This window comes from Meleagris gallopavo, chromosome 1 (assembly GCF_905368555.1).
Source record: "Meleagris gallopavo chromosome 1, MGAL_WU_HG_1.1, whole genome shotgun sequence".
Classification (NCBI taxonomy): Eukaryota; Metazoa; Chordata; class Aves; order Galliformes; family Phasianidae; genus Meleagris; species Meleagris gallopavo.
In genome coordinates, this window is record NC_139404.1 from 130,284,805 (window position 1) to 130,427,027 (window position 142,223).

At 41.2% G+C, this 142,223-nt stretch overlaps 8 protein-coding genes and 1 long non-coding RNA gene across 17 annotated transcripts; 3 read left to right on the top strand and 6 right to left on the bottom strand.

Annotated features, from left to right (window-relative positions):
* Positions 1 to 3,621: 3,621 nt before the first annotated feature.
* On the bottom strand, positions 3,622 to 65,794 carry CRACDL (CRACD like). 3 transcript variants are annotated; one of them, XM_085213753.1, is made up of 11 exons: positions 65,585 to 65,794; positions 30,132 to 30,208; positions 29,036 to 29,198; positions 26,589 to 26,724; positions 26,067 to 26,231; positions 25,370 to 25,438; positions 21,753 to 21,983; positions 17,523 to 19,137; positions 9,336 to 9,532; positions 7,510 to 7,645; positions 3,622 to 6,826 (listed from the first exon to the last, which is right to left on the bottom strand). In XM_085213753.1, the coding sequence occupies exons 2-11, from the start codon at positions 30,196 to 30,198 to the stop codon at positions 6,681 to 6,683; spliced, it is 2,925 nt and encodes a 974-aa protein (XP_085069879.1). In that variant the 5' UTR covers positions 30,199 to 30,208; positions 65,585 to 65,794; the 3' UTR covers positions 3,622 to 6,680. The 3 variants fall into 3 exon arrangements, with proteins under 3 accessions (XP_085069879.1, XP_010725995.1, XP_010725989.1); XM_010727693.4 differs by lacking the exon at positions 65,585 to 65,794 and adding an exon at positions 34,500 to 34,623 and having other exon boundaries at positions 3,622 to 6,823; XM_010727687.4 differs by lacking the exon at positions 65,585 to 65,794 and adding an exon at positions 34,500 to 34,623.
* LOC146545613 (uncharacterized) lies at positions 32,304 to 41,215 on the top strand. Its single transcript, XR_014880575.1, has 3 exons — positions 32,304 to 32,690; positions 34,539 to 39,300; positions 39,718 to 41,215. It is a non-coding gene; the product is annotated as an uncharacterized LOC146545613 (long non-coding RNA).
* Positions 65,795 to 68,079: 2,285 nt separating the features above from the next.
* TSGA10 (testis specific 10) lies at positions 68,080 to 98,419 on the bottom strand. 5 transcript variants are annotated; one of them, XR_014880568.1, is made up of 19 exons: positions 98,251 to 98,419; positions 93,854 to 94,069; positions 93,071 to 93,136; positions 91,910 to 92,110; positions 89,987 to 90,160; positions 89,744 to 89,821; positions 87,153 to 87,304; positions 85,690 to 85,805; positions 83,647 to 83,801; positions 82,350 to 82,405; positions 81,945 to 82,113; positions 79,719 to 79,829; positions 79,011 to 79,196; positions 77,123 to 77,332; positions 75,749 to 75,951; positions 75,312 to 75,416; positions 73,578 to 73,712; positions 71,118 to 71,313; positions 68,080 to 70,744 (listed from the first exon to the last, which is right to left on the bottom strand). XR_014880568.1 is itself a non-coding variant. In XM_085213764.1 (18 exons), exons 1-18 carry the CDS (start codon positions 98,305 to 98,307, stop codon positions 70,714 to 70,716), a joined length of 2,421 nt encoding a protein of 806 aa, XP_085069890.1. In that variant the 5' UTR covers positions 98,308 to 98,419; the 3' UTR covers positions 68,080 to 70,713. The 5 variants fall into 5 exon arrangements, 4 of the variants coding, with proteins under 4 accessions (XP_085069890.1, XP_019478632.2, XP_085069912.1 ...); XM_085213764.1 differs by lacking the exon at positions 71,118 to 71,313; XM_019623087.2 differs by having other exon boundaries at positions 68,080 to 71,313.
* Positions 98,420 to 101,657: 3,238 nt separating this feature from the next.
* On the top strand, positions 101,658 to 103,531 carry LIPT1 (lipoyltransferase 1). Its single transcript, XM_003203142.5, has 2 exons — positions 101,658 to 101,770; positions 102,065 to 103,531. The coding sequence occupies exon 2, from the start codon at positions 102,337 to 102,339 to the stop codon at positions 103,456 to 103,458; it is 1,122 nt and encodes a 373-aa protein (XP_003203190.1). The 5' UTR covers positions 101,658 to 101,770; positions 102,065 to 102,336; the 3' UTR covers positions 103,459 to 103,531.
* A 4,736-nt stretch (positions 103,532 to 108,267) lies between these two features.
* On the bottom strand, positions 108,268 to 112,561 carry MITD1 (microtubule interacting and trafficking domain containing 1). Of its 2 annotated transcripts, XM_010716738.4 has the most exons (7): positions 112,241 to 112,561; positions 111,900 to 112,001; positions 111,606 to 111,742; positions 110,990 to 111,076; positions 110,198 to 110,313; positions 109,772 to 109,832; positions 108,268 to 109,685 (listed from the first exon to the last, which is right to left on the bottom strand). In XM_010716738.4, exons 1-7 carry the CDS (start codon positions 112,392 to 112,394, stop codon positions 109,590 to 109,592), a joined length of 753 nt encoding a protein of 250 aa, XP_010715040.1. In that variant the 5' UTR covers positions 112,395 to 112,561; the 3' UTR covers positions 108,268 to 109,589. The 2 variants fall into 2 exon arrangements, with proteins under 2 accessions (XP_010715040.1, XP_019472964.1); XM_019617419.3 differs by lacking the exon at positions 110,990 to 111,076 and having other exon boundaries at positions 112,241 to 112,520.
* On the top strand, positions 112,461 to 140,345 carry MRPL30 (mitochondrial ribosomal protein L30). 2 transcript variants are annotated; one of them, XM_085213870.1, is made up of 6 exons: positions 112,461 to 112,592; positions 112,761 to 112,841; positions 113,548 to 113,694; positions 114,524 to 114,597; positions 114,685 to 114,818; positions 135,154 to 140,345. In XM_085213870.1, the coding sequence occupies exons 1-5, from the start codon at positions 112,545 to 112,547 to the stop codon at positions 114,815 to 114,817; spliced, it is 483 nt and encodes a 160-aa protein (XP_085069996.1). In that variant the 5' UTR covers positions 112,461 to 112,544; the 3' UTR covers position 114,818; positions 135,154 to 140,345. The 2 variants fall into 2 exon arrangements, with proteins under 2 accessions (XP_085069996.1, XP_019472973.1); XM_019617428.2 differs by lacking the exon at positions 135,154 to 140,345 and adding an exon at positions 117,189 to 118,409.
* Positions 118,532 to 122,235, bottom strand: LOC100538975 (lysozyme g-like). Its single transcript, XM_003203144.5, has 5 exons — positions 122,024 to 122,235; positions 121,451 to 121,540; positions 120,647 to 120,843; positions 119,586 to 119,724; positions 118,532 to 118,818 (listed from the first exon to the last, which is right to left on the bottom strand). The coding sequence occupies exons 1-5, from the start codon at positions 122,028 to 122,030 to the stop codon at positions 118,685 to 118,687; spliced, it is 567 nt and encodes a 188-aa protein (XP_003203192.1). The 5' UTR covers positions 122,031 to 122,235; the 3' UTR covers positions 118,532 to 118,684.
* LOC100539130 (lysozyme g) lies at positions 126,819 to 130,246 on the bottom strand. The gene is made up of 6 exons (XM_003203145.4): positions 130,096 to 130,246; positions 129,371 to 129,444; positions 129,044 to 129,145; positions 128,676 to 128,872; positions 128,415 to 128,553; positions 126,819 to 127,515 (listed from the first exon to the last, which is right to left on the bottom strand). The coding sequence occupies exons 2-6, from the start codon at positions 129,432 to 129,434 to the stop codon at positions 127,382 to 127,384; spliced, it is 636 nt and encodes a 211-aa protein (XP_003203193.1). The 5' UTR covers positions 129,435 to 129,444; positions 130,096 to 130,246; the 3' UTR covers positions 126,819 to 127,381.
* Positions 134,462 to 137,668, bottom strand: LOC100540054 (lysozyme g-like). Its single transcript, XM_031555463.2, has 5 exons — positions 137,491 to 137,668; positions 136,772 to 136,861; positions 136,444 to 136,640; positions 136,092 to 136,230; positions 134,462 to 135,211 (listed from the first exon to the last, which is right to left on the bottom strand). The coding sequence occupies exons 1-5, from the start codon at positions 137,531 to 137,533 to the stop codon at positions 135,081 to 135,083; spliced, it is 600 nt and encodes a 199-aa protein (XP_031411323.2). The 5' UTR covers positions 137,534 to 137,668; the 3' UTR covers positions 134,462 to 135,080.
* Positions 140,346 to 142,223: the final 1,878 nt, after the last annotated feature.

Genomic DNA, 142,223 nt, shown 5'->3' on the forward strand with positions numbered 1-142,223 from the left:
TAAGCGGGATGATGGCAAGCAATGGTTTTCATCCCCTTCTGTCCCATGGTGCAAGTTGTGTTTCTTGCCCCTTCCATGTGCATTTAGGAGGGGCTTCCAGCTGCTAGGTCAGCCTAGGTTTGGGATGCTCACGGCTCCTCCAGGGGACACATGTCACCTTCCCTACACACACCTGAGTGTGTCAGAAGGCTGGCCCTCAGCCTAACCTCTGTGTTTCTCCTATTTCATCAAAACCCATTTATGTTTTTAAATTGGAATTATACTTCTGTCTGCCACTCACTGCAGCCCAATAAAACTAACTCAGTGTGCAAACAAGGCCATTATCCAAGTATTGTTTTACATAACCAGAATGCTGGGGTTGTTAGCATAATGTTTGCATAATGTTTAATTATTTAGTCACAACATAAAACTTGTATCTGTCTCAAAAACATTTTTATGAAATGTCTCAATAATTAAACACCACTATGTTTATTAACAGCAGGGAAGGCTCGTAAAATGAATTAGCCAGAAAGAGACAATGACATCAAGCTACAGTAATCAAAACATGCTGCTCTAAGGTAGGTCCCCGAGCATGGCAAACACCTACAGCAACTCCTACGAGCATCTGAGTACAACACCATTAAAAGCACAGCAGATCAGGCACCAAACCTCGGAGAGATCAGGAAGCCAGAGTTTGATGGCTTAATTCACTCTTTAGTCAATATGTATTGTTTTGAATGGACTCATTTGATTATACTGAGCCCGTTGGAGGTGAGCCCTGTGTCTGTGAGTAACCTTTGGGGTCAGCTGAAGGCCGGTGTGTGACTCGGTGCCAGAAGAGCAGCTTGCTGGTTGTCAGGTCATGTACTCAGGCTGATCAGAACAGTTGCTGTGCCCAACCTCCAAGTTGCTCTCAACTGCTCAAGGGAAAAGCAGAATTTGGAAGCAGAAATTGTTTCCTTTTAAAGGCGTCATCACCCATTAAATTGGGAGGAAGAATCTCGTATGTCCTAGGAGCCATGCATTCTCCTCTAAAATAAAATATTTTAACAAGTGGAACGTTTCAACTTGCATTTAGAGGAAGCATAAAATTCAAAGTTCATTTTATTGAGGCAAGATGGAGATTTATGTTCCCTTTAAATACAACTTTACTCTTTAGTGGTATTTCAATAATGTTACACAGGAAATTAAGCGTGTGTCCTCCTATGCTCTCCCAAGCTTATCTGTTACTTTCTAATGAGGACTCCAAATTGCTCAAACCAATTCCTGAGGCCGGCATGTAGTTAAGAGGCTCCTTTCTGTCCATCAATCTGCATAAAAGCAGCCAAGGAAACCACCTCTTCTCCTCCCCCTATCCTTGTTGCAGCACCTGAGGCCCAGCCTGCACACTGCAGCTCTGCAGCGTGGTGCCAGTGCCCATGTCCGAGTAGGGCTGGCTTTTGTGGGAAGAGCTGAGGAGCTACATGTGCAAAGGGGAAAAGCAAGTGGGAAAGCCACCGTGGGTTTATCTCCTGGGATATGCACTCTCTCCCCCCCCCACACACACATGGCAGCATGAGCCCACACAAGTGAGTTCTGGTGGGGGCTGCTGCCATTTTTCTCAGCCCAGAAGAGCTCTGCGTTCTTTGCTGCTTCAGTGAAGTAGGTCAAGGCAAAAGCAGCCTGCCCACATCTCCTCTCCATGATCACAAGGTAAGATAAATTATATCCTCACTGTAATCGAGGCATCTAAAGAGAAAGTGTGGCATGAAGAGGCAATTCCAAAGCTCAGTGTCTCTCTGGAGAGCAGCTGACTGCATGAGCCGCCATCAGAAGTGACTCACAGCTGCTGCCCTGGGCAGCTGCTGTCCTGCTTGCTGCTGCTGGAAGGAGCTCAGTGCTTGGGCTGAAATAAAAGGAAGGCAGCCAGCCTTCAGGGTACCTGCTGCTTCGGGAAAACAAGAGGAAAGCCACAGAGGAAGAAGAGGAAGCAGCAAAGAGCTGGGCAGTCGTGAAGGCGGCCTGCCTGGGTCTGCGCCACGTAGCAAAGCCGGGTGCTCACAGTGGGCCTGGTGTGGGCTGGCCCTCAGGAGTGCTGGTTTGCTGTGCCAGTGAGCCATGAGTACACCTAAGGCGGGGGGTGAGCACTGATTTGCCAAGAGGTTTGGGACTTGAGGGAGACAGAGCCATGGTGCACAGTGGGCATAGGGCCGTGTACTTCTGTGCTATCCACGGGCAGTGAGCCTGTCAAAATCATCTCCTGCGCTGAGCGCGAAGAGGAAGAGCCAGCACCTTATTATGGTCTCTCTGGTATTTCTTTTGAGAGGGTGGCTCTGTTTTCCTGAACTGATGTTACCTTAATTCTCCTCTTGTCGTGATTTGGAGTGTTGTCTGCTCATTCCAGAATGTTCCTGTTGGCAGTTTGATGTAGGCAGTGTTGTGGAGTGGTTACAGGCAGCTGCAATTAAATTCAGAGGGGGTTAAAAAAGAAAAAAGAGTAAAATAAAGTGAGGATGGGATCTCTTTGGAAAGCACCATTAGCACAGCCTGACTTGGGACAAACTTGGCTCTCCAGTTCAGAAACTCCTGGTTTGAATGGCTTGGTCTGGAAGGGACCTTCAAGGCTCATCTGGGAAACCATCAGTTCACAGAGTTTACTTTCAAAGGTTAGGAAATTACATGTCAATTCTCAACTTCAGAAGTCAAACTATATTTGGGAAAAATGGGGATTTCTTGCTATGGGGAATGAGGAGGACCTCATATGCCACCACAGCTGGTTCAGCGTCCTTAAAGACAGCAGGACAGGCTTCACAGGGACTGTGAGTCTGCAACACGTGCCCTTTTATATGCCAACAAGTAAATAAGGGGAGCCTTGCAGGCTAACAAAAAGAAATCACTGAAAGCACAGTCTGCAAAGGTGTGAGAGGTGGAAGGAAGCAAAATGGCTCTCCATCACTTTGCTTCAACACTTTAGTGCAGAATGAGCTGTGCTCCTAACAGCTCTTGAGAGACGTCTGGGATCCCAGAGAAGGAGGGAGGTCAATGCTTTTCTGAGCGACCTCCTTTTCAGCTGCGATAGGTGAGCCGGGAGGGCTTCCTTCTGGGAACACAGCCAGTGCGCAGAAGAGAACTGGGATCTGCGGGGGAAGCAAAGGCACTCCAAGGTATCACAAAAGAAGATCTGAATGGACCTTGTGGGAATGTGTCACACTGGTAGGAAGCTTCAAAGAGTAACACAAGGCAGAGAACTGTCTGGGAGTGATACTCCACAAGGCCCTTTAGTCGGTATTGATTCACGAGCCACAAAGCACTGACCAGCACTCACAAATCGTTTCTTTGCCTTTGACTCCAGAACAGTACAAAAGCGATCTGCTAACCACAAACACCAAACCCAGTAATTAAACCTCTGTTATCCGCAGCAGAATGCTCATCACATGTACAAAGCAAACATTTTGACAAGTTTATTGCACTCCTCTAGACTAAGAGGGAACTAATGGCACCGCAAAATTACAGCAAGCTCCTTGCTACGCTGCTGCTGGATATTTTCTGACAAGATTTTGTGTTTCTTTTCATCTTTAAAAAAATGAAATACATTTAGTGAATGTTTTTACTGTCAAAAGCAACGCAGCGCAAAACTGTATCAAAGCAAAGGCCGGAGGGCTATTTTGGCTTTAAAAATTTATTATGGTTTGCTGTACATTAAAAATCATTTAGTTACTTTTTTACTGAAAGTTACTGAGCTCCAAAGGTGGCTAATTCTGATAATCCAACTTGTAAATTGGGTAAGTCGCCAACTCTCCACTTTTTGCACAGAAAGAGGCACGGCCCACACTGCATTTGCATTGCATACACTACTTCACTGCCAGGGACAGAAACTGATTACAGAGTGTCACCTTGCACCTTGGACAGAAAGCCAAAGATGCATCACAAAGCACTTTTGGGGAAGGAAACTGTTCTGTTTTCCAGTCCATTTTGCTGGTGTTCCTTGACTATAATACAGATTGTGAGAGCTGATGTGTGTGAGTTATGAACAAAGGCTGAAGTTTTACATTTTATGTCAGTGCTAGAAGTTCTGTACCAACAATGTATACTGCACTTGCTTGAGCAAAATGGATCAGCTTGAGTCAGTCATACTGCTTCTCAGCTGGAAACACACAGTGATGTCCCCAGGAAAGCTGATCAGATCTGAAAGGCTTTTCCAGCGTTGTGAATTGTTAACCAGAAATCACTTTTCATACAGAGAAGAAAAATAGATTTGTATTTAGTCACAAACAAGCCTTCTGTCCAAAGCAAAATACACATTCTGAACCTACATTCTGCCTACCTGTTGACAGCACAGCTGTATTAGGACTCTATCAGGGCCCTTTGACTTAGAAAGAAAAATATACAGGGGGGATTTAGGTTAGATATTAGGAGGAAGTTTTTCACACAGAGGGTGGTGACACACTGGAACAGGTTGTCCAAGGAGGCTGTGGATGCCCCATCCCTGGAGGCATTCAAGGCCAGGCTGGATGTGGCTCTGGGCAGCCTGGTCTGCTGGTTGGCGACCCTGCACATAGCAGGAGGTTGAAACCAGATGATCATTGAGGTCCTTTTCAACCCAGGCCATTCTACGACTCTATGATTCTATGTGCGCAGAGCAATGCTGTGAGAAAACAAAAGCTTGTCAGGTGAGAGGTCCAGAGAGCCCAGGGTCTTTCACAAAGGCTGCCTGTGGCAGGATGCCGTGCCAAAGATGAGTCCTCCAGCTGCCGCCTTTGAATGCCCATGGCAATAGCACAGGCCAAGGCCAATGGCAGTCACTGAGGCCAAGACCTTGGCTTTCATACTGATCAACTCTTGTTGGGTTTTGTCTTCCACTGGTTGATCTAGCTGCACCGTGAAGTCATCTACATCTTTGGTGCTTCCATTCTCCTCTTTGGAGCCGAATCACCACACAAGGAGCAAGGCACCCAGTGTTTTTTTCCTAAGGATTGCACAGGTCATGCCAGCAGACCTCCATCTTGCTTCTCTGGTATTCTTCAGTGCCTGTCTGTCAAAACGGGAGATGGTCCAATGGGTTCCCATGCTTCCCCATGCAGCTATACAGGTCATGCTCAAAAAATTCAGTCACGATTCAGCAGATTTTATCATTGTAAGGGCTGCAAGGAGACAGACTAACAGACTAAATTTTCACTGCATTTCCTGAAAACGTCATCCTCTTTGCACAGGGTACTCCTTTAATACAGAAACCATTTTTTCAAGATTGCCACAACACAGTAACAATATATATTAAAATAACACTATATGCTAAAAAATTATTACAGAGGGAGTTCAGATCTGAAAAATGTACCCATTTCTTCTGCTGGTCTACAGTATCACCTGGATACAAAAACAAAACGAAGAGCAGCGCTGAGCCAGAGCTGCAGCCCATGGAGAGGGACCCTCAGTGGGGCAGGAGGGCTGCTGCCCATTGGGGACCCATGTGGCGCAGTGCCTGAGAGGTGGGTCCCGTGGTAGGAAGTGGCTACGGTGGAGTTTTGTTGTCCATCAGGGTGAGTCCATCACAATGCCTTGGATATTCACATGTTCCAATGCGCTGTTTGTTGCAAAATTAAATAATCATTGCTGAGGGAGGCCAGCTTTTACTCCCCACCTCCTTAGAGAAGACAACACAACAAAACTTCCAAACTGCAGATGTTTTTCTCAGGAAATCCTACATTTCCTAAGGTCTCCCTATATATATATATAATTATTTTTTTTTCCTGAAAGAGAAAGAAAATCACAAATCTGTACATAAATAAACCTAGGGAGTGCAGCGTAAAGGCAATGTTTCACACATACATATATACACAGAGATAAATGTTTGTCTTAGCCACTGCTAAGTTTCCTTAGCGTTAATTCCTGGGCATTAAGTTTCCAGGAAATTCCCCAGTGGGATTTATTGTTAGCTTGCAAAATTGTCTATTGCTGCTAACACCATGCTCGTAATTGAGAATGATGATTTCACATAAAGAGAAGATAGTTGCAAATAAATTCAGGTTGAAAAGTAACTGCATGAGCTTCCAACTTCAGTCCAGTTTCCTTATTGCTCACCTTCTAGAAAATATCACGCAACCAAAGCTGCTCACGGAAGAACCTGAGGAATTTTTATTCATGGTCATGCATAAATTTGCCGCGCCTCATGAAATGTAACCTAAAATCAGAGACTGGACCACTTGGTTCAGCTCAGCAAACACAGAGTCCAAGCAGCACATTTTAGCAGAGTACTCACTAGAAGCCATTCATGAAAACTTCTACAGTTGGACAGAAAAAGCGTGAGGCAATTCCAGTGACACACATCAACAGAACCAGGAAGTTAGTGCACAGTTTATAAATGTAAACACAGAAAAAAATATATCAAACAGAACAGCAACAACTGAAACTCAGCAAAGTTTAGCAAAGATCCTCTTTTGATGCAAACGTCCTTAAAGGAAGAAAACACAGGAAATAGATAAAGCAGAAATTTTGTTTTCCAAAGTATAAGAATGTTCTCAGCATAATTTAAGTAATCCATTGCAATCCTGATTGCTACGATTGCTTAAGGTAAACTTTTTGACTGCACCTATTGCACGCTTTCTCCACAGCTGTATAGTTAAGAGCCTTCTCCTGTATCAGACATTCTTCACTGTGACTAATTGGTCTGTAGAAGTTCAATTAAGTAGCTGACTTATTTAGAAATGATGTTATTCATTTGCACAATTCTATTTTATAATCTGGGGCATATCACTCCAAGCTTGAGATTTCTTTTTGGCAAGTTCCATCCATAATGGCTGGTCTGGAGCAGCAGGACTGGCTTTCTTCAAATGGCTGATTTCATCTTTGTCCCCTGGTGCTGATGACTGAGCTACTGTGAATAAAACACAGGTGCATTTCAGACCAGTTTGCTGTGCAGCTATACATTCTACTCTTTCATTAAAAACTTGCTGAGTCTTGCTCTTCAGCAGAAAATCTTTGCATTTCACATCAAAACTTCTACGATACATTACTGAGGCAATAACCACTTTGAGCAACAAAAGAATACATTTTTTAAGACTAATATGTTTTGGTTTCTAAACTTATAAAAAACAGTAAGATGACCTCAATTCTCTGCCATGCCCTGTGCTCACGCCCAGGCCAAATGAGAACACTCATTTCAGACTTCCTCCCAGCCTTCAACTCACTGATGGGCAGAGAAGTGGTGAGCACATTGTTCTTGTGTGCTTAGAAAACCCCATGGAAACTGAACACTGTTGAAAATAGTTCTGCATGCATTTTACCTTTTATGTTTGGGACCCAATCCTGTGAAATGGCCTGGCACTCTTGATTCACATTTCTTTCAACACTAGTTCTGACTACAGTATAATCAAAGCAGAATGTGGCATCATAAATCTCCAGATATTAGTGCTGAGAAAACACTTTGCCCTTGGTGATGTGGGACTAGGGAAGGGATTAGGATCTAACCCCTACTCCTTCTCCAGTACACTCAAACAGGATTTCTTCAGACAAGGTTTCAAGGTAAGAGCAATACATTTTAAGCATTTTCTTTCCTACCAGAGACAAAATGTGTCAGTGAATTGGTTCCTGTCAGAGGCTCTTTTGCTTCAGACTTTGACTCCTTCTTCTGTTCTTCAGAAGTTGTTTTAGGTGCCAAGTGTGAAGGTTTGCTCCATTGCTGTTTCACTGACCCCTAGGTACATAGAGGGTTAAAATCCAAATAATGCATACTGAATAAGTAAGATCAGCCTGGAAGAATATGAGCAAAAGGAGTGAATTTGATGCCTGTTATGATCCAAAGATCACATGGAGTTATCACACACCGGTTCACCCCTCTCACTGGAACTGACACCTGTTCAGAGAGCTCTATGCGTTTCACATTAGCATCCATAGTACTCAGCTTCAAAAACTGAAACTATCCCTCTGTGTATCTTCTTATTTGTAACAGTATCTCCTAGTAGGTTGTTATAAAGACAAAATATATTCCAAACCATTTGGAAAGCTCCACTAATGTACACAGCATTTGAAAACAGCCTCACTCTTTCTACCTCCCAAATTTTGTGGCTTAGGGCATTGAATTTTTGGAGGATTGAAGGTAAACTTCCATGAAAAGGAAATGAAACACATCCTCTCATGATTTCTCTTGCCAGTATCAAAAACTACCTTGAAGCGATAGTGCCTGGTGCCATGTGAGAGTAGGAGTAGTACAGTGGCACCACAACTCACACACAGCAGTTAGGAGCATCTTGGCATATTTCTCTGCTAGCTGATACAGGGAAATGAAATGCATGGCATGAATTTTAGGGAACAATGCCAACTAAAATCTGGAGTTTCCCATTTGACACAGAAACCGTACTTCGGGATCATTTAAACCCTCTGTGTTTTAACTGCTATGACAGTGCTGAGTATTTTTGCAGTTTACAATCTTGCCTAGACATTTTATTAGGTTTTACTTCCTGTTAATCTAAACCACTGCTAGTTTTTCCATCATCTAGACATCTTTTTCTATTCCAGGATATAATACAGTAATCGGGTTTCTTATAGTACCATTTTAAGCAAGAAAGTAGGTCATTTGCACTGGGAATGCTAAACTGGTGTAAGCCACTCATGTTCCTGCATCAGTGCTGGGCTCTTACTGTGCATGAGGCAATACAGGCAGCAGCACTCGCACGCTGCTGCCTCCATGAGCTAGCCCACTAACAGGGAAGCCTTGTTAGTATTCTGTATTAATGCCAAGCACTTCTGCTAGCACAGCTTTGTCACCTGGGAAGATCACTTGCTACTGGTATCACCTTTTTTGCATAGGATCTTTGAAGCCCGTATTCTACGGCATCACATTGTGCACTTCAGTTATATACAAAGAACTAGAATTTATATCTTGGCAATGTCTGCAAGTGCAAATGCTATTTTTATCCTGTTTCACTTCTCAAAGCTTTAAACGTTGCACTAAAATCCTTCTAGGACTGGGCTCTACATTCGTGTTAGATCAGTCAGAAGGTAGAGGAGATTCAATGAAATGGTGGAGAGAGTATTGTATCGATCCCATTGCATTGAAAGAGACTGTACAATATGGTACTGCATTTTGGTTATCTTAGCCTACAGTCCACACCTTACCTCTGCTAAGTATGCAGTGGGCACCTAAGAAATTTTACACACGTCACATAGTTCCAGGATTTTTTGGATATACAAAATTACTTATGTGAATAACCAGGGAATTCTGCGTCTGTAACACATTTATGAGAGCAGTGTTTTTGTTGTTTATGGTTGTACTCCTTAAGTATCTGTCATCATTATGGCATCTGAGTAGTAAAATAGCAGTGGATTCAAGGAATATTACATAAATGTAATAATATGAAATCATTGCAAATTTGTACTGTAAGTACCTCTGTTCTTTCCTTCTCTTTATTCTGTTTCTCTGTATCTGATTTAGTATCCGGAGTGACAGGTTTCTCTCCATCAAGCTCCTGCTCCTGCTGCATTCCCCACTGCTTCTGCCTTGCGATGGTGATCCAGGCTGGCTCTGTGGGACTGTCAGGCTCCCTTCTGGAGTCTCCAGCAATCACCAAAGACACACTCCTCTCTGTTGACAGATTATTTATATGCATGGTTATTTGAAAGAGACTTGTAATTAGCTTCAGCTCTTGCTTGCTCAATATGCTGATTTGTCATGTGAAGTGTGATAAGCCTGGGTAAATAGGAACTCTTTTCAGATTGGTCTCCAGAGAACAATCCTCATGTTTTCACTAAGTTACCACTCTACTGGTGAAAAACCTCTTCTTACCCTTGTTCAGTTAGAGTTCAATGTCATACTGTGGTTGTGAACAGATTATTCACATTGTCCTTGAGGCAATCTGCTGTGCATTTGAAGATTTACACCACATTTTCTCCTTCTTCTTTTTTTTTTTTTTTTTTTTTTAGCTTTTCTGACTAGTTTTATTCTCCAGATGCTTTTGTAGGTATTGTCCTAATTTGGGCCAAGTCTGGCTCCACTCTGACACAAGGTGCCAGAATCAAGTGTAGTGGAAGGACTACTTCACATGCCTTGGAGACTGCCTCCTATACACATCAGACTTTTTTTTGCAGGATTACCTTATTCTTATTTCAAGTTTAGTTTTTGAGCTCTAGATCATCTTACTTCCCCTCTCCCCTTCCCTTTTCATATCTGTGCATCTGATTATTTTTACATACAGAGCAGCACTTTGTACTTTTCTATAATAAAAATATTCTTTTCAGACTATGTTTCCACTTTCTCAAGAGAACTCTGATTTCTATTCTTGTTCTCCACTGTGCCTACAGGCTTTCCAGCTTGCTAGTACTTGCAAATGTAAGAAAAATACACTTAGATCTGTCACCCATGTCCTTAAATATACTGAATAGTGCCAGAACAAGGATGGCCACCATTAAAACATAGCCAGCATACTCAGTAGCTCTGCATCAACCCAATGAATAGATTCACCAAGACTGTACTTATGGGAGTGTCATGAGGGGATATCATGACACTTGTTTGCCCTGCCACAACAGTTATCATCTGATTTGACTTTTCATCACCAAACCATGTTGTTTGGAACTTACATCCATGCTATCTTGTGGACATTCATAAATAGCTCAGTCATTCCTTGCAGTATTTCATTTTAAGTGGTATATAACACCCTTTCCCCTCCTATTTTCCCTACCTCATCTCCCTTTTCAAGATCTGCTACTTTCCCTTATTTTCCACATTTCTCCAAGACAGCCACTAGCAGCTCAAGGACTACTAAACAGTCTTCTCTGACTATATTAGGGCTAATTTCATCAAGACCATCATAACTAACACCACTAAGCTGAATTGATGTGATGTCTACTAAGATATCCACAATCACATTAACTCCTTTGTAGGTTGTGCCCATGTATCCACTTAGGCGGTAAGTAATTTGGGCAAAACCCATTAAGCACACTGCCAAGTAAAACTAGGCTCTGTGCTTCATCAGTTCTCAGATCATGCTGCTATGATAAGCAGATAGACTGCCACTACTGAAGGTGATGGTGATGTCTGGTGTTCCTCAGAAGCATCACTTAATGAATATCCACACAGCAGTTAATATTACCAAGGTATTATCAATGTTACCAAGATGTTTCTTCATTGAAGCCTCCCTCAGCCTGGCCAGCCCCTCCCTGTAACTCCACCCCTCCAAACATTCCTTCTTGCTCCATGTCAAGGCCTCAGTTTCAAGACAGGGCCTTGTATAGCTGGCACACCACCACACAGGTCCTTTTCCATGATAACTACAGCCTTTGCAGTGTCCTTTACTGTTTTTAATACGTTGGTCCTCACAAATATCAAAGTTTTTACACTGAAGGCCCTCTCAACTTACCCACCGGCCTTTCTTTGATAGTGGGAATGCAGCTTCTGCCTTGGCTCTGCTAAGGACGTTACTTCTTAGTCTGCTAGGGATGTTACTTCTTAGTCTGCCTGATTCAAAATCACCCTCTGTGTTCTGTCCCATTTTCCCTGTCACACCACAGGGGCTTTCTGTAAACACCGACTAAACTGTGCATTGCTCTTCCTCAGCTCCCACCAAACAATCGATTCTGACAATGACTGCTATGCTCTAGTTCTATTTACCATACCGCGTGTAATGGTCTTACTGCTATCTGTGCTTCCATTTCTGTGTTATCTTTGTGTATTTAGGATTCCTCCTCCTATTGCTTTGATGTGCATTTCCTAGCACAGCAGGGTTCCCAATCCTTCAGCGATATGTCAGGAAGCTGCTATTACAACAGCATTTTCCATAAAGCGGATATTACACAGGGAGGTGTCAAGCACCTGGGCTTTTGAAATAATTTTCATGATGAGAAACCAGACGTCCAAGTAACGCTAATTAAAAGCCAGCCAAATTAGAGCCAAATATGATCCTGGAAGAGATGGTATCAGAATGCTGCCGTTATAGTAGCAGTGAAAAAGCTCTTTATCGACATCTTTAAAGGTTGAAAGATAATGTACCTGTGCAGGCCTGACTTGCGACAGCAGAGTACCATCACCTACTCTGAGCAGAATCAAGAGCTGATCTGCTTCTGGGATGGGCTTTCTTCTTTCATCAAGTAATTACATTTTACTCTTGCTGCTGTGAGTCTTTGCTACAGGAAGTATGTCAGGCAGGCAAAGCAAAGGAAATGTTTTCTTCAGCAAAAAAAGTCAGATGCAATCTGCAGAATTTGCTACCTTCTCCCTTATCAGTCAGCTCAAATTACCGTAAGAGAAGGAAGAGACTGCATTGTATTCACAATCTACTATCTTTCCCATTGCCTAGAGGCCCCTAACATCCTCCTGCTTCCAACTAGAGAAGGCGGTGTGGCAATATACATGCATTGCTGTTTTAGTGACTTTATGGTACTAGCAAAAGATAAAAGGTGGTGAAACAATACAGGACAAAATATGGTAGAGAGAGTCACTCTCACAGTTTAAGATTATCTGACTCTCTCCAATGAAACTCTGGGGTTCTGAATAGTACTGAGAAACTGAAAGCATTCTCAAGAAGCAACAGTTCACAAGAAAAGATGTCTGCACATCTTCCTCATTTCAGTGATTGTTTGATTCCCATGAATAAGTCCTCCCTCCTGTCTTATCTCATCTGGTCATGAGGCAGTCAGAATGCTTTTATAATTCACCATGCATCAAAGCTCAGCATTTAAGGAACCAGCTAGCCACAGTGAGACCAAAAAAACTCAAAAGCACAGTCTAATTCCCATTTCTGATGGAAGTCACATGCACGGCAGCTAGCACAAGAGTTCCCTGTGGTTATGCTCTGCCATCACAGAGTGCTGAATGCAAGCAGAGGCATCTTCTGCTGGAATCTGTGCAAAGCTGACATGCCATGAATGCTCTGTCCTTCGGTTCTCCTTCTGTGAAGCAGAGGTGAGCCTCTTGCTTCTATGGCACATTCCGAAAACTGAATTCTGAATTATATTCTTCGGTTCTTATTACAATATGTTTAAACAACACACTATTCAACTCTCTATTTAATAACTTCATAAACTAATATGGGATGTTGTTGGCAGTGATATATCTCTAATTCACTTATAGGTTTAAGCTCATGATAGTTTCTTCTCTTTGTTTCCTTGGAACAGATTTGGCCTGAGGCTTTTGGAAAGAAGAGCGAGCCCCTTCTTCCACTTGGGAAAAGTCACAGGAAATGGGAGGACACCAGGTCAGAACTTGCCTTCTCTGTGCCTAATGTTTCTATCTATGAACACCTAGCATTTCAGTCGGCTGCTGAAGCCTCTTGCCTCTTGAAACCACACTCAAAAGCTTCCTCCACCCATTCCACCATAGCTACCAAGCACACATCATTGCAGGCCTCTTCACAGGCCTCATCGCTCAGGCTGCTGGCAGCCAGGCTCATACCATTCACCACTTCCACAGCTCTGAGTCTCACCACCAGACAACTCCCAAACCAAACAGAGCCCTCTCTCACCTTCTGAATTCTTTCCCTCAGGTAAGAATCGCCCAAGCTCTTCTCAGCTGGGTCTGATAACAGCAGGGCTGGCCCAATGCTCCCTAAGGGGGGAAATTCCCCTGCTGCAGGTGTTAAGTGCAAGTATCCATTTCCCTCACCATTTTACTAAAGATTTCCTTTTCCTTAGAGATTACAGTTCTGCTCTCACAAATGAAATTTCTTCTGCCTAAATATTGTGAATATGAAAGCATACACTTCCCATCAATAGCTGGATTTATTCTTTCACGTCTATCTGACTGGCTGTGTGAGCAACAAGATGAAGATACAGTACTATTTATGGACTAAAGAGGATCTATGATTGATTCATTACTGTACACTGGTGTATGTACACAGACAAGTGAGAGAAATACATGGCTCTTTCTGTCTACTGACGGATAGATATACTCAATATATTCAAATGTGTGTAAGGTTGTGTGTGTGTGCGCATTGCATACGTGAATAACCGCCACAAAGACATATTTAAACATACTCCTAAGGTTTAGGAATCGATGTGTTTTATGTATGGCCTGAGATATTGTATTGTACTTGTTTCCTTTAAATCTAAAAACCTTTGTGTGGACAAAATATTGCAGAGGCTCTTTATAACATTTAGATCCTGTCTCTGATAATGAGCATCTTATGCCTGTGAGGATTGCAAAGAGTGAGTGCTTTTGCCATACATTTGTGCAAGCAGAATATTGCAACTGCTTAAAGGGCATACCTCTGGTAACAGCAAAGCTAACTTGCATACTCCCTGTGTATTTTGAAAGCAAACATATTCTTAGCTAATCCAAACAACTATACGCAGGGACATAACCCCTTCGTATATGCAAGTGTCATTGTTTTGTAAGACCGCTCATGTGTGCATATTTCTTTTCACATTGTTGTATCTTTGGACAATCACGAAACATCAGGTATCTCACAAAAGTCTTTAAAAATGCAGATGGCATTTAGTATATACCCTGCCCTAAATACTTCTCCTTGTTTATTAATGTACTACATGCATCCGCGTCAGGGTACACACCCAGTTCCTTAATTTCAGAGCACAGAACTCTAAAAGATCTGGCAATGTATTTCTGGCATTTCCTTCTTTAAGCTCTTTGAAGAATTTGACTTCTGGTTGGATCTATACCACTGATGCCAGGAGACTCTTTTTTTTACACCAGAAAGTGCTATGTTTGCATTGAAGTCTATTTCACTACTGGAAAGCAGCCATGATACAAAATAGGCTGACACAACCTAAAAACAAAAGTATTTTGGCAAAAAAAAAAAAAAAAAAGTGTCTTCTTTTCAGCTATAGACAGGACAGCACTAGAACAATGTCTTTTATCCAGAGAGAAACATTTTCTTTGTCACTTCAAAGCTCAAATTTCCTAGGAAATGCATACCAGTTTCCTTCACCATTACAGTCACTGTCCCCCTCCAAGTTCCCTTTTTTCTTTTAGAGAATATCTCTCTGCTACAGTCACTGATTTTTAAATATTCTCATGTGCACATTCACATGGGTATTACTTACAGTTTTGCTCTTGTAATAACCTGTTAGCATGTGTTGTTTCTGCCCTTTACAGGATTTATAGACTATCAACTCCCAAAAACACAGCTTAATTTTTTTTAATTCTTGCAAAGACTTATGCTTTTAGCTCTAGAAAAATTTCTTTTCTGGGCAGATAGAGTGACTAATTTCACACATCCATTAAAAAGTCACCTTGCAGCTGCACAGAGACCAAACAAACCCCTGCTCATTCCCCAGGAAATGCTGGTGACCAGACTGCTGCTTTCCCCTTGGTGGAATAGCAGCCTGCCCGCAGCCCTCATGGGGCCTTTGGTAGCAAGAATGCTGAGAAGCCAGAAATTGAGCTCCATGAACCAAACTGCTCCTGTTCATCCTGTGACACAACAAACTGACTTTCTGCAGATGATTGTATAGGAAAAGAGTATTACACCCCTTTGCATTATGACTCCACAGCTTGCCTTCCTGTTGAGCAGAGGAATTTCCTAACATGCAGCACACAGGAACTCCCTGACAGTGTCAAGTGTTCCTAAGTAGCAATCACAGCTCTTAAGATTGTTGGACAAAATAGAAAGTGGGCAGCCTAGAATACCTGATCACCAGAATTTGTTATTAAGCCACACAATTGATCCCTGGAAGAGTGATGCTGATAGTGCTTTTCAGATTTCTGGCACTTACTAAGATACTCTCCTGAGTCACTGGTCTGAGGCAATAGTTTCAAAGAGCTTAAAATGACATTTGCACAGGAGTACTGTCCCATAAATATGTTTTCTCTCGCATTGCATCCCATGGCTCAAGATGCCCTATAGAGGCACTACAGCAATTCTCCTGCATGATGCTGCTTAATTTCCCCCCACAAAACCTGCTGTTGTGCCCAGATGGCTGGAGAAGATGTGAGTACCTCACTCACCTGCAGCATTTGGTAGCCTGCTCAGGCTGAGGTAGTGACTCAATCCCATTTCTAAGGAGGAAGATCTATAGTGATATAGGAAAGACCTGGAAAGACTTCAGGTCAAGTTGGAGTAGAGTGTTCTCTATTTAGAATTAAGCTTTCACTCCTGGCATGCTAAAATAGCAGAATGCATTACAAAGATGTTCAAAGCTGGAAAACTACTATGGTATAATAGTAACAATTAGATAAGAAGACTAATTACTGCTACAGGCTAATCTGAATCTTCATGTCAGACGATACCAGGCCATGCCAATCTGCTGTAATACTGCCAGTTAGAGAGGAACACATCTGAAACAGTTCTACAGGACCAGCAGCACCAGGTCAAATTCCAGATGTGCACAGCCCTGCCAGTGAGGCCAGGCTCTCGTGCATACATATTTTTGTAGAGAACAGCCCTGAGCCAGGGCCAGGAGTCTCCTTTGTTCCAGAGCCACAGGAGCAGAGGAGAAGCCAGGAGAAATGTGCTCCCCAGCTCCATTTCTTTCCTTTCCTCCTCCTCCTGCATCTATCAGTTCTTAATGCACTTTAGCTGCACCCAGTCTTGCTCAGCTTCAGCAAGTTGTCTGTGGGGCCAGGAAGAGGCTTTTGTACAGAACACGTGGCCTGATACATTCTACCGTCTTCTTTCAGCTTAGTGTTCCCTCTCTCCCAGGCTCGGAGCCTGACCACCAGTGGAAAACAGCAACCTGAAGGGCAAGCTCTGCTGTGGCATGCAGAAACCTCATCTCCTCACATTCTCAACATCAGACTCATGACCAGACAGACTGGGGCAGGGAATAAGTTTCTCTTACATACCGGAAGACCTAAAGATTTTTTTCCCCCATTTTGGTCACTCTTCGAAAAGAAGAGCAGAGTTTTTCCATTATAATTGCTTGAGTGTACTTAACTCGTTTGCTGTGGCTGCAAAGACCTCAGATGGTGGTGTCGCCCTTTCTGTTCTCTGCCTGTGGCACACAATATATTGGTCTCCAGAGGACTGAATTTTTTAACTCTAACCCAATTATGTTTTGGCTTACAATACAGACAACTGGGTGCAATTTAACGATCTGCAGTAAACTTGATCTTAGTCCAGCAAGCTGCGGGGTAGCTAATTCTTGTTTTTAAACAAGGATTGAGTAATGGTAAAGACAAATAAATGAACATGCGAGACTCATAGGAGACAACATATAAATAGTGTGCTGTGCATGCCAGGCAGTTAGCAGTATTTCTGTCTGAATACTATGGCAGGAAAAGGTCTACAGGTCTGAGTCATTCACCTCACACAGGGCACTGCACTTAATATGTGCTCCTGCCTTTTGAATTTCAGAAGGCAGCTCTAAACGGGGACATTTAGTAGCTTGCTACTTCTCTTTTACAATACTTGCTAATGCCGTGTATCTGTTGAGTGTCACTTTGAACATCCTATAAACAATATTATGAAACAGAAAAATCTCAGGTAAAAATGCCTTACTTTGCCTGCTACTTCTTCTCTGCTGTTGTTTTAATAATCGAATGGAAGAATGAGGGATCACCAAAGGCAGAGCCCTCAGCTCCAGCTCACCAGATTTGAGATTCACACAACAGAATGTGTAAATTACACATGGGAAGGTCATTCTTCAAGAGTTAAGACAACTTTACAAAGTATCAAGAGTCTTACCAGGCACTTTACTAGGATTTGTCCTTTTCTCCATGTCTCTCTCTTCATTTCTGGATTCTGGAGCATGAATAGTTTTGTCCTGCTTCTCCTTGCTTGCATTAGTATTTGGAACAGTTGTGTTTTGAAAGACCGGCTTTTTAGGCAACGGAGGTTTGCTACTAAGCTGTTCAGAGGACTTTGCTTTGGATTTGATCTTTTCATGTAAAGAACCATCAATATTTGTATCGGCTGTTTTTTTGATCTCTGCCTTATCATCTTTAAGAAATAAAGTCAATCCCTGATTTTCTAAATTAAATTCTGCGCTGTATCTTTTAATTCCTTTTGATTCAGATGACAAGTGGTCTCTGTATTTCAAGGACAGAGAGGTAGATCTAAGTTTTACTTGAAAAGGATTTTTATCTTCACAGCTTTGCTGATTCGGAGATACTGCAGAAGAATCACTTTGCACCGGAACTGCATCAACAGCTGGAGAACCACCGTCAGCCAAAATTTCTGTAGACTGGCCCATGTTTTCAGAGTCAGATTCTGGCAGCAAAGCTTGGTTTCTGTCACTACTTTTTCTATCTTCCACATCTGATCCCTTCTGCAAGTCTTTGCTCAACTTGTCATTTTTCAAAGAGATGTTCACATTGGACAGGAAGAACCTGGTATTTAATGGATTTTCATACAATGAACCTTCTGGAAAATGTAGGCTTCTGGTTTTTGGCCTTTCCCGTGCAGAGGAGACAGAAAACTTTCTCAAAGCATTGAGTTCATTGGCGGTTGTTTCATTTTTCTTTCCCAAAATCTCTTCTTTGTGGACCAGTGACTGACTGTTCTCTTTATCAGAAGCAGCTGCTTCTTGTACAGTCTTTGCTTTCTCTAGAGACTGAGAAGCATATGATCCCACCTGGGATGAAGAAGAGGGATGTGAAACATGGAATGAATCCGTGGGCTGGAAAGAACCTATGAAAAACTGCTTGCTAGACTCTGATGGCACAGCAACCACCTTCTTTGACTCTTTGTTACAGGACATTTCCACAGGTACTTGATCATCGCTCTGTATGTTTTCTTCTAACCCTTCCAAGCAAATATTATTATTCTGACCAGTTGAAATATCTTCTTCAGATGGTATTTCATGTGCTGAAAACACAGAAGGAAGCTCCTTGTTTCCTTTATTTAAAGTACTAGTTGATACATTGCTACTCACATCCCCAGACAACAGAACCAATGCTGCTGAGGAATCTTTTGGCTTTTGTACTTCTCTGTCTGGAGCGGAATTTAGAGAAGTTGTGGAGCCTTTGCCTTCTGACAGCAGCAAGCACTCAGTCTTCACACACGTATCCATCATTGGTTGGAAGCCCTTTGGTTCATTCTCTGGAAGCAAAGCTTCCTGTGCAACAGCAGACTCAGAAATGGGTTGAGTCACTGCCAGTCTCGAAGCAGGAGGAAGGTCCTCAGGCATCCTGGACTTCTGCCAGGAAGCCACATCCTGTGCTGCAGATGTGCCACAAGGCACTTCTTGATCACTGGTTTTGAATACAGCATCTGGCAAGTCTGCACGCATCTCCTTTTCATCATCCTCTTCTTCTTCTGGTGTACAGCTCAAGTCAGTCAGAGATTCAGACTGGGTCCTCTGCAAGAAAGGAATTTAGAAAGCTCTATCACTATGTGCAGATTAGTATGTTGTTGCTTTGTTTTTTTAAACACGGCATTTACAACCAAGATCTTAGACAGGAAGGCAAAACTTGCCCCCAACACTGAGCATGCTGTTTTCTGAACCTACGTACTGGATGCATTTTTATCTACAAAACTTGGGAATAATGTATTTAACCAATATAAAAGCAATCAGTGACATTCTTTTCTGCACAACTAGGGCTTTCATGCCTTTATAGATGGGAAGTTCATCAAAACAATGACCATTGGAGCGTCCTTGGCACTTGATTCCTCTGAGCATACTGGATATGTTGTGTTGCTCTTAAGCAAAAAGCAGCATTTGAAAGAGAAAATGTGTCCCTTTGTGTTTTGCTACTCCACAATAGCAATAAAAATAAAACAAGCCATTCTTCCTAAAGAGTAAACCTACATCGAAGGAAGAACAAAAAACTAAGAAGCCTGTCAGGTTCTGACACACTATGCCAGCTGATTATCTACTCCCATGCAGCAGTTTTCTGTCTGATCACACTGTAATACAGCATTATAATCTTTCCTCCTTTGTGCACAGGTCTTTTTTTTCCCCCAAGAATTAGAATTCATAAAAGTTCACAAATATGTATGTAGTTACCAGTGAGATCTTGTGATTACATTTCAGTTAAGGACTGGCTAAATATACAGGATTATTTGAAAATGTTATTAAGCTGCTGAATATCCATTTTCACACAGTGCATATATTAGCTCACTGATTCACTGCAGTTTGTTAGTTAAATATATATTTTGGATATGGGCCCTTGTTCTAAGAACACAAAATTCATATTCTGAAGATATTAGGATTTTCCCAGTTTCTTGTTTCACAAGTGCAATGCAAAGAACACAAAGCTACAATGCCTCTTGTGCTTCTAGTGAGGGCCCAGGAATGTAAAAGAAGGTACAGATAAGCCAGAAGCAAAGTGCACAGGCAGGGTTGGCCAGGCAAATATTAATAATGTATTATCTAAACACTGAAACACTCTTCATGAAAAACCAGGAGGGCTCAATCAATGTCAGTTAATAGGTAGAATGGACAAAGCAATTGTATGAGACGTGCTCCAAAAGTAGCACCTCCCATCTTCTGATGTTGGCCCAGGATGCCAGGGGTAGATGTTGGTGGGATGGCAGTGGAGGTTGAACCTTCCCACCAATATCCCATTACACGTTGTTGCTGTGTGACAGATGGCAGCAGAGGGGTGGTCTGACACAACGGTGTCTGACATGGAAGTGTGTGTGAATCAAAGGTGTGTCATTAAATTCCTCCATGCAGAAAAAAAAAAAAAAGGCACCTATTGACATTTACTGATGGTGAATATTTATGGAGACCAAAAGTGGGCATGAGTACAGTGAGGGCTGGGTGGTGCATCTTGCAGATTTTTACAAGTGCAGCATGCAGTCTCTTGTTCATCACTGGTAAAAATGCACAGCTAATGGTGGTGACTTTGTTGGAAAATCATGTTTTGTAGCTGAGACTTTGCTTCATCAAATAGTGCTTTTGTGCACTTCGGATCTGTTTTAGTTTCCTTGGAAAAAAATAGGAAGCATTACTTTTAGAGCAACGTAAGTGTTTTGCTAACAAGTTTACAAGGCAGAAAGAGGTTTGATCAGGCGTTTATTGCTTTACATGATTTTCCAAATAATTGGCCTCATCACTATGCTGTTCACAGCAGTGCTCTACCAAGCCCAAAGATTACACTGAGATTCTGAAAAAGAGAAAAAATACCAGCTAAGCCACATTTAAATACAGAGAGAATAATATATCCTTTGTTAAGCAAACCAATTTAACAGCTTTAATGTATTGAAAACATTAAAAGAAACCACAAACAATAAAGTTCTTTAGGAAGAACTGTAAACTTTACTTCCTAGAAGAAAGAAGTAAACTGAAGCTATGCCTTTCACAGTAAAAAAAAAAAAAAAAAAAAAAGGAAAATATTGTAAAATGATGGTTTAAAAAACAAGATCAGCAATACACTGTTCTTTTTCTGCAGAGACTTATTTTAAGTGTCTGTAGTGCTGTAGTGCACGTAAAAGCTCTAAAGGTTTTGCAGATAGGGAGAGGGCTGAATTCAAGAGTCCTAATGTACAGAATTTGTCTCCAGCTAATAGATCACCACTTATTATTTCTGTACTTTCTGTAACAATCAGTCCAATTACATTTGGGAAGTTAAAGCAGCTCCTCCATCAAATCTGTCAGAGACTAACATTTCAAAAGATCTTTCAGACCAGGAAAAGCACACAAGCTAATTGCTAACACTTTCCAATTTATTTGTTTAAGTAAGAAATGAAACACTCAGCTCCAACTTCCGCATCACAGACAAGATACTAAATTGTACTGCATGGTAAATTTATTCAATTGTGACACAAACTTCTGTGTCATAAGAGCTGACAAGTGATCTGATAATACTTAGGCTGCTGCTAGTCGCATGAAATAACAGCTATTAACAACCAATGAAATACCCGTGCTGCAATATGCCTTTTCTTATCACATCTGAATCTGAAACACAAAGTCCAGAAAGAACTTCCTGTTTTTGTGTCATTGGTGATGCTGCTTATTTTCACAATTACCTGAGAAAATCTTCTCATTTTACTGGACCTCTGTTTCCGGGGCTTTATTAAAAGCTTATGTTTAGCAGCAGAGTTATCCAAGCACGAGGAAAGCTCAGGTGGAGTTTCAAAATTGGCAGCAGGTGAAATGCTACTGTCAGAGTCGTGGGGAGATTTCATTTTAGCACTTCCATGCCTAGGGTACAGCTGCCCATCTGTAGAGCGAGATCTGGAATGAGGACCCAATGTAACCTGAAAAAAAATCCCCAAGCATAAAATCAGACAAAGAAACCAATACATGAATCTAACAATAAAGAAAAGGGCATGTTTATTTGCATTTTAAGGCTGCTTCTTTTTCCTTCTGAGGTCCTTTAAAAAACATTGTATTTCTTAATGTTGCACACAGAACACTGTTATTAGCAATAGCGAATTTTTAGCCACATGACTATTAAGGTATACTGTCCAGAGTGGAAGAGCAACTGATATTTATTTAACTAAAAGATCTAAAGCACAAAAATACATGGTTAACATGTTTTAGCAGACAGATTTATGGAGAGTACTTTGTCACAGAGCCTAAAGGGCTGGTTTCCTTTCTGGGTCCATCCTCCAGCTTTTGTGCCTATTATGCTCCTATCCACAGTTATGTCTGGTTGGAACATCTCTAGCTTCCTAAACCACATCTGTCTCTTCCAGCTCCACAACACCCTCCCAAAGAAAAAAGAATAAAAAATCAATGACATCAATGCCAAAGTCAGCTTGCATTTTTTTTCCTCATGTACTCACATTTGCGAAATAACTAGGGAGTTTACCTGAAATGTAACATCTCATTTATAGACTATTCTGGGAAAGGAAATGATGGACAATTCCTACTAGGGCCTGGAACTTCCAACCTGAACAATAATCCATCCAAAAACAACTCCTGAGTGCTCCAAAGGATGTAGTACTTTCATAAAGCTGGGATTCAGCTTCCCTTGTGCTTCACAAAAACTACGCAAGTCCCAGAACTGACACAAAAAGGAGACTAAAAAAACTGTGAAAAAAAGGCTTGAAGCAGGGTTCTTCCTTTCTCTCTGATTCAGTTTTGGCAAATAGGCAAAATGATATTTCTAATCTATCTGTCATAACATTAACACAACCTCTGACAATTCTTGATAAGACTCCCTTTGTAGGCTTGAAATTCCAGTTCATTTCATCAGAAAAGCTTTCCTCGTTTGTCATACTTTGTTCTGCTGGGTGGAAGACTCTGGAAGTGGTATTTTATCAAAGAGGATGGATTTACATGAGAACAGTGTTGATTTTATATTTAGGTAAGGGAAAAGCATCAGCATTTTCTGTAAGTAGAGTTCTGCATTATGCACTGCAGATAAAGGACATTCTGTAATATACCTAGGGTTTGCTACAGCTTCCTGAATGGCCAGGTAAAAACTGCCATTGATTTTAGGGGAGGCTGCATCCACAGCTTTCAATCATGCTTTCAGTTATGAGAAAAAAAAAAAAGAAAAAAAAAAAAAAAAGCATCTCAGCCACTGAATAATGGATACTCTCATTAATTTCCACTCTACAATATCTGCAGTGTAGTACTCAAACATGACTAATGTACAACAAACGATACATGGCTGCATTATACATTAGTACCTAGCAGTGAATACATTGACATTTCAGCTCCATGACAAAGACACAGCACATGTTCTCTTTCAAGGCAAATCACTATTTGCCTGCCTTGTTTTTTTGGTTTGTTGTTTTTTTGGGTTTTTTTTGACTACTCCTTTTCCTCGACAACTTGCATATCTTCTCTCTGGCAGTGCTGAGCGCTGGCGAATACACTGGAAAGCTGAGAATCTGCTTTGTTTTTCCACTTACATTTCAGCAGCCCAACTGAATGCCAGCTCTGAGCTGACTGCAAAAGCTGCCTGTCTCACAGAGCCTGGCTCCGGCCAACTCTGCTGGAGGAGGTACCAGCAGGAAGACCCCATCCTGCAAACCTCACACACACACAGCTCAGCTGTCCCTCAGCTGGTACTGCTGATTAGCATGGGGAGGGGGAAGCAAAAGAGCCCCATTCCAAAGGGTGGATGGGATCTCTTTCTTCCTGTGTGAGCCAGGAAGGATTCCAAGACACAGCAAGGTGTCACTGCTACCCAAAATCTCAGTGTTATGTTGTGCAAAACTTCTCATCCCTGTGAAGCAGTCTCCTCTGACTTGTAGGAGTGCAGCTAATCTCTGAAATGCTGAACAGTCCTTGCAGTTCAGGAGGAAAGCATTCTGATGGTGCTACTTTATGGCTGTACTCTGTAACTAGACTGGGATAAAGAGTGCTGTGATCTAAATGATGGGATGTGTGGAAAAAGCTGAGCAACCACAAAGTCACAGAGGCATCTCAGGAGGCAGAGAGTGAGTCAGAGATTGAAGGTAATGGAACTAAAGGGAGACATAAATCCTTCCTTAGCCAACACACATCTGGACTGAACACTATATTTACAGTCTGCCTACACCAGATTTCAAGAAATACCTTCTTCACATGTTCTTTTTAGTCTTTAAAAATATTATGACCTTGCTACATATAAGCAGCTTTTCAAAGGATTTCATGTGGAATCCAACAAGCAAGGCCAGAAATCTTTGCTGAGCCCTGCTGCAGCTGGCCTTAAAATACATTTTGCATAATTAGCAAGAAGTAGTGAGCTCAGGACTAGCTTCTCTATTTCCTCTCAGCAATTCCCCTCCATTCCTCCTACTATTTCTAGAAAACACTCTTTCTTTTACCCCCCGTGTTCTTTCTCCCACGACTCCAGCTGCAGACAACTAAAAGGGACTCTTTAGAGCCTTTCAAAACAGCTCTTTAATCAGCCAGAACATCTGACTGCTGATTGAAGAAAGTCATCTATTTGCTTGTACTCAAGTCCTGAAAATATCACTTCAGCAGAATTCCCAGCTTGTGCTGGTTCACGTGGCCACAATCCCACTAAAGACTTCACCTCGGTTTCCTGAGCAGTAATGTCAGTCACTATCATTAAACTGTTTCTATAGCAGTGCGAGGTAATTTTGTACTTAAACCAAGAGTTAGGGCAGATTTCGGAGGATCAGAGGCTTCCAAGGCCAGGTTGGATGGGGCCCTGGGCAGCCTGAGCTGGTGGGGGGGGCAGCCCTGCACACAACAGGGTTTGGGACTGGGTGGGCTGTGAGGTCCCTTCCAACCCAAACCATTCTGTGATTCTGTGATCTAGATATTGTTCATGGCTCCTTAACAACCATTCTCCCTTAACCTATGCATGTAACCTAACCAAGCTTTACTGCAATTTCCCATCTTAAAAAAAACGATACTGTTTTACTGTCTAAATCTGATTGGTTGCATTTGGAGATTAAATCACGTCTGTAAATTTTGCTAGAGGATATGAACTATTTTAGAAGGCTTAATTATTGTTAAAAGAAGATTACTAGATGTCAGAATTATGCTGTTAAACAATCATAACTTTATACTAGAAGGACAGGCATTAAAAAGGCAAAATGAATGGACATGTACCTACATACATTCAAGACTGTTTTTGCAGCAGACAGGCAAAAAAGTAATATTTATGCCTTGCATTTCTTAGGTGATAACTACACGTAATTGCTTGGCTCTTAATACATTTTGTAGAAGTTACCTGTTCTTCTTCTTCACTGCCTGTTCCAGCTAAACTCAAAGAGCTAAGGTGCTTGTGAGAGTCAGAGAACTGTGGGATGGAATGAGGAAGAGATTCAGTAAAAGACAACAAATGAGATGGATATACTAGCAGAAATCATCTACACAAAGCACACAGATACTGACAACATCAGTTGTTTTTCTCAGTAGTCTTAAAGATTAATAAGGATGCTGCAAACATAAAGACAAAGACACACAAATAAAGAATGAAATTATGTATAACAAAACTACCATTTAAAAAGACAAAACAGTTTCAAATTATTTTATGATTCTTTTTTCTATGACAGACTAGAAAAACATTAAAGAAGAGAGCTCTCTTATCAGCATGCTCAAGGAAGAATACAAATTTTTCAGACTTTTTTTAAGACTGGCAGCTCTCTGTAGTGCCTAAAAAAACAGAATCTCCATGAATGCACACAAACACACTTTCTTTTCCAGTTCTGCATGTTCTGGAATTATTTTTACATTTCATCAGGAACAGAGATTTTAAGTAATTGCTTATAGAGGTAGAGCACTTTCTCTCTTCAAATAAGGTATTTCTGAATTGTTTGGAGGTAAAGTAGCGATACATATAGTAAGCCAAATAATTCATTCTGCCTCCACACATAGGTGAAACTAGTAATTAAACACTGTTTTTTGTCAACACCAGAACTACTCACTCTCGTTGTCGTGCCTGAACTTAGGATTTCCTGGAACAAAGATATTTCTGGAGGGCTTCTTGGTAATCCATCATCCTCAGAACTGGTCCCAGCATCATCTGTCCTCTTTGCATGATACCCAAACGGAGGTGGAGGTCCCAATTTCATGGTAGGCTGGAGTTTCATCTTCAGTATGGCAAAATAAACATGAACATGTGATCATGACGGAAGTTTCCCCAGTATGTTTTCTAGTTCAGGTCAGCAAGTTACCTTTATGTTATCTTTGTAACTGAATAGTCAATAGAACAGAACATCTCACATTAGAGATTCTCTTTAGGAGCCAAACAGCCTATTCACTTCACAAATACCTTTTCAGTAGAACCGAGGTAAGATACCTCTGTCTGATGAATAAGCACAACATTTGATTAAGCTGCAGACAGATATTACTTGCTAATCTAATATTCGACTATTAACATTATGAAAGAAATCAAGCCTGGAAGGGCATTCCACTTGCGTTTGAAAAAAGTACATTGTGCAAATTACCTGTAGAGCTCTAATTCGATCAGAAACATTTTCTTGAGAAAATACTCTTACTGGCCTTGCAGGTTCTTGTCCAATGTCAGGGATGAAAATGCTGTCGTGAGACAAAGCTCTGCTTCCCATAATGCCCTTGTGGGCCCTAGAATAACATAACAAACAAGTGAAAACACATAGACTTCTTTTGCCTCTTACTCTTAACTCAGGTGAATCTATTCAGGTGAATCTAAGCACTTACGAGACCCTGTGCTCTACAACAAGATCCTTGGGATTTTCCCTTATGAGCCTGTGGCTATGTTTTTTCAGGGATATTATTTGTGGCCTGGTGAGAAGAAGCAAAGAAACCTTTGTGGGTAGCTTCTCTCATGTTCTGACTCCTACTTGCGATGGATGCAGCATGTAACTTATCTTAAAAACGTTACATGTGGGGGATGAACACCTTGTTTCTTCATGGGAATGTTAGGGGAGACATATGGGCAGAAAGCTGGCTGCTAGGAGGTCTTTTGCACTCATTTTCCTCAGCTTAGTTCACAACTCAACTGAGCAGGGACCAGAAATGTGTGCATATGGCATTTCTTCTGGGGATTCCTTCTTTTAATTTTTTAAAATACGACTGCTATGAAATGGCAAAGCAGAATACAGAACTGCTTGGATTCAAGTAACTAACAAGCTAATTGAACAGACTCCCTAGAAAAATAGTTGTGTGTATTTTTTGGATCCTAGGTGCTGTCACAGAGACATTCAGAAACATAAACAAACATGGCAAAAAGTAACATTTTCCTTGCAATGTCTGCTATAAATACATCTGATAAAACAATTGCAGGAAAAAGTTAATCTGTATGCCTGCTGCAGAAGGAAGGAAAGCCTGCTGTTTCTTCTTAATGCATCAGAGACATTAGAAGAACAATTTATCCATGTGAAAATGTGATCTCCGCAATGCATCCAAGGTCGGAGAGCTACAGCAATTTGTAAAGTAAGTGTCAGTCTGGACTGTGATGGCTGCTCAGTGCACCGACATCTTACAAAGACTGCAAGAGCTGCCAGCTAAGCAGCATTACTGCATGTGCACTTTATCCCTGCATGCTGTCCTTGCTTTCTCTTCCTAGCAGACGCATACCTCCCAGATGTGTAGTGGAGGTACTCTAGATGTCTCCTCAGATTATGAGTGCTCTCATTATGCTTCCTTCCTTTCCTGGTATTTCATGGTCTTTATCTAAACAAGTATTAAGAAATAATAATTTTATAACCCCGCAAGCAATGCACAGGGACATGGCAAAACCAGCCAAAGTCCGTACCCACTCAGAAATGACCTTGATGAGCAGTGCATGAGGGAGAGAAAATCTCACCATCTATGTCTTAAAAATATACTGTTGAACAAAAACAGTGTTACCCACTGTTAGATCTGCTGCTGCCAACCCGGAACTCCTGGGGCTTCAAGCTGGATTACTGCTACCCTTGCCAATATACTACTACTTGTTAGTAATTTTTTTCGGTTGTTTGGCGCTGCCTAGTGGCTGCATCGCACCGTGCCGTTTCAAATGGACAGGATGGGTTGCCTCTCCTGTCTCTTTGCACAGCTGTAGCTCCCAGCTGCACTCCATCCACGGACGGAGGTCCCCCAGTCCATTCAGGAACACATTTGAACTTTGTATCCCGTTTCTCATGGTTAATTTTGGATGAAATATAATAGATAACATTTTTTGGAAAAGCCTTAATGACGACAGGAGGTATCAAGGTGCAGAGACTAGGATGCATCTTGTCTAACTTCAGACACTAATAGGCACCTGTGCTAGAGCCAGTCACCCCAGGCTCCTGCTTACACTCAGTGGGGAGAAACAGGCACATCTAGAACATGGTTCATCAGACTAACTTCATACGTTTACACAAGAATGGTATGAGCTTTTTCTTAGAAATGCTGACATCTATCTGCTGATTGTAAAAGGCAGCTGGTGACTCATTCAGATGCAGGCATTTATCCTTTGGTCAGATGAATCCTAGCTATGCAGAAGAAAGAAAAGCTTTAGAGCCTCTGGTTCCTGCTGATTTCAATTGCAGTCATCCCCTTATCTCTTTCATGCTTTCAAAAACTGGCATAAATGGTTAGGCGTCTATATTTTTTAACAATACTTGGGAGATATGTCTTAGGAGTATAAGAAAATTCTGATAAAATATAAGCTAAGTACCCAATTCCCTTTTTTGAAGATGAAACAATAACCCAAGGATTACTTATGCTTAAACAAAAGCTTTATTAATTATTATTTCTTGCTGCACCCCATCCTCTCCATTTGTAATTTGCCCTGCCTCAAGCATTTTAATTTGTACTTTACTGAAAAAGGCAACTGTTTGAGAGTGCAGCATTCTGGACAAGAAGAGGAAGCAATTTAGGATATCTTTAATCTATAGATCTCATAGCAGCAGTGTATTTGTTTACCAGCCACAGTCCAAAGACTTACTCGTGTTCATCTTCAGAATCAAAACTAGCATGCATGTCATGTGAGGCCACCACATCACTTGTTGACTGGAATAGCTTCAGACTGCTGTTCCCTGAAGAAGTTTCTTTCCTCTTCTTTTTAACAAAAAACTTTTTGAAAGATTTGAACTTTGATTTCTTCTTTCCTAAGTGAAGAAACATAAAGAAGATGCAACTAGCAGCATTTGCAGGCTTTCAGATCAATAATAATTCCCATATAATTTTTTCATAAGTGGATTTTTTTTCCTGGAAGAGGAAACACAGTCTGCTCTTGCATTAATGTCTTTCAAGACTATACTGATAGCATGAAATTACTATTATCTGAGAGAATGGATTGCAGTGTTTATGACATAAAAATAACCTACAGTGTAGGATCTTTCCTAATAGAGTTTCTACTTGCCTCTCGAGATAATTAGACTCTGAAGAAAAACTTTGGTATTAACAGCCTAGTATGTAGAGAAGAAATTACAACTTGGAAACACACTGCCTTTGTTCAGCAAGCAAAATAGTGATGATAAGGACAATGTTGTTACTGAAAGCAATTTAAATGTGGAAATGGCTTACTTAGGTGAAATGTGCAGTATCAGGAGGCTAATGCTGTTACAATGTCAGTTATATAATACATTCGAAAATGTTTTGAATGCTAATTATAAGACTCAGTGGATCGCAAAGTATTAAAACAGAAATTAAGCAGTAATCTTCAAAGATGGTGATAGTCTCCTCAGTGAGTAAAGACCTGAATCACCATCAGTTCCTAGATCCATAAAGAACTCAGTACTTTGCACAAGACAGCCCAACAACTAGCGCCTGTCCATTGTAGGTTGGGATGACAGCATTGGAAAGCATCCCTACCAGTGTTTCAGTTATTGTTGGATCTTGTTGGGTAGAAAAGTTAACTGTCACAAGATGCTACAAAAATCTGACTTCAAGAGTTTATAAATGTCAAAACTGACACAGGTCTTAGAGGTAGAAGGAGAGAGAGGCAGAATGCATTCTCTAAATGAATACACTCACTTCTGTGACAGAGCTAAGCTTAAGTTACAGCCCTTTTTGTTCTTTGAGGAAGGGAGCAGTTCTACCTGAGTTGTCTTCTCCATATCCTTCAGTCTCTCGCACCTTGGGGTCCATTGTCCTTGAGGAACTCATGTGACAGTCACTAAAGGAGAGAGAAAAAATGTCAGTTATATCAACAAACTAGCAATACTTCAATAGACACATACAGGCAAGATACAAAAATATAAAGATGTAAAAATTTAAGATGATATTGTAAATAAATACATAAGCAATATATGTCCATATACACATATCTATTTATAAATACATACACAACAGAAAAATATTCCATAGGATGAAGCTTTTTACTTCCAATTAATAAGGTGATGACACACTACAGCCCAGTTAATCAGCCCACTTCTCCTTACTGAGAACTGAGTGTAATGAAATTCTTGAATGCTTCTGAATGTGTGCATCAGAGGTTTGCTCCTCAGAGTCTTCCTCTCTGCTCCTATTCAGCAGAACAGACATAATGTCTCTGTGCTAATCACAGCATTTGGGTAACACATCCAAGTAACCTTTGTAAAGAACTAAAAGTATATTCAGTTTTTATTTAACTTGGCGTATTCTACAGATTCTAGTTTTAATTCTTTTTTAAGTAATTTGTGAAAAATTAATCATTCTTTTTACTCTTTTACTCATGCAGACAAAAGTAAAAATAAAATAATAATTTTTCTTTCTTCATTGCTTTTTGGAAGCAAAAATGTTCTTCATGTTCTTCATTAAGGTTCCTAATGATGGCAGAATATCTGTAATTTCAAAATCATTTCCAGAAGAGTAGTCAGTTTGTGCTCTCTTTTCTCTATCTGGAAAACCATGATTTCATGGTTGAGTCAGTATAAAGTCATGGATGTCATTCACTGGAAGGTGACCTAAATACCACAGAGGAACTCTTTGGGTTGCACTGGTGACAGATGCTTATGCCAGAACCTAGACCGGGGCGTGAGTATACCACAGCTACTCTGAACCTCTGAAATAAGAGCAGACTTAAGTAATGAGGCTCATAAATTTAGAGAGTTAAATGGAAATGAAATATTTATTACTGGAGCCTAAACCACGACACATTGCCTGAAACACTGGTGAGTGCTCGATCCAGTGATGGACAGTCATGAGATGGCACCAGCAAAGACACTGCTGCTGCCCACCAGCCCCAGTGCTTCTCCACTTCTCCAGCAGCTGGAGAAGCACCTTCATCATCAATAAAGCCCTTTCACATATCATATCATCATATCATATTGCATCATATTTTTATATTTTAATATATAAACTGGATGCCATAACTCACACCCCCAGCTGTATCCACTGCATCCACCCACAGCTACCTGAGGGTCTACTATTTTTATCTGTTTACACATTATACTCCATCAGTTCAGAGCAACAAAGCCACCAGGAAATAAATACCCCTGTAATGGAAATGCTACTTTGAGCAGAGGCATGTTTCTTCTGACATAATTAAAGCAATTAATATATTGCTATCCCATCTGAAACCTTTGCAACCAATTTCATAGAATGTTTTAGGAAAGGACCTTAAAGACCATCCAGTTCCAACCTTCTGCTGTGGAGGGTCTAATCTCTCCATAGACCATGTTGCTAAAAGCCCCATCCACCCTGGCTTTAAATGCCTCCAAGGATGGGACATCCACAGCTTCTCTGAGCAATTTTCTACAGAATAAAAATGATTTTTAAAAGTGAACTTCACCACTATGTCAGTAAAGATCTGTGCGAATTGACTTCTGGCATTCAAGATTGCAAAGAGCATTTCCACTGCATCCACCAAACACTTGAGGACAGTCATATATGATGGGGGTGCAACAAACATCTCTCCTTCCTTAGGAGAAGCAGCATGACACTGAATCCCGATGAGCTTTCTTTTTGCCAGCCTTGTGTCTAGATGCAAGATCCTCTCTCTACTCCTGACCTCCCGTGGCCATTCTTCAAGTCTGTAATACTTTCGCAATTTTAAGGTTATTTTAGTAATCGGTGTACTTTTCTAAAAAGTGTCTTGGGCCTGAAGAAGGCAGCCCAGCTTTACTGCTGTAGCATGGTGCTGGAGACACCTCTTGCAAGGGAGTGCTGGAACAACAGTGTGTGAGGAGTGAGGCCTGGCCAGGTTCCATGCCCACTGCTGCAAGAGTCATCCCTGATCTGCTTCCAGGGGTTACCTGGGAGACGACCTGGCTGCTCTGTTGGTGGCTGTGGCTCAGGTTTGTAGTTTCAAAGGAAAGTTCACAGTCTGAATCCAGAGCTGGCACTTAGATCCAGCTCTACCAGGCCTACGTTGGTTCATCAAAGGGGCGTGATGTTCACAGAGCAGGAGGCTGGGAGCTCTCATGGCTGTTGCTATGTTGTGAAAACACGCTGTCTGAGACCCAGATGGCGAGGTGCGGCCCCACACTGACGACTGAATGTCAGACTGAGGAGGAGTTTTATGGCCGCTGTAACCAAGGAGAGATTTGTTTGCACCAGGAGATGAAAGGGTATCCTCTTTGCTAACCTGTGGAGGAGAGTGAAGCAAATCGCAGAGGGACTGGAACTGAAAAAAACTGGCAAAACGCTTGGCAAAGGACACAGTGGTCTGGCCAAAGGTGGGTACATGCAATCACCAAGCCTGTCTGCCTGACCATTTATCCTAGGATGTGGGCGGGGTGGGACCTTGATGGCCAAGCCGCCACTTGAAAGCTGACAGATCATTTTAGCCAACCTTGATTTCAAGTAAATGCTTGTGCTGAGACTTAGTCATATGCTTAAGTGTTTGCTGAATTACAGTTTACTCCCAGCTCCGCATGTCACCCAGCTTAGTGCCAGGCAGTCAGTCAAAATTGATGATGACATTTTTATTGGCATGGGGAAAGTTGCTTTTCCTTCCAAGCCTTCCTTTCTTTCCCAAGTATATGAACTCAGAAAGCTCTTCTACACACGCCTCCTTTGTTGTTTTTTTTTTCCACCTTTAGCAGAAGTTATTTTAACATCTTTAGGTAGATTTTCAGCCTTTCAAGCTTTTTCCTCAGTGTCCAAAACAAACTCTCATTCATCACATGAAAGATTTGGTTAAAACATGATGCTTAGAAGGAGAAAGAAAAACAAGACGCCAGAGTTCAACATGAGTATGATTATATGTTCTTGTAACTTCCCTGACGTAAACAGGGATTTGCTTAATCGAGAGTTAAATGTTATCTTCTTCAAAGCTTTCCTTAAAATCTATGACATGTAAGTTTAATAGCTGTTCAACAAATTGCTGACAGAAGCACCCACATGCAGCAGAGTGCACTTGCATTCAAATCCTGAGGCTGTTCCAGGGAACAGTACTTTGTTCTGAGGGTACTGAGAACTCTCAGCCTCCTTTCTTCAGCTTCTCCAGGCCTTGCTGAGCTTCAAGGACTAAGCTAAGTCACATTCTGGTCTAAAAACTCAGTGGGATCCACATCCTTCAGGAGCGTGTTGCTTTACTTCTTCTGTCTTAGCAAGGGCAAGATTTACTGCACTAACAGCAGCTCTTACTTTTTTTTTCCCCTCAGGAAACAGAACCCTGCTTTATCAATTTATTATGAGATTTTATGAGGCCAGTATGTCTGATGATAAACTGCTAAATATTACCCAAGCTTATAATAGTATTTTTTCTACATTAGACTTTTCCCAGCAGATACTGTTTTTCCATTTCCTTCTTCCTTCCTGTGCTCTTTTATTATGAGCTAAGACACAGGAAACACAGCTAAGAATACATGAATGCAAAGAATATAGAAGGAACATGGCATGGCAACCCTACCCCTCCCAAATGTCACTGCATTCCAAGTGGGTATCAGAAAAAAAGAAAAAAAAGGGGAAGGAAAAAAAAAAAAAAAAGTACAGCTAAAATGAATGGCAGCAATTTGAACCTTTTATTCTTGTGATTGCAAAAACATTTGCTTTCTAGTAGACCAAGCTCTTTAAAAATCTGAACTAGGGACTATCATTTCACATGAGGAGGAAACCTGCCTTTTTCTCTCTCCAATATCATGATAAGCACTAAAATCCTTACTGGCTTTACGCAGCCTTGTGGATTTAAGAAAGAAAATGCAAGAAGTCAGGGGATATAAAGAAAACTCAAACATTCAGAAAGACTGCCCTAGCTGAGCCAGTAGCCAAACAGAATGGCTGTGTTTTGAAAATACTGTACAATGAGGTGCAGGAGAAGGATGAGTGGGCAATGAGCTTGTGACAGTGAGGTGCCCACAATAATGTTCAAAGTGCCTGTCTGCTCAGATCTTTTCCTGCTAATAGAAATCCCAACATGACCCTTGCTTCAAGCTCTCAAAACGACCTTCAGTGCTCCCAAGTTGTAAGGCTTTCACCTACCCTGCGATAAATCTCTCACCACATGCCTAATTACAAAATCATTTGCAGAAGTCATCAATCACCTCGATGTTATTAGGAGAAACCTCTTTTCTCTTCCCCAGGTCCCTCTCCAACAGGTGTAAGAAGCACAGATCAGCACTGCACGTGATCCAGCACTATGCACACGAGCACAGATAGTGGGAGCATCCTGATAAGCAAGATGCAGGTCCCTGGAAATCCAAAAATCCATAGTTTCTATAAAAAAATCCAAAAAAAATGCACAGAAAGAGACATGAGACACGACAACAGCAACACCACTTCCAAAGCCATGCATCTTACTTCTCCAAACCTTCCAGTGTCAAAGGGGTATAAATTTCACTTTTTATTCAGCCTCCAATTTTTAAATCAAATGATCAAATACACTTGAGAACACACTTGCATGCAGTGGCCATCCCAAGAGTTTTGTCAAGTCTCCCAAGCACTCTCACTGTGACTGAAAGGCCACTTTCCCTTTCTACTACATCAGCACCTGTTCATATTCCTCCTGCATCCCCATTTTTTTGAATGGGTGATGCACTGAAAATAATTCATCCAGAGAATAATTTTTTAAGAAAATTACGCTGTTTTCCTCTGCTGTACCCACATAAATATCAAAGACAAACTAAATTCCAAACAAGAAGAAAAACAAGCTGTCACTTTTTATGTATAATCTTGGTTTATATTTTCAGAGTTGAGCAGATGATTATCTCCTTCCATTTTACTCAAAGGTCTTTCATCAATAAATGAAAAATAATCACACCGTAAAGTCTGTGACTTCACGTGTTCTCTGCTTTCTTTTTTTTTTTAAATAGTTTAGTGAGTCTCCATGGGGACAGCATCTTCAAAATTAAGGTATTTTCACATATGGCTTGCTGTCCCCAAAAATGACACTGACGGTTTGTTACTCATCTTTATCAATCTCACAATGACACCTTTCCATCCTTTTTTAATCTGCACTACTGGCTAATAAAAGTCTCACTTTCTGTGCATGTGACTGACATTTCCTCCAGCTACTGCTACTCTCATAGCATGCTCTCATGTTATTAGAAAATGTGTAGCACCCATCATAGTGATGCGCTGAGAGCCTGTGTGCCATTCCCAATGCCCAGAGCAAGGCTGGCCCTGATGAACTTTGCTTCCACCAGTGTCCAGGGGGAGCCCTAGCTTGATAATGTCTTTCTCCTTAAAAACTCAGTCTTCTAGGGATCTCCTCATCCTCCTCCTAGCCACTGTCAAAACAAACAGAGCTGTGAGTGATTTACCTTTTCTCAGAAGAGACTATATTTCAAGTAGTGGCACCAACACAAAATCTTCCAGTGCTGCTCCTTGTGCCAATGCTCGCTTTTCACAGAATCACAGGACATCCTGAGTTGGAAGGGACCCACGAGGATCACTGAGTCCAGCTCCAGGTTCCACACAGCACCACCCAAAATCCAGACCCTGAGTTTCCAGAGAGAGTTGTCCAAATGCTCCTTGAACTCCAGCACTCGGGGTTCTGCCCACAGCCCTGGGCATCCTGCTCCATGCCCACCGCCCTCTGGTGCAGCCCCTTTCCCTAACCCCCAGCTGCCCCTCCCCTGACAGCTCCATGCCGTTCTTGCTTCTTTCACTACTGTAGGGCAGTAGGCAGTTTCCCTCACATATCCAAGCCTAACTCATCTCTGGTGCATTTGTCACTATTATTTTCCATGGACCCTGCAGACTCTCATACAAGGTACTCACCAAGCCTTCCACGCCCTCTGCCAGCAGCGCATTCCTTTCTCTATTACAAACAGTGCATTTCCAAAGGATGGGGAGAAAAGTCCTGCTATTTCTACCTGTTTGTTTTTCAAGAATTAATAGACCTGCCTTTCCCCCCATTTTCTACTTGAAGGCAAGAGGCTACAGGACAAATATCATGTAAAACAAGCTTTCCATCCAAGCAGCTCCTGAAGAACAAGCTTTTTGCTCTTTTAAAAAAGTGTGCTGTAACAAAATCCACCAACCTATGAGAAGAAAGCACCACTGCTTGGTCTGATTTCCTGGTGCAGCAATTACTCTATCCCAGAGAAAGGCAAAAGTCAGTTCTTCTTCCCTAAGGGAGTTCAATAACTCAGGGGTAAACATCTTGTCAAAGGTCATATTTTGTTCACAGCAAAAGCCTTAGCCTGCATGCTTTCTTTAAACAGATGTTAAAATACGGAATGCAAAAGCAAACTGAACATCCACATAAAATAATTAGAAACAGGAAAAAAAAATTATGTTGGCAAAACAATAAAACAAAACCACGTGAAATGCATTTGGCCTATGTAAAACTGCCTTCCTTCCGCCTTTCAATGGAAGTTTTTGAATTTTTTGTGATTTAACAGAGGGCCCAGGAAAGCTATTCTACCAATATGGAAAGTATTATTAACAGAGCAGTTAGAGCAATAAGAGCACACTGAGACTCTGTCTTCTTTCTCAGAGTACAGTATAATGGAATCACAGAATCATAGAATCACAGAATGGCCTGGGTTGAAAAGGACCACAATGATCATCTGGTTTCAACCCCCTGCTATGTGCAGGGTCGCCAACCAGCAGACCAGGCTGCCCAGAGCCACATTCCAGCCTGGCCTTGAATGCCTCCAGGGATGGGGCATCCACAGCCTCCTTGCCAACCTGTTCCAGTGCATCACCACCCTCTGTGTAAAAAACTTCCTCCTAATATCTAACCTAAATCTCTCTAATGGAAGCACAGTTTTCTTTTTTCTCTTTTTACAAAGACATGAGACCTCTCCCAGTCAGCTCCCTGCAAAAATCCGCTGCTACATTTAAGAGAACAAACAGCTCAACACACAACCGGAGTCTGGGGCTTGTATCAGCTATTTTACTGATAGAAGCACAATCTGCATCTTGAACTTCAGTAGTACCAAGTGTGCACACAGAGCACTTTGGCTAATATTGTTCTGATGGACTTCATCTTTTTTGCACAATAACAAGTTAATGTCACTAAAAGTTAACACCAGGTAAAGTATTAAATATTCACTGTGACTCTCCTTGAAAAGCAATAGAAAAGAAAGTAAAAAGACTTGCTTTAGTTAGAACAAAATTACATTTGACTCTGCATGTCGCAATTGCAATTATTCTTCAATTCAGCACTGGGAACATTCCTGAAGCTATTTCACAAAAATAATTACACAAAGTCGCTCGGTATTCAGATTGAGTATCAAAATCAACGTTGTTATACGGTCTCCATGGGTTTAGATTCTTTGAAACAGAACATGGCTTTCAGTGATCCCCCCTGTGCTCTTTAGAAGCATAAATGCAATAAATCCACTATACACACGCAAACGTATATTATGTGGCAAAAAAGGAATAAGACTCACCTGGAAGCACAGCAAGCCCCGAGGAACCTGCACTTTTACATCCGCAGCCCCATCAATTAGGCTCATGTAAGCATGCTCTTGTACAGAGCGAACGTTAATGGGAGCTTCAGATACTGAACGTCCTTAGTGCAACCCAGAATGAGATCCTTATTCAGCTTTGTCGGCTATTCAGAACAAAACTCAGTGGGCCAAGTCACCCGGACAAAGAAATCAATTGCGACTGCTCACATCAGATCTGAATGTGGCCCAATTTTCATCCATTCTGCACTCACCCATAATGCGTTGACTGTCTACTCCCGGCTACGTGAAGTGTGACGCAGTCAACGGTTTTATTCCAACCCTCCTATTAAGTTTCCTTAAGAGTTAAGGATAAGCCTTTTCAAATGATGTGTTTACCTGAATACAGAATATAGCTATATCCGAAGCCTACTTGAAAATGTTTTGCCACGAATATAATGAAAAACAGTCTGGTTTGGACAAACACAAATAGAAAGGAAAAATGCATGGGACAAAGAGAACAAGATGTTCCTTACTAGGTTCCTCCAGAATTCGCGTGCTGGAAAAATTAAATATCTACTGTAATCATCTATGCACCATGCACAGAGTAGCTTTAATATTTAGAGAAGAGAAAAAAAGAAGCTAGGGGATGTAAAGAGAATACCCTAAGGGAAGCATTAGCCCTTCCAGGCAGAGACACCCCAGCCAACCAGCTGAGATTAGCCAGAATATAAGCTGACTGCTTTCCAGAAGCCGCTCATGAGAGGTGCCAGGGGACCCTCAGGCTCAGCACTCCCCAGTGACACTCGGTGGCCATCCGCACCGCTCTGCTGAGCAGCTTCAGTCATGCTCTAACCTGGAGTCACCTCGGATGCAGCGGTAGAAAGCAGCCATGCCTCCAAGCCAACGAACAGCCCCTGTCCTGGGTCATCCTAGCACAAAGGAGCAGCGGGGATGGAGCCAGGTCCGATGGGAGGGCGCTGCGAGGCGGTGGGGAAGGGGAGCATCCTCCTCCCCTTTGCCATTCCACAGATCCCTGGTTGCAGGTTCTGAGGCCAGTTTCCTCCCCAGAGTTCACACCAGCTGTCCAAGGGGGATGGCCACTGTCTGCGTGACCTCGATCCTCTGAAACTTCCCCAGGCAACAGTGCTGACATATTTCAGCAATAACTGCTACCTTGTAAACACATTCCACATTCCTGTTTTGCCAAACCCCACAGGCCAAATGCAAAGCTAACAGGCTGCATGAGGCTCTTTCTGAAGAGGTACACGCGACAGGCTTTAACTGGGGATGACCTAATTGAGTCTCTTTGTCTCCTTCTAATTTAGTCCTGCCTGGCTTTCCAGTTGATAATCATTTTCCTGAGCCCAGATGAGAAAGAGAAGAACCATAGTCAACTCCTCTCTCCTCCATCCTGAGCAACCTTCAAACCACTTTTAGGAAAAAAGGAGCAAGAGATTTTAATGCACAGTCACAGCGATATGTGACAACCCTGGGAGTTCAGGTACGAGTCTATTTAAGTCAGGAAGTCTTCCTAACCAAAGTAGTTTTCAGGTGAGCAGGCTGGAGAGCTGCTTTCTGACCCCATCATAGTGAACACCAATACTGAGTCCTTTCATCTTTCCACAGAACTCTCCTTCACAATTTAAAAGAAAAGCCACAATCAGAATTTCACAAATAGAAGAGTTCTAATTTTTACCATTTATTCTCTCATTACATGTACTTGCAAACTTTTCATTCCTATTATACATTCAGGTCACGTTTGTTTTGTATTTGAAACAGAGGAGCTATTTTCCTGCAGTTCTCCTGTCTATATGTCCTTGTGGGTCTATGCTCTATGCTTCAAAACAAGGATATGAGCAAATGGAAATTAGCATGACTTGCTCATATTCTCATTTTCCCTTTTACTCCTTCCCTGCAGCAATAACGTCCATGAAAGCAAGAGATCTTGCCAGCCACTCTGCATGTTTCACCTCCCTCTGCCACTTCAGACTTGCAGGCTTTTGGAAGTCAATACCCTGATGGAGCTTAACAGGTTTACTGCTACCGTGTTGGAAATCCAGAGCTGAGTCTCTGGCGTTCTACACCACCTGCACTGATCCTTGCACTGAGAAATAGAAGCACTTGCACGTGTCAACTTGTTCAGGACAAGTGACAGGGAGTATATGCACAGGACGCTCCTAAGAATACATGCAGAAATTTTAAATGCAGAATGAGATGAGTAGAGGAGATTGGAGAAAATATGAGAAAGGACAGCACTGAAGAGCACAAACCTTCCCCAACAGCATTTATAACAAGCCAGGGACACATTCACTAGGAGGGCTCCTGCTTCTTATCTATCCAGAGCAGCAGAAAAATATGCTACCAGTCACAGTGTCATGCTGATTGTGTGTCCTCTCTCATCTGCAAGACAGATGGATGCAGCCCTGACAGCGCTTTCATCTTAACTCAGTACTGGAGGACAGGTGATAAACATCAGTATGCAATGCTTCTACTCCTTAGGTTTAATTTCCTAAGAAAACAAAGCTTATGTGACTGCACTGGCTATCTTGCTCCCTTTCTCTCCCTCTTTCCTCACTACTCCTGAAGCCAGTGGTCCTTTACAGCTGGGCTGGCAGCAGAAGGCCAGGGGCACTTCGTGTGCAACAGAGCAGGAAGGAGGGAGGGGAGTGACAAATGAAGGCCTTGTGGAAAGAGCACAGGTGGATGAGCACTGCAGCAAGAGAGCATTACTATCCCAAGCACCCTTGGAGGGGGCCTCAAGGACCACTGTTGGGGAATGCACTGGGAGAAACATCTCTCTTTTTCTACATCACCAATTTGCCCTCAGTCTTCTCACTTTTGTTGAGTTAAAAGATCCCTTTGCCACAAAACTCCCATATGCACATTTGCTCTTGGCTGCCTCTCCCTCTAGGCAATGAAGAAAAGACACTTCAGAAATTAACAGATCTGTATCTCCTCACTGGGAAGAAACGCTCTCTGCTGAGGGCAATGGGAACCTAGGGTTACCTAGGTAGGTGCTCTGCATTCCCATCCCCACTGCCCTATTAATGTGTCAATGGAGAACCAAAACCCACACAAGAACCTGAAAATGCTGTTTACAATGAGCAAAACAAAACAAAAATATGGGAACTTGTCCCATTTGTCACCAAGCTCCTTTCCCTGAATGCCTCATAAATGTTTTACTTCGATATTCAAAGCACAATGAGATGCAAGTTATTAATTTACAACTATGACAAGATTATTATGGTCAATTTAACATGTGCAGGCACTTAACTAACTGAAGCTGGGAAATATTTGTCATTAATTCAAACATTTCCTGCTTCCTGCTTGTGATTCAGCAGATATGACCTAAGTGAGCTGCAGAAACCCAGCATCACATAAAGAGCTCTCATCCACCACACTTTTACATGTGACTGTCCAATACTTGAGCTCTGCCTGATTTAAATGTGCACAACAGAACATACTGCAGCATTCACAAAATAAAAAGCATTAGCATCCAGATGTCAGAAAACCTAACTTCACAGTATGCTCTTGCTGACACAGGAATGGGAGCAGAGAGGCACACAACCTCCCTTCAGAGGTTCTCTGAAGGGTCCCAGCGCTGATCCCTTGGACAGGCTCCAAAGTCAGAGAGGAAAAGGTTGGCACAGCCATGATGGGGAAATAAGCATTCAACAAACAAAGCAGCCTTTCTCCTATCCAGTGACTTACATATGTTAGTCCTAAATTGTTTTATCCACAAAGGGTCTTTACTGCTGCTTCTGCAAGACCTATAACTACCAGATGCATTCTGCCTGTGAGCTCCCTTCTACTCCAGGGGCTCTATGCATTTTCTTGCCTCTTTCAGTTCTCACATAGTATAGTCTCCTGAGCAACAGCATGTTCAGGTACACTGAAATCTCTGAGCTCTGACACAGGTGTGTCAGGATAAAATTTGGGCACACAGTCTCAGAGACTGTGAGGACCTCCTGAGCATTCAGTCCCCTGTTGTTGCTGGCAAACACTTCATGTAATCCTTTCACAGGCTGATTACAGCTTCCTTCGAAAGCAATTCAGTTTTCCCCATTCCTTTGACTGAAATGGTATTCTGGAAATTTGTAGCTGATGATTAGAAACTTCCAGATTAAATGGCCAGTCTGTAGCTATTTACTGTTGTGCCAGAACTATCTTCAGTTTGAGGCAGCTTTTATCTCTTGCCAAGGATATTTAGAGAAGATGTTCGTCTTCCCTTTCAGTTCTCCATTTGCCAGCAAGACTTGCACAAGGTGGTGGACAAATACCAGTGAGGAAAACACTGACTTTCCACCTCTGGCCTGTACTCTACTGCAGAGCCCAACATGTCTCCTATGTTTACTATCAAGAAATACTGTCTAGTGTAAGGTCAGTGTTCCAGTAATGTTCCCAGACCTGGCTCTTCCGTATGTCCAGGCACCCAGATTTGTGTGGCTAGCTGCTGCTACCAAACTACAGGACCCAATCCAGATTCATGTTAAGCCCTGAAGTGCTGACACTTGCTCCCTTGGATGCACTCTCAAGTCCTGGCCATCTGTGTATCTGCAGAGGGCCTCCAGTGTAGGTGTAGCAGGAAAATATTTAGCCTTTTATATCCAGCTGGCAACCGCACTAGCTCAAGCTCAAGGAAATTCTGACCCTGTTTGCGTAGGGGCCTCCTTCCTTTTAACTTTTTTTTTCCTCCAGACATTTTAAAAGTAGTTGTGAGACAGGGAATTAGGTGTCTAACAGCTCTGCTCCCAGCTCTGACAGAATACTGTTACTAAGAGGATGCTGCAAAGCTCTGTGAACAAAAGAAAGCAGGGAGTGCTGGATAACTTAACCTCTCTGGTCCCACACCGTCCTCTGAGGGTGTTGCTTTACTGCACAGCCAGATCAAAGTGATTGACGAGGCTTCTGCTGTTGTCTCCTGAAAGTTGTTGATATTGAGAAAGGCACAATTAATTGAAATGTGAAGCTCAAACAGATATTTCCCCTCTCTATCCTATATCACCTGAACACACAGTAGTGTGAAGTTACACACTTAGGAGATTCTTTTGTAATCAAGAACATCCCGAACTGCAGAAAGATCCTGCACTGGTATGGGTTTCTTCTCTCTTCTTGAATGCACATGCAGTGCTAATCCTAGGAATGCATGTATAAGCTTTCCCAAACATTTGACATGGACAAAAAGCTTGAGATACCAAATCAGACATTCACACATCAAAAAGCAGCCGCTGTATCAGTACGCAATGTGAGACTGGCAATTGTTTTTCTGAATACTAAGCATGGAAAATATCAATTGAAACTGTGCTTACTCTGTCCCTGTGAGGAAATCAGGTCCTGAGTGCCCTACAGCCAGCACTCAAACTAAATAACTTCATATTAGAGATAATTAAAAAACACAGCTTCAGTTTTTTTCAGATCCCTTTTCAAAATGGCCACTAAAAAAATCCACAAACCTGCTTACAGTTTGTCCGCCCAAGACATGTGCAGCCAGATCTGAGGCTGATGCCACCTGGCAGGCCTCTGCTCACATTAACTGGGGCTGTGCCAAATCCCACTGCTGAAGGGCTCGAGCGTACTGTTTACAGACTGCTGAAAAAGGCAAGTTGAATAGCTTGTGTGCACCTGGAGACATTTATTTCTACATTTTTTTTTTAATGAAAACTGTGTTTCTTGTGAGAAATGATCCTTCAGAAAACTCTCATGCCATCCCTTTGCCAGCACTCAATATAAATATTCCCCGGTGTAAACTGCACAATCGCCAGTGTTTATGAGTAAAGAAGGGAGCCAACAGCACACAGAAGAGAATTTCTTTTGGTCCAAAATTTTTTTAGAATGGCACATCACTTCTATTTTTGCACTTGTCAAAGGGTTTCTACTTGTAATCTATGAAAGAAAGTAAAAAATGAGGAACAAATCCCACTGTGCTAACAGCCACAGGCAACAATTGCCAGCTTCTGCAAACAGTACAGTCAGAAGAAATTGCTGCTTTCTATACCTAAGAGTGCTACGAGGAGCCAGTTCCAACAAAAGCGTGGCAGCTCAAAACTCTTGACCACTTACACATTTTTACTAGCTCATTTTAGAAATGCCCAGAGAAATTTAAAGGCTGTTTGCAGCACTTTACAAGCAGATGCCACAAGGAACTAGGGAAGGCAGTTCATCTTTCCACTTAATTTTTTTATGTACCATCTGCTGAAACTTTAATAAGTACAAAGACAGGTCAACACTTGCACGACTGAATGTTGTGCGTCTGTGTAACCAAGAAACACACTGCACCTGTACAAAACCAACCTTTAAGGCAACTCAAACATGAACTTTAGCTGCTTACCTGCATCCGTTCCTGTTTTGTCAAAGTCAGTGTAACACAAAAGACTACCGTTGCTTCAAGAGTGGTCTGTCACCTTGCCAAGTGGTAGCAAACACAACAGAGGTACTCTAAAGTTTGCACGGAGGATCCTGTAAAGCCTCGATCCTGTTCAATTTAGGAAGTGCAAGCTACATCTCATCAGTTATCTGCCACTGGGCTCTGCTCAAAGCATGAGTGATCAACACCGCCCCGGTCCCCTCACCATGCGATCCCTGCATCTGGTGCCGAATGAGTCAGTGGCAGGAGAAAGCACCAGTATCCCCCAGTTGCTAGGGAACAAGCGGGGAGATCCTGACCTGAATTCCTAGCGCAGGCTGATGTTGCTCCGGGAGCTTTGCTGGGTCCTTTCCTGGAAAGGCAGGGACGTACTGACAGGTTGCTCCTAGGTTTGCAGTCTGCTGGGCAGCACCACACAGGGCAATGGGAAGACAGCTGAGCTGCTTCTACCACAAAAAGGCACTTGTGAAAATGAGGAGTGCACAAGCAAAAACTGAGGATGCATTTTCTATCTTCTGTGCCAGTTAAGCTTAAAAGTTTTTAATACAGAAATAAGATCTTTGTATCTCAACTCTTGTCATTAGAGAAAGTGGGAAAAAACACCCACTATGGACATGGCCTCAGCATTAACAAATGCAACAACAGAATATTGGATGTAGAAAACCAAGAAAATAAGGTTATCCCAAACACCTGTGCTATAAAGTATACAGTACAGATAAACCCATAGCTGAGATCACAGAAGAGAAGTATGTCAGAAGTGGTAAAGATGACACAAGAAATCTGACTTTTCTGACCCTTTAAATATTTTAAGTTACTGCCATGCCAGTGCATTAATTACTCTACTTAGCTTGCAGCCTCTTCAGAATGCATTTTCTAAAAGATAAAAAGAGCTGAAATAGACCTGAAGAGCTAAAGGACCTTCAGGTCCCTTGAATTGGAAATAGCTGACCCCAGTTACCCTTTATGGGGAAAGAATTAATGAGTCCTCAGATACAGTATGAGATGCCTTGTGCAGAGCAGATTATCAGAAATAAATGCCTGTTTGCTTTTTGCCGAATCCGTACTCTGGGCAGCAAGGATGAAAAGTAATGCTAAGCATGCCATATTTCCACTGATGGCTGGAGGCAACCAGGGGAAATGAGGAAGACAAGGGGTATCACTGTGAAAGTAGTTTCTCCAATTCCAGCCAAATACTTCCCCTTTGCACTTGAGCATATTGCCCTACAGTAGTGGTTTCCTCTTTGCTGGAGCGATGCCAACACCCGCTTAGTAAGGTATGTGCACTGCATGCAAGAATCACAGAATCATGCAAAAGCCCAAGTGGGAAAGGACCCACAAGAATCATTGAGTCCAGCTCCAGGTTCCACAACACAGCACCACCCAAAATCCAGACCCTCTGTCTGAGAGCACTATTTAAGTGCTCCTTGAACTCCAGCACTTGGGGCCGTGCCCACAGCCCTGGGCATCCTGTTCCATGCCCACCACCCTTTGGTGCAGCCCCTTTCCCTCACCCCCAGTTGCCCCTCCCCTGACAGCTCCATGCCGTTCCCTCGGGCCCTGTCGCTGTCACACAGAGCAGAGCTCAGCGCTGCCCCTCCGCTCCCTGTGAGGAGCTGCAGCCGCCATCAGGTCTCCCCTCAGCTCTGCGCTGAACACAACGAGGGGCCTCAGCCGCTCTTCACTCTTGCCCTACAGACCCTTCACCATCTTCGTAGCCCTTCTTTGCACACTCTCTGATAGTTTCGTGTACTTATGTTGCAGTGCCCAAACCCACACCCAGCACTGGAAATGAGGCCGCACAGCACAGAGCAGAGCAGGACAAGCCTTCCACTTGCCCAGTCTAGGCCTAGTGCAGCCCAGGTTACAGCTGGCCTTTGGGCTGCCAGAGCACGCTGCTGGTTCACCTTGTTGTCAGCCACAACTCCCAGATCCCTAAGGTTTGTAGCAGGTACACCTGCAAACCAGCCAGTCACCCCATGGGGAAAAGCTCTTTTAAAGATGGGTCTCAGGCAGAGGAAGACTGGCCTGTTACATCTACAGAAGTTCAGCAGTGACCTTAAAAGGAGTTTTCCCACAACTTACTCAAACATTCATATCTGTTTGAAACAAGACAAAGTTTTAATAGAAGGGTAATGCACACAAGTGTCTTTGCAGAAATGCCAGACCATCTCAATGGCACACCTAATGTTGTCATTTTGTGTGTGTAGTGTACCCCAAAAAAGACCCACCTGACACTGCTACATACAGCCTGGTTCAGTGGCCCAACCAAGCTGTGCTCAACACAGCTCAGGTGATGGCCTTTTAGCTTGAAATCTCTCCCTCCCTCATAAAAGTCCCTCCCTCTGTGTGTTTACCCAGAGAATCAGCCCATTCCTGCAGTAATTACAGCAGCCCAAAAGCAGATGAGTATTATGGTGCTTCAAACACCTTTCTGAACAAGAGCCAAAGCCCATCACTTTGATAGAAAAATTACAGTTTTTGTTCACTTCCCTTCACTCATCTTTTTGCAGAAGTAGGAAGAGCTCAGTGTTTAGTCTTGTCACAAAAGCACAGCAATTTCCAAACACCACAGTTATGAATGTCACGACCCAGGCATCAGCAAAGCTGAATTAATCCAGATTTTAAAGAGCCACAATAAAAAAATCATTGCAGATAAGCAACCAGCATTTGGAAGGAATAAACTGAAAATTCAAGATATTAAATGTAAGCTTGCCTGCTGCTGAAGAAAAGCTGAACATGTAACAGAGTACTGAGGGTAAGCCAAAAATTATGGGTCTGTGCAGTGCAACTGCATTTTAACTAGTACAAGTGTTCGAAACAATTATGAAAGGCCATCCTAAAGATACCATCATCAGAAGGCAGAACGATGCAGAAAACCTACCCACAGGGACATCTGTGTATTAGATAGCACTAGGTTCATTTCTTTTATTAGGTTCTTCTTTTACAAACCAAATGGAGAGGATTTCACTGCATTTTTTTCCTACAAATTCTTCCAAATTGCCTTTAAATTCAGTAACACAATACGGTGACGCTAAACAGCAGAAATCAGAGGAAATAGAGGAAGCTTGGCAAAATGAAGGGTACAGCAAATATAAGCTTTTGATAATGAGGCTGTCAATAGAAGCAAAGAGAAATTTCAAGATACAAGTACGGAAGATTTCAAAAGAAATAGAGAACTGCTGAACTTGAAAGAAATCAGGTAAAGGAAAGCCTTTCTGGGGGCAAGATTTTCAGATGTGAAATAGATCTTACAACTGCAGGTAGACTGCAGTAAAAGGTCCAGGAGTAAAATGGTGCCAAGTGAGAAAGGAAAAGAGAAAGAGAAAGAAAGAGAGAAGCAGAAAGACAGAGAGAGAGAAAGGAAGGCATAGAGAATTAAGGAAAAAATACTCCTGGATTTTTTTGCCTATCAGGACAGCCATGTGGGTACCACCAAGGGAGAGACCTGGCGATGAAGACAGCATTTCAGGTAAGGGCTTTGTCATTGCCCCTACTAGCAATCGATCATTGTAAGGCCGTTCATTTTTCAGCTGTTTTCAAACACAACTAAAGTTCTGTTAAGACTTGAGGGAAATTTTACATTTCTACTAGTTGGAAAAAGAATGGTATGTGAAGCAGAATGATAATAGGCAATACAACAGTGAAAACTGCCAAATAGTAGAGCACTTCTGTCTGAGAGCTAGCAAAAGGCTGCAGACAAGAACAGCACTGCTGGAAATGCTGGCTGAAGTGTGAGCCCAAAATGGCCAATTGCCTTCTCTCCAGACTGAGCAGCAGAAATGGGCAAGCAGCAAAATGGCTCTGGGTAGGGTGCAGAAAAGCCCTCCTGTATTGTTAAAAGCAGCCAGTCTTGCGTCAGCCACAGAATTTGTTTTATTCCAACTGAAGATGTGACCAAATGCAGGAAGGCAGCAGTTCCTCCTACCTGCTGCACTTTGCCTGCAGGCCAATTTTAGCAAGGCACTTGTCTTCTCCAGGGGAAAGAGTTCAATGAAGGGTTTGATCTCCTTGATGAATACAGAAGGATGCTAAAGTACTGAACTCGTCAAACACACCTCTTACCAAAATACTTTTCAAAATTTGCTTTTACTTGGCTTTGCGTACTTAAGGCAATGCGGAGAAGACAATTCAACACAGCCCCTGTTTAACCAGGGAAAGCCTAACTACACTTTCCAGATCTCTCTGCCAACATCTAGCTTTATGGTAATCTGCAGGAAATCCGGGAGCACGCGTACGCTGTAGTGCAGGACCAAACAGCTCAGCTCAGGCAGATGAAGTGCAGCTGAGCGATGCTACAGCTTCATGCCAGTGCTGCTCCCCCCAGCCCTGACATCCTGTCAGGATCCCCGCACCATTCACAGAGTCACAGGGCAAATCCTCAACCAATATTTAATAGGAATAAACTTACTTTCCTTCTCAGTGACGAGAGGATGATGTGCCTGAGAGCAGCAAACAAATTTCCGCACGTCCAGGGCTGCCTTGTAAATAACGTTTACAAGAGAAATAGTTCAAATTTACTTGGCACAAAAAGTACAGGGTGATGAATTATTCATCAGAGCAGAGGAACAGAAATACTGTCTTTTGTTAGTCTGGCTATGAGGTACTTAGGGAAAATAAAGACAACCAGACTTTCTCAGATGCAATAACTGATCAGCAGCAACACTGACAAGTTGGAAGGAACTTTTTTTCAGTGAGTTGCAACCATTTTCAAAGTAAATGTCTGAAATTGATAACACTCAAAATATAGGTGTGATGTCATCATACACGTGAGCCTCATTATCAACAAAAGCAATAAAAATTGACATTTTTATCATATATATATTTTTTTCATATTACTACATGATTTTTTTCATATTACTACAGATTATGTCCAAGTGGTGGTATCATTCTTTCTGTTTAATGCCACAGGGCTGGACACAAAGATGAAAACATTGTAAAATGATGCTCCAGCTGCTCTTTATTAGGAATAATGGTAAGAATTGGTCTGCCAACCAAACTGCCAGTTACTGGAGAATCTGGATTTTCAAGATCATAGAATCATAGAATCACAAGGTTGGAAAGGACCTACAAGATCATCTAGACCAACCATCCTCTCATTACCATTGCTACCAAAAACTACTAAACCATATTGCGTAGTTCTCCAGCCTCTTGAACACTGCCAGGGACGGCAACTCGACCACCTCCCTGGGCAAATGATGAACCACACTCCTCCCATTTTATCAGGAAAAAAAAATAAAGCAGACTTACAAGTTAAGAATAAGATTCAGCACTGAATTTTTGTACTGTAAAGGCAGGCTGGCAGCTGTGTGCATTGCACTTCTCAGATTATAAAAAATCCAAAGCACTGACCTGTAAAGCAGAAATAGCAATAACATCTGCTAGATTTCTGGGCTCTGAAATCACATTCCCTGAAAGCAAGTTTCCAAATGAAAGGCTGGGCATTTCTGTAAAATATCATTTCCTTTTCCAATGAATTGTGTTTCTCTTCAGAAACTTTATTTAATAGCCTAAGTGCAAAACCACACACATCTTCCTTCTCTGGGAATAAAAGTAATGCGGCAAAGTAACAATCTGTGATGGCAGCAGCACAAAGGCACATGTATTGATGCCTTTCAGAATTTGGAATATATCCTTGCTTACTCTCTGCGTCTGTTCTTAGTCCTTTTCTATGACACAGATTCTTACATGTGGTCTTCTCAGCCCTGCAGTGGAGTGAACAGAGCTCTATTTACCCTTCTACATGGAGTACCATGGCAGTTTCACAAAGACAGAAATGCTGCTGCTTCTTAGGCTCTCTGCTTGGCATTTTGGTGTCTTATGTCTAAGTTCTCAGCACTGCCAAAGCTCTCAATGTTTCACGAAACTTCCTACGAGGCCAAAGTCTGCTCCCTATTACATGAATTCCCAGCAACTTTGTCTCATTGTAAGCAGGTATTTAAAGCAGACCTTGGTCTCATCTTCTTCTTTCCCCTCATACATTTGCCAGATGGCTTTATTTAATGTCTGTTCCCTAGACTGGCTCTAAGATGGATTTTTCCCTCTACATTTGCCATCTGCTGGTCCAAACAGTGAAACAATACACTTGCTTTTCAATCTCAGAGCATTGATTCACTCTTGCTGTTGACTTGGCATCCAAAATAGTATTGCAGGCAGACAGGCAGGTCTGGACAAGGCTGCACTTGACCAATAGTAATTTTCTCTTTTTTGCCTTTGAGGGCTATTACAAAGTTCTAAGAGGGAGCAAAGCACAAAGCTAAGAAAGACAAGTAGTGAGCTGACCTGAAGCGGGTGTTCTCAAGGATGGAAAGGGGCTGCAGAGTGGCTGTGGCTTGAAAGGAGGATTTGCAGTTCCCGTGGCCTCGTACAAAGAAAAACTCTCATGTTGTGCAGCAGCTAATGGCAAAGAATTGCACGTGCACTTCTAAGAGAAATAAATGCTGGACCAAAAAAAAATATCAATTAGATCCTCTGCATCATTTTTTCAGAAACTCTGGGAACTGTCTCTTGCTTTTAGTGAGGAGGTAGAGAGAACAAGGGGAAATAATTTATGTGGATATGTGTCCCATGCACCCACCTTACACAGCACCCAGCCAAGGGAGGAGGAAAGAAAAGATGCCAAGTGGCCATCATCCCTTCTCGTGCTTAACACAAGATGGTACTGAGCTGCCTGAATGTGCACATTTTACCCAACCTCGTTAACTTAAACTCAGAATTTTCCAGAGAATACTCTCTGGACTGCTTGCACGTTTCCAAGCACAACAGCTTCTTACGTTGGCTAAGTCCTTTGAATGCTACAAGAATACAATTAAATAATAAGAGCAGTAAAAAGGTTGGTGCTGTTCATACTTGAGAAGACCTTGAATGGCTCTGGACAAATCAGAGCCAAAGCAATGCATGAAAAAAAAAAACAAAAAAACATTTTCTAATCTTCTTGTTATTACTGTTGCTCCCTCTTAAAGGTATTTTAGGACAGTCAAGACACTCATTTCATGACAAAAATATTCATTTCACTCTTGAATGCCACAAAAGACCAATTGTTTATCCCAACAGTCTAAGTGAATGAATGCTTAAGAGCTCCTATAGTTCAGTGTTTCACTGTATGATTTAATCTGCATACATACTTGTCCTTTGCTGTTTCTCCTGAGTTTTTTGATGACACAGATGACATTCAAACAGCCTGCTGGCTCTCAGCTTTGCATCGCATGAAGGCTGCAGAGGCTAGATCTCATTGCATTCAGTGAGAGCTGACACTACAGAGGTGGTATGTTTTAGTTTATGATGGCTTGCAACCTAGTTATGAAACAACAAACCCACCTCATCTGCTTGGTGTCCAATGCTCCTTGAAGCCAAAAGGAAGATTCCCTTATTACTCAACAAGCGTCAAATCAAGCACAATTAGACTGGATCATAACTGAAGAATAAGATGCACAAATTATTTTCCAGTGCAAATTCCTTTACTACTGAACTGTATTGCACTGCACCACCTGCTCCAGGTCTTAATATAACCTGATGCTTCACGTACCTCGTGTTCAAGGGAGTGGTGCTGAGAAACACATTTCTTGAAATTCCCAAGCTGCTTTATGTACTTTATGTTAGCGGCTCATGCTAAGCAGATTTCTGGTTGTCATCATCATGAATGAAAGCCTGAAAATTCACTGATAAATTATGCTGCTTCAAAAAGGTGGAACAAGCAGCCAAAAATAATGTGTCACAGAAAAACATAAAACAGCACCAGAGATAGCACAAGCCAGCCCTGTTTTGAGAGCTGCACTGGTACAGATGTTAATAGGTGCACTCAATAAAGGACAAGACCACACCACCAGTCTGCATATCCATGGAAACCACGAGAGGATCTCCTGGGGAAAGGAGAGGAGAGATGGGGAACAAAGGAGCTTTATTTCTTTTCTCCTTTTCATTAGAGCTAAATAGCTTTCACATTATATAGTGAGATTATTTAGGCTGGGGCTGGGCCCACCCCAGTGTAACAAAAGAAATGCAGAAAAAGAACAATATAGATTCATCAGGTCCCTCAGTCCCCAGAGGGCAAGGCGAGCCTGCACTGTGGTCCATGTCTCTGCCTGCCCACAGCTACTGTTCCACCTCGGCTAAAGCTGATGCAAACACACCCAGTCACACAACAGATAACCCATTATAATATGCACAGTACGGTACAGTGCACAAGCCAGATGCCTGTTGGTTGGGGCGTGCAAGCTAAAAAAAGGAACAATGGTCTGCTGTGCAGCTATCAGTACAGAGTAGTTAGGTACGAAGTACCACTATGGCTCATTTCCCTTTGTGTATGTAAGTACATTCTGAATGCATTTATGACGATGCAATTGCATCCGCTCGAGATTGTTAAACCTCAATCTTTACTGACTTATAATTACTCATCAAAGTTATTTTACTGGCTAAGGACAACGTCCAGTGAAAGGACGAGCTGTTATTGTACAAGTGATGAAATGACTGGCATCTCCTTACGATGCACAGCAATACCAGCTGCATCTGCCAGCTGCGCTGCTCTAGTCATTTAGAGGACACCTCCTTAAGTTCCTCCTCCTGCTGCACACTTTAAAGGAGCTGGGAAGAAGCAGCATTTCTCTCCATTTCCTTCCAGCTGGCATCACAGCAAGAGGTGATGCTGGGACTGACAGAGTGGTCTGGCAAAAAATTAGTGCAAATAAGACTATTGTTAACAATCTCCTTTCCTTGTTCTCCTGCACCTGCCACTGATTTCAGTCTCTTCCATGAGTCTGACAGCCCTTTGCTGTCTGTTCCTCTGGTTTGTTCCTGGTGCAAGCTCTCACTGGCCTTTGCTGGAGGCAAGAAACAGTGACATCGGGAAGAAAAGGGGAGCGAGAGAAAACAGGCAGTAAAACCTTAAGATACCCAAAATGCCATCTAGATGCAACAAAATAGAAAAAGAAAAGCTCCTTCTCCTTTTTCAACATCTTTTGTTTCCAATGCTATCTGCAGGATAAAATAAGATGGGTGTGGTCTTTTTACCAAATGACTTGAAAATCATACAGCAGAGCAAAACAGCTCACTAACCTGGAACTAATCTTTAAATTTTACAGTGCCTTTAGGAAAATGGGACTTGCACAGTTTTTATTTCTCCAATGACATGTAAGCCCAGTTTGCTCTCTTAGTTGGTTCTGAAAGCCTTGAAATTGACAGTTGAATGTGAACCATTTACAACCTCACTTTTACAGCTATATGAAATAAGCATTGATTTATGCAGCACTCAACGTCTTCATTTCCTGATTAACTTCCATTCTGGCTTTCACTGTAAAGCCACCGTTTTCACTGGTATCTTCTTACAGTTGAGATCATTGCAATAGCTGTATTCATTTCCTCCATTACACTCAGCTTCTCGTAACCCCAGTGAAGCTGCCTCCACACGCCAGAGGCAGGTTATGGCTTCACAGTGAACCTCGATTCTGGCACGCTCAGATCCAAGCTTTGACTCAGCAAAATAAATAGTGCACTTCTCAAGCAGTTTGCACAAGGTGGTCAGAGCATTCTGATTTAATACTCAACACACTATCTGACCACCCCCATACAACACAATTGATTACAACAGTTATGAACTGAAGTTGCTTTCTCCTGCTACCTGACAATCTGTTATTCCTAAGCAAAAAGAAACACCAGGAAGACTAGTTAAAATTTGAAGCTCATTTTAAGGAAGAATCTTTGAAATAAGTAGAAAATTTGCACATTCCTATCCCACTAACAATAGCAAATAGCTTATTCTCCTTTACTGTAACCTATTAAATCATTGTCCCCAGATTGCTGTACTGACTCACTGTGGAATATAATGTATTGTAACGACATCACAGCAAACTCTTGGGTTGAGCTGATAGGAGCTTTCAGCTTTAGTCCAAATTTGATACCAAAGCAAACAGTTGATACTGTTACAGTTGATTTGTAAATTCCAGCCTAATTCATTCCTAAAGGGTGGATGGAGAAAACAAAATTGTGCAGTCATTTATAAATATTCTGACGAGAACTGACTAATCTATATGTTGGTCACTTTTATTTTGCATCACACTTTAAATATGGGCTACCAAAATAACAGCTAATCAGGTAAGAAAAGCTAACAGGAAATGAGGCTTTATACTGTGGACATAGAGCTGACAAAATTTATTCTTGTAAGTAGAGGCAGGTGTGGTTGGAAAATCAATGAAATATTTATCATTAGAATTTACAGTTCTTTTAGTGGAGATGGAGCTGGGAAGCCCCCAGGAGAAGCTGCCACCTCCGTGGTCATTTTGTTCTCCCCAGGCTTCGAGGCCTCAGCCCCACTGCCAACAACCTTCCTGCTACAGGGCTGAAGTCTGAATACCACTGCCCAGGTCCAAAGTGCTCCTGAATCTGACACAAAGATTCACACTGAGATGCACTTATCTGTACACGTGGCCTTCTGTTGTAATCCAAAGTAGTGCTGCAATTAGTTAGTGCCTTTCATTCAGAACAAGCATGCAGTGCAGCTAAGCTGGTTATTAAACCAGATAGTTGAAGCAGCATGAAAAAAAAGTATAGAATTAGACTTAAAGGTTGTGGTCTAATTGCCAGTAAGCCCGTTTATTTATTTTGCTTTGACTAATAAACTTTGTATATCTGGTTCACTGCAAGGACATTTCTGGAAAGTTTGAAGAAAATTGATTGGAAGCCCTTTGTGTACACGACAAAATGTTCAGCTTCCTTTGCTACCACAGTCATTTGGGAGCAGGGCCAGAGGACCAGCTTTTGCTACCACATGAGAAAGCTTGTGGAAACAACCTCTCTTCTCACCAGCAGAGAGAACTTCATTTCAGTAAAGCACTTCAGCAAAGGCCTAATAGAAAACTCCATATGCTTACGTGAACAGTGCTGAACTGTACAAGTGATGGTAACCAGCTCAAAGAGTAGAATTTTCTGGTATCTCTGAAAAGGACCAACCTTCAGTCCCATGAAAACTTTCATCTTCACCTACCCAAAGGTTGAAGCTCATTTGAGATCCTGGAATATCAGATATGCAGCATTATATTATTACATCCTCATGATTTCAGCTTGTGCCTGGGAAAGCAATGTCTGTCTTCTTCCCTTATCATCTTTCCATTGTTAAATTTCAGGCTAAAAAAAAAAAAAATAAAAACAACTGGAAGAATTAATAACCCAAGTTATCATTGCAATTGAGTTCGGTTTTACTGAAATAATGGCTGTAATTCAGAGCAAGTGTAAAATTCAACACAGCTTCTTTATCCCTTTATCCAAGAAGATAACAAGAACAACAGAATCGCATGTCCACAGAAGCAGCTGATGCTACTGGCCAAAAGAGATGTTCTTTAAGATTGCTATCACAAATCATAGAATCATAGAATCACTCAGGTTGGAAAAGACCTTAAAGATCATCGAGTCCAACCACAACCTCACCATACTACCCTAACTCTTAACAACCCTCCACTAAATCATGTCCCTGAGCACCACATCCAAACGGTTTTTAAACACATCCAGGCATGGTGACTCAACCACCTCCCTGGGGAGCCTATTCCAGTGCAGATATCCGTATTTTAAAACATCAGGAGCGGTTCTGCTTCATCACCAGAAATAATCATTAGCTAAAACATACTAAAAATTGCCCTTTTTTAGCTTAAGTTTTGAGAGTCTGACCTTGAGTGAATCCAGGTTCACAACCCTGCTTCTGATCTTGCAGCAGTTCCTTGTTCTGACTTGCCACAGCATGGTTTATTTACGCACATTAGTCCATGTTTTCAAATGTCTGTGCAAAAGTGGAAGCAGCAGATCCTCCTTAGGTTGAGTTTTGTTGCTTCCTCTCCTCAGCAAGAATTCATGATGGCACACCTATCCAAAGAATCTCGAGAGCCACAATCACAAGGCCACAGAAAGAAGACAACTCTGTAGCCCACCAACAAGACCCAACATTCACAGGAGCTGTGGTAGCAGGTCCCCTCTCCTGTCTTGGGCTCAATCAGTCTTCCATAGGAGCCAGTAGTGCTTACCTCTGCGTTCTGCAGCCCCGCTTAGCAGACATGTTACTATCACGGGACCCAAAGCTGCACTCCCTCAGATATGTAGACAGGGCAAGCAGGTATCTATGAAGTTCTGTCCAGCAAAGAGAAGATCAGATTTTCTAAATCTCCTTATCCTTCTCAGCTGATTGCAATATGTGCCATGATTTCTCAATATCAATCAGCTGTTTCTGAGAAACATGACACTTGTGAGGAGACCGTGTCAATTCATTTACACTATACGCTCTTCTACATGTAAGACAGATTGGAGCTGACATTGAAATGACCCACACCCTATGAAAGCCCCACAGAAACTGCATAGTTATTCACTTTTTGCTAGCTAAACATTTGTTAAAATAATTCTTGGCTTCCTTCCACAATTCATCAGACAGATACTTCAACTCATTTTTTTACTCAACACAAACAGAAACAAGGGATATATAAAACTGGAGGTGTAAAATACTTCAATAGCTAGAACATTATTTTTTTTTACACCTTTTCATCCACATAAGGATAATGGAAAGGTTCAGTTATTTTTGAGGTCACTATCTCCAATTAAGAGCAACACATAAGTTTTAAACAAATCAGACAACCGTGGAACAATTTTAATCCCTGAATGAATAAATCCCTTGGGGGACCTGGCTGCAGAGAAATCAATGGGCCATTCTATTACGCCTTAGCAGCAAATAAGGCACAATCTGGCTCCTGCAATGAACCTCAAAGCCACAAATCCTGTCATAAGAATTTATCGGATTCATATGATCTATCATCAGAGCCTGGTTAAACCCAGAATGTCTTCTGCTTACAGCAGCTGTTGGAGCAGCATTGTGTGAGATCATCTTTAGCTTAGGGGCTAAAATCTAATGCAGAAAAAAAGAAGGCAGCAATAAGCATTCCCAGGGCAAATAATGTGTTCCTGGGAAGCCCTACCCTTACTAGCACCCTGCTGCCCGTTGACCTTACCTCTGCTCAGACGTGCCAGGAGAAGTGTCAGTCTGGCAGTGGGAAGCTTGGCATTTGCTTCCACTGCCTTTCATAGCAACATATAAATGACCTCTCCTGCCCTGCTGACTGCAAGTGCTCTCTCTCATTGTGGGATCAAACACAAATCATTCATACAGTACTACAAAAATACATCACAGCCTGGCACAGAAACTAGAACTGTGCTATAAAAAAAACCACTGAAACAGACAAAGTGATTTCCCCTCCCCTCCAATATAACTAAATCTTCATCTACGGCGTCTCTCAGGACAATGACAAAATCACCGTGTTTGATACAACTGATACACTCCAGCCCATATCAAGTACTCTGTGTGGCGTGCCTCAGGCTGTGTCTGCTCTTGTAAAGCAATTGCTATCAGGCTGCACGATGATGCTGAAGCCAATGGCTTCAAACTGGACTGTTCCACTCTCTCGGACCTTGGAAGAGGGTGACCACAACCCAAGAGCTTGCTGCAAACCACCAGCAGCCCATCTAACTCCAGGACCTTGGCCAGGACTGCTGCAGCAATCTGAGATCCCAAACGATTGCACTCCAATCTGAATGCAGACTCCAGTGCAGAGATGCTCCTGTTGGGAACATACGTTTATCATCCACGTCCTATTCCTCAGACCATTCAGTTCTGGGGCATGTCTGCAGCTTCCTCTCCCTGAAAGCTAAGTAGAAAAAGAGAGTGAAAATAGCACACACACAGATACTACCCAGACAGAGTTATAGTACTGCTGCAGCACATCCACTGCTCAGAAATGCAGAAGTCCTCTGACCTTTCAGTGTTCAGATGTAGTTCTGGAGAGTCAAGTTTTCAAGACACTTAAATACAGAGATGGCAGTCAGCACTGAATAGGAATCGCTGAGTGTTAAAAAGTACAGTGAGATATCCAGAAGGTTGAGTGCTCCCCTCCCATTGCAGCTGATAGGAGTCATATTCCTGAAGATGTTAAAAGCTTCTGTACGAGAGACATGACTCTATTTATCTCTAGACACCCAAATACAACATCTCTAACCCATTTTGCTGGCTTCAGAAGAAAAATACAAAAGTAATACTACCAGTCTTTTCCTCCTTCTCCCAATTAAATAATACCTGTATGTTCTGCTCTGAGATATGGCTTTAAATCTATCTGTGAGCAAATAAGTGAAACTTCCATGGGAGCTGTGATGATAAACTGCAGCAGTGCCTGACAGCATCAGATGGAAGACAGGCAGAAACAGCAAAGTATTAAGCTGACTGTGAAAGGGCTTCTGAGGAAGCAAAAGAGAAGCAGTCAAAAGAAAGCACAAATAATTTTCACAGTTACTTCACTTCTTCACCAGCATCCTCTCACAGATGTGTGTTACATAGAACTCTAATCTGTGCAGTCAATTTAAAACATCAATAGATATTTAACGCCTCACTTTTTTTTTTTTTTTAAGGAAACTAAACTAGTAAAGAATCACAACGCTCTTCATCAATTTGTTCAGTTAGATAAGCCGACTTCACAGTCAGCTGCAGCATCCTTTCTTCCTTTTTTCATTTCACTTAAAGAAAGATGTGAAAAGGAGCTAGAAGATAAACATTTCACATGTATTGTCTACCAGAGTTCCCATTATTTTGAATCAAATAACCTTTGAGGTAAGTATATGTGACATGAATGCTGAAGAGCAGTATATGGAACAGTATCTCCTTGCAAAGCAAGCTTGCAAGAAACAAGAAATCCATGAACCACACATTGTATATTACTTACATAATTTGGGGCTAAGTAATTTTGGAGGGATTCTGCATGAAACAGAAAATGAATGTTTACCCTGCCAGAGGGCCTTAATGCCCTCTTGGGCTGTGAAAGTAAGAATGTCTCATTTCTGTTTAAAACAATTAGCACACTGGAAAGAAAAATGGTAGTATGTACTGACACAAGTTAATATGTCACATTCACTGTTCCCAGAAGCTTTAATAGAAAGAAGGAGGGATTGAAATAAAAAATGTTTTTTTCTTTTTATAGCAAGCCCAGTCACGTTTTTTTTCAAAGGTAACTCAGGTACATTGACTTTTGGAAGCCAAGTTTAAGATACTTGAACAGGCTCTGCTGTCATAAAGCGTGAGCACTCCTCTGAGAAAGTCAATGGTCACGAGCCACTTGTGAGGATTCACAACAGTCCTGTTCTCCCCACTCAAGCACACTTGCCTTTCTTTAAAAGCTCCCTTTCCAATGCCAGAAGAGTACTGCTGATAAGGACAGCATTTCCTTCTGCATGCGTGGAGGATGTGCCAGCGCTAGCAAAACCCAGCTACCACTGCTGCCCTGCACAAGTGAGCAAGGCAGCCAGAAGGAGGGAACTCTGCTCATCTGCATGCTAATTTGTGCTCACAGAGCTGAGGACACGCAGGTTGAGAGGACTGATTGACCTTTTTAACCGGTTCGCTTAACTGCTGATCAGTTGCAACAATTTTCTCATCTGCTCTTTCTCATTCGTGCTCTTTTGTGCATCTGTTCCCACACACAGTCTCTGTTTAGCCACAGACACCAAGGAAACTATTTTATTATGATGCTGCCACCTATAGCTTTTCTGAAGGCCACACCATCCCTGAACTGTTTTGATTCTGATTTATATTTATAAAAATGACACTGTTTATCCTTTGAGGATTTTATCCTCAATTCCACCTGACCCCAAGAGAAATGTGAAACAGTCCTGTGAACAATCTCACTATCTCTCATTTCTGCCCCAAAGATCTTCCCAGCTTTGCCAGCTTAGACATTCTCTGATGAAGACTTTGAGGTGAAAGCTTACCCAATCTATTCCAAATAACAGAAAGCATGCTGGAGCACTCTGCTCAGTCAGTACCTTTGCACTATGATGTAACAGACAGGGACAGAAACCAAATCTCAGTATCCCCTTATACTTCTTTAGTGCCCTATTTCTGTGCACTGATTACAACCAGTCAGCAGACATATTAATTTTCTTCCTGTCCTAATGTTTCTCTGTACAGTAAATTCTCTCAGCTCACATACCAGTAAGCAAATGGCAGATCTCGGTGAGATGAGAACTGCATGCATTCTTGTTGCAGAGCAGCAGGCAAACTGATGGAAATCAGAATCCTTGTGTTTTGTAGGGAACGGTTTTAAACTGAGAGAGGAGAGGTTTAGGTTAGATATTAGGAGGAAGTTTTTCACACAGAGGGTGGTGACACACTGGAACAGGTTGCCCAAGGAGGTTGTGGATGCCCCATCCCTGGAGGCATTCAAGGCCAGGCTGGATGTGGCTCTGGGCAGCCTGGTCTGGTGGTTGGCGACCCTGCACATAGCAAGGGGGTTGAAACCAGATGATCATTGTGGTCCTTTTCAACCCAGACCGTTCTATGATTCCTAATTTTCATGGCATGCAGGAGCCTGTTATCTACACATCCAAGGCCTTCTTTAAGCTACATGTCATTGTGTATTTATACCTTTGTCCTTCAGTTCTAGAATGTTTTCCATTTTAAGAAAGAAAAAAATCTGATCAAGTGTAGGATCACATAAAACCCATAATTCAAAAAATACCAGCAGCTGATAGCATTGTATTAGCGAGTTAGAAGATGAAACTGTTCTTTTGTTATTCTATTTTTCTTTAAATCACAGAGTTGCTGAAGCTGCTGTGATAAGAGAAGACTGAGAAGGACAAACTGGGTAATCCTTCCATCTCGCTTTATCACTTCCAGACACAAAGGTATAAAACTGCAGTGCTTCTCCCTGCCTGGTGCCTTCAGGTGCTACAGATGGAAAAACAAAGCACCCCATTTAATATTACCTCCCTGAAAAGCTGGAAACTCAATGTCGTTCAAAACAAATTGTCTTGCAAAGAAAAAAGAAAAAAAAAAACCTCCCTTGCTGTTTAAAAAAGTGGAGTTAAAGTGTATTTTTATCCACAGAATATAATAAACTATTGATGGAGACTTGCTTTGCAGCATAGAGCTGAAGCACTTTTTAATAACTCTGTGTACTCTCCAGAGTGTGTTTTCCCCTTGGAAATTCAGACCTGCACAACGTACCTAAAATCATAGGGGATATCCATAAAAGACAAAGTTGCACTTGAGTCCTGTCAGGCTATTTTCCTTAGTCTTTTTAAAGTGCTTCTATCTTAGTTTCGTGATAGCTCTATCAGTTTGCAGAGATACATCATAAACCTTTACCATCTCATACACGTGGGGGCTTCTGCTCTGTCCCTCTCTTCACATACTGCCTCAGCTGACTGATAAATTCTGCCTCAAACCAGCTGACACCAAGGAGACTGTTGAGAAAAGTACTAAGGAAATCTGTGTCTAGTTGTGTCTAGTTTTATTGCACGCTCTTTGAGCATCAACAGGCTAGAAACTGGCATGCCTTAAGTAAATACACTCTATGAGGCTCTTTCAGGGACACTAAGAGGCAACGCTGACAAACAGCTAAAGAAATCCCACAGTGCCTCTTATCTCTGTTTTGACACAAACATTTCCCGACTCATCAATTTCATTTTCCTCTTCAATTATTTCAAAAGCTGACAGAATTTAAGGCATCTCTAATGAGTACAGCGAAGCTTGCTTGAGTATGTTCTCCGAATGCTGATAACCTCCTGCATCCTGAAGGGCACCCCGACACGTTGCTGTTGATCTGTTTCCTACAGATGCAGCCGGGGAAGCTGTGAGTTGCAAGAGGAGTCCAGCTGGCTCTGGCTGGGGCTACACCAAGCACTGCTGGACGTGTAAACCTGGAAACCACGGGAATGACTCCTCAAACCTCAACAGTATGAGAAATAACACCGCTGATTGCTTTTGCAGAAACACCTACTCATGTTTTGCAGAAATGTTTACTAATACATTTCTGCTACTCTCCCAGCTGCTGTCCGTACTTCCCCAGGTGCTGGCAGACCCGTTTGCCTCTTTCTGAACTGCCAAGGTTTCTAATTCCTCCCATGCTGCAAATCATCGAACAGATGTAGGCATTTTACAACTCCAAATTTTGCAGTACTCAGTGTTCACACTTTACAGACACGAAAATCAAGTTACCCCAGAATTACTGCAGTGATTACACCGTTTCCTTTCACATGTGTTTTTAGAACCTTCTGTTTTAAATGCATTTCAGAACAGCCAAATACAGCCTTACCTCCTGCACTGCATTTTGGGAGAAGCCACAACATCCACCTCCAAAATGCTGATCAAATGGCCAAGATTTTGCAAGTGACTGCACAAGCAGACTCCAGTTCAGCCCTCATCACGTGGGGCAATCAGAGAATCATTAAGGTTTGGAAAGACCACTAAGATCATCAGCTCCAACCGTCAGCCCATCACCATCACACAGTGGAGCAGAAATGGAATGGGAAGGACAAGGAGAATTCCAAGGGAGTTCTGCTGACTGTAGGGATGGACAGCAGCCCACAGAAATATCAGGGTATGGGTAACGCCATCTTCCTTAAGGGACAATTTTGACTATGAATATTTATTTCACTGTAACAAAATGGACAACTAATGGTGTCCTTCCACTTCTGCATAGCCTCTCTGTGCTCTTTAATAACAGAGAACCTTACACCTCTCGGTAGGAGAAGACTGTATGTTTAATAGCATGAGCATATTACATTTGATTGGTTTATGATTGAGTTTCTCTCTCTCCTGTGATTGTTAACTCTATTTCAGAGCATGCAAAGCTGGGAAATTAGGTAGTTTTTCTACACCAGTGAATTACAATCCTGGCACGCTCAGCCATCCTTCTACTTTCTCCCAGCGTGGATTCGCACATCTAAGTCAATATCAATTCAATGTTTTGGGTTGAAACAAAATGAACACATTTTGGTTCATCAACACCTACAGTTCCAGGAAGGCACTTCTAGACACATGAAAATGCAAGATAAATCAGCTGTGCATTGCAGTATACATGGTACATCTAATGAGCCACAGCCAATCTTTGACTGCTAAGAAGCAAGATCTTAGGAGGAGTTATACACCGCAGCTATGCAGGACTTGCTACACAAGTGAAAACAGATCTACCTACAGCACCTTTGCATTCTGCACAGTGGGTGCTTGGCAGGGTTTCAGCCTGCAGCACAGTTGCTTGCACAGCACCAGTTGGGTACTGGCTGTGCTGGCATCGAACTGCACATCTGCAAGCAGGACTGGAGTGAGCGGATGTTCAGGGAGGCAGCAGCCATTCATTAAATATTGACACAAACGGAGAGATTGTCTGTTATTGGACATTGATGAGTTCAGTTCAGTCCTGCTGAGTCTGAAATGTAGCCTTGCTACTTCAATAAATATTTTTGTGAGGCATTTCCATAATTTAATCACATTTTTAGCTCCTCAGTAATAGCTCACTGCCCAGTCTGTTATTACAAAGCTCCTTCTTTTCTGTCCTTTGATAACCTCCTGCCATGACTGTGGATACTGAACGAATCAGCAGCCACGTAACTTATAACACAGAGCTGTTGACAGCCTGCAAGACAGGACAGCCTAAGGTGCCAGCGGGGTTATCATCCCTGGGGAGCTCGGGAGCAGGTACAAGGCATTCACAGTCCTGCCCACAGCATCAATATTCCTGCAGGAAGTGCTCCAGGCTGGAGCAGCAGCTCCCTGCAGCCAAGGAGAGGCCCGTGGAGGAGCAGGCCATCCCCTTGCAGCCCACAAGCACAGCACAGAGCAGATCTCCACATGCAACCACAGAGGAGGCCAGAGGGCAGCAGTGGATGAGGCCTGGAGGAGGCACAGCACGTGGGTACCCCTGCAGGAGCAGCCTGGGCCAGAGCTGCAGCCCATTGAGAGAGGTCTGTGGTGGGGCAGGAGGGCTGGGGGAGCTGCCACTCAAAGACAGGAGGTAGCAGGGGATGGAGAGGGAGAAGGTGGTTTTAATTTGCTTTTAGTTCTGCTCTGGTCTTTTATCAGCAGCAATAAATTGCATTAATCTCCCTCTATCAGGTCTGTTTTGCCTGTAACAATAACTAGTAAGTGATTTCCCTGTCCTTATCTCAGCCTTTGAGTCCTTTTCCATCAAATTTTCTCCCTCTCTTCCCTTGAGAATGGGGAGTGAGTGTGGCTGCAGTGAAACCACAACCAATTAAGAACACAGTGAAAGCGAAGTTTACAAAGTTGCTATGAAAACAAGCAACAAGACTGTCCACAGCCTATAAACTCTGGCGTCGGCAGACAGACAATTACCACCACTCCAACCACAGGAAGTCCCTACCTCATCAACGACAGAGCCAAGCACACCTGCTCCCTTGCCTTTAATGATCAGCCAACTCCCGTCCCGAGCCTGGCTCCTTTCAATGATTAAAGAGTTCCAAGGCGAGCGCCAGTAATAATGTTACATTTTTTCCCTTCGGCAATGTAATCTTTGCCCCTTGGAAAGTGCTGATGAGAGCTTGCTCCCACTTAAAATTTACATAAAAACCAATCCCTGTCCTGTTGCATGGAAAAGGACTGGTGCCCCAGTCAGGAGTTACTGCCACGAGAGACCCGGAATTACTCCAATGCAGAAATGATACACAGCCCCACATCAGCAACAAACAGGCTTTGATGCACGCTTACTATTTTTGGAGGCTAATGGCATGCAAGCGATAAAGCAAATGAGCGTTTTAATGATGACAAATAGAGGAGGACATGCAGTGCTGATGGGGGAACATGGCTTCCCGCAGGAGGAAGATTTATGGGAGCTAATTATGGAACATCAGATTTATGTTGAAAAAGCAGAAAGAGGAAAAACTTGGAGAAGAACTTGTGTGTATCACCCGGTAACAACCGTTTCCCTTCAGACAAATGATGTAACAGCGGCTCAATGCACGCTCCCAGGTGGCCTTTTTATGCCTATGGCACTGACATGTGTGCAAAGCCTGAGGCGTGTGTGAGTCTATGGAAGTTAAATAGAATCAAATTAGTTACAGGGAAAACACAGATTTGTAGTCGGCATGAAAAAATGTCAACAATTAGCGCTTAGATTGGTGTTCAATATACTCGGTGTTCAACGTACATTTTTAATTAATTGTGTGGGGCAAACCCAGCAGGGTGCTGCCCTCCCACCTCAAAGAGATCTCAGAGGGGCTTCGCATTTATCAGCGGCAATCAGAACTCAACGTAGTAGCCTGGAAATTTGTTAACAGAAGCCACGAACACAACCGTGAGAAAACCGGCTAGCGGCACTTCAGCCCTCACGTCTGACAGAAGCCAAAGAGAACTCGCATGGCTTAAAGACCCCTTTAGGGCGGAGCAGCCGGCGTTGTACGAGAAGTTTGAGAAGCGAGGAGGAAAGCCGCAGCCGGTCCCCACACAAACGCCCGCGAGCGAACCTCCCCACAGAGCCCGCAGCTCCCTTCGCCCCACGACGCGCCCCGAAATGGCGGCGGTGCGGCCGGGATAGGGGGTCCGCTTGGAGCCGCCTCTCCGCCCGGGCCTCCCCGCACAGTCACGGAAGGCGCAGAGCCGGGCGGAGCCGCCTTAGCTCACCTGGGCCCCGTGCGAGCAGCGAGGCCGCAGCCCTTCGGCGGCGGCAGGACAGCGGTGCCCGCGGCCGGCAGCGCCCGGGAGGCGACGGAGAGCGACCCGGGCGGCAGCGGCCCATTCGCAGAGCCAAGCTGCACCTGCAGGCCGCCCGCCCCGCTCCTCCCCGCCGGGCCCGTCCACGCCCGGGGCTGAGGGTGAGGCACGGGCGGCAACACCGCAGGGGGAGGCGGTGTTGGGAGCGGCGCTGAGGTGAAGGGCGGCGGCAGGGCAGGCCGGGGCTGGAGGAAGGCTTCTGGGCCGAGTCCGAACTGGTCGGAAGAACGGACAGAAGTGGCACCTGTGGGGATAGTTTCCCGCTTCAGACTGAATCTGTTGCAGTATTTTCTCTCTGACTTTTGCGCTTCAGTTTCAGCACAAGCACCTTTTTGTCCCTCTGGTGTAAGTCTGGGGACTGCGGTTTTGCCTGCAAACAGGATTGCCTGCAAACAGAGAACAAGTAGCACACTGCACTGCTTTGCTGTTTGAGGTGAAAGCGTTGGAATGAACAATGCTGTGGAGCATACTTTGCTTTCATATGACACTGGTAAGGGAAGCTGAAGCGAACATGGAAAGCTGGCATAGGCTCGGAGTCAATGAGACATGGAATCGTTAAGGTTGGAAAAGACCCCTCAGGTCATCAAGTTCAACCTCCAGCCCACCCCCACTGTGCCCACTGACCACGTCCCTCAGCGCCACATCCACACGGTTCCTGAACACCTCCAGGGACGGTGACTGCACCACCTCCCTGGGCAGCCTGTGCCATTGCCTCACTGCTCTTCATGAGGAGAAAGATTTTCCTAATATCCAACCTGATATAATTTCAGAATTACTTCTAGAGCAGCCACCGCAGGCCTGGAGAGTAATTCAATTATCCATTTTACTTCCTTTGAGTTGTACTACTTTTAAAACTTGCAAGCCATCCTGTCAACAGTAATTTTCAAAAATACTGTGTGCAGGAAGGCATATCTGTCTAAAGCAAACCTGAACAGCACATTGTTCACCTGCAAGGCTGTACTGCAGCTCTGACAACAATGCTTTTTGCTTTGTGTACTCTATAATTGCTTGGGTGTAGGCTCCGTTCAAGATAAAAATGTTTGTTCTTCCCCATCAGGAAATAAAATAAAAATAAATGTGGGAGAGCCTAGAGAAAAGTTAAATTACAATTTACTAGAGAGTCAGGTGAAAAAGTCTGTTGGATGGAGACATCCTTTCAGGCCATGTCTTATACATAATGCTTTAATTATAATAAACTTTGTTTCCTCAGAGTTCATGAATAAAACAGCTGACACTTGTCATGAAATGAGAACGTATGTTTCAGCGCAGTCAAACCAAGTCCATCTCATCAAGCTGTTTTTCTTCTGTGTGGAAAGAATCCAACGCGTAAAATCAACTGTGAAATATCTTTTCACATGTTTAGGTAACTGTATGTGAATGCCACAACAGCTGTGATTCACTCATCTTCATTCCACATACTCCCTCTACTGGAAATGAATGTGAAAGGCCAGAGGATCGGAAGGAGAGATTGAGTGCAAGATACATTAAAAATAATAATAATAAAAGAGCTTCTTTCATTAAAAGATCACACACTCTACAGTCTGTAGCGGTACTGGCTGATAATGGGCCTCAGAGGACAAGGAAGAAAGTGAAACTATGTGTCATTGCTAGTACTTCCAGTGCTGCCCTACCACCACTCCTTCCAGCCAGGAGCTAAAAACACTGTTTTAACACTGGCAGTACATTATTAACTCAGATTGCAAGTTGCTAAAGACCAAGCTTCATTAGTGACTGAATGCAAAAATAACTGTGAGAATATCTGGTTTACTTTCAGTAGAAACAGCAGCATAAATCAGAGATATATAGTTTGACACGCTGCTGAGATGTTGTCTCCATGAATTTAGGAAAAGCACTGAAATACTTCTACCCAGCAAAATAGTGAATTCCTTCTCTTACACAGAACTATACCCCTGCCAGAGATGCTGTCCCACATAATTAGTAGCTTCCATTTCTTCTAGGATAAAGAGTATATGGATGGGGGATACAAGATCCACTTTGATTTTTTTCTTCAAATCCTGACAGCTGTTTGCACTCAAATAAAATAACTGCTGTTGGTAAATGGTAAGAGGTTCCACTGCCATAGCTGAGCAAAATCAATTGAAACAGCTCCAAAACCAGTGGCTAAAAATTACAAAAACAGTGTTGCAGGAAAGCTTGAACACCTTAAAAAAATACTATAGGGTCCTCTGTTATGCAAATAGATAACTTTAAACCACCACATAGTATCTGCGATTGAGTTTAACATGCTCTTATTTCATAAAAAACACAAATAGTATTTTCAGATTTGCCTGCATAAAAATATTGTGGTAAATGGTAAATTTAAAAAAAATTAAGAAAGTGAAGTTTGTAAGTATGGCATTGTTGACAGTTGTAAATAAGAGTCACAAATGTAAACAAATAATAAATACGTTTTGGTATGTATTTATTTCCAAACAACATAGTATAATAAAGAAACAGCAATAAAGCAATTAGGAAACACGATCACTACAAATTTAACAAAGCTCAATTAATTCTTCTTTTATCTCTCAGTTTCTGACTTTGCAGAGATCTTGCCACTATAGTGCTCTCTGAATATCCTCACCTGAATTATTTTTGTTAACCATGAATAATCAAACAGCAACTAAGTGCTGTCAGAAGTCACTGGAACACTATATACCATTGTGACTGACAAAGCTCTCTTTGGTCCCATCTCTTTCCTGATGATCTCTCAGCAATATGCAGAAACACAAATTCCTCATTTCCATAATGTTTCCTAAACAAAAGCTAACCCCAGTAATAAAAGCTATGACTTGACAAAATGCACTTTATTACATCTTGATATTTTTAACCTCATATTCCCTTAATTGCTGAAGAATTTTGAGCTTTTACCTTCTGTAACATTTGGCTAGGAAGCACACAGTTACTGACTTTTTATGATCTTATAGAGAAAAGTTATCATTTTTGCTATGAAGGAGTTATATCTTAGGATACGTCTCTCTGCACAGCTCATCCACTCCCAAGAAGAACTCAATTTTATCTATTTCATGTTCATCTAACCTGGCATTCTCATCTTTTATGTTACAGGTTATTCATTTTATAGAATCACAGAATCACAGAATGGCCAGGGTTGGAAGGGACCTCAAGGATCATGAATCTCCAACTCCTGCCACATGCAGGGCCACCAACCTCCACATTCAATACTAGACCAGGCTGCCCAGGGCCCCATCCAACCTGGCCTTGAACACCTCCAGGGACGGGGCATCCACAACCTCTCTGGGCAGCCTGTTCCAGCACCTCACCGCTCTCTCTGTAAAGAACTTCCCCCTGACATCCAACCTAAATCTCCCCTCCCTCAACTTAAAACCATTTCCCCTTGTCCTGCAGTTATCAACCCTTTCAAAGAGTTGATTCCCCTCCTGTTTGTTATAGACTTATAGACTAAGATCACATTTCTCAAACTTCTTTGTACCATCTTCTAAACAATCAATACGGTAAGATGACTGCAAAACAAACAAATGACTCTTTCTCATCTTCTGAGATGACTAGATGATCACCTTCTCTTGTACCTTTTAGTAACTGCATAATAAAGAAACGTATAGTGTCATTATGTCTGATTCTGCTGTCTCTATTACTTCAAGCCATCCCCTTAACACTGGTGACTGCTGAAACGACTTCTGTGGCTGAGTAAGAGTCCCCCAAAGAATGAAGAATCAGGACCTGCAAACTAAAACCGGGCCACCTACACTGAAGAGTGAAGTATTGCTACCTTGAGGAAGATAATCCTAGAATTTACATTACAGATACATTTTATATTTTGCTTCTTTTTTTTTTTAATACATTATTCATCAAAATACTTTCACAGGCTCTTTAAAGAAACCTGTTCCTAAAAAGCAACATAGGATCATATATATAGCTCATGTTAACATGTTTTAAAAAGTAGTTAGGAGCATTTATATAGATTATGCTGTCTCTAACCATTACTTGACATGTGAATTTTAATGCTTAGGAGTCAGATTGTCACAAACCAAACGCATGTGAAGCACAAACAAGATACATGTTCAAACCATTACCAACTTAATTTTGCTTTTGAAAATAAGCTGGAGACCATTTTAAAATACTTTGACAAACAAAGCAAAAAAGATGAATCTATTGAAGAAAAAAAAGTGAAACCAAGAAGTAAGTAATTTTCTATTTTAAATAGGAATTACTTGTCTACTTCTGAAGTCAGAGGTAGGGATTTTTCAGCTGATTTGTAGGAGAGAGCTTTACATTCTCTCTTGCATTTGATGTTGGAGAATGTGTAACACTGACAAATATTATGGCATGGTAGCTGAAATCCTGAGCAAGTTTAAGTGCCAGTAAATATCACCAAGCAGTTCTCATTCATATTAAAAAAGCTCTTTAATTAGAAAGTTAGTGCAGTTGTAGTAAAATTCTCAGAAACTGAACACACTCCAAGTATATATGTATATCAGAAACATAAAAAAATGCACATCTCCATAGATATAGATATCACAACATTGTTATATCTCCTAGCATTACTATCCTATTTTAGACAAATTAAGAAGTAGTTTAGGTTTTAAGAGGGGAAAAAAAACAACAAAAAAAAAAACCTCGTCCTATCTTGAGATGGCATAGCACTCTTTCAAGTGCATTCTTCACATAGTCCAGCAAAAATACATCGTTTGCTATGAAAGTAATACCTCCTTTTTATTTCCATGGAAACTACAGTAGATACAAGGAGCACAGTAACACTATCTGATAGAGCAAATTCTCAGCTACAAAACCTTATTTTTCACATCAGTGAAAATAATAAGTCACAATCAATAGCTAGGTGTTTTCACCAACAGTGAAGAAGACTCTGCGTATTGCTCTAGCAACCATCTGCATCAGCTGTTGCCACTGCTGAAATGCACCACGCACCACCTCACCATGCTCACATCCACAGTTTGGTTCATAAACATTCACCAAGCATCTATGAAAGTCAGCGGGTGTTATTTTTCCAGAATTCAATGACGCGCCTTTGCTTCATCCACAATTCCATGTCAGACACCATTCTGTCAGAGTGCCCCTCTGTTGCCATCTGTCACACTGCAACAAAATGTAATGGAATATTGGTGGGAAGGTTCAACCTCCACTGCCATCCCACCAACATCCTCCTCTGTCATCATGGGCCCACACCACAAAACAGGAGGCATTACTCTCAGCGTAGCCCTCACGCTTTCAAATCATAACACCTGAATGTAGACACCTTTTTCCTCCAATAAAGTTTCATACTGTTATTTGCTATCCTTGTTTTTTAATTATATCACTGACCTTTTAAAATAATGCACAATGTTAAAATTACAGTACAGTGTGAGTACAATCAGTGTAACTCGAATTTTTTTATGTTTACAGAGATGGATGTGCCATGTAACACAAAAATACGTGAGCTGGAAGGGGAAGGAAAGGAAGCTATCCATACCAATTTCTTCCCATTGAACAACAGAGAGTGTATATAAATCCATGCAAATATTTGTGAAATAAATTTAATGAAATTAAGCATTCAGCAGGGAAAAACGATAATTGAATGCAAATTAAACTTGAACTCTCCAAATGGAATGCAGAGTCTTCACAGGCCATTGTGAATATAATATTAGAAGTCCTTGAATGAAGAATTCCTAGAAAACAAAACAAAACATAGTCTAATTTTGTAGTGAACATAGAAATAGATTCTGAGGTTTCCATGAACAAAATTTAAGGTTTTGATTCTGAAAATACTATGAGTAGGCTTCCTGTCTCTTCCAAAGTCAATCCAGATAAAGGATTTGAAGCATTAGACTTTATTGTGCAAATATGTTACAACACTTTTTGAAGGGAAGGGCAAGCTTTGGACTCCTACCAAAGAAAATGTACAAACAAAGGTCTTTTCCACCGGGTCTGCAAGACATGCTACAAGGTGCATTCTTTTCATTTTTCTCATATACGAAGTCAAGTCAGAGAAAAATGGGAGAATAGAAAAAGTTACCATCCCATTTTTTTATGATATCACATTCTGAATATAATGAAAAAGTGATTGCCTGACCCATCTCTTATCTTAGGATGTGTGCTAAAATAGTGCACAAAATACTGTAGTGTAAGAAGAGTGTCAATGGTAACTCCAGCACTGCTGTCTCAGGGTTTTTTACTGCATGTTCAGATATTGGTTGCAGAAGACTCCTCTACACCAAGAAGTTATTGTTTCTACCGTATATCTTTCTGAATCCCCAAGTAAGTCATCTTCAAGCATCTAACAGTGAAATTTCAGCTCTTGGAGGACTTTTCTAGTAATTTAAACTATTCTGTATTGATGTAAACAAGAAATGAGTTGAACTCATAATCTAGTTTGTAGAAGATTAGTCTGGATTAGCATTCAACCAAGAAGGCCAATGGCATCCTGGCTTGTATCAGGAACGGTGTGGTGAGCAGGACTAGGGAAGTAATCCTGCCCCTGTACTTGGCATTGGTGAGGCCTCACCTCAAGTACTGTGTTCAGTTTTGGGCACCTCACTACGGAAAGGACATTGAGGTGCTGGACCAAGTCCAAAGAAGGGCAACAAGGCTTGTGAAGGGCTTGGAGAATAAGTCCTACGAGGAGAGATTGAAGAAACTGGGGCTGTTTAGTCTGGGGAAAAGGAGGCTGAGGGGAGACCTTATTGCTCTTTTCCAATATCTCAAAGCGAGAGCGAGGTTGGTCTCTTCTCACTGGTGACAGGTGACAGGATGAAGAGAAATGGCCTCAAGTTGTGTCGGGATATGTTTAGGTTGGATATCAGGAAACACTTCTTTACAGAAAGGATTGTTAAGCACTGGAATAGGCTCCCCAGGGAGGTGGTTGAGTCACCACCCCTGGACATGTTTACGGATGTGGTGCTCAGGGACATGATTTAGTGGAGGGTTGTTAGAGTTAGGGTAGTATGGTTAGGTTGTGGTTGGACTCGATGATCTTTTCCAACCTGAGCAATTCTATGATTCTATGATTCTACGATTTTGTGATTCTACGGATTTGATATTTAAATAGCAATTTACTAATTAGAAAGGAATACTTTTCTAATATCAGTCTGATAAGGAGTTGAAACAAATAGGAACAGCATCATAATTGTATAATATCAGCATAGATGATAACATAGATTGAATTGATTAAATTCTCTTTTCTTTAGATGATATCAAAAATAAAAGAAAATATTACGGTTATAAAAAGTCAGTTGAACAGTCCCAAGTGACACAGCTTATTTCAACAAATGTAAGAGCTACACTACACTCAGGTTAGGAAGGAGTAGACATGGTTTTGTCAGAGGATGAATGGACTGTACTTGATACAAAAGACTGACAACAGCTACCAAATTACAGTCTTACACTGCTGTGTTTTCATGTTAAGGGCCCAGCTCACTGACACAAGGAACCTTGCCTCCTATTCTAAAGACTTATGTGCTTAGAGCCTTCGATAACAAAGATGAATTAAGTGACAAAGGTAGTAATCTCATTTACCAAAATATTAACAAAATTCATCTCAGAAGTACGTAATCAATTCAAAAGCAGACACCATTTCCTGAAAGTAATGAAATGAGAATTTTTCCCACTCAGCTGGCAAATATTTTTATTGCATGCTGCCATCAGTATGAATTGTGAGGCAACAAGCAGACAGCTACCAAACAAAATTAATCTAAGACTAAAATTGACAGGGTAGTAGATGTAAGTGGTGGAGGCTCCATTTCAGTGACTGCTGAAAGGAAAACTGTTTTTTTTTCCTACCACAAGATTACAAGTGTTTGAAAACTTATAGAATGCATTTAAATATGGTGTCAAGTTGTGTAATTGAGCCAATATTTCAACAAGAAATATCAGAGTTCTTGTTTATTTAATTTGTATTCAGTGTTTGGAACTTAAACATTGTTGAACTACTTACCCTTCCAGGGAACTGTCCAGAGACCAATCAGGAGGCGGATGATGAGCACGTTCAGGTGACGATGTTCTTAATGTAGAGCTTAACTGATACGTGACTGTACGATTCTGGCATCGAAGTTCCTGCACAGCACGTTCCCTACATAAAAATTATTTCACAGTCAGATTAAGCACTTTTAAAAATCAAAGTTATCACACAGTCATTAACTTTTTCTTTGTTCTTTTTACTTTTTATTTTTTTTTATTTTATATGGAGATGTGGTGTTTATCATACACTTCTCTAAAAGACAGGTAACTCTTTCTGAATACTGTCCTTACAGCTAACTTACAGGCTGCACAACAAAATGTAACTTTGCTCTTTCCAAAACAATTCATGAGATTGTGTTTGTAATTATCTTGAAGTAGAAGAGAAATTGTTTTCAAGAATGATAATGGAGGGTCTCTGATTCATAGTGAGGCAACACTAACGTATAGACACAATCTAATATTTATCAGGCAAATAAACTATAAATTAAATCTTGATATTACTGCAACTGTAAACAACTATGTGAGTAATAAATTATCCTTAATTAGGAGAAGAAATTAAGTATGGAGGCTGATTCTGCTTTTTGACCCTGAATGCCCCAAGAAGAAGCATCAGGAAACAACCAAAAAGCACAAAATGGATGCATTCACGCTGGAGAAGTAGGGAAACAACTGCTTAGAGAAGAGCGAGACTATTTTAAAACAAACGTACTGCTGCATTAGCATACTATGTGGCTTATTTTGTGTATCTGAAGAAGTACAAGTGATGCTACCTTTTTAACTGACTAACACATCTAACCCCAAAGTTCTGCAGTTTTTGCCATGACTTCAGGATAAAGGAGAAAACAATTTGAAATTGAAACATACACTGTGACATTTGAGAAATGTATCTTTAAAAGACCTAACCTCAAGTGTAGATGTTTCCCCCTCAAAACTCTCATCCATATGAGTGAATAGAGTATCAACAAACTAATTTGCTACAATTAAACAAAATACCTGATTCTCAAGCGTGCTATCACATCACTTCTTCTTCTATCAATTTCTTTTGAATACCTAAAATAATACTTGGCAATTTTTAACATTTTTAACCTCACTACATCCATGAAGTAGAAAAATCTTGCTATTTTTATTTTATAAAGAAACTGTTTAGGATACCAAGACTAAATAGATAAACCAACTAGTATGACAGGCCTAGGACTGTTTCTTGTACTACGGCTAAATCACATGAAACAATTTGTACCTACTGTTAAACTCTCTCACTCTGCCCACTAAATAAAAACCTAAAAAGGTGATTTTCTCCATATTGGCACCTTCTGTGTCCCACACAACACCTGGGAGAGTGCAAATTGGTACCGGCTAAAATTGTTTCATTGTGTCAGTATAGACTAATTAGAGACAAGTATGCAACAAGATACCCAGACTCTCACTTGAAATAAGTGCATGTTCAGGAAAATGTCCCATCCCATCCTAAAACAGGCTGTTTGAGAAGCAAGTTTATTTCAGCATCTCATTGCATTGGCAGACAACTAATGTAGACAGAACACGTAACAGTTTCACACACCACGGCATGAGTAGCCTCTGAACACATAGTAGATGAAGAACAGAGCAAAGCCAAACTTTGCTGTTTATCCTTTTAATTAGACTAAGTCTTAGTACTGCATTGTATTTCATCCCATTTAGATGGAGGAAACATAATACAAAAATATGTACTTGCCTTTCAAACCTCTCAGTTGCCAGCTGTCTTCTAGTGATATCCAGTTCTGACTCTAGCTGAGCTGTTGTATTTTTGAGCTGAGTGAAATCTCGACTCTTCACAGTGCTGTAAAGTTCATACACTTTAATTAGATAGCAGCTATAATCCTCAAGTATGTTACCAAATAGAATTATGCAAAATGAAAAGGGCAGCTATACCATGCAACTCATTCCCTTCTGGAGTAAAATGTGCACAGAAAAGTATTTTAGGTTATAGCTAAGGAATTAAAAGCAGGTTTTTGTTATCTTCTTCTATTAAGGTATCCAAGATACTTTGATCATTTGAAAATGCAGCTAGATAGACATGTGTATACATGCACATCTATGTGAATGTATATGGAAAGAATTTAAAAAACAAAACAAAACTCAACTACAATATCCTCCTGGTCATTTACTCACAGTTTATTTTCTGCTAAAAAAAGTTGTTCCTTGAGTAGCTGAATTTCAGAGTCTTTTTCTTGCTCTGCTATCTGTGACTGAAGTTCTCTCTCACGATTTGATGCAAGCAAAGATTCCAGGTTTTTCAGAGATGCTCTTTCATTTCCCAGTTGTCTTCTCAGCAGCTCTATTTCAGAATGGGATGAATCACATTCACTCTGCAGCTAAACAAAGTTTGTAACATTTCAGATGTATGCCTGCTGAGTTCAGTGGTCAGCAGTTAGAGTAATCTTTAAAAATAAAAGAAGTTTAGTATCGATGACCCAAATTTGTTCTTACTCCAAGATGGTTCAACATGGTTGATTACTGTCATATTTGACCTCAATTAAAATCCTGTTTTGGATTTATAAACTTACTCAGTGCATATCTATGAACTTAGGCATACTTGATACAAATAAGAAACTCTATGAAATAGAATCATATAATCACAGAACATCCTGAGTTGGAAGGGATCTCAACTGCTTTTCCTATGCCTTCCCTTCCAGACCCCTTAACAAGTTTATAGCCCTCTTTTGGGTATTTTCTAACAGTTTTATGTCCTTCCTATATTGTGGCACCAAAACCCACACCCAGTACTTGAGGTGAGGCCTCAGCACAGAACAGAGTACTTTTTTACTTTACAAAGCAAAATCCAAATTATTTGGTCCTAACGAATTAAAATGAGTTTTCCTTATTCTGAAAAGCCAATTTTCCATCGTCAATCAAAACTTTAGTTCTCTCGCCTATAAACAGTTCTGATATTCTACTTCTGTATTTCAGAACAAAAGAATACTAAAAATCATATATGTTTTGTGAAAATAAACACTACTAAAACACTGAAAGAACAATATTATTTTAGCATCAGAATCTTCACTAAACTCTCCAGCTGCATTTCTGTATTTTCCTATCCTAAAACTCTTGCTTCCCTCTACAATTCCAGGAAGCCTCTTCACTGACAATTTCATAAAAGAATCACTTCTGTTGCTTCCTAAAACTGTCAAGCATTCTAATGTCCATATCAAGTTTCTTAGCTAATAAACTACTCTAGCTACTCTGCCTATTAAGTGGCTGAATGTGAAATCCAAGACATCTGTCAAGAAAACAATTAGTAATATTACATCCTGAATTTCAGTACTTGAAGTAAAATTTTGTAAAGCAGTGGTGGTATAGACAGTACACAATATCCATGCTCTGAGGAGTATGTTTCTGAGGTATGCTTAATTAAACATTAAAAAAAAGGAAGAGGCACTGGTCATCAGTAGAGATTTCTTTGATCATTCTACATCTGAAAGTAGTTTGAGATCCCTTAAAGTATAACATTAACATAAAATTATTTTGTACATTTATTTCACATACCCTTTCTACCTTCTCTGATGTGGAAGTTAACTGCTGAGTTAATAGTTCTTTGCCTGCATCTAATTTAATGCAAAGTTCTTGCGTAGATATGAGATTTGCAAGTATAGACTCTCTCTCCTGATGTATGTTTTGAAGCTCTCCTTCCATTTTCACAATAGACTTGTGTAAGGTAGAAAGCTGAGACTGGTATGCTTCTTCTGTTGTTAAATGCTATAATAAAGCAATATCAGATAATCAAAAGTGTATTGCAAAGAAATTATAAAACTGCTTCCAAATTCCTACAAAAACATCCTACAAAAATATCGTTGTGATGATTTTTAAGAGATGGCAGTAGTTTATTCTGGAATACATTTTAAAGTTATTTCTTTAAATAACTTCTGTATATAAAATAAGTAGAAAAAAGATTCTTGCTTCTGATAGCAAATTCAACTACCAACATTTTAAACTCTCTTCTTAGGATTCTGTTATTTCTCCTGAGCTATTAAGATTCAAAATTCTGCCATACGCCTCATTTCATTCCCAGATAGAACCTCTTATTTTTAAAATAAAATGTATTCTTGCATGTAGAAGAGCACTGAATGCTCAAATACTGTCAGCCATCTTTACGTTGCTGTCGCCCATAAACTCAGGCATGATGAAGAGCTGACAGAAGCCACACTAAAATGAAGTTTACAAGCCAGCAGCAGCAGTTCTGACTAGAAGCACTCTGAATGTTGTGTATTTTAAAACAACACAACCTAGATTTTTCCCTTTTGAAAAATGCCTGTACCTCAGCAGTCATACCTGTCTTGTATTTCCAACCACTTTTAACCATTTAATTGTCAATGTGGCTGAGCATGGAAGTTTGACAAAGGCAATGGGAGCAAAGAGACAAAGCAACGACTTCCCTGAAAGATCTCTTATGACTGAGATGGAAAGAGATGGTTGTAGGGGGAATACATTACATAATTCTAGCTCTGACTTGGCCAAAATAAATAAATTAAAAAAAAAAAAAAAAAAAAGCGCAAGGGCATAACTAAGCACACATTAAGATTTCTGAATTAAAATTAGCGTGTTTAAGATACATGACTTAATGTAACTGCTGTGAACCTGAACATGATATCCATCTGCAATTCTGACTGCGTTTGTTGGCACATGAAGAGGACTGTTTATTCCTATAATTAATATCAGACGTGGGAAGGAGGTAGAAAGATAAAATCTCTACCCATTTTAGGCTGGTTAGACAAACTAGGACCACAAGCCAGCTTCATTATATTAAAAATCTGCCACACAGTTGTCCTGTACTGGTTTGCTACTATATTCTCATCCTTCTTTATGAACAGCTGCAGACCAGCTTCTATTGACTATCTAATGTGCGTGAGAAGCCCTCAATAGCCTCTGCAATATTTAAGAAGCAGAGATGATTTGTGGCAAAAACAGCAACCCCAAACCAGAGCACAATTTAAATATTCATAGATTTAAGTCCTTCAAATTTTCAAATAGGAAACAGATGTTTGGGAAATGTAAAGCACTGGAAAGGTTGAAAAGTTGGAAGCAAGGAAAGCAAGGACTGAAATGTACCAGGGGACAAAGCACTAGGTATGTTTCAGGTATGCTGTGGAGTTCTGTGTGAGCTTATGCCCTCCCTCATTTCAAACATGATAGCTGTTTTTTCTTTGAAATGTATTATTTTTTATTTTATGTATTATTTTTATTTTTCCCCCAAGTATGACATTCGTATGACTACTAATTACGTTATGAAATAAACCCCATATATTTCAATGTAGCGACTATCTCTAAAATTCAAATAGAAGTGGTATAAACTGTAATTTTAAACAGCTTAAAATAAGCTTAAAATACTACCAGATAATTTCAAATGTGAACTACGGAAACAATGATTTCAACTTACTTGCTCCATCTCTGTTTCAAGAGTCTTCATTTTCTCTTTCAACCTGCGGTTCTCAGATTCTGCACTGATTAATGCCAATCTGACAGAGTTACAATCTTCCTCTGCTTGATGGCACTTTGCTTCCCAACTTTCTCCTTGTTCACAGGCTTTGTGGTAATTCTCCAAAAGCTCACAGTTCTCTCTCTCCTAACACGTAAAATTTGTTTAATATTTTACAGTACGCTTCTCAAAATAGAGATGTTTACAGCTGTGCAGGTATGACATAGTAGTGGATGTTCTCTTTTTATTGAGAATCTTGCATTTAGCGAAAACATTGAGAGACTTCTCAGAACAAGTGTTTTGTTCCATGCGGCCACATTGTGATGCGTGAGACACTTTTGTTAAAAATGGCTGAATTAACACTAAAAATGTGAAGTACAGGAATATATTGCAAACTTTTTTCTGTTAATTCCATACAGTAGCAGAGACGAAAGAGTCCCAAGTTCCTATATTATGCACTGAAGTTTTAAATTTAATAAACACACACACACACAAAACAGTGAAATATACTTCGTTACTTGTCTACTGGAAAATCAGCTAAGAAAATGCTTTCAACCTATTAAAACTGTAGTAGCTGAATACAGATGAGTTTTGGAAAGATCTTCCATGGAAATATGGTTGCAATTTCAATTTTAGTTAGAACAGCTTTAATCCACATCAAGTACTCACTTTAAACTTCAGTACTCCCTTCAGTCTGGCAATATCAGTGTTTGAATCCTGGGCTTTCAACTTCATCTCATCAAGCTCATTCTGGTACTTAGTTATTTTCATATGTAGTACCTATGAAGAAAGATTTGTTTCATAAGGCTAAAGTATACTGTTTGTACCTTGACAAAAATAAATAGAATTCATATATATCTAGAGCATATGCCTTTATAAAGTATATACAAAATATAAGGTATGTGGATTTCTACAAATGAAATTTGGCACATATCAAAAAGATTTACCTTCTTTGACTTTAAAATAATACTATATCTTAAAATGAAGAAAAACATAAATCAGAAAGTATAGCCATTAGCTAGAAAAAGGCAGATGGTTTCTTCAGCAGCTAGGTGGTAAACAAGCAGCTCCCACTTTTTGGATGGTATAATCCCTTAAAGCTGCACTTTAGAAAATGCAGGAAAATAAAAAAAAAGAAAAAAGAAAAAAGCAACTAAGTGGTCATCTCTTGATCAGCAAAAATAGAGCCACACGCATTAGGAGAATGCACACTGAAGATCTGGCAACTATTGTTTGAGAAACAGAAAAACATGAAAAGGATTGCAGAAAGATTTCTGGACAAGTCAATTATCATCTCCCTTCCTTGCAAACTACTGTGAGAACACTCCACTGCAAGAAGCAGTACGTATGGAAAAACAGATGTAGGCTATGGAGAAATCCCTGTTCCTGTTGTGAAATGTCCATAAGCTGCTGAGAAAGGTGCTCTGGAATTCTGTGAACTTTTTCAGCCCTACTGAAGAAAGAGGAATGCTAATTGAGATGCTTGGAATTGCACCTAAGTTAATGGAAAAGCCACAAATAAAAAAAAAAATACATATTATAAAGACACATCTATTAAAAATTAGTTGATCATATGAGGCTAAGATTCTTTTGTATCTAACTGCTTCTATAAGCATACAGACACATTTCAAAGAAACCATGAAGCTTTTGAAAGCAGCTACAAGCAACACGTAGCTTTATTTTGTACCAGCTGACCACATCAGAAACAATGGGGATTATAAAAGATTCTGAATAGATGAAAGATATAGATGAATAAAGAGATGCCTCTCAGTAATCCATGTTTCTATTGACACTCACTATCTATCCTTAGTGATTATAACATTTGAAGAAGAGGAGAAAGTCAGGAAATAGAAAAGTATATTCAAAGAAGTAGATATTCTAAGTAGTTGAAAAAGTGTAGAGGAGAAAAAACAAGCATGAGAAAACCTGAATTAAGGCAGAAGTTTTAACAAAAAGAAGAAAATAGAACATTATACAGCGATGACCTATCGCGAGTACTAAACTTAATTTCTGTCTGCATGGAAAACATATTGCTGTGTGAACATCACGTGTGCATGAGATGAGACTGTAGTCTAGATGTGTGTATGGGAACTGCTAAATCACAGCCTGAACCTCTGATGGATCACCTGAGGCAAGGCAACTCACCTGTGCTGCCAGAAGGGGTGGAGCCTGGCTTCACCTCTCCTAGACCCATTTAAGAGATGACTACCAGTGGGGAAGGATCTCTTCTGGAGATCCCTCCTTTGGAGTTTTACAGTGAGCTCAGGACAAGGGAAAGCACTCTGTCTATTCTCTTTTTTGGTATAATAACCTGCTTAGCCAAACTCTCTTGTTTATTTCGTAATTATAGCATCTGTATATTCATTGATTATACAATGCGTTAACTGCTTTTCTGAGTAATAATATACTGATAAATAACACATTAGATATTTTAATGTATGATAATCAGATGTTGCCATTATCTTTTACCAAAAAGCCCCTTTAAAGAACAGTAAATACAGTCCTGTTAATAAAGCTATTTATTTATTATTAGAACCTTAATAAATGTGTACTGTGCTTAAATACGTGAACTTGTATATGCTCTAAGCCAGTCGCAGCATGGTACAATAAATAGCTGCTGTCTCCTTTACAGCACTTTTCAATGTAAGCAATGGTTATAACCACCATGATTTCTGGTCTTTTACAAAAAAACCAGAAACAGAAGAGTTAAGCAGCTGTTTCTGGAGATAAATATCCAAACCATAACACAAGAGCAACTGAGCTTCTTTATGCAAATGACCTAAACAGGAAGGAAGTGAAAAAATCATTTTGAGAAATGAGTGCACGAATTCTATGCACTACCAGAAAAAATACTCCATTTTCTTTTTTGGTCAAGATTTCTCTATCCATATATACCTGATTTTCTTGTTTAGCGTTAGAAAGATGCTCTTGTAACCTGTCCTTCTCCTGAGCTAACGTTTCTCTGTTGTTGTTAGCTTGTGCAAGCTCTTTGTTGGTTTCTTGCAGCTGTTGACGCAAACTGGTGATATCTTTCTCACAGATACACAGCGCTTCAGCAGATCTTCTATGTAGCAAATAATAAATACTTCAGGTATGACAATGCTGTTCAACCTAGTAAAATGATAGCTTTCCCGTGGTTAAGTTTGCAAGTTGTGAAAGAAAGCTGTAACATTTTAAAATGTAACAGAGTAGAAAAAAACAATTCTACATTAGCACATCCTATAATCTTTTTTTTTTTTTTTTGCATTAATGCTATGCACTAATCAAAACTTAATTATGATCTTGAAATTTTATCCTTACTGTATCGAACGCTCCAAATCAGAAATCAGAATCTTCAAATCTGAAATGGTTTTCTCCTTAAAAAGAAATACAAAATTAAGATAAACTCCTCACAGCTTTAATTCCCTTTTATTCAGTTAGTTGATTAATGCAAAATGGATTCTGATTTTCAAAGTTTCATCGTGTACTGTTTAGAGCTGAAAATTCTGATAACCTACTTTGGCAAATAAAGGAACAAATATTACCTTCTGCAGAATGTAACCCTTTTAATTAAATTTCTTAATCCTTTGTGGTTAGAATGGTGGCATTTGTCACACACTCCCAAAAGTAAATATGTCTTCTGTCTGCTAGATAAGTTATCACAGTCTCTCTACAATTAATAGACTACCAGAGTTTGGTAGTTTTTAACTGATAAAACAAGAACTCTGTCACTGTATTTCCATTAAAACAAAACAAAACAAAAAAAGCTAGCACAAACTGTATCAGTTCATTCCACTGTCTCTGCATACAGATATTAAAAGTATAGATAGGCTAAGCAAATGTTTTCTACTGAAAACCCAAGATATATGAGAAACAGCCATTGCTTCTGCAAAATAGGCACCATTTACAATTTACAGTTTTTAATATGTGGAGTCATTGTTTATAGCAAGATGATTATGGCCTGTCTTGCAATATCCTATCTTCAATGTTATGTTGAAAGTACTGCAACTTCTTGAGTTAACAATCACTACATTTATGAATTACCTCATTTAGTGTGTCCTAAATCAATATCAAGATAACTTAGGCTGAAGAGAAAAACAATGCTTCAGACCTAAGCAGCTTCATTATAGAGATTGAAATCACACTATGCAAAAAACAAACAAACAAACAAACAAAAAAAAACCCTGATGCATTTAGCCTAGATAAATACCTTAAGATGAAAAGGATATCATTCAAATGCAACATGAATGATAAGAAACGCAGTACTACTTGGTACTGTATCTTTAACAGTAATGAGCACTAAGGAAGAATTCAGGCTAAATTTTATGATAAAACATTTTGTTAGCTGTTTACTTTTCTTCACCTGAGGAAAATCATTGAAGTCTCCTCTCTTGATAAGTATAAGTTATGCAAAAAGCCAAACATGAGGAGTTCAACATGGCTCAGACCCACTATTATTGAAGTTAACAAGAATTTTATCATCTTGAAACTGAAGCAGGTCAGCACTGAGCATTGCTGCAGATAACATTATAAGATAGTTATGATGACCCAACAGATCCTTCCTCTATTTAATCTCTCGTGATTCCATAATTCTAATTATTTACATGTTAGAACATACTTTAATCTTCAGGTTTTCCTCACAAGTGATGATCTTCTCTCTTTCTTCTTCCACACACTCTTGCAAAGTTTCCTTCTCTTTATCAAGTTGCGCAATTGTATCTTTCAGTGCACAGATCTTCTCTTCTTGTACAGAACTTCGTTTTGAAAAGTCATCTGAACACAGTCAGAAAGGTCTTGTTATTATAAATTCAAATCATTCAAGATAAAAACTATTTTGATACACTTCTGAAGCATAAAATAAGGGGACAAAAGCTTTCCTTCAAGAAAATACCAAAGCAAGTGTGTTTTCAGAAACACAGGTAATCCCAGTGATACTTGTAGAACTGCATTCTTCTTTCAAGGACTTAAATTACTTGGCTAAAAATAAATAAATCTATCCTTAAATGGCTAACGTTTAGATAATTCAAATAATTTTATTGGGCATTGTAGAAATAAATGGCTTAAATAGAATTACAATAGACAGAAGGCACATGAAGGCTACAACCTGGAAAGGCTAATATGAAATAAAAGAGATAAATATCCCAATACTAGACAGTTTTTCAGAAACAGTGTTTTATTTATATAAACTCTGTGTACAAGAGTTTTAAAAAAACTCATTTACAAAATCCGAAGTCACTTAAGTTCAAAACTATTAATGAAAAAAACAGTTAATCTACTTATCAGAAAATAAAATTTGAAAAGATCTCTTTCCCTGTCTTCATTGAGCTAACAAAGTCCTGTGCACTGCATTTACCTTTAAGTGGTCAGATAATCAATCCTTATTTGAGGTGCATACACTGCATTCTCAGGGAAAAACTACAGGAAATTCTTGTTACAGTGAAATTTACATCTCATAAAAAGGATGCAGGTTGCAAATTGCTTCATAAATGTCAGTGTAACTGGATGCACCGAATGATACTTATTAACCACTTCCAGGAGATAAAACATTCAAAGTAAAATCATATGTGGCCCAGTCTTTTAAAGACATGATACCCATATATCCACCTTCCAGTCTTTTTCCACAAACTCTCCCTATTTTAATACACAAGATGAAAGACACTCAGATTTCCACATCCTCATGAATCTAGACTGCAACGTGCTTCAGTCAGATGATTGGAGGTCTTAGATGTGAGATTCTGAAAAGTCTCCGTTCAGCTTTCAGAACTAAAAGGCTTAAAATATGCTTAGTTTGGACACATTTCCTGGGAATGATTTAAACATGCAATAACACATAGGCAGATGCCCTGTTAAGTCAGTACTTCACTACATCAGGGATCTAGAACTTTTTAATGTGATATGTAGATTTTAACGTGGACAAAATATCTTTTTTCCTAGGTTTCTCAGCAGTGGCTTAAACACCTTAGCCAAAGCATTCAAAAATTTAAATTTGCTTTGAATTAAATGCTTATTCAAGTTTTAGAGGCTTAGAGCTGAATAACTGGAGTTTAAAAGTTGTAAGTAATGAAGAAGAAGATATTTTAATAGCTGTATTTTCCATTCACAAATGCAACACTTCATTTAACAGTACATCATGTTGACTGTATCTACAGAACAAAATAAGACTTCAGGCACAATGCATTTGTATTTCTGGAAGTGGTAACTCATTAATTGGCACACTAGAAATAATTTCTGTTTCCACTTCCTTCAATCCCTTAACAGAAAAAGGATACAACATTTCATATAGAACATATTCTACAGAAGATGCTTTCCTGATTACATCATCATCTACTGATGCTGAGGGATACAACCACCAGCTTAGTGGAACATAAATACAACTGATAGGCTCAGTCACAGCACGTTAATACCAACATCCATTGTTGAAACAATAGTATGTGTAGTGATCAAAACTTAGTTGCAAAAGCTTTACTTATATAATTTTAAAATGCAAAAGCTTTCCAACAATGAAAGAAAATGGACTTTGTGCATGAAACATTAAAACTACCAAAAGTCTATTTATTTATTTTCAATAATTTTGTTCTTTCTACATAACAGAAACAAAAGAAAAAGCTGCAACATAATTATCCAATGAAATTTTATTAGGAAAACTGTATCTGTCACTCACCAATTTTTTCATCCAGAAGCCTAATTTTCTCTTCATTAAGTTGAATTTCATATTTTTTCTTAGTAAGACTTCGCTGTGCCTCTGAAAGAATCTGCTCTGTCTTTTCCTTCATTAGACTAAAAAAGAAGAGAATTCAGATATTAGAGGACTTAATTCCTTTTTGAAACGCCACTAAAATGGCAGAAGTTAAAAAGCAAGATACTTCTGTTTATTTTAAACTATTGAGAATATTTTATCAATGTTAGCCCTAATTTCTAGATATTAAAGTCTGAATACTACTATAAAGAATCACAGGAAAGTAAGAATTTTTTACAACAGAGACAAAAAAATTGTTAGAAATGATTATAAGAAAAATCTTTACTTAAAACACACACTGGAATGCTTGACCTATTTTAAGTTATAACTTACTAGTAGCAACTAATCTTCAATAACTCAGTTTTTATAGTATTCATAAATTTGACAACTTGTAAAAAACAGCAGCAATGCCGGACAGGTTTTGACAAAGGAGTTCATGTTACTTCAGAAATTGCAGTATTCTTGGAAAGGTATTGTGGAACAGCACATCATTTCCACCAATTAAAATCAAACAAAGAAAAAAATTACATCAGCTATTCACCACCTACACCAGTCACTGTAATGACATGCGGGTTTAGGAGAGCATTTGCCTAACTGAATTACAGCTTATGAAATTGTCGTGGTTTTATGATTTTCGGTATTCCACATCATAACATCATGTAGATGATGTTACACTGTTGGAACATTTACAGGTGTAGAAGTAGAAAAGTCGCAGTATCTTCTGCTGCAGTCTGCTCACCCTGTAACCTAGTTCAGCATGTGATCTGTTCCTTCTTATCTCTCTGCACAAATTTATCATGTGCTTGATCTTCCTCTCCAGTCAGTAAGTAGTCCTTTTCATCATGAACTCACTGACCTATGCTTTCTTCCCTACAGCTTTACTCGAGTCTAGTCCCACTGTATGTTTCTGAACGCTGTTAGGAACTCCAGTCGAGCAGCAGGTGAGGCCAAAAACTCCATGCAAGGCTTTAGTTTTTTTTCTGCTCCTGAAAAAACTGCAGGACTAAGAAATGGATGTTTGAAACTAACTAAACATGTGACACTCATTAGTTTGTGTTTGTTTGCTTCAGCATCAAAGGAAAATGATTTTTATATATTTGTAATTAAAATGTAATTCATCAAAACACATCAATAGCTATGGCTTCTAATAGCAAGTTCCTAACCCAAGCCATTTTGCTTTTCCACTGAAGATGATCTTCTTTACATCATAATAACAACAAATCAACATTTTACATATAAATAAGCAGTGAGGAAAAACATTTAATTCCAAAACAGAAGGATGTCTCACAAGCACAACTGTCATAAGTTCTCTTTCCTTTGAGCTAAACGTAACCCAAAAACCAAGGCTGACATTACTTAAACTTATGCAGTTATATACTTTCACTGACCTCAGTGAAATATATTCATCTTTCTGGTGGCTTAGCTCATTCTCAGAGTCCTGGAATCTTCTTGCCATTATTTTTACCTCTGTTTCCAGAGAATCGATGTGTTCTTTCATTAGAGCCATTCTGGACATCTGCTCTAACCGTTCACTATCTAACTATAAATATAATTAAACATTAATTAAACAGGAAAAGCTGGAATAAAAAGCTGATTTGCATATAAATACTCACCTATTTACTCAAATTCTACTCTTATTAAGACAAATCTTTCACTGAAGGAGAAATCTCCAAGTTTACTCAGAACCTCCCAAGACAAAAAGCTGAAATTTGAAGTACAGTTTCTAGGTCTTTTAGATCCTAGAATATTTTGATTTATTCATGTAAAATGTTGTGTTGACAATTAGGTGGAAGGGTAAAAACGTTTGGTATTGGTCATCCTTAAAATTTTCAGTCACGGAAAACACTACTGTAACTGTATGAAGGGAGAAACCAGAGTTTCAGATGCAACAACACCGATGATGGGTTTAGGTCTCTGTTAAGGTACAAAGCTATGCTGGTAACTGGGCAGAGAAGTCACTCTAAAACCCTTCCATTACGCACCCTATGGCCAAGAGACCACCATGAGGCCTTTAAGTATGTACCTAGAACAATGACAGATCTGTCCCAGAAAATCGTCCTTAGGTTCCTGCAAAGTTAGTCTGGAATGTCCAATTTAAGGAAATCTGTATTCGATTACTAAAACATTCATACTTTACATTCAAAGTATTTTCCTTTCTAAAACAGCTCTTTTCAGGTAAAAAATTCTCATGTCATGCCTCTTATTTACTAATTCTTTCAGGACTAGTTTCTGTGTTACTACAATAAAGCTCAGATTGCTGAAGATCAAGTCAATTAGAGCTTGGTATACAGTGACTTTCTCAGTATTAGTGCCATAAATTTCATACTGAAGTATATCATCCTCAAAGGATATCAACTAAACCGAAGAAATAAGACAAGTACCTAAAACAAGACTATTCCTGATACTCATCATGCTTCATACATTAAGCATATGATTAAAGCTGATCTGCCACTCAGAGTAGTCAGTGGATTCTTCATTACAAATACATTCAATTTAATATTTTAATTCTTAGCACTCTACTTACAAGCTTTGTACAATTTAAAAGGCTGAAAGGGAGAAATAAAAATGAACTAAAATCTATAACCACAAGATCTAGAAGAAAGAGGCACTATATAAATCAATGCTTATCTATTTTAAATCAAGTTTTACTAAGACTGTATATACACTCAAGAACTGTATTTTATTAATGCTTTCATTTTCTATTTGTATCTATTAGCTAACAATTGTACATATACTTATATTAACTTATATTGGAGATAAAGTATAATTTCATTTTCTTTTGTGGAGTACCAAGTCTTAGTAACATGCAACCATAAGACAATCCAGGTTGGAAGACAGGCTCCAGCTTAAAGCCCTGGACAAAGTAGCTCTGAGACCAGCTTGCTCAGGGTTTTATTCAATCAGGTCTTGAAAATTTCAAAGGCTGGAGACTGCTTCACTGCTGACAGACCTCATGGGGAAAAAGTTCAGACTGAACACTCCTTGTTCCAATTTATGACCTTTGCTTCTCATTCTCCCACCATGCACAGCTGTGAAGTCTTTCTCTGACTAAATGGTGAATACTGGCAGGTAGCACTTAGGTCCCTCCTGAAGCCACTTAGCTCCAGGCTGAGCAAGTCCAGCTGCCCCAACCTCCTCACAAAGGGCAAGTGCTCCAGCCCTGTCTTTGGAGCCCTCTCTGAAAAGAGTTATGCCAGTTTGGCAATGTCTTTCTTGTACTAGGATGGCAAAACTGGATGCAGTAGTCCAGGTGAGATCTAACACGTTCTCAGTAAGAGGGAACAATCACTTCCATTAAGCTACTGGCTGTATCCTCTTCACAAAGCCTACTATACTCTTAGCCTTCTCTGCTGTCACTGTACACTGCTGGCTAACACACAGCTCTGCTGTGACCCAGGACCTCCACGGTTATTTTAGCTGAGTTGCTCCCTACCCCATTAGTCCCCAGCTTGTATTAGTGCCAGGGATTCTTCTTCCCAAATTCAGGCCTTGGCATCAATCCTTGTTTCATGAGGATTTTTGCATAAGGTTACAGCTGGCCATTCTTTCCACTTTCCTCTGTCCCTGTGGATGACAGCCCTGCTCTTTGGTATATCAATATCTATAACTATTTTCCCCAATTTGGGGAAATCTGCAACCTTTATGTTGCCTCTTTCAGGTCACTAAGAAAGACCTTGAAAAGAACAGGCCTCACAACAGGCCCATGTGATGATACATGCTACCAGCCCCCATCACGGCCTGACCATCCAGATTTTTTGTGTCTAACTGCTCCTCCACCCAGACCCCAACCCCTCACCTGGATACAAAGACACTTTGGGTAACGATATCAAAAGTTTTGCTACAGTCTAGACAAATGACATCCACTATTCTCTTTCTTTATTTCTTCATAGAAGGCATTCAGATTGGCCCCACAGTATTAACCATTAACCAGTATCACCTTTATTACATTTACAATTATTCAAATAATTACTCGCCTTACATTTTGAATAGTGGTTTCTAGCTCTTCAATTCTCTGCTGCAAATGAGCTTTTTCATTAAATGCAGTCTCTTGGGAAATCTGTGTCAAATAACAACAAAATTACATATAGAATAAATCTTAACTTACCACAGACAGATAATCCAATTAACTCTCAGTACCAGAATAGAAATCTTTGGCAACTCTAACTCCAATACTAAGTAATCTTTGTGTTAAAATAAGCTCGAGTGAAAAAAAAACTAAAACCTTCAGCTGCTCCTTGAGACTGTCGCGTTCTGTAGTCATCCTTCGTAAATGTGACAGTGCTGTATCCCTTTCTGTCTCCACATGCCTTAACATCGCTTGAGCTGCCACAGTACTTCTTGGAGTCCTGGTGCATTTGATGACTTCCTGATGAAGCTGGGAAATCTCTTCCTGGGCCTGTTAGCAGTATAGCAGAAATATGGAAATGATGCAACATATTACTGCGTACATAAACCAGGGACTCGTTAGAGAATTTCAGTTAGCATTGCTCAATTGAATGAATAGATTTACATTCTATAAAGCAATCATCAGTGAAAAAGAAATATTCATTATCTTTTAGTAGGCCAAAATAACAACGCGTTACAGTAGCACATCACAGCAGATTTAGTTTAGAGCAATGAAAAAGGTTCATTGAAGAGAATAAGTACAAAGATCCCAACCAGTAACACTCATGAGACTTTTCAGTAATATTTATAAATCAAACTATTTTGGTCTTTAGCAAAACTATTTTTGTTTGCTATTTTAGGAGTGTAAAATACAGTGTGCAAAAAAATAAATACATAAAATAATCTGGTGTGAACTATGTTTAATAATAAGGCATTACTGATAATGCAGAGCATCCCAGAAACCACACAATAATGAAAAATAAAACAATGACTGATATGTATATGCTTTCCCTTAGGAAAGCATTCCTAATTCAGGACAGCACTTACAGTCTTGTATTTAAATGACAAATTCAGAACTCACAGAACTTCAAAAAAATTCTTTAAATGAGTATTCTATAGTTTTAGTTTTAAGTTGTTTTTTTCTTTCATTTTAAACAGAAAAATCAATTTTATTTTCTTTTACATCACAAAATCACAGAGTTGAGGGGCTGGAAGGGAAGCCCTCCAGAGATCATTGAGTCCAACTCTCCTGCCAAAGCAGGCATCCTACATCAAGCTGCACAGGTAGGCACTCAGCTGGGTCTTGAGTATCTCCAGAGAAGGAGACTCCACAGCCTCTTTAGGCAGCCTGTTCCAGTGCTCCATCACTCTCAGTGCAAAGAAGTTCTTACAGACATTTGTGCAAAACTTCCTGTGCTTCAGTTTGTGGCCATTTCCCCTTTCCTATCACCATGCACCACTGAAAAGAGTCTGGCTTCATCCCTTTGCCTCCTGCACCTTACAGTATTGTAGACATCGATCAGATCCCCACTCAGTCTTCCTTTCTCAAGGCTGAACAGACCCAGGTTGCTCAGTCTTTCCTCATAAGAGAGGTGCTCGAGGTGCTTTATCACCTTTGTGGCCCTCATCTTTGCCACCCTAAGTTTTTTTTGCTTAACCATCGCAGCTGTTCAAACTTTGACATTTCCCCGAATTTCTGCCACATGCCATTTGTATTTTCTCAGTGTTGACTCAAGTTCTTCATGTTCTCTCAATATTTTCAAAACATCTGGATCAGAACTCAATCCTTTAAATAATAATGTGATGTAAAGTTAAAGCAGAAAAATTAAATTTGATATGCATTCTTACGTCTGCATTGGAAATTTCCATAAAGGATAAAGTTAGCCTTTAACCTAAGAATCTGTAGACAAACAAAACCACACTCACATAATTCTTAGTAGTAGAGAACAGATATAAGCAGTGTTTTAAAAAATAAATTTTATTTTGAGCAGCAAATGTCAATCACAAATGGCACTGACAAACAGGTGAAGAAATAATTCATATGTAACCAGCTGCAAATAACCACTGAAAATGACACATTTACATTCTGCGTGAAGCACCAGTTAACTCCACGTTATCTGTTTGTTCCCATCATATGCATCCTTTTGTTTATAATCAGTTTTTTCTTCCTGGTAATTATAGCTTTGGTCAGTTGCCATTAGATAAACCTATCCTTACAAAGAAGGCACTCCTCCTTTTGCAAAGTGTTTTCCAAGCTCACCTGGATGTGTGATTTTTTTTTTGACATGCTGTCCCGAGTAGAGCTACGCTTAGGACTTGAAGATGCGTTTCGAAATACCCTCAGCAAACTCTCAGTCTTGCTTTTATAGTAGTCTCTGTCCTCTTCCAATGTCTTAATAAATGTATCAAGCTTTGAAGGTGATTTCCCTTGCCTTATTTCATTCTCTGTTTGCAAAATAGCCTGCATGTGCAAACACAAGATGATGCACTCAATGAAACAGAACTTTTCTAGAGAAAAACACCTCAATGTGAAATGGACAAACATACTGTTCAGAATGAAGTGGAAGCAGATATCTACTTCAAAATAAATATCTATTTAATATTTTAAAGTGACTTTCTGAATGTCTGCATTTCTCTTTTTGTTAAATTTTTCCCAAATTCCAACTTCTGTACTGAAGACTCACCATCTTCCATGGGTAACTGAGCAGTAAGACCTACATGGCCAATTTGGGGGGGTTTCGTTATTGTTGTTTTGTTTAGTATTGATTGTTTGTTTGTTTGAGCGGGGGTTCTTTGTAGGATTGTAGTAAAAACTTGACTATTTTATACAGGAAAGTAATAATCAATTCCTTTCCTCCACACTCCCACAACTGAAATTTGAGACAAATCTTAAAATTACATAAATTAAATACAATTTTGATAACAAAAAAACCCTCTATAAACACATACTTATGAATCCTTTTAATATATTCAAATAATAATTTGATAAGTTGTATCTATTACTAGCAAATATTTTTACAACATGGTAGACACTTCTAAATGTTCCAACAGTATAACATCTTAAGCCAGACAATATAATAAAATCAAAATGTCAAAGAAAAATGTTGCTTCTTTCTGTTTCATAAATGATTTGCAAAGTAATGAAAGCAGTTCAATGCTGTTTTGAAAAAAAGAAGAAAAAAAAAAGGTCATTAAGATTCTTAAAAGCAAAACCATTGCAGGTTAGCTGCAAAACAGAAACGGCTTTCCATCCATCTAGCAACAGCATGACAAACGAGAACAGACATTTTTATCTATTCTATAACTTGTCTGTTATCAGTGAAACAAAGCAAGTGAAATTAACTTGTTGAAGCATTAATTTAATGTGGAAATTAACCAATTTCATAGCTACATATGTATTAAGAATACATGTTTAACTCACAGATTTTAATGTTTTCACCGTGTGTTCCAGCTTCTTTATGTTGTTCTGCTGGCGTTGAACTTGAGTCTACCATAAAAAATTGAAAGAGATGCATTCATCTTTTACATTCTCTAGTGCAAATCCGACATTTTAAGTCAACTCTTCTAGTCCAAAGGAACATTTTGTACATGCTGTCTAATTTGAGTAGGCTGAAAACATGCTATTTATCAACAATACATTTAATCTAGAGGGGAATCAGTTAAAAGTCTTATCTTTTGGTGCAGTCCAGGATTCAGAAAAACAGTAACACTCAAATTATCTCAGGTTAAAAAATGAAAAAGGAATACCTTTTCCCAGAATTGTTTTACCAGGAAACCTTCAAATTCAGGGACAGCCTGACTATACCTATCAGCTAAAGAATTAAGTACGTAGTTACATTAATGGCAAACAAACATCCTTTCTGCCATCTGAACACTACATTAGATAATATTATTATTTTATTATTAACTGCATGCCCATAAAATACAATTTGCCTCTATTCTATGAAATCAACTGCAATCTGCAATGAAATCGCATTCTTTCCTACTGCAAATGTGATTTTAATCCTTGAACCATTTCTCACTTGAAAAACATCACAGTGGCCAGAACCTACTCTTTCCTCATCCTAGCAAATCTATTTGAAAGCAGGGATGAAAGCTAAGATTTCAGCTTAAAGGGTAAAAACAAAAAACCATCAGGTCCCCATAACAGTAGCAAATAACATTAAAATATCGCTGTGTAATATCAATTCCAAGAAGCAGATACCTTTGCTTCTTCTAGTTCCTTATCAGTGGTGTTCAGTAACAACTCGTTTTCCTTTTCCAGCTGCTCAGATAGCTTGGCAATTACAGCGAGTTCTTTACACAGATGATCATTTTTACAGGTCAAACTATCCACTTGTCTTTCAACCACTTGCTTCTTATTAAGCAGTTGTAGGACATGTTGCCTTAGCTCATGGTTTATCTTCTTCAGATTTTCAGCCTACGAGGACAAGGAGGAATAAAATATTTTACTACAGGGATCTGCAGGGAAAATCTCAAAAGAAAAGGCCTGCTCTCAAGTTTCCGACAGCCTGACTTACAGTGGTTCTGCTAGACTTTAAGAGAGCCCTTCAATCATCCTCTTTGAAATGGACCCATACCCTTCATACATAGCGAAGGCCAACAGAAATGTAGTAGATCGATTACTAATATTAATTCAAAAATTAAGAAATATGGGATTAATTATTTTCCTGAAAAAATGTAATCTTTAAGAAAAAAAATCATGATAATTACATGGCCTTTTTCTAAGACGCTTGAGTTGCCATATCATTTTGGCAAGTGTCATCTTTAACTTCTCAGTTTAATGGAGCATCACTTCCTCATGCAGCCTTTCAATTTTCCGAATCCTCAGATTTCTAAAATTTTACTCTAATCAAGGGATATATACATTGTGATGCAGAAAGTCCCTTGTTTACACAGACTATTCCTGTAATGCATGAAAAGATCAGTATCTCAAAACTGAGTTCTGTGAAGTTCCCTTGAATTGAAGAGTTTTCTTCAAGTAGTGCTAGCAAAAAAAAAAAAAAAAAAAAAAAACAACCAACATTTTTAATTACTTAAAGATGATTTGTGGAAAAAAGCTTTTTGGATGGGCGGTCTCCCGTGACATTCGGTAGCTTTTCATTTTACTGATTCTGTTCAATGGCTATGCAAATATATTGATAGGATTGCTGATCCCTTAAGGCCTTAGAGACTCAAAACCCAATACCACCATACTAACAAATTTTCATCACCAACAAAAATCATAAATTACAAAAAAAAATGTTGTTTCTATCATGCCTTTGCACTCTACTGTAGTTCACAATGGCCTGTTCCAGCAGCATAAACCAGGGAGAAGAACGGTACCAGTTATTTACCTCCTAGCCACAAAAGCATAGAGAAAAGTATTTTCTGTATTTTTGCTGTAACAAAATAAAAGAAATACATGTTAATAGGAAACATGGACATGTATCTCCATCTACCAGCATCTCCTCAAACATAGAGCATGGCCAGAAACATTTGTAAATGTTCAAATTCTGTGCAGAACACAGGGATATGAAGCTAGTTATCATTAGCTCTCTAGTGCTGTAGCCTATGATTCCTCAGAAATCAAGAAAGACTTTGGAATGAAAGAAGGGAGAGAAAGATAAACCGCTCTCTGGCAACTTTCTAAGAATAACCATGATAAAGTAAGGTCACTGGAGCAAGTCAGTGAGACATGAAAGAGCTAATGAGACAGGGAGAGTGACAAGCACTAGTGCGTGGCAGTGCTATTCACTACCTGTCATCCTGCTACAACTCTAACGTATAAAGAAGCCCACAGATCTAACAATAGAAGACAAACAATTGTTCACTAGCACAAAGCTCACAACAGCTTCTGCTCCTAGTTACATTCAGGAGTCTCCAGGGAATTTGGGCAGCTGGGTTACTTCATTACCATTTAAAATCTCATCTGAATCAAATGTCAGTCACCAACTATCAGTCTGACTATTAGTCTTAAAGTTTTTTTAAGCAACAATCTAAGTGATGGCTTTCTTAAGGAGTGAGATACAGCTGACTTAATCTGGAGTATCTACAAAGAGAGTTCTAAAATGGAATTTGCATGATCCATTTTAAATGCTCATCCTAATATTAATCATGCCCTAGGAGAACCTGTTTCTTTTCCCCAGGAGTAAGGACAGCTTAGACATCTCTATTACAGCCATCATCACCACTAATGTGTCAAATTAGAAGAGATGGATCCAGCCCTAATATTCTGTTCTCTCTAAAAGTGACACTAAACAACTTTGCTAGTCTTTCCAGAAAAGGAAGAGAAAAAGACTAGTGATTTGCAAGTTCTTAGTAGCTCAGTATCTTACTGAGCACTAAGGACTCAAATTTACAGATAGAATATGTGGTATTTGGTCCCTCACAATACTACTTTTACTCAACATGTGGCAAAAGAACTTTTTTGGAGAAAAAAAAAAAGATGTTTTATTTCCTAAAATAACTGATATTTGTGCTTGTCATAAAGCAGTATCATTTAAGTACCACTATTCCGCCACCTTCCTCTGAACTGTGGCAAAGCTTCATGCAACACTAAACAATACTTGCACCAAGCCTTACAACATGACCAGAAGTAGCCAATTAGATGGTAAAAGTTTATTCATGAAAGCCAGTGACAAAATCTGTGGGATCCAACCACAGGCATGCACAACCATACCTCAACCGTTCACATTCAGTTATTTAATTCAGAAAGATCTACAGAAGCAACTGAATATCTAGAACACACTCAGATCCATCTTCACATTTTGAAGGTCCTCCTTCACAAATCCATGACTACCCTCCATCACCCTTTTGTCTTTATTTCAAAATTCTTTCCAAGATTATTTGCTCTGTATCTTCCTAGTGATAGGAACTGACTAGTCTGTAATAGTTCTCCAGAACCTCTTTTCCACCCTTTTTGAAATCATGAGATGAGATGCATCCAGTTAGATCCCATGAACTAGCATTTGTCCAGATAGTTTAAGTGTTCCTTAATCTGATCTTCTTTCATTAAGGAAAAGTCTTCCTCACTCCACAATTTTCCTTCAATCCCAGAGACCTGGGATTCCTGAATGAAGGTCTTTCCAGTAAAGACAGAAGCAGAGAAGACATTGAGTACTTCAGACTTTTTAGTGTCCTTTGTCAACAAGTCGCCCACCCTATACAACAGTGAGCACATTTTCTATAGCTTCCTTATGCTAATGTGTCTGTGAAAGTCTGTAAAAGCCCTTCTCCTTGCCCTCCATATCCCTCATCAGATTCAGCACCAGATGGGCTTTGATTTTCTTAACTCCATCTTTGAATGCTTAGAGAGCATCTCTGTACACCTCCCTGGTGTACAGAGATCCCTCTTTCACCTCTTGTATGCTTCCTTTTTTTTTTTTTTTTTTTAAATGTACGTTTCAGATTTGTCAGGAGCTCCCTGCTTATCCATGAGCCCTCCTGCCCCTTGCCTGTTTTCCAGTTCATATACATGGACTGTCTTGGAGCTCAGAGAAGGCAAGAACTGAAAATCAACCAACTCTCCTGGACCACTCATACAAAGAACAAGTTACCAGGGGAGTTTTTCAATCTGATCTTGGAACAAGTCAAAGTCTCTTTAAGTTTAGATTTTGATCCTTCTTTTTGTCCTGTTCCTGCCTCTCACAACCCTGAAGTTAACCATCTTGTGGTCACAAAGAAACACAGAACTGTAGGAATCGGAAGGGACCTCTGGAGATCAAGTCCACCCCCATGCTAAAGCAGGTTCCCTACAGTAGACGGCACAGGAAAGTGTCCAGATGAGTCCTCAATATCTCCAGAAAAGGAGGCTAAACTGTCGTCACCGTAGTTAAATCCACACTGAAGTCAATCTTCACATCTTGTACCAGTTCCTCGTTGCTGGTAAGAAGAGAGCCACCCTGCACAGGCTCCTCTATCTCCTAGATCAGGAATTAGTAATCACCACAGTTCAGAAACCTTCAGGACTGCTTGTGGCCTGCTGTGCTGTTCCTTCAGCAGACATCAAGGCAGTTACAGTCTGCCATGAGCACCAGGATCTGCGAACATGAGACTTCTTCCAGTAGCCCAATGAGCAGCCTAATGGTCAACCCTCCAAAGCTGGGCTGCTCCACAAAGTATTATTTAACAAATACTTGAATGTGAACATTACTGACTGAGTAAAAACAGCAGTAGTATTTCCAAAGCCTTAATATTGGTTTTATATTGCAAAATATAACGTTTCCTTTAAAAAAAAAAAGAAAAAAAAGGGGTACGTGTGTGTTTATATATAAAATTAAAGCAGTGCGGCATGCACATGGATTTTACTCTTGACTACTGAGTTCGGACGTTTCATTGCACAGCACCGAGTGCATAGGAATAAGCATACAATAAATACGATGGGACACAGTCGGACACTACAAAACTCAAAGCGATCACCTGAAAACCGACTGCATCCCTAAGGGAACAGGGAGCACCCCCAGCCTCTCCAGGGCTCCCTCCAGCCGGCAAGGTACCACCAACCGGCTCTGGCTCTCCTCTGCCCTCCGCCCTCCACCAACCATCGCCCCGGCCGTCCCACGTACGCCTCTCCCGCGCCGCGCCGGGCTCGCGCTGAAGCGAGCCCCGCCGGGTGTCTACCTTGGGGCGAGCCTCTGCCCTCCCCCTCCGGCGTCCCGGCGACCGCCGGGCGCTCATGGTGGCTGCCCGGGCGGCGTGAAGTGCCCGCTACTCTCGCCCCCAGCCCCGGGCGCTCACCCGCGGCCCAATGGCGAGCTCCCCGCCGCGCCCCTTCCCTCCCCGCCGCGGGCGGTGGCCGCCGCGCCCCAACGGCCGCGTTCCCTGGGTGCCCGGCAACGGCCGGCTTCCAGCCGCCCCTCAGCGCTGTGCCAGACAGCCTTGGCCACAATCTTGGATTTCAGTCTTACTGATTTTGGTACACTGGAAATCATCAGAGGAGACTCTACATTACCATATTTCATAGAATTTTCACAGAATGGCCTGGGTTGAAAAGGACCACAATGATCACCTCGTTTCAACCCCCCTGCTATGTGCAGGGTCGTCAACTACCAGACCAGGCTGCCCAGAGCCACATCCAGCCTGGCCTTGAATGCCTCCAGGGGTGGGGCATCCACAGCCTCCTTGGGCAATCTGTTCCAGTGCATCACCACCCTCTGTGTGAAGAACTTCCTCCTAATATCTAACCTAAACCTCCCCTCACTCAGTTTAAAACCATTCCCCCTTGTCCTATCACTATCCACCCTCATAAAAAGCCGTTCCCGCTCCTATTTATAAGTTCCTTTCATGTACTGGAATGCCAAAATGAGGTCTCCCCAGAGTCTTCTCCAAGCTAAACAAGTCCAGTTCCCCCAACCTTTCTTCATATTTACCTCCAAGAGAAATGTGAAAAGATAGCATTTCAGGTTCTAGGAAAACTCTTCTCTGTGAACATTCATTTTAGGAATGAAGTTATGTTGGTTTTATTCTTGTATGTCTATGGTTTTCTTTAAATTATATAAAGTGGCCTCTCATATGTTGCTATTAGGGCCACAGGACTTGAAGCCACAGCAGCAACAGCCTGAGTCTGACTTATTTACTGTCCATGAAAAAACAGAGACCCCCAGTAGTTACACTGTTGGTAAGATGTCACAGAAAATGCAAAAATCTCTCTAAAATAAGTTGGATGTGTTGCATTTCTGGTGACTTTTCAAAGCCTGTGATTCATGACTAGTGCAGCAGAGTCAGTGTCTGGAGTGCTGCTTCCTGTGGAAGGCCAACTGGCAAATTGGACATTTAAAGCCAAGTATTGAAAGGTATTAGTGGAGCCCACAGGGAAGATGGCATTACTGCTGCTTTGCTCAACCTCTCTTCTACCAATGCGAGCCTTCTTCCTGCTCATGCCTCAAGCACATTTTTATGCATAATTCAACTTCTGCTAGAGCCTATGAAGAAAGAATTACATCCTCTTTGGGTTGTTACTCTCGGCTCTGTGAAAATTGACATCAGTTACTCAGTTGGCTATTTGCCTCACACAGCAGAGTGCACAGTGGGTTTGGGATTTCTGCACCCAAAGGTTAAATCCAGAGCTGCACTCCTGACAGGAATTTGGGAATCACATCACTAAGCAGTTTGTGCTGGATCCTACCACAGAGTGAATCTATATTCTGAGATTTTATTTATTTATTGGGATCATCTGCTAGATTACAATGCAATATAATCCAGTTTATAAAATTATACTTATTGCATATTGCTAAAATATGTCTAATGATCTCAGTGGGTTTGTCTAAAAATAGCCACTTTTCAGGAAAGGTACTTGCAGCTGAATATGCATTTTATCTATCAGCATATAAGAAACAGAGCCAAGACATTTTTAACTGTCCACCTTAGTGTTCTGCACGTTTTACTTTTCTAGCACATTCTCCTTCTAATTAAGGAAAGGGGTGTTGCCTTGGTCAGGCTATTTTCAGCTTGAAAAACATCTAACAACTCACAGTACGTTTTTACTGACACCCGGTGGCAAACTGTAGAAATACACAGCAAACCTCCATGAGCCAAGTGCTAAAAGGGAAACAAATGCTCCAGAAATTGATTTGTTTTCTAGTAACATCAGCAGTCCCAGAGGATTTTGCATTTCCATTGCAGTTTCCTCTGAGCAGCATTCACTTTTGCATTCTACCAACCACCTCAAACACTGACTAATTCGTGGAGCATCAACACATTTTTATGGACAAAATCCACATGCTTTTTACCCAGTGCATTTTAGAACAGTTTGCCCCAGCAGAAAGCTGCTACTGCCAAACTAATTTACCTTAAATGCAATAAAACAACATGCTAAGCACACATCAAGTCAGGCTCCTTTTAGAGTCTCTCACAAACCACCACCAGCACTCACGTGGTAAGAGTTTCTTACACTTTGCTTGTCCTACTACACCCACACTTTTAAGACTTTGGTTTAGAAATGTTCTTGCTCTGAACGATCCATTTCTTCAGTGTGAAACAACCCCAAGCTCACACTGTCAATCTTGGCAGCCTCTTGTCTTTTGTCTGCATTTTTTTCTTTCACTTTGCAGGGAATATAGCTATTGTACAACTATCTATTTAATCAGAGGTAAAGGCAATGCAAGTTCCATTATTATCAATTCTGTTGGTAAAACGAACAAACAAGGGATGCTCTGAAAGTAATGCCTGCCATTTTATAATGTCGACCTATGACATCAGAGGAGGATGTTGGTGGGATGGCAGTAGAGGTTGAACCCTTCCACCAATATCCCATTACATTTTGTTGCCATATGACAGATGGCAGCAGAGAGGCAATCTGACACAATTGTGTCTGACATGGATGAAGTGGATGAAGCAAAGGTGCATCACTGAATTCTTCCATGCAGAAAAAAATGGCACTCATTGACATTCACTGACACTTGCTGAATGTTTATGGAGACCAAACAGTGGATGTGAGCACAATGAGGTGGTGCATTTCAGCAGTGGTGACAGTGACAGTGGGCCACCTCCACTGCCGTATTTTGTTACAAGCATGGCAGGTAGGCACTTGTTCATCACTGGTGAAAATGCATAGCTAATGGTGGTGGCTGTGTTGAAACACAGTGTTTTGTAGCTGGGAATTTGCTCTATCAAACAGTGTTATTATTTGCTTTGCTGTAGTTTCCATGCAAATAAATAGGAGGCATTACTTTTGGAGCATCTACATACAAAAATTCTGGGGTTATATTCCCAAACTGCTTCTGCAAATGATTTTGCTGTTTCGTTAGAATAATGATACCAGCCTGCTGTTTCTTCCTAAATCACCTGTTTTTAGAACTAGGAAGAAAAATTACTTCCCATCTGTCACTGTTGCAGAGGAATAATCCGTGAGAATGCACACAAGCCACTTTCCCAACGTTTTTATGTACAATTCTTCAGGTCTTGAGACTTCCATATTGGGGAAAAATGCAAGATAAAAGCATGCAACGCATCCTTTACGGTACACCAGCAATAATACGGATTCCTCTGAGGATAAAACTTCAGCTCCTGAAAGGTTATGGCAAACTCGAAGAAGCGCCTGCCCCCGCACCTCTAACCCAGGAAGCGGAAGGGACTGAGCAAGCCGCTGAGCTGCCGTGGCGCGCATGGTGGCCGTGCCCGCACACCGTCATCCCTCTCCGCGGTGAGTAGAAAATGGGGGGAGGAAACGCGATGGCGGCTGGGGGGTGCGTCGCTTAGTTGCCTCGCGACGGGGCTTGCCGCCGTACGGGAGAACGGTGAGGGAGCTGTTGTTCGCTGAGCAATGGCGGCCCGGACGGGCTGCACTCGGCGTGCACGGAGGGCTCGGCTGACGCGTCTATAGGGAGCTGCTGGCTGAAGCCATGCTGCTGCAGTTCAGTGGATCGATATGCACCGAGCAGAACTGCATGGGTTGAGAGGAGGAGAATCGGTCCCATTAGTTCCCTTGGCCTTCCAGGCACCGAGGATAGCCTGCTGCAAGGAGGAGCATTTCTGACAGCCTCAGCTTGTATACTAAGCACACGTCAGGGTGGGACAGCATCAGGAGCCTCCAGAGGAAAGCATTTCTACTCACGGCAGTTTAAGAACGTTGCTACTTTGGAAGGAGCATGACTGCATCATGACTGCAACCAGTAGTTCCTCCCTGTCACAACTGCGGGCTGTGCGTGTGCCACATTCAGCTCTACTAGCACATACAGGCCTTTTGCCCACCGTTCCATTGTTAAGACCATGGTGCTGCAGTCCTCATTCAAGAGCTGCCTGCCGCTGTCGTGCCTTCTCAGGACTCCCAGAGCTGGCTTTGGAGGCACAGCTAGTGGGGGGCTCATCATCCAGTCTCTGTCTAATGATGTTTACCAAAATCTAGCAGTGGAAGACTGGATCCATGACCACATGAATTTGGAGAACCGGCATGTCCTTTTCCTGTGGAGAAATTCCCCAGCTGTGGTAATAGGAAGACACCAGAATCCCTGGCAGGAGTGCAACCTCCAGCTGATGAGGCAAAAGAACATAAAGCTAGCCCGGAGGAGGAGCGGGGGTGGGACGGTATACCATGACTTAGGCAATATCAATTTGACTTTTTTCACAGCCAGGAAAAAATATGAGCGAATGGAAAACTTGAAACTAGTTGTGAAGGCACTGAAAGCCTTGCGGCCACAGTTAAATATTCATGTCACCGACAGGTATGACATCTTGCTAGATGGGCAGTACAAAATCTCAGGTACTGCTGCAAAGCTGGGGCGGACAACTGCTTATCACCACTGTACCTTACTCTGTAATGCCAATAAATTTCTTTTATCTTCTGTACTGAAGAGCCCTTATAAAGGACTGAAAAGCAATGCCACTCCCAGTGTGCCTGCCTCAGTGAAAAACCTCTTTGAAGAGGATCCTAGCTTAACTTGTGAGATGCTGCTGGATGCCATCGCTGAAGAATATGCCACACAGCACAGAATAGATCATCACATCACCTTAATAGATCCAACTGATGAGACTGTGCTTCCTGGAATCAATGATAAATCTAAAGAACTACAAACCTGGGAATGGGTGTATGGAAAGACACCGAAGTTCAGTGTTAGCACATGTTTTAACATGATCTATAAAGATTCTGTTCTTGATGTTAAAGTGGACATGGATGTAAAGCATGGAAGAATTGAAGCCTGTGACATTGATCTGCCGCAGCAGTGGCTTCCACCAGCACTGTGCAGTGAGCTAGTGAAGAGCCTTACAGGCAGTAAGTTTTGCCCAAATGAAACCACTGCACTGTCAAGCACACTGCTGAGAACATGTCCACAAGATTATGAGTTGCACAGAAAGTGGAATCTGTTATGTGAGAATATGACAATGTTAATGTGATTTGTGTTGTGAAATTGTCAGATAAACTCCTGCTTTTTCAGATTATTTATTAAAAACAAAATTAAAAGATTGATTTCTATAAGCTTCTTTTCCTATCTATTAGCCTTTAAGCTTTTTAATGTTGTGCTTTTGTTCAGTATTACCTGCTAGCAACTAGATTTCACTCTGCCTGCACCTGAGGTCAAGCTGCAGAATGTAAGCCCCTGTAACAGGTAGCAGCCTTCATTGCTCCATGCTGACAGACATCATCACTGCTTAAAACAGAATATGCTGCAGGCCTCCCCCCTTGTTTCTGTAGGAAAGAAGGTACAAATTGCAGATGGGGATTAGATGGGATAGATGGAAAACTGCTGCTGTGCTGCTGCACTTGATTCTTAGCCTGTATCTCATTTCCTGCAGATAGAAACTCAAAGACCATGCCTCAGTCCCTGAGCTGTGTGGAAAGGGATGTCCCCCTTGTTCCTGGTTGGAAATCCTGTCCTGCAGTGCTGGTGACCCTCTTCTCATATTTACAAGGGTGTTAGTAAGCTGCACTTGCAGCTGTCCCTCTCAGTTCCACACTGGATTAGGGGTTTGCACATCTATGTGCAGAAGAGACAGGAGGGATTAGAAGTTGCAGTGTGGAGGATTATATGATGTGGCAGAAGAGGCTGAGATGTGGACCACATGTGCCTCCTTTGTACCCAGGACAGTGACCCAGGTGTTGTTCAAACAGTGGATTCATTACCCCATGTGCAATGAGCCACATTCCCACGGACAGGAGAATTTCTTTTATTCAGGCAACGGTGCTGGTGGAAGTTTCCACAAACCAAGAACAATAATTCAATTTTCTTCACTGTATTTATACATTAAATTCCTAAATATTCTGCCAGAAGAGGCACGTACTACCTACATATTCATAAGCTTAAGCAATCATTATACACCATCCCCTTCTGGCTACTTTCCTGGCCATCTGTGCTTGCACAGGGTTGCTGAGGGGTCTTACATGACCCTCATTGGTCATAGGGAATGCTCCCCTTACCCTTTTTTTCCTTTCCTCATTGCAGTAGAACAAGCTGAATAGTTCTCTTGCCAGTTTTCCAAGGGGAACAATTGTCATTGATTAATCAGGTTATATAAATTGTCTAATGCTAAGACATTCTGCTATAGGATAAGCAGTACTTGATCAAAGGTTTCTACAGTCATGTAGGGTCTGTTCAGCTTGCTGACAAGAAGACTCTGGGGACTTGATAGTGGTCTTTCAGTATCTAAAGAGGAGCTATAAGAAAGAAGAGGACAGACTCTCTAGTAAGGTCTGTTGTGATAGGACAAGGGGAAATGGTTTCAAACTAAAAGATTTAGACTAGATCAAGATTTTTTTTTTTTTATAAGAGTGGTGAGGCATGGAACAGGTTGCCAGAGGTGGTGGATGCCCCAACCCTGAAGACACTCATGGTCAGGTTGGATGGGACTCAGCACGCTGATGTAGTCCCTGTTCATTACAGGAGAGTTGGACTAGATGACTTTTAAGGGTCCCTTCCAACTCAAATGATTCTATGATTCTGTGAATTGGTGTGTAAGCCACAAGTGGGAAGACCTATTCTACATTACAATATGCACATGTAAACACAAACCTCCTACCACCTAACAGAAAACTTGCTAGTGGAAGGAAGTAGTGAACTGAAAGTGGTAATTTTCAGGTTAAATCACAGTAATAACTCAATATAGGAGTACTATTCTTAAATAAAGGCTTGAGATTTATTTCTCTATTGTTGCAGAATAACCAGAATGCAATTTTTACCAGGTCAGAATAGAAGCAGTTTATTGTTACAACTGTAGGAGAGAACACAGCACAGCAAAGTGATGGGCTCTGCTGGTAGGAGCTCTGCCCAGATGAATCTGTTAGAGAGCTTACTTTTAGGCTATACAACACTTTCAGCAAGCTGCCTTTGAATAGTACTTAAAATTTAAGTGGTGTGTTCACCAAGCGAAAGAGACATAAATTCACCCTGTGGAGGTGCAAGCACATCACAGTAAATTCCGCCTGGGACACAATATGTAGTACAACTCAATTTATGTAGAGATCTTTTCTAGAAGGTTAACGGGGGCCATGGGACTCGAAAGCACCAAGTTCAGAAATGGAGCTCAGGGCTTGTTACTGGATGAGGTATTGAAACACCAACAGTTTACCACTTCCGAAGATAAGAGAACTGGAGGAAAATCAGAACAAATAAAGTGGATTGAGAAGCGCCAGTGTCAAGTAGGCAAGAAAAAATTTTGCTGTTAGGGCAAGATAAAAAAGGACTGGCATAAACAAAAGAAAGTAAAGGAGCAATGATATTTATGTCCTTCAGGCTGTCCTAATTACATTTCTCAGACTGTGGCATGGAGGAAGAGACTCTTCCATTCCTCCTCCTGCTATAGTCTGTTACAGCTCCTCTACTTCTGCTAGTGTTTCCAGGAGCAAGATATTGAATTTGCAATGCCATGAGTTTAGTCTCACTGTCTTTCTCCTGACATGCAATGCAGAGATAAGCATTGCTAACTAATTCAGTAAGAGGCTTAGTCTGCCACCAGACAGCAAGAGATTGCAATTGCTCTTGAATTTCTGGCTATAAGCCTGCAACAAAGGCAGCTGCTACAACTGCTGGAGGTTTTTTAGCAGCATTGCCTATGCCAGAATGCCAATTAAAAACTAACTTGAGGTAGTCCATGAAGGCTAGAAGGTATTCCCGTTTTGTATTTTGCCCCATTTTTCTTCAGGTGGGTCATCTGAAGATAATCTCCAGCTAACCCAAGTTCACTGTCACCCTGGAAGGCTAGCCTTTTCTGTTAATCGCTGCCTGATTTCACAAGGCTTAACAGCATACAAGAGCTGCTTTCTATCAGCCCAACTTGGATTATACCAACTGATAACAGTTCACAGTTCTCTAGATTTCTGAGTTTCTTCTCATGTATGGAAATCCTTTTGCTGTCTTATACCTTCAGGAGTGCACAGGGTGTGAACAGTAACCACACCTCCGGGTTGCCCCTGAAAAGAGGGTACATTAGGCCCTCTGGACTCTAAGGTGCTCCACAAGTACACTGTTTTATCTAAGTGAAAGGTAAATTCAATAGGACACTGCTCAAAGGTATTATCCTTGGTCCACATCACCTGCAAAGACAGGCTGAGGAAGCTGGATTTGTTCAGCCTGGAGAAGAGAAGGCTGCAGTGAGGTATTCCAGTATTTAGAAGGGGATTATAAACAGGAGGGGAATCGACTTTTTACTTGGTAGACAGTGATAGGACAAGGGGGAATGGTTTTAAGCTTAAGAAGAAAAGGTTTGGATTGGATGTCGGGGAAGTTCTTCACAGAGAGAGTGGTGAGGTGCTGGCACAAGCTGCCCAGAGAGGTTGTGGATGCCCCATCCCTGGAGGTGTTCAAGACCAGGCTGGATGGAGCCCTGGACAACATGGTCTAGTGCCAGGTTTGGAGGTTGGCAACCCTGCCTGTAATTGGGGTTTGAACTTGATGACCCTTGGGGTCCCTTCCAACCCAAGCCATTCTGTGATTCTGTAATTCAGAAGCTCTTTTTACCTAAACATCTACATGTTTTAGGAGAGTAATGAATTTACATATACTGGAGTTTCTTTTGTGGGTGCTGGGACTTCTCCTGATTGTCTAGTTCCCAGTTCCCTTATTCAGGGAGACAAAGGCTATCAGCTCACGGTCACCGCTGCCAAAGTGACTATGCAACCTGACAATAACCAGAGACTAAACAAAGACATCAGGGGTCCTCCAGCTGAGTGTCTAGTCCAAACCTCACCATGTAGGTTTTAATTGTTTACAAAATACAGAGGCTCATGCTAGAACCAGAGGCAGGGAAGGGGCTAATTGGCCCAGTAAGGACTGACTATTCCATAACTCACTGGAGCAGCTCAGCACAGGGTGGCAGCATACCACTTCAGTGTCATCCACACTCACATCGTATTCATAAGCAAACTAGACTTTCCTAACCTACCACTCCTTGATTTTACCAGAAATACAATTACCTTTCTCCCTTTTATTTTACCAGAATTTCAATCACTTTTCCCTCTTCTTAGCTGGTACCAGGAGGCATAGCCTTGCCTGAACAATCCAGATTTTGACCTAACTACATACATGAGTGGCAGCATAAAATATGACCAGAAATCAGTAAAATGATTGCATACCCTGTGCTCCTACATTGCTCTGATAAAATAAATGCTGAAGAGGGTAAGTTTCTAGTCATTTATGTCCATTTCTCTTCATATAGTGTTCTTACTGACAATTAAGGGAACTATGTAAAGATAAAGAACTTAGAAAAACTGTACTGCACTACAACAGGTATGTCACTGAGGGTCTAGTAGTATAGATATATACAGACACTACATATTCTAAAGATCTGGAAAGAAATCAGTAGCCTTAGCTATTTTGCAGTCAGAAGCACAGGAAGGTCTATAAATGAAGAGAGAGAAGATCAGGATTACCTCCTGTGCTACCAGTACAGGACCACATCACTGGGCTTACTGCTGAAATAAAGAAGTGTATGGTATTACAGGTGCAGAAGGCATAAGGCACCCATCAGTCCTGAGTTTAAAAGATCTCAACTGTTAACTGAGTACTAAGATTTAAAGGTGATCTGAAATATTGATGGTGGCTTTTCATCTAGCCCCTGTATGTCTGAAATCCGGGCTAGGTGAAAACATACAAAGTTTCACATTCAGGATGCTTAATGTATTCACAATGAACTTCCTCTCATCAATAGCTGATCTTTGAGACATTACCTGGCTTCTTGGAGTCGTAAAAGAATTTAAACAGATGACTTAAATTACAAATAATAAAAAATAACCTTTATTCCCATTAAAAATATGCATATGTTATATACAACTGAATAAAATTGATGACAGTAACTATACACATTATCTCAGCAGGAAGACAGGGACTCTCTATGGAATGTTTTGGAGGGTCCTGGTAGCATATAGCTTCTGTAGCACACAATATTCTTTGTCTGATTCAAAATTGAAAAACTGAGACATTTTTATGCAAAAACATCAAGGCAGACCATTAGCGAACTGTTACCCATAAAACAGGGCAAAGATCAACAGTTTCTTGTTGATAGCTTTGGAATAGATCTGTTTTGTTAGAGGCAAGACTTAAAGAGGGATAATGAAATACAACAGCCATAAGGAAAAAGAAACAAGAAAGTTTTGGGTTATGCAACCTCTGGAGTAATTTAAAAAACATTATTACTATATATATATATATAATTATTTTTTTTTAAAGGGGCTTAGTAGCAGGGCAATAGCGAATTGCAGTTCTGACTGGCATGACTAGAAGTACAGACACTGAACTTGCAAGTCAAGAGAAGACTGGGAGAGGATCATACAACTTTTCCAAGCCTAATGCAAAGTATAGAAATCAGATATATGACACCGCAGCAGGGAATAAAAGAACATACATGAGTAATACTGAAAAGAATACAGCTAGAACATTGTTTGCATCTTTTTTGCCCCAAATCCATCATTCAGAGAGATGTACAGGAAGATTCTAATATGTCTGCATACTGAACACTACAGTGTTTGCATGCAAGGAGCTTAGAGAATGGAATGCTAGATATGGGGCTATTTGTAGTCTGTGAAATCGGGTATTATGGGATCAACTAAAACAGCAGAACAGCAGTCATGACTAGAATGCAGGAATTCAAGGAAATACATAAACTGCTTATAAAAGAGGACATATGGGTTGAAATAGTAGCAAGCTTCAGATGTTTGTGAGGTGGTCAATTAAAGTTAAAACCCACAAAATTTGCTCAAGACAAACAAAATTAATAGTAAAAGTAAAAATAACAGTAAAGAGGCCTTTAAGGAACATTTCTAAGGTTGTTATAAAACCTCTTCTCCATAAACTTAAATTTAGACATGGGTTGTATTCTTTAAGATTACAGGATAAAAAAATAGAGTGGAAGAATTGTACAGCCGCGATTTCTCGGACTGTAAAGGCACAAATATTCTTAAATCTATGGATTATAAAAGCAGTGCTGGACCAAGTATCTCTTCCGGAGTGCTTCTGATGATGGACAGTTGGACCCAAGTGGTACAAATTTATATTTCTATGCTTATAAAAACACTCATTAAAAGCAGTTACTGTTGATCACATTTTCTTTGTATGTTTAGTATGAAAGACATCCACTGTTGTTTCATGGCAAGGTCGCAAGTCAAAGTCACAGTATCCAATACTAAAACGACCCTATGGAAATTAAGAGAATTGACATGAGTTACACAGGTAAGCTATTCTATCATGCAAGTTAATTAAAGAGGTTCAAGTGTTTTTACCTGTGGCCTCTTAAAATAATCAAGACCCCTTCCAATCTTAATCATCCATCCATTGTTGAATCTGTTATTAAAAATAAACAAATTCGAAAATCATGAGTACACCAAATTAAAAAAAAAAAAAACAAAAACATCTGCATGACTCTCAAGCTCCTTGTCTCAGCCACAACTATTTCCTAGCATAGCGGATACCTGTATGAACCATTCTGATACCTGCATGGAACATTCTGCACTGTTCTGTATACTGAAAAAAAGACATCTAATATATCTAATGTTCTCAGCTGGAACAGATGAAACTATGGTGGACTAATTTTATCCAGTAAAGGGCACTGCCTTCCATTTTGTTAACTGTGGTTAGAAATTATCTCAGAAACTAGGGTTAATTAGTTTAAATAACTGGAATTCACTGATTTTTTTAATATCACTCACCTAATTTCTCGATCATGGATTGAAGATGAAAATGCAACATTCAGTGTTATCCCATGATTCCTCAATGACTGTTTTATTTCTTCCAAGCCACTTGTCTGTTGATTTCTCCCACTCCCCTGTTAAAAATAAAGATAACACTTTCTCTAAAAAAAAAACATATATTCTACTTTTGGTCACCGCTTCCTAAAATCCCCTACAAAATCTTTTTAATAATAATTTAAACCCAAAATAAGCCATCTGAGTGAGGGCAGATTTGCATTTTCATGGACAGGATAAGAAGCAGGCAGATTACTGGTACACTTGCTAAGGTATGTGGAGGAAGATCTCACTCAATCCCTTAAAACTAGACACAGATTACTATTCGAGCCAGCATAAATGCAGGGGTAGTTTGAAAGGTTTTAGCTCACCAAAAGCTCTTAAATGAGAGCTATACAAGCAGTTGGAAAAAAGAAGTATCTCAACAGAGATTATTTGTTTTTGATAACATTTCCCACAAAAAAAAAAAAAAAAACTTTCACCAAAATAACTTTTCCATTTAAGATCCTGTTACCAAGAATTTGTTATGAATAAACTCTGAATTTATAAAATTATTAATGTTCAGCTATCACAGTTTTTCCTCTTAATCTGTGATTTCAACTGAAGACATTGAAGCCACTCTCAAACAAGTACCTGTAAACATGAATAAATTTATATTTAAATTTAAACATTTATATACACATCTAGGCATGCTGGGTGTGTTTGTGTGGTGTTACCTGGATACAGAGAAATGGAAATTGAAACCTGGACACTTACTTCGTCATAGGAAGTGAGGAGGTGGATTGTTCTCACTTTGCATGGCCCCTTAACCAGCATCTCACAGAATCGCAGGAAATTATACAACTGTAACAATTTTGTGTCATTCAGTAACTTGGATTATTTTAGTTGCTACATCAACTAAAACACAGCAGAACAGCAGTCAAGACTGGAATGCAGGAATTCAAGGAAATACATAGGCTGCTTATAAAAGAGGACATAGTGGTTGAAATGGTAGCACAGCTTTAGATGTTTATGACTTTATTGCTCTCTACAACAACCCGACAGGAGGTTGTGATGAGATGGCGGTTGGCCTCATCTTCCAGGTAAGAGTAACAGGATGAGAAGGAATGGCCTCAAGTTGTGTAAGAAGAGGTTCAGGTTGGATATTAGGAAAAATTCTTTCTGAGAAAGAGCAGTGAGGCAGTGGTACAGGCTGCCCAGGGAGGTGGTGCAGTCACCGTCCCTGGAGGTGTTCCAGAAGTACATAGATGTGGCACTGAGGGGCCTGGTCAGTGGGCATGGTGGGGATGGGCTGGAGGTTGGACTGGATGATCTGAGAGGTCTTTTCCAACCGTACTGATTCTGTGATATGCAACACTGAATATCTACTTGCCTGATGGACTTGCCTAATGTAGGGGTCCTCCACCCATACTTCAGAAACAATCTCAGTCAGATACTCCTGGAAAAGCTTCTCATAGCCAAAACCTGTTGCATTTTCCTCTATCCTGATTTGCTTATGGTATTTGCCATCTGAAAAAAAAGAAAAGGAAAAGGAAAAGGAAAAGGAAAAGGAAAAGGAAAAGGAAAGGAAAGGAAAGGAAAGAGCATCTTTGTCAGTAAAATCATGACATAATCCTCAGGTAACATCAAACATTTAAATGTGAGCAAGACAGTGGTGGCTGCACACCTTGCTTCTCCTTCTCGATATGTTTTTTTATGTCTTCAGCCCTCGTCATGTACTCCGATATTTTCTGCCGGTACCGCTGCTTCTTTGCCTCATCCTTCGTTCCTGCCAACCAGAACCGCAGACATGAGCTCTCCCCGAGCCAGGGCCGGGGAGAGCTCGACTTCCATGGCCCCAGCCCCCTCCGGAGGCGAGAGGGGAGCGGGGCGAGGCAGCCTCCCGATTCGTGTCACCTCGCGGCCGGCGGTCTCCGGGCGAGCCCCGAAATGACCACGGTCCAACACCAGCACACAGCGCGGTGTTAATGGCCGCACGGTTCCCCGCTCCCGTTCCCAGCTCGGTACCTTTCACCACCTGCAGCAGCAGGTCGATGCCCTCCTGGTAGCACACCAGGGACTCCTGGAAGCGAGACGCCAGGTCCAATTCCACCGCCCGCTTCACCGTCTCCGCCCCGGCCCGCTCCAGCGCGGCCGTGCCATCGCCCCCCGCCCGAGACATGGGCACAGCGACGGGCTGCGGGGACGGAGGAGGGGCCGCGTGGAAATCGAAACCGGGCCGGTGAGGCGGGCTGCGCTTCACCGCTGCCCTTCCTCCCTCGGAACCCAAGAGCTGCGGTGGAGGTGCCCGGCCGGAAGGCTGCACACCGACATGGCGGCGGGTCGGGGCGGGTTGCGGCTCGGCGCTGCCTGGAAGGCGGTGAGGGGGTGGCGGGGGAGACCGTATGCTGCCATGGAGAGGGTCCGGTCGGGGCGGCCGGGACTTTTGCTTACGGAGAGACGTGGCCGTTGGGAAGACCTGCGGCTGGGGGACTCTTCTACAGCCGCCGTGAGATGTAGTTAATGGGGACTGCTTTGTTTTCGGTAGGTGCTGGGGAGAAGGCCGGAAGGGATCGTGCCCACGCAATGGGCTCGGCAGAAGTTCACCAAGTCGAGAATTCCCGAGTCGGTACGTTCTGGCCTCCTAGAGGAGGCTGAAAGCCGTGCAAGTATGGCAAAAAGATATTAGCCTGCTCGTTCTGGGCCTTCTGTGATGTGGCGGCTTACTGACAATGGTTCTGAAGCCACAGAGAAGCTTGGCTTGGTTTGCATTGCAGCTTATCTTTCTGCAAGGCACCGTCAAATTGCATTTGACTTTTCCTAAATCTTCTTAAAGTTTCTTAGTCCTGTGACAAAACTTTTGACTCGTAAGCTAAACAGAAGTTGTCCTGTTGTCCTGTGAGATGCATGTGTCATAAGTGCTGTGCTATTATGGAACGCCATGTATCCGTGCTGTTGTGTGGCCTGACTTCAGAGTTAATGTATTAATTAGCAAACCATTGTAAGTTTCACAGTGCTATAAAAGATGCACTTGAACTTCTTTACTGTGGGGGTGACAGAGCAGTGGAACAGGCTGCCCAGAGAGGTTGTGGAGTCTCCTTCTATGGAGAGATTTGAGACCTATCTGTACGCTTTCCTGCGATCTGCTATAGGGAACTGCTTTAGCAGGGTGGTGGACTCAATGATCTCCAGAGGACCCTTCCTACCCCTATGATTCTGTGATTGTATCGCTTGGCAAGTTGACCTACTGAAAAGAAATTTAATTGGAGATGTTAGATTTTTACCAAGGCTAAGTGTGCTTTGGAGGGTTGAAAACTATGAACTTTTTGCTCTAGGTATTTCAGCCACGGCCTGGAGATCATGAGAAGTACGGAGGTGACCCTGAGCAGCCCCACAAAGTCCATATTGTTACTAGAATAAAAAGTGTAATCGGTCGCCCATATTGGGAGAAGAAGGTTGTACATGATCTTGGACTGGATAAGGTATGGAAGTTGTGGTTGTTCATACTGCCTCCGGGATGCAGAAACGCAGGGTAGAATTCAGATATTGTTTTTTCTTGATTTTTCTTGTTGCTGTTGTGTGCTTTTTCTGCAGTTACAAAACTTGGATTGTTTTACAGCTACTACTAAGCATAATTGAGAATTGGGTCGTGTGTGTAAGAGCCGATAGGAACAGTAATGAAAATTGCTCACTTAGTACGAATTCAGATTATAAATACATGGTATTGCTGTTGTGTCTGAGGAGAACTTTATTTTGAGAATTCTGCTGAAATAATAAAAACAGATTTGCAAACACTTCAAATTCAGTTTTCTTGCTAGGTGATATTAAGCAGATATTGCAAATAGACCTAATTTATTAATGAAAAGTTTTCTGAATCTAAAAGGTGTGATGGATGCTCAAACAGATTTAAGAGTTCGTGTCAGATTTAATCAATTTTTTTTAGGTAGAATTGCACTTTGTGCAAAAATTCATCTAGTCGATATTGTATTTTAGAGGGGAAAAAAAGTGATGACTTTAAGGCCTAACTGAAGCAAGTCTCACACTGTATTTATGTGTAGGCATTTCTAACATTTGGAAGAAATTTGAATATATTGATAATGTAGTGGGAATAAAGCTGAAATTGGCATTTTACTGGAATCATGAGTTTGATCAAGCTTTGATTTCATATTTTCATGTATGCTCGTAATACATCAGTATTATTTCTCCAAATCTGAATTTGCAAATGTGGTTTATATTTTACTGAAAAGTTTGGTGAAGAGAGATTTGTACTTTGGAACTGTATTTTTAAAACCAATACTATCCTTCATATAGGCGCATCAACCAAGACTGCACAAAAATATCCCTTCTGTGAATTCCAGACTGAAAGTTATTAAACATCTGATAAGGTTTGTTAGCTATGTGTTTAATTTGGAATACTAATATAATTCCGTTCTAGTCCTAGAACCGTACTAAGCACACTCTTCTATCTGTAGAATACAGCCGTTGAAACTACCGTATGGGTTGCCAACAGAAGAGGAAATGGCAGACACCTTTCTTACGAGCAAGGGAGAGCTTATCATTAAACAGCGTCTGAAACCTGTGGAGCAGGAAGAAATTAAGTCATAAGGTGTGCTGGTTGGAATTATGTTTTCTAAAATAAATAATTTAAGTCCTGAGTTAAGAGCTTGTGTATGAAATGGAAGCTGGTATGTAAATAGAACAGATCTAACTGATGATAGTGTATTTTGCAGCTAACAGCAAAGGTTTGTAATGAGGGTGCATGGATTCGCCTTTACTACGTTAAAAAAAGAACAGGAATTTAAAAGATTTTTTGATCATGAGTTACCTGAGAGCTGACTGACTGTTTGTTCAGAGCTCAATTTACTGATGCAGGCTTGAGTGGCTTACCTCTGTTATTCAAGTCTCACATTTGTTTCTTACCAGGCAGTTTCATCTGGCCTCCCCTGTAGCTTGAAATAGAATTGTAAAATCACAGAATGGTTTGGGCTGGAAGGGACCTCACAGCCCACCCAGCTCTACCCCCACCATGGGCAGGGCTGCCCCCCACCAGCTCAGGCTGCCCAGAGCCCCATCCAACCTGGCCTTGAGCACCTCTAGGGATGGGGCACCACAGCTTCTCTGAGTAGCCTGTGCCAGGGCCTAATCAGTCTGAGTAAGAAATTTCTTCCTAACATCCAACTTAAACCTCCCCTCTTTTAGTTTAAAATCATTCACCCTTCTCTTATCACTATTAGACCATGTAAAAAGTAAGTCTCTCACCTTTTAAGTATTGGAAGGCCACAACGAGGACTCTCCAGAGCTTTTTCTTCTCCAAGCTAAACAATCCCGACTCCCTCAGCCTTTCTTCATAGGAGATGTGCTCCAGCCCTATAATCATCTTTGTGTATCTCCTCTGGACCTGCTGTAACAGTTCCGCATCCTTCTTGTGCGGGAGGCCCCAGACTGGGGGGGAGAAGGAGGGACTCCTGCTTTCCAATCATAGGGGAACAGTCACCTTCTCACCCTGATGGCCAGCCTTCTTTTGATTTCACTTTTTTTTAATGATAATAGCCTACGAGCTGTAGTCTTTATGAAAGTTAATGCTTTTCACATGCTAACAGAAATCTGGAAACCCTGAAGCATATTTGTTTGATACAAGCTAGTAGTTAAAAGCTGCAAGCATATAAAATAAGACCTTTCACTGGAGTTGTCTTGAATAGTACTGTGTGAAATGATTTAAAGACTGTTTTTATTTACTATTTAAGAATTGTGGCTAAAATTAGGAAGCTGCTGCTTTATCAAGTGATAAAGTAGTTTTCATTCCAGCAAGCATAAATTCCATCGTTTATTGTGTTGTGAGCCTCTCCCACACTAGAGACATTGTAGAGGAGCTAATCTTAATTACTGTATGTTGTGGGAAGATCAGAGGGATACAGTGGCTGAAAATGAATGTTTATCCTTTCTGCTTGCTTGCAGGGAAGAGTAAAAGCCTGTAGAAGTTCTAAGGAGTATACATTATCAGTAGAAGGACATAACAACTAGATATACTGTGTGCAGAAAAAAAGACAAAGAAGAATAGGATATAGTAGTACATTGAAGGATGAGATGGCTCCTAAAGGCAGGCCAAAGACAGACATGGGTTGAGCTGAAGAACCTCAGTTTCTCAACAAACTGCAAACTGCAGGACACAGAAAAGACTGAAGGATGTAGAGTAGCAAGGGAAAAAATGAGACAGATAAATCGTGTTTTGTTTTTTTTCTTCTCTCTCTTTTGTTTCTGTATCTGCACAGCATCGTGTGCTGTAGTATAACTGCAGTCTGTAGGGTGGTTTCTGTGTTCCCACAGGGAGGTGCTTGGTAAAGCTGAAATTCAGCCCTTATTAAGAACATGTTCATCAGCCTTGTTGCTGAGGGACAGCAGATACAAGGCCTGCTCTAGGAATGGCAGCCTAAACTGACAAAAACAGGGATTCTAAAGTCTTAACCAGTGTGTTTGGAATGTGTCTGCAGCATTGCAGCCTGGTGAATCTCCAACAGAGGGTGCACTGCCAGTTTTGTTTTACACAACATATACAAATACAGGATCTCTCTCCATTACTATACAGATCTCTCAAGTCACTGTACAGACACTGCAGCCTTCAAAAGTACTGAAGTGTAAACTGAAAAAAATGTATTAATGACCAGGCTTGCTTAGTACTGTGCACAGCTTATGTATTTGATAAATTGCCTATGATAGAGCAGAGCTAATCCCTCCTTCCCAAGTACGGAGAATGGAAAACACTTTTGGACACCTGTTCTTTATGGATAAGGTTTAGCTACAAGGAATGTCTGCCATTGACAGACTGTCAGTTTTCATGAGAAAAGAAAATACACTTTCTTAAAATTTTTAACGTATGTGTAAGTTTGGTTGTTTCTGAAATACTATTTGTTCTAAGGTCACAACAGTTTGCAGTGAGAATTTCCCAGGTTTTCTGTGTGTAACCATATGTTCTCTAAAGATTTATCCTCAGGTGTAAAACTTGATTCAAACAAAGTGCAAAAACCTACTGTGTGTTCACATAACTCCATTAATGGAACATTGTCTCCATGTAAATCTTCCTGAAGCACAGGTAAGAGATACAGGCTTTTTGCATAGGGAACAAGTAAGCTGACTTAAGATGGGAGGAAAATTCAGGTTGGAAGGTATTTTGCAGGTCTTTGGTCCAATGTCCTGCTCTACACCTCAGCTGTCCTCATGGGGGAAAAATTTATATGCAGGATACAGTCTTACCCTGTGTGAGCCTCTCTTTCAGCTTATGGCTGTTGTCATTTATGCTCCCACCTTCCACCACTGTGAGGAGCTTGGCTCCATCCCCTCCATTATCCCTCACAGATATGAGGCATTCCCTCCCAAAGCTGTCCTTCCTCACGAGACAAGTCCTCCAGCCCCAACCACCTTGGGGTTCTCTGCTGCCAACCTCACTCTACTTAATTTGTCTTCACTGTGCCCAAAACAGCTCTGTTCTAGAAGTGAACTAGAAAGTGCTCAGCACATGCAAGTGAACTCTTCCTTCAGTGGAGCTGTGCTTTTGTTCACACAGCCCAGGGTGTCTTCAGCTTCCTTGGCTGCTTGGGCACATTGCTAGCTTGTGTTAGGCTTGCTTGTTGAACAGGATTGATTCGCTATGTCTGCTTGCCATAGAACTTGAAATATATTCAAATGAATCAAATCTTTGGTGTGATGTCTGGTAGCAATACAGAAACATACATACGTAGAAATACAGTATTTTAAGAAGATTTTTAAAAATTATTTTGCTAAGAATATTTTAAATGACAAATATAAAATATCTGTAATAGAACTATAAAAATGCATGGTTGAAAAACCCCCACGGTATTCATTATCTTTTGCAGCTCCTAGTGATATGCTTGCTGCTTTTTTTTTTTTGCTACTCTAAACGTCTTCCTTTTCTCCCCTTTGCCTTGAAATGGCTGATTCAAATCAACAGCTTTGAAGCTAAGGCTCTCCAAATGCTCCAAATGCTTTAGTATGTGTTTGTTAATAGAGCAATAAATCAAAGAGGGAGTGACACACTGAGACACACTCTTGTAGCAGATTAAAACTATACAGTACTTTTGTATACATATAAGTATACAGTGTATTGCAAGTACTCCTGTTTGCCTTCAGTGATTTGCTCTGCTAAGGTGAAAAAGAATAAATAAAAGGTAGCTAATAATCCAAACTGTAAGCTATCTTTTGCCTTTTTTTTTTTTTTTTCACTTCACAAAAAGATTCAAGCAGTTTTCATCTCTTGTAATTTCTCAGGCAGCAAATTAATGCTGCAGGAAGGAGTCATAATGCTGCTTAACAGGAGCAACTTTAGATTTTATTGATCAGTACACGTGTCTAACAGCAGTACAAAATAGGCAACAAAATCACCTACTGACTAACGATTTGCAATTTTGGTAATGTAAAAGTATTTTCCATAAGTATTGTGTAATTACTCAGCTATCTTTCTCAGTATCCATGTCTCTGAAAGAACTTGGCTCTTGCAACCACATCGTTGGCATAGTCGTTGTGTGTTGTGCCAACATCCATTCCTTCATAGGTCCGGACATTTCTTGTTCCTGCATTATAGGCTGAAATCCCACCTGAAATGAGAAAGAAACACTTAAAAAAAGGTAGTATTTCCTAACAAACAAAAATCACAACCTAAGTGTATCGTTTGTAGGTGTCTTTTTACCAGTATTTTTTGGCCACAGTGTTACCATTTTCAGCTGTTTTCATCACCAAGGTGTTTCCATTTTAGCATTGTTAAGAAAGTACGGTTTACATCCAGGCTTGGTGATCATTGTTTCTTTGCTGTATTTTGCAAATCTAACATCTTCAGTTGTAGTATTGCTTCCTTTTGTGATGTTGATAATATCAGGTACGTTTGTATCATAGTTGGGTATGAAGGGCTCAACCATAATGATGGCTTCAGCTGTGATCAGTGCCTGGGAGTGAACCATGTTTCCTTCAGTGAGAACCATAGAGTTCAGAAATTGATACAGTCTCTCTTTGGAGTTGTGAAATGACAGCTTTTTATAAGTAGGTATAGAAATACAAAAAAAAAAAAAAAAAAAAAAAAAAAAAAAAAAAGCAAATGGGCAGATGGGGAAGAAAAAAACACCTTACTCCTGGCAGCTGAAAACATAATGATATTTGTCAAGTTTTCCAAAAGTTTGCTAGAAAGATAATGACATTTTTCCTTTTAGTGAGTATCATGAAATATTATTCCACACACTAATAAAACTAACAGGGTAACCAGGATGTGTTTAGTTTTCTAAGTGCTTGGTTTGACAGCATTACCATTCTTGACTTTTATGTGTATGGATTGTTATAAAGTTTTAACATTTTAAAGCTGATAAAGACCTACCTTTGAGCTGCTGTTCCTTACTCCATGTTGGGAATTTTTTCTGAATATCGTTTATTGACTGACACAAAATGTCTGTGCCTTGTTTTATGTGCTCTTCACTGTTCCATGCACCATGAATCTGATGGTACCGTTTGTCAATCTGGAAGACAGGAATGACACACGAAAAAAATGTTATTTGTTTAGAGTTCTTCAGCACTTTTAGGCTGCCTGTACTCATTTTGATCTTTACCTGTTCTGGTAAGAAAGAGCAAGTGAGCTCAGCACAAGGCAGGGGCAAATCCAGCAGATATATGAACAGCAAACTATGGGGGCAGTGGGCAGGCGTGTCTTTCCCACCTCTGTCTATCAGAGCCTTATAAAACTAAGGTAACTGTTGCTGCAAAGGTGCCAAAAGCCGTGTTAGTGCTGCATAAGCTTTTTCAGCTGCAAGACAACTGCTCCTGTCCTCCCCATCTGCACCAAGGGTGCTTAAAATGTTTCCCTTGGGAAGACTCCTGGCTCCATCCCTGTTCTCTTCCCAGGGCAGTAGGAGCAGCATTGAATCTTACCCACAACACAGTGCAGCTCTGAGTGGGCTGGAGCTTTTGTGACAGTGTATCTGAACACATGAAACAAATGTTTATGGTTGTACAAATAAGCATGCAAGTTGGCAAACTAGTGAGGCATGAATAATGAAGCAAGACCCCTACTAGCTGAGTCCCTGTGGTACATAAAGAGTAATTAACCTGACTACATGTATCTACAGCCTCTGGGCCTCTGCACTTATTTTAAAAAATGCTTTTTGAAACAAGATTTATTATCTAACGTATGAAGTAGAAACAATTCATCTCCTTGTTCCCCAAAGAGCTCTGGGAAGCAAGCAGCAGTTTCACTGTGTAGATGCAGGCTGTTCTTGCCCTGATATTTACCAGCATCCCTCTCCTGATGCTGGCAGCTGGAAAATGGATCAGCGCTGGCTTTATTCTGACTGAAAAGTTGTCTGAAAATAGCAGGGAAAGAAAACCTTCTGGTTGACACTGCACCCAGTTTGGGCCATCAAGTTTTGAGAGGGTTGGCCATACCTGCATTAAACCAAATGCATTTCCGTGGTCACCCCAGCCATCCTTCAGTGCTGTCCCAGCGTGTGACTCTCGAGAGATAACAGCAGCAACCACAGATGGTGAAACACACTTGCTGTTGGCCACTTTTGTGATAGTTTCTTTATATTTGTCCATGTTCTTCAAATCTCTTTCAGCAATCTTCTCTGAAGCAGCAACTCCTACAGCACAACATACATCAGTTTTACTTTCATTTTTACAATCAGAAACAAAATTTTCTAATGGGTCCTGTGACTAAGCCAACATTTTGAATCCCTGTGAATCTCTTTAAAGGGAAACAGTGACAAAATTGACTAATTTCAGTGACGTAGCCTAGTTGTCAACAGATGGCTGATATAAAAAGATATTTTCTCAAAAACAGAGGGCGTTTCTCTAGTGTGCAGACTAAACAGTGGATCTGCTTTAAGTCCAAGCCTTTGGTTGGATTAGTTCCAGAAGATATACTTATTTTAATTTAAGACTATGCTAGGGAAACTTTCAGAACTTTAGGTCATGAGGGAAGCCCTCCTAAGGGAGAGAGAAAAATGGGCTTGATGGCAGGGGCTGAACATGCTCAGCAAACCTTGCATTTTCTCTGTGGTAGTCTTAATATTCTTGGCAGCATCTCAAATGTGACTCCAGTCTCAACATAATTTGTGCACCCAAATAAGATCTCTGACAGCAGTGCAAATACCTGCTCACTTAGCTGTGACCAACAGCTAAGGGCTTAGGTTTGCCCTGAGCCCATGTGTGGATGTGAGGTGGGGGAAGGACTGAGATAGCACCCACCTGCATAGCCCAGACCTTCCGGCTTCGCAGTTCTCTCTGATGCACCAGTTGTTTCAACATTTGCTATGTTCCCGTAGAAATTAGAACAGCCTAAAGGGCAACATACACAGTGAGATGTCACATCAGAGCAGCGTGCGACATATTTTCAGATCCACAGCTGAAACTGATTAGGCATAATTTAGATACTAGCCTGAGCTTTTATCTGAGGAGATGCTCTTGTGGTATTGTATTTGTGCACAATTCATTTCCTCTAGTTTTAGGTCATGTTAGCTTGTCTGAAACTCACTTGGCATCTCCAAAGGGTGTTTTCCATTCCAAAATAAAAACTCTCTGAGACCCAAAAGAAAGCCTGCACGACTTAGTTACAGTTTGCTTTCCCATCAACAAGAAAAATCATGGAGAACATCCTGTGAATACCTTATGTGCAATGTATCTACATTTATCTGTTGCCTAAACGTGCTGTTGCATAAGGTAAAATGCAAACAGCATTGTCAGCCTGAGTTGAGTAGTCAGTAGAAAAGAAGCTTTTATACAATGAATTATTTAGAAGAGTATCAGAGAAATGCCACTGACCTGACATGTTTGCTGCAGGATGACTCCCCACTGTCTCTGGGCATTACTTGAAATGTGTGTGTGTTATAGCTGTAGGCACAGCTGCCTCAGCACTTCCTTCCTGGGAGGGCTTTTATGGGAAAAGGGCAGTGTCCAGCAGCCTCCATGTACCCACCCAAACAAAGCAGGGTTTCTGTTTCAGCTACCATTTGAAAAAGGAAATAACACATAATTGAGTTTAAAAGATGGATGCTGACTGGAAGTAGGAGGAGCCTTATCTGAAAACAACTCCAGTTTCTGAAATGATGACAAGTGCAGAAGGAGGAGCCTCAGCTTTTGGATGTTGTGAAGCTATTGTAGGCAAAGACCCAGCAACACTACCACATGACAGAGCTGCCACTGCTGAAAATGTAGGTATGGAGAGTGAGTGAGTTTCCTGGCTTCATTCCCATTTGAAGACAGACCCAAGTAATCACATAGCATGCAGCAGAACCATGGCAACTGTTTGGGAGTAAGAAAGAAACCACTGGATGGCAGACCTCCCCATCACTGTTCATCTGCTAATGCACCTCTGCCCATGTTCATTTCATGGGGCTGAAATGCTGTTCCACCCTTTGATCAGCTTTTCACACAGTAAGCCAGGGAACTGATTCTGTGTCATTGCCTTGAAAGACTTGATTCTGTAACTTCTGCATATATCATTATTGATACCTCAAGTTGATACTTGGACTAGATGATTGATCGTTGGACTAGATTATTTTAGTAGTCTTTTCTAATCTTAAAGATTCTATGATTCTACTCTAAGTCAAGAACCATATGGAAAAATTCACAGCCCCTACATGGAGCTTGTCATGTTTATGGTTATGAGGAAGGTTGAAGGAAGCTGAAACACACCAAAATATTTTAGACAGGCAGCAATATAGAGCAGATATGCTCATACAGAAATGACAAATACTGAAAATTGAGAATCTCACTAAAGATGATTTGCAAGCCAGTAATCTCTAAATGGCTTGTGCTGCTATTCTGTTATTGATGGGGGAAAATAGAAAAGGATGTACTGCATTATTTCTGCGTCATAGTAGTTGAGGCAGGGGGGATCCACAGAATCTCAGATGTATACTGTTCAGTTTTAGACTTCTTACTACAAGAAAGGCATTGAGTTGCTGGAATATATTTAGAGAAGAGCAATGAAGCTGGTAAGGCTCTAGAAAACAAAGTCTGTGGAGCAGCTGAGGGAAATAGAATTGTTCAATCTGGAGAAGGGGAGGCTCAGGGAAGACCTCAGTGCTCTCTATAACAGCCTGAAAGGAGGTTGTAGTGAGGTGGAGGATTCACTTCTTCTCCCAGGTTAACAGTGACAGCACAGAGATAATGGCCTCAAGTTGCACCAGGTGAGGTTCAGGTTGGATATCAAGAAAAAGTTTCTTCTCAGGAGTGGTGAGGCAGTGGCACAGGCTGCCCAGGGAGGCATCCGTGGCTTGCTTGTCACCACGGAAGTGACTTCATTGTGCTCTCTGCTGGTATGTCAGCAGTACAGGTCTGGCTTTGGGCAGCCATTCATATGTAATTTGTATCCCGAATTCCCCTTTTGCTTGTTGTTGCTTGAGGCATTCAGTAACTTCCAGTTTCAGATACTGCTCTTCTTAATTCTGGCTGCTCTGCCTTAAAACTGGTTTCTGCCTTGAAACTGGTGATACATGAAAACTGCCTGATATGGAGATGGCTTCACCACTGAGCAGCATTGGCAAACACAGCTGGCCAGGAGACTGGAGCTTCTCCCAGCATCTCTGGGTTATGCCCATCATAAACGTGCAGCCATGCTAATGGCCAGGGCTGATGCTGGCATTGCCAGGGACAATCTGAAGGCAAGGGGAATGCATGTGGACATGACCCAAGGAGTCATTTCATTTTGCTAATCATCTGTTGGAAGTGGAAAAGCCCAAAGGAAAGCAGGAAGAGGGGAGACAGCGTTACATTTGATTTCCACAAACAAAATATTTATTAAGCCAGGGCCTTCCATAGAAACTGTAATTTCTGAAAAGCTGCAGTGATGACTGCAGAGTCAGGCCTTGCCCAGTGTTTTTCAGAAGCAAATTTTATGGCAGTTAAAGGGAATTCATAGAGCAGGTTCCCAGCATAGAAGGGATTTATAGCTCACCTGCAACATCTCACCTGATGAAATTCACCATTTCACCCCTCCCCGCCAAAGATTTGAAAGGGCGTGCTGCATCCATCTGCTGGACAAAGGTGGCTGAAAAATGCTTTCAACTAATGACAAAGCTGAGCAGGAACAGGCAATGAGTAGTGTGATTTATTTTGACATCATGCTGCTGAGATGAATGCCTGTATTTACCTGCTTCTTTACTGTAGTTAGAGGTTTGTTTTTTTTAACTGTAAGACCATGGCTTAACTTATTGATACTGGATTCACTTTTGCTCAGGCTGTCATTGGGTGCGTTCTGTCCACCTTTGCAAAGTTTTGACAGCTGCAGACAGAGTAACACATCCTAAATCAGATAGCAAAGGTTGGGTAACTCTGGACAAGTTTCAGCCGTAAGTAAAGGCAGCTGTTATTTATATCATTTGTAGCTGTTGTTCATCTTCAGCTGGAAGGAACTCGTCCGTTCAAAATGTTCAAGTCTTTTTTCCTGAGTAGTTAGGAGATTTAGAATACACTTAATAGAAGAGCTCCTAGTAAAGGAGGGACCCAAAGAGGTCAAACAGGGCCCTTCCAATACAAACTAATGATTAAGCAGCACAAAGCAAATTAAGAATGTACTTGTAGGCCTTTTCTGCATTTCATCAAGAATCATAGAAGAATCACAAAATTGCTACAGCTTTTTTGGAATAAAATTTCTGAGTAGGTTGTCCTTAAAATATTTTATTGCTGCAGACAATTCTATTGGTTTTTTGTCCTCCTTATTGTTTTAAATGTATGCATGGCAGAATCCTATGCTTCTCAGTATTGAATGTGAAGATAGGTTGGTTTGGATCTAGTGAAACATTTTTACTTTTTGCAACATAATTTTAGATAGTGTAGTCCTCTCAGTTAACCATTCATGACACATGCCATTCCCCTTGTGCCATTCATGACACATGATTCTTAGCTACTGCTTTAGTAATTTCTTCTTCTTTCTGTGATAACCATTCGTATTTAAGAAACGAACTTCAGACACTGGTGTAGCAAAACTCAATTTTATAATGCAACATTTAAGCAATCAAAAAAATGTTGAGACACAGATGCTGAGAACTCCCAAAGGAGTTCTGTTAAAGGAAACAAGTAGCACCAGTCATTTCATAACCCTACTGGTTTTATTTACTGTTTTGTTTCAAAAGTCCCCTGTGGTTTCTGCAGAAATTCTCCATGTCACATCTGTAAAAAAGAAGCCCTGTGCTGGAGAGTGCAACAGGACTTAAAAGTGAGACACATAGTCTCACTAAAGAGCAATACTTAATATTTTATATTCATTGATGATTAAAAATGAAAGCAAATAGTGGGAAATACTAAACATTTCCACATTTATGGATGTGTATTTGCTTTCTCTCTGTCCACTCAAGCATTAAACCATTTCCTTCTTTCCTCTTTCTGGTCATCTGTTGCATAGTTACAGACACATACACCTGTCCTTAGTACATGTTCTCCCACTTAAGCCACCCCAGTTCTTTCATCCTTTCAGGTCACAGTTTCCTCACTTCTGATCACAGTGGTTGCTCTGCCTTGGGTGTTTTTCGACTGGTCCCCATCTTTGCTGAGCTAAGCACAGTCCTTATCTGAGGCCTTTCTGGTGCTGGTGAGCATGAAAACATCACGTTTTGTAGATGATACTCTGTCATCTGTCCTAATGTGGCAGTTGCCTTTGTACCATAGGGCAGGAGGTGACGAACATTAGAGTTTTAATTCTATCCACGGCTGTGGGAATCAAGCCCACTTCAGTGGCATGGGTGAGGAGACTGGGAAGTCATCACCTGCCCATGTGTAGGGATGTCTGCTGTGAATGTCTCCTGTGAATGTCTGCTGTGAGGCCTGCAGCCATCTCATTGATATATTAAGTCAGCTCATAGAATCTTAGAGTCATTAAGGTTGGAAAAGACCTCTCAGATCATCTAGTCCAACCATCAGTCCATTCCCACCAGGCCCACTGACCACGTCCCTCAGTGCCACATCCACACGGTTCTTGAACACCTCCAGGGATGGTGACTCCACCACCTCCCTGTGCAGACTGTGCCACTGCATCTGCGCTCTTTCTCAGAAAGAATTTTTCCTAATATCATAATATTTCTAGTTTTCCTGAACCTCCCCTGGCACAACTTGAGGACATTTCCTCTCATCCTCTCATTGTTACCAGGGAGAAGAGGCCGACATCTACCACTCCACAACCTCCTTTCAGGTGATTTTAGGGAATGATAAGGTCTCTCCCGAGCCTCCTCTTCTCCACTGAACAATCCCAGTTCCCTCATTCACTCCCCATCAAACTTGTGCTCTAAAGCCCTCACAGCTTTGTTTCCCTTCTCTGGACATGCTCCAGGGCTTCAATGTCTTTCTTGTAGTGACGGGCACAAAACTGAACACTGGCCTCACCAGAGCTGAGTACAGTGGGATAATTACCTTTCTGCTCCCACCAGCTGCACTATTTCTGATACAAGCTGACCTTCTTGGCCACCTGGGCACGCTGCTGACTCATGTTCAGCTGGCTGTCTACTAATGCCAGCAGATCGTTTTTCCATTCTCTTCTCAGTTTCATTATCTGCTAATATTAACATTGTACTTATCCAAACTTTGCTATCACAGATGAAAATACAAGTATCTTGGAGTCTGGTTTCATTTGCTTATAACATGTTTATTAATTTTCTGTTCGCTTATTTTTGTATGACTGAAAAGTGACAGAAAAATCCAACTGTGGTCTATGTATCTTTATGAAAAGCTGGAATTCAGAAAAAGTGACTACATAACTATATTAAGTAAGTATCAGGCATCTTTGAAAAAAGTGAATCAATAAGCTAATACCAAGGAAGTATTTTGCCTTTTAATTTCTTAAGAGTATGACAGGACTGGGCAGAAATGCACTTTGAATTCTGGAAGGCAGCAAATTATCAACAGCAATACAATATAGCCTTCATAACTCAGAGAAATATATAGAAAGCACAAAATTTTACAAAGATTCTGTTAATATTTCCTTTGTAAAATCCAAAGCCTGTTGCTTTTAAAGAAACTACATGAACCAGGATCTTATTGAATATTGTTTTTAAAAATGTGAGTTTAGCCTGTGTATATTTGTTCCTGTAACGTGCATCTGTATGGATTTGCAGTATGTAACTTCTCTTGTGTTTTGGTGGCTGTTCAAGTGACGGTAGGTAAATTACTTGGCATAAATGCCTCAGCCTAGTATCCGTGCTGCTTGAAATACTGGGCTCGAGCAACCACATCATTGGCATAGTCATCATGGAGAGTGCCGATGTCCATTCTCTCATAGCTTCGGACATTCCCAGTACCAGCGTTGTAGGCAGAAATCCCACCTGAAATGAAATGCACAAGGGAGTAATGCAGATTTAAAATTCCAGCCTGACAGTGGGATGGAGTGCATCCTCAACAAGTGTGGGGATGATGCTAAGATGAATGATACAGTAGAAGGAAGGGATGCCATCCTAAGGGACATGGACAGACTTGAAGAGTGGGCCCTCGTGAACCTAATGATGTTCAAAAAGGCCAAGAAAAACCCATTGAAAACAGCCCTGAGGAGGAGAACTTGGAAGTCATAGTGAACAAAAAGCTGGGCATGATTCAGCAGTGTGCTCTTTCAGCCCGGAAGGCCAACAATATCCTGAGCTACATCAGAAGAGGGGTAGCAGCAGAGAGGGAGGTGATTGTCCCCTTCTGTTCTGTCCTTGTGAGGCCCCACCTAGAGCACTGTGTCCAGGTCTCAGGTCCCCGACACAAGAATGACGCGGAGCTGTTGGAATGGGTCCACAGGAAGGGCATGAGGATGACTGAAGGGCTGGAGCTCCTACTAAGAAAGACTGGGGGAACTGGGCTTGTTTGGCTTGGAGAAGAGAAGGCTCTGGAGAGACCTCATTGTGGCCTTTCAGTACTTGAAAGGAACTTGCAAACAGGAGGGAAACTGACTTTTTACATGGTCTGATAGTAATAGGACAAGGGCGAATGGTTTTCAACTAAAATAGTTGGATTAAATGTTAAGGGGAAGTTCTTTACTCAGAGGATGGTGAGGCCAAGGTGTATGGATGGGGCTCTGAGCAATCTGATCTAGTGGAAGATCCCTGCCCATGGCAGGTGGATAAAGGTAGGTGGTTGTTAAGGTACCTTCCTACCCGAATTATGATTCTATGAAATCATTCAGTGTATACTTGTCCTGAAGTTTTTCTTCTCTCCTGGACAAAATCTGTGGTCTGCACATTACCTTTTAGCTGTTGATCCCTTGTCCAGCGTGGGAATTTTCTCTGTATTTTCTTTATCATGTCAATAAGTATTCTCGTGCCCTGCCTGATATGGGCTTCTCCATTCCATGTTCCCTCAATTTTATGGTATCTTTTGTCAACCTGGAAATATTAAAAAGGAAAAAAAAGGCATTTCCCTGCAGTAATGGGAGATATGTAAATGAGGCTTACTTTTATTTGTATGACATTACTTCGTTAGGTTTTAATGGAGCATCAGCAAATACCTGCATTAAACCAAATCCATTTCCATTGTCACCCCAGCCATTCTTCAGTATTGTGCCAGCGTGAGATTCCCGAGAGATGATGCCAGCAATCACAGCAGGCTCAATACATAATGCTTCGCCAACTCTCTTAATGAGTGTTTTGTATCTATTCATATTTCCTAGGTCCCGTTCAGCAATCTTTTTTGAAGCTTGAACTCCTGTAATGAAAACGAAAAGATGTCTCATCTCAGGAAGGAGGTAGAGCTTGTCTATAGGGTTATGCAGGTTCAGCAGCTAGTTGTGTGTTCAGCAGTTTGAAAGTACAAAGGACTTGGGATTATTGTGTGCTTCTGTGAAAGAGAGCAATCCAACTGAAGAGTAAGACTCACCACAGTAGTTTAAGCCCTCTGGTTTTGCAGTTTTGCATGAAGCACCCGTGGTATCAATTCTGTTTACATTGCCATAGCAATCCGTGCGGGCCTGGCAGATACCTGAAAATGTTGTATGAAAAGATGTAAGCGCCCTGCACTCTGCATCCTGCACTTTGCAACTTGCACCCTACACCTGTGTCCTACACCCACCCACCCCTCAGAGGTGACCTTATGTCCCAACGCAATTTGATAACAACTGAGATTTGGGAAGGGGAGATGGGGAGGCACATTAATCTGGGGCTGCTCAAGGGATGAACACACAGGGGCAGCAGGATTCTGACTTACCCAGGAGGGCGGTGAAGCCCAGCAGTGTGAGCACCAGGCGCATGGGGTCGTTCTTCCCAAGCATGCAAAACAATCTGCAAAATCAATCAGCAAACATGAAGGAATGATCCTATCTCAGTGCTCGCTGATTAAACACAAAGAAACCATTTCTGAATTGATGGGTTATGTCTCTTGGTTGGATGCACAAAGTGATATAGAAGCGCAGTCACGTCTCTCTTCTGGCACAAACCAGGCTGCAATGTTTCCAGCCCACATCTTCTACAACATAGTAACCAACCTCCAGCTCCAATATTTAATTGATGAAAAATCAAATAAAGAATAAAATGAATGATGCTTAGTGCTCCTTGCTGCTGTGCTTCCACTCCAAATGCCCTCATCCTGTGCCCTTAGTCTCTATACAAGCACCTTCACCACACTAAGATAGCTTTGCCTGAGTCTCAAGGCTTTATACTCAGAAAACAGGCACTTGCAAACTGCACTTTGTCTTAGTTATTGTGGATGACTACTTCAAGGTGAACCCTACTCTGGTCAGGTGCTAAGGGAGCCAGGGAAGATGGGCTCACACACAGATCTGAGCCATCTAAACTTAGGTGAGCTGAGTCCAAAACTACAAGACAAATCTTCTTAAGCAAGCACAAATCTCAAAAATCTCAGCAGAAATCTTCTGAGGAGGGTGGCACTGCTGAAGGGGATGAGAAGACCCCCCACCCTGAGGAGTATCTTACCTACTTGTCTTCAGCCCAGCTTCTGCCACGTCTCTGAGGTTTTGGGAAGCTTAATTTATAGGGTGAGCTATCTTCTGTTCAGTGGCAATCCAACACTGTGTTGAAATGTATTGGGCTGTGGTTTTGGGAACACAGCAATTTAACAGCAATTTTCTAACGTAAACAGAACCTGTTGCACTATTGACATAGGCATGGTGGTAAGTATGCTTTTGGGAGTGGCATTTCCCTCATTTCAAAAAGCAAAAAAAACCCTTATTTTTCTCTATGTGCTTCTTGTATTTCATACTCAGGTGAGGGCTAAGCTGAAGACTCAGCTTCAGGTGTTTGTTGGGACTTATCCCAGCATCCTGCACTGTGTCCATACTGCCCAAAGCTTCTCTGGGCAGCTGTGCCAGCACCTCACTGCCCTTGGTGAAAAATGTATTCCTGACATCTAACCTAAATATCTCCTCTTTTAGTTTAAAACCACTACCCCATATCCTATCAGTACATGCCCTGATATAATTTCCCAGCCTATTTTTCCCATAGCCTCCTTTAAGTACTGGAATGCTGTGGGGGAAAAGCATATCAGCTTCTGTCACTTCTGCTTTTTGTCCTTGGCTGCTGTCAGTCTCGAAAGGGTGCTTAGAAAGTGCAATGAGGACATTTGGGGCCAGAAGTGCACAATATTCTTTGTGGCTGAACTGATGAGTTCTGCCCATCCCTTTCTTCACAAATTGCCCTTGCAGGCATATGTGCCCTGAGTGTCATTCTACCTCTGGCAGTGCAACTGTGGCTTGGAGCCACTGCATGGTGCTAGCAGTGGTTAAAGGAGCAGCGAGCTGCTCCCCTGGATTTGCTTTCATTGTTCACTTGTTTAGCAGTTGAGATGTGCTACCTGTGTGTGGAAAATTTGCCCAAGAATATTGTTATTTTAATATTATTTCTTGGAAATCTTACAGATGGGGAAACTGATAATAAATGAAGAGTTGGGGATTTCCACTCCCTTCAAGTTGGAAAGAACAGGGGAAATAAACTGGTTAATAACCAGTTGCTGTGGTCACGGGACTAGCTAAACCCTTCTCTGCCTTCTCCAAGGATCACTCTGAAGGGCCATGAGGACATTTTTCCCTCAGGTCTCACAGTAGGACTGTTGTGGCAGGTCAGCAGTGCCACTCTGACCTGCTCTGCCTCTACAGTTTATTCCCTCTGCAGTGCCATGACCCAAAACAGCCTTCTTAAAATACCACATATTTAGATCTAAACACAAAGACCAGCTCTGCAGCAAAGAGGGCTGCACATGCCAACCGCAAGAGATGCTCAGACCTGGGAACTGGTTCTTAGCTGGAAATCCCAGCCCAGTTTTTCAACAGGTAATAAAGCAGGACAAACTCTTTCTCAGCACAACACCACTGTGGTGGAATTCCCCTTTGTTTTGTGTCTGTCAGAGAAAGAGTCAAGGGCATGTGACCCAGCCAAAACTGGCATTTGGAGTCATCTACCAGAAGACCCTGCTCATCCACATTTAAATACACTTCCCAAGACTGACATCAGTTGTAACAAATGCTAACATAGAAGATTTTACTTCCTTGTCTTGTTATTCCTGTTTCTATTTGCTGACTGCAGAATCAAAGATAAATCTGTCAAAGGGATTTGCCCTTCTTAATTTCCTTCCGCCTTCCCTTGGCATCAGCTTGTTGGGTTTTTATGGGAACCCTAGCCCTCCTTATGAGATAGTTGCCTACCCACTTCTCCAATGCTTATACCCACACTTGAGTTCCTTGAGTGTTTTGCAACTGTGTTTACTCAATTTCAGTTCCTTGATTCCTAGCAGGTTTTGATCATTAGTGGAAGTGTTGATGTTCCTTCTCACTGTGGCAGTCACCTACCCAGATAGCTCTGGTCCCATTCACATCATGGCCACAAACTATATAGAAAGCACTGTAGGACAGTCTTGTGTGGCTCCACAGGAGGCATCACATTGATTTGACCATGAGCTGCCAAGAACTGCTCCAAACATTACTTTTTCTTATCTTAAGGCCCTTCACATGAGACTACTTCAGAGATTGCTAATAAAAGCCTTATCAAGCTTGCAATGTGGCACTACCACAGATTCTATCTTGGCCATCTACCCAGTGAGATAAGGGTTGTGGCTGGTTTGAGGCATTTTATCCCTACAGAACAACATAGCCAGAGCCCTCCTGGCTGTTTTTTGATGCATTGTTGTCCCCCAGGTTTTTGAACAGTGGTTGTTCAATAGGTGTAATAGGGGAAATTCTTTACAGAGAGAGTGGTGAGGTGCTGGAACAGGCTGCCCAGAGAGGTTGTGGATGCCCCGTCCCTGGAGGTCTTCAAGACCAGATTGGATGGGACCCTGGGCAGCCTGGTCTAGTATTAAATGTGGAGGTTGGTGGCCCTGCATGTGGCAGGGGGGTTGAAGATTCGTGATCCTTGAGGTCCAACCCTGGCCATTCTGTGATTCTGTGTCTTTCCAGGCATTGCAACTAGGCTGCTTGGTGTCTGGATCTAAAGGGGGTGTATAAGAAAGAAGGAGACAAACTCTTCAGCAAGGTCTTTTGGGGTACGACAAGGGGAAATAGTTTCAAACTAAATTAGGGGAGATTTACATTGGATATAAGGAAGTTTTTTACAATAAGGGTAGTGAAGCACTGGCACAGGTTGCCCAGAGATATGATGGGTGCCTGTCCCTGGACACACTCAAGGTCAGGCTGGACAGGGCTCTGAGCAGTCTGATCTAGCTGTAGATATCACTGTTCATCATTCAGTTGGTCTAGATGGCCTTCATGGGTCACTTCAACCCAAATGATTCTATGATTCTATGACTTTCTTTCCTATCCTGTTTATCTTTTCTCTTTCCTGATCTGTCCTGCTTTCCATGATACATTTCATGGTACTAACTTGCTTTACAAGCTGCCTGCTTTTCCTAATAATTTGGAGTGTCCGAGTTTGCTCCCACATCTCCCTGTACCTGCCAGCTGGACAGGTTATTCCAAATACAGTGTACATGAGCACGCAAGGAAAGATCAGAGGTCAAAAACAATGCCAGCTCACGCAGAAAACTGCTCTCAGACCTGGTAGCAATATGCTGGTGTTGAGTTCTCCTTAACTCCTTCCTGCCAACTTACCATGCAGTTATATTTCAATTCACTTCCCATGGAGATTTTCTTTAGTCGGTACAAAGTGCTGATACCATAAAATAATGTTTGTGACAAAACACAGAATTGCCCTTAAATGGACTTATAAAAATTTCTTTGGTGGGAGCAAGTTGTGGAGGAGCAGCCTCACAGGTAACACATGCAGAAATGGGACTCCCAATGCATTGAGGGATCCACAGGAATGGCAGCACATCCTAGTGGCAGCAGATGAGGGCATTGTGAAGGGAACCAAAGAAATCTCCACTTTTGCAAAGCTTCCAAACTCAAAAAGCAACTCTACAGATGTGGAAAACCAGCTCATGTGAAGTTTATATTGTTCTACCAAAAGTGTTAACATACATTGTGCATAACGTAGGAGGTTTGCATAAGATAAAAGTTTACAGCAAAGACTTCAACCTACGGATTTTACATAAGCTCTTTCAAGCAGAGATAATCAAACTGTGTGTGATGTCTTACAAGCCTGTATTATAACATAGTGTTTTCCTAAAATTATCTGAGTTCAGCACAGAGTTCACTACAGACAAATTAGTATTTAGTTGAATAGCTTTGATAACTCAACACTGAGCTGTTTCCTGGAGTTTTAAAACAAAACAAAACACAGTAATGTTAGAAATGTCCTATAGCTCCCTCTGGCCTCCAGAAATTGTAAATGTAAAACTGCCTGCAAATATTTCACTTACACACAATCCTTGCTGGGATGGTAAGCAGGTGAGTGACTGATGAGACCACAGGAAACCAAAGTGCAAAGCACTGGAATAGCTCAGCTTGCAAAGGCTGTCTCCAAGTCAGCTTTCACAGTGCCTGTGCCAGCCCTCCTGGATGGTGACTGTGAGATGCAGTTTCTGCATCAGAGCTGGTGACGGCTGCCAGGAATATGCCCTGCTGCCCCTCAAACAATCATAGAATCATTAAGATTGGAGAAGACCACTAGTCCATTCATAACAGTCCGTCTAGTCCAACCATCAGTGGTGAGCAAGGCTAAATATGAATGTCCCTATTTCCTTGTCCTGGGCTGCTGTGTGCCTGTCTCCCAGCCCAGCTCTTCCTACTGCTGCTCTGCTGCTCAGTTTTCTTCTTTCTGTTCTCAGTAAGTCCCAAATTGGGCTAATTACCTAAGTCACAGGTTGCCACTGACCATGCCTTGTGAAACAACAAAGATGAATACATTGCCAAGCAAACAAAAAAAATGGAATTCAACATTTATCTTTATTTTGATTGCCAGTAAACCTAAATTTGCACCCAGAACCATCCACATTAAAAAGTACTTTCAAACAGTTTACAAACCCAGAGCTTACCTATTCCTAATAAGTCAGGCAAACTGGCAGGACAGAGGGACAGAAGCTGGAATGCTTTTAAACTTGGCAAGTTCTAGCACAAATGCTCCGAAGGCAAAGCAGGGAAGGTGTTGAGGTTGTTACCAACACTGATACTGTGACAGGTGTGTATGGAGTGATGGAAGACTCAGAGGGGAGCCTCTTCATTGGGAAGTGGCCAGCACTATCAAAGGGGAGAAAACTCAAGGAGTTATCCCTCCTATTTGTAGGAGAGAACATGGGCAGCACAGCCCATGCTGAGGGAGAGCTGTTTGCATCCACACCTTGGAGATGCATGAACAGCCCCAGGTTCAGCTCCTGATACAAGGAGCGTCCTCACCCAACATTTTAGCATCACTTGGATGTCACTATCTGAATTCTAAAGGCCTCCAGATTGTGGTGTGTTGTCCCTGTGAGTCACATCAGTCCTGCCAGGTCCCTGGGAGGCTCTGGGTACTAGTGTCGCTACTGGGCTAGTCTACATGTAGCGGAGGCTTGGTGGCAGGGGGTCACTGAGCTAGAACCCATTTCTCTTGAAGTATTGGGCCCTGCTGATCACACTGTTGACATAGTTGTTGTCTCTGCTGCAGGGGTCTTCATCGTAGATCTGGAGGTTGCCGGCTCTTGCATGGTAGGTGCAAATTCCCCCTGGAAAGAGTCAAGAGGAAGTTGTTGTGGGCTGATCAATCAGAAATATAGGTTTTAAAATAAAATTTCCCAGCCTGAAAGGCAACGCGTCTCATTGAATTTATACAGCACCATTGGAAATTGCTAGTTGTGTCATTAATACTGAAAAGTGACTCATTTTGCAAAATCCTTATTTCTGTAGTTAAGGAACCCATGGTTCTCTCCAAATGAGGGTGGGAACAGCACAGTGACCCTATGGAGGCAGTCTAAAGTGGTAGCAGCAGAGTAAGGATGGGAGAGCAAGAAATAGCATAGAGTGAAAAAATGGCATGCAAACATGGATGATTAGCAAACGTGGGTTCTATGCTTCCATGACTGAATGTTATAGCCTATCCCAACAATCCTGTTGCTGGTCTGCTGTTTTGTGATTGCCTCTTTCAAATGAGGAAGATCTTTTATTTATGTATTTTTTTCAAGAGATGCTGAGATGCTGTACAGTCTGCCAGGTTGACGCTTTTATTCCTTCAGAGGTGATATCAGCAAACGCACTGCACTCTCATCATTTAGAGGCCTCTGCCTCACACAAATGAAAATTCTTCACCTGCTATTAATTAAGTGTTGTTAGAAAACTTCTTGTGTTATTTAAGTTGAAAAAAAACAACAACCACAAACCTACAACCACAAACTGCCTTGATGTACATATCCCAGTATGGATTGCAAACCAAATTGTTGACAGGGAAAACTAAAAGAGTTCTGTTTTTCAATTATTTCTGGTTTAAGGATTTCAACTGTTCACATCCCTGGTGAATGTTCACATACTGGTGGTGCCAGTAACACAGCTTCCCCTTTTTGTTTCTACTCATTCCTACATATCACCCCAGTGCACTCCCACACACTGTACCTCGCAGCTGCTGGTCCCAGCTCCAGGCAGGGTGCCTTGCCCTCACTTCGTTGATTCCTGCCACCAGCATGCTCGAACACTGGTTTATGTGCTCCTCACTGTCCCACGTCCCAAAGGGCTGATAATACCTCCTGTCAATCTGGAAAAGTCAAGAAGAAGATCGTTTTTTCTTGGAACACAGCCACCACTTATAGCTTCACCATGCTCTCGGCACCCGCAGGCTGCGATTCATAGGGACCTCATATCCCAGTGCTAAAGGCAGGATGTTTGCTAGCTGAGGTGAAGCCCTGAGGCACCCAACACACTGCCATGCTGTCACATAGGACTATCTTCTCATGTCTCCTGGCTGTACCTGCATCAGGCCGTACCGCTGCTGGCCCTGGTCCCAGCCATTGTTCAGCAGCAGGCCGGCACGGCTCTCCTGAGAGATGATGGCAGCAATGAGCGCCGGGTCCAGGCACAGCCTTCTGGCCACTCTTTTAATGGGCACCTCGTATTTCCTCAAGCGAATGACGTCTGCTTCCACCGTCCTCCTCAGAGCAGCAGGGCCTGCAGCCAGGGCAGAGACAGCCTTACCCAACAGTTCCCCTCAAAAATGAAGCCTGGTGAGGATGCTGAGGATGCCAACAGGAGGCACAGCATCTCTCTGTAGGCCAAGTCAAGCCTTGCCTGATACCTACCGCAGTCCTGAGCTCTTATGGCTGTGCAGGAAATTGTGGGTGCTTGAAGAGCACTGATATCACCATAGCAACTGTAGCTCATAGATGGAGCTGAAAAATTAAATGGAGGCATATGGAAACATTAGATCTCACAGTAGTATCATATAGCTTACTACAGGTGAATACAGGCATGAAATGTTCATCCAGACCCGTGATCCAAACCACTTTATTATCACTGCTTATACTGTTGCCACTGCTGCCTATCAATGATGTTATCAATTACAGCTAAAGAACAGGAATTTATTATTTTCTGGTCAGATAGATTGAAATAAATTAAATATCATTTTACACAGACAGGTGTCATCCCTGTTAGATGTGAAGGTTGCTGTGGGGGAAGAAACCACAGCCTCCATATTTACTTATCGATGTCCCTCAGAGTCCAGGCCACTTCAGATGATGGCTGGTGGCACCTGAGCACTCTGGCTGGGAAGACTTCTTGCGTCCCTCTGCAGCTCAGTGGGGAATTAACTGAGGAGAGTGCATGCTTCAATCTGGAAAAATTGCCCTATTTATTGCCTCAAAACCCATGAAATTCATAGGCTCCATCTAACAAACAGCTTGTGATGTTTGTGAGATTATTCTGAGCAGGCAGAGAGGTCAGATAAGGCTGGCTGGGTGTTTCTGTGACTCTGCGTGGCAGGGTGGTCTCTGCAGCAGACCAAACCCAAACCCAGGCTCACCAAACAGGGCCGAAAGGCCCAGCAAAAGCAGCGCAGTGACCATGGCGATGGCTCTCCTCAGCTGCTCCAGGACACCTGAAAACACAACATGAAGTTGGAGCTGATATTCAGCAGCCCTGGAAGAAAGTATGCACGGCAAAAGCTCTCCTGCTCCTTCCTATCACCCACTGGCTTCAGAGTGTGGTCATGGGAGGAGATGGGAGCCCCACTTGCTTATTTCCTACTTATTCAGGATGGTTTGGAGGGACATCTCCTCCAAAGGAGTACCACCGTGCCATCATTATCAGATCGAGAGGGAAGCACTAAGCTGGTAGCCATTGTCAGCAGGGATGTTTTGGCCTGTCATTTGCTGATACAGTAAAACCTCTGCATATATTCAGGTGCATGATAATGGCAGATAATCACTTCAGTAATAAATGCCTCTTGTGTTTATCAATAAAAATGCAAAATATCATCAGATAATAGCTATTGACTGGAAAAAAAAACATCGATTGCCTTGCTGCAGAGCGCATTAAAACCATGCAGTTTTACAACTTACAAATGCTTTTTTTTTCCCCAAGAGGGTTTTAAGTACAAAACAATGCCACAGCCCTTGCAGGCAATCCTTCTGCAATGCTATTAACACCTGAAAATGCCTTATTGATTTTAATAAGGCTTGTCCTTTTCTCCAGCCTAATAGTTATTTCTACTGTAAACTAGACCGCATGGATGTTTGAACACAAACAGTCCATCCACGTCATCTGAAAGACTCCAGTGCCCTGAGAGAGCTTATTCAGGAGGCCAAACCCACTGCCTGAGCTCAGGTTGAGCCCTAACATTGAGTATTTCTCTGAGCAACCAGATCTAGCTGTAGGTGTCCCTATTCATTGTGAGGGAATTGGACTAGATTACCCCTCAGAGTCCCTTCCAACTCAAACAGCTCTACGATTCTGTGATTCTATTTGCAAGAATAGAATATTGGATCAGCACAGCTTGACTCAATAACTCTTAATTCAATGGCAAGTCCATATGGGGCCCCAGCTAGCACTATGATTTGTAGCTGCTCCTACGTGCAGAAAATTGCCATATAAAATTTCAAGTTATCAACCATTTTGTTTTCTGTCCCACCACAGAAACCATCGCAAGCCTTAAGTAGAAACAGCACAACAACTGCAATAATAACAAAACAGTAAATCAAAGCAAAAGTCAAGGCTTCTTCCCCTGAATATCTACTCTGAATGGATTCAGACTCACCTGTTTTCAGTCGGCCTTGCTTTGAGGCAGGTTACTCGATGAGTTTTATATATATGGGAATGAAGAGGTATCCACCCTCTGGGCTTTGGAATGTTAATTCCTACCTACTGTGATGACATCTGTTATAAAGTGTAACAAGCAGTATATAATAAGAGCCTTGAACCCTTACGTTTCCTTTCATCCAAAGATTTGTACAAACAGTGGTTACTAAGACTCGGGACATTTCTGTGAAAGGAAATAAATATTGTTTTTCCTCCATCAGTGACTACACTGATGCTCCATAAATGACTTGCAGAAAGCATTGCAATGAATCAGTGGCGGGGACAGGCAAAAATCAGAATCCCTCATAAATTGCTTTATATCTCAGATCAGCCTGGGCACATTTCTGCAAGGGTTTTTGTCTTATTTCCTCAAGGACTTCAGATTAGTGATTGTCATGCCTTCATCAGAATTCCATAAAGGACAATTAAAGAAAACCATCTCTGTGCTTCATTGCTTACAGCAAGCCTAATTTGGGCAGGCAGCTAACAGACTTCGAGAGCAGAGGCTGGGTTTGACTTCCCTACTTGTGGAGGAGGGATGCTGCAGCTAAGGAAGAAGGGTATTTGCACCATGTGGCTGAGGCACTTTTTGTGTGTAGAAGCTACTAAAACCAACTGAGTCATGTGGAGACTGAAAAATCTGGGTCTGTGAGGCCAGTGTCTCTCTCCTTTCCCTCCTTTTTCTCTTCACCTGACTCTGCCTAGCAGGAGTGGAGGCTAACAAAGCAAGGTTTTCTCCAGGTAGCTTTCTTTTCATCACTTAATAAACAACAAATCCATTTATTCCTTTTTTTTTAAAATTATTTTTGGTTCCCTTTGTGCTTGAGACTTTCTGAGTATGAAATACTATTTTGGCCAGATATTAATTTCTAAGTTCAAAACAAATGATGGTTACGAGTCTTTACAGCTCAAGATATCAAGTGGGCTGTGTCCCCCTAAAACCCATGAATATAACTATCACAAACCTAGGTCATGTGTGAGTGAGGAGAGGGACATCTAGCCGTGCTGTTACACAAGAGTTGTGTTGGGTTGTGGTGAGTCCTAAGCCACTCATTTTTGGGGGGTGAAACATCGAAATAACAGAAACCTTTCCAAAGACAACAAAACAGCAAGGCACTCATCCTTCCTCTGCAAACCCCATGTCTTATTATAGAGTCTTGGACTAGACTAAATTGTAATTCTTTTACTACAGCTTAAATAAGATATTAAGTACTTAATATCATTAAAGCGTTTGACATAATGTAAGGCACTAATCTATGTGTTATCTTCAGAAAAAACAGGTAGACAATGGAGCCATCATACATGCAGCACGGCTTTAAAGATCTCAGAAGCAAATTGTGACCAAAGAAATGCTGGGGGTAGGGAAAGCCCAAAGAAATGAGCTGGGAAATGGCTTGAGTGCACAGCTTGATGACAGCAAAACTGGTAGATATATTCATTTGTCCTCTGTAGAACAAGATGATCTATAGTAGAAAGAGATGTTTTCTTCCAAGATGGAAGAAGTTGTATATTATTATGAAGTTGCCCTTTATAAAGACACTATCATATTTGTGATAATAAACTACTGTTCCTCTCAAGTCATTTTGATGACTCAGATATTTCTTTTTTTTTGGAAAGTAGCCTCTGACCATGAGAGAGATTTCTTTCCTAATGGGTTGGTCATTTACTAATGGTCCTTAAGGTAATTTTCATTTCAAATACTGATTCTCTTTATTATGCATTTTCTCTTGCTTATTACCCACACAATCAGAGATTTTCTGCCCATTTTACAGTATTGTCACATGAATTATTCATGCTTGCTTTGCATTGCATTGCTTTTTATTTACTCATGGAATTGCGGATGTTAGTTTTTTAAAGTACAATTATTTCTATCTTTGCTGCTGTATGCTTAGATCCCTCTTCATATTCACACAATTTCCTGCATAAGGCCAAATAAGAGGTCATTTTCTCAGCAGCATTATGAATGATATTTTTTCTGCTAAACATTTCTCTATCTTCTCAAAATTTGCTGGCTTCTCTCTCTTAGAGTGGAATGCAGCAAGCAAACAGCCTTTGTAGAAATGAGGTCATGTTAACATTGCTGAATGGAGCAGGGCTCTAAGCCAGCACATTCATCCAGGGCACCACCACGTTGTAGGACCTGCGGGATACTAGGTAACAAGATTTTTTTGTCTGCTCTGTGTACTCTCAGAGCATAAAATTCAGGTGAACTGCTTAATGAAAGTGAGCTGCACCTGTCACTAGCACAGCACCATTTTGAATCTCAGCGCTAGATGTAATTTGGAAAATGATGTCAACAGCCTAAATTCAATCTCTGACTGACCAAAGGAATGGACAGAGCTGTGTTATGATGCTACTACTGATATGCTGAAGAGAGGATGAGCTGGAAGGCATCTTCATGTATTGCCCAGAAAAGTGAACAGCCTGGAGGTGTTCAAGGCCAGGTTAGATAGGGCCCTGGGCTGCCTGATCTCATGATCTCTGATTCAATAGTTGAAACTAGATGGTCTTCAATGGCCCTTGCAACCCAAACTATTCTGTGACCAAAATGTTCTTTAGAAATAGTTGGAATTAAATAAAGATTTCTACAGGAATGCACTGGGCTCACAGCCCTGAACATTGTATTCATTCCCTCACAACATTATCGTACCTCCTTTTATATTTTTATTATTCTTGCTATTTTGTTCAGAAGCACAAGTTTTTAGATTTATATAATATTGTGAGACTTACTTAGAAAGGCAGCAATTCGGCTTGCCTTTGTTGTCACTAGTAAAGAAAGGATATGAAACGAAACCACGGCAATATGTTATTATTAAATGAATACACAAGAAAAAGAACACAAAGGTTATCATTAAAAATAACAACAACCCAAACACATAATTTGAAACGCATTATGCTGTTCTGTAGTTTTTAGATATAAAGAATGTCAGCATGTATTTGCCTTCTGCTGGATTTCAGTCAGTCCAGTGTGTGATTAATAGGAAGGGATGGAAAGCCAAGGAAGGAGTTCACTTATCATATGGTATCTTCATCTACCATCTTTAAGAAACAGGTAAACTTCCCAGCACTCACAGCCAGGCTCCAGCAATAAGCTGCAGTTACACTGAGCTATAGAGAATATAGAGTGGTCAAAAATGCTACCCTACAGCGTTACACTTATTTTAGAAAGGGATGCACCTGAGATCTAAAGCATACAGCATACATAAGAGCACAAGACTCAATACCACTTCTTCTCCACTCACAGATTTACACTTCTCTGTTTTGCTTTCCTGTGCCATGTATGATCTACCAACTTTCTTTGTATTTTTTTTTCCTCCCATTTAATGAAGGTGATTTTCAAAACGATGCTCCATTTTGAACACATTATCTATTGCATGTCATTCTCCTTCAGCCGAAGGTTCTATCGTCATGTTCCATGGGATGGTGAGAACACTATCTAAAATTACCTGGAACAATACC

Coding starts and splice junctions, on each gene's coding strand:
- CRACDL (XM_085213753.1), bottom strand. CDS start 30,198: ATGAGTTCCTCAAGGACAATGGACCCCAAGGTGCGAGAGACTGAAGGA. Junction 29,199..30,131: donor ATATGGAGAAGACAACTCAG/GTAGAACTGCTC, acceptor TTCTTCACTTAG/GAAAGAAGAAATCAAAGTTC. Junction 9,533..17,522: donor AAATCCTAGTAAAGTGCCTG/GTAAGACTCTTG, acceptor ATCTGTCAACAG/AGAGGAGTGTGTCTTTGGTG.
- LOC100539130 (XM_003203145.4), bottom strand. CDS start 129,434: ATGCTTGGGAAGAACGACCCCATGCGCCTGGTGCTCACACTGCTGGGC. Junction 128,554..128,675: donor ATGGATTTGGTTTAATGCAG/GTATTTGCTGAT, acceptor TAATATTTCCAG/GTTGACAAAAGATACCATAA. Junction 127,516..128,414: donor AAGGGATCAACAGCTAAAAG/GTAATGTGCAGA, acceptor ATTTCATTTCAG/GTGGGATTTCTGCCTACAAC.
- LOC100538975 (XM_003203144.5), bottom strand. Junction 119,725..120,646: donor ATGCATTTGGTTTAATGCAG/GTATGGCCAACC, acceptor CCTGTCTTCCAG/ATTGACAAACGGTACCATCA. Junction 118,819..119,585: donor TAAGGAACAGCAGCTCAAAG/GTAGGTCTTTAT, acceptor TTCTCATTTCAG/GTGGGATTTCAGCCTATAAT.
- TSGA10 (XM_085213764.1), bottom strand. CDS start 98,307: ATGAGCGCCCGGCGGTCGCCGGGACGCCGGAGGGGGAGGGCAGAGGCT. Junction 79,830..81,944: donor ACGCTAAACAAGAAAATCAG/GTATATATGGAT, acceptor CTTTCTTCATAG/GTACTACATATGAAAATAAC. Junction 79,197..79,718: donor AGGGAGTACTGAAGTTTAAA/GTGAGTACTTGA, acceptor TTTACGTGTTAG/GAGAGAGAGAACTGTGAGCT.
- MRPL30 (XM_085213870.1), top strand. CDS start 112,545: ATGGCGGCGGGTCGGGGCGGGTTGCGGCTCGGCGCTGCCTGGAAGGCG. Junction 112,593..112,760: donor TCGGCGCTGCCTGGAAGGCG/GTGAGGGGGTGG, acceptor TGTTTTCGGTAG/GTGCTGGGGAGAAGGCCGGA. Junction 112,842..113,547: donor AGTCGAGAATTCCCGAGTCG/GTACGTTCTGGC, acceptor TTTTTGCTCTAG/GTATTTCAGCCACGGCCTGG.
- LOC100540054 (XM_031555463.2), bottom strand. CDS start 137,533: ATGGTCACTGCGCTGCTTTTGCTGGGCCTTTCGGCCCTGTTTG. Junction 136,862..137,490: donor GGGCCTTTCGGCCCTGTTTG/GTGAGCCTGGGT, acceptor TTAATTTTTCAG/CTCCATCTATGAGCTACAGT. Junction 136,641..136,771: donor CATAAGAGCTCAGGACTGCG/GTAGGTATCAGG, acceptor CCCTGGCTGCAG/GCCCTGCTGCTCTGAGGAGG.
- LIPT1 (XM_003203142.5), top strand. CDS start 102,337: ATGGTGCTGCAGTCCTCATTCAAGAGCTGCCTGCCGCTGTCGTGCCTT.
- MITD1 (XM_010716738.4), bottom strand. CDS start 112,394: ATGTCTCGGGCGGGGGGCGATGGCACGGCCGCGCTGGAGCGGGCCGGG. Junction 111,743..111,899: donor TATCGAGAAGGAGAAGCAAG/GTGTGCAGCCAC, acceptor CTTTTTTTTCAG/ATGGCAAATACCATAAGCAA. Junction 109,833..110,197: donor ATCCATGATCGAGAAATTAG/GTGAGTGATATT, acceptor TTTTAATAACAG/ATTCAACAATGGATGGATGA.